This window comes from Pimephales promelas, chromosome 10, assembly GCF_988280905.1.
Source record: "Pimephales promelas chromosome 10, fPimPro1.hap1.1, whole genome shotgun sequence".
In the NCBI taxonomy this organism is placed as follows: Eukaryota; Metazoa; Chordata; class Actinopteri; order Cypriniformes; family Leuciscidae; genus Pimephales; species Pimephales promelas.
Window position 1 is genome coordinate 23,921,286 of NC_142778.1, and position 144,179 is coordinate 24,065,464.

At 37.3% G+C, this 144,179-nt stretch overlaps 3 protein-coding genes and 3 long non-coding RNA genes across 15 annotated transcripts in view; 4 read left to right on the forward strand and 2 right to left on the reverse strand.

Annotated features, from left to right (window-relative positions):
• Positions 1-335: 335 nt before the first annotated feature.
• Positions 336-31,848, forward strand: LOC120486298 (uncharacterized). Of its 4 annotated transcripts, XR_016145372.1 has the most exons (8): positions 1,419-1,486; positions 1,580-1,654; positions 11,318-11,397; positions 17,672-17,794; positions 18,397-18,503; positions 29,159-29,388; positions 31,002-31,048; positions 31,319-31,848. It is a non-coding gene; the product is annotated as an uncharacterized LOC120486298 (long non-coding RNA). The 4 variants fall into 4 exon arrangements; XR_016145374.1 differs by lacking the exons at positions 1,419-1,486; positions 1,580-1,654 and adding an exon at positions 336-743; XR_016145373.1 differs by lacking the exon at positions 1,580-1,654 and having other exon boundaries at positions 1,418-1,486.
• A 12,101-nt stretch (positions 31,849-43,949) lies between these two features.
• LOC148977415 (uncharacterized) lies at positions 43,950-106,135 on the forward strand. Its single transcript, XR_016145376.1, has 3 exons — positions 43,950-44,917; positions 87,109-87,216; positions 105,935-106,135. It is a non-coding gene; the product is annotated as an uncharacterized LOC148977415 (long non-coding RNA).
• On the reverse strand, positions 47,213-50,988 carry LOC120489473 (uncharacterized). 2 transcript variants are annotated; one of them, XR_005624781.2, is made up of 5 exons: positions 50,256-50,988; positions 50,003-50,054; positions 49,629-49,749; positions 49,160-49,256; positions 47,213-47,864 (listed from the first exon to the last, which is right to left on the reverse strand). It is a non-coding gene; the product is annotated as an uncharacterized LOC120489473 (long non-coding RNA). The 2 variants fall into 2 exon arrangements; XR_005625969.2 differs by having other exon boundaries at positions 47,214-47,864; positions 50,003-50,988.
• On the forward strand, positions 70,459-72,718 carry lepa (leptin a). 2 transcript variants are annotated; one of them, XM_039664453.2, is made up of 3 exons: positions 70,459-70,597; positions 71,549-71,751; positions 71,870-72,718. In XM_039664453.2, the coding sequence occupies exons 2-3, from the start codon at positions 71,596-71,598 to the stop codon at positions 72,230-72,232; spliced, it is 519 nt and encodes a 172-aa protein (XP_039520387.2). In that variant the 5' UTR covers positions 70,459-70,597; positions 71,549-71,595; the 3' UTR covers positions 72,233-72,718. The 2 variants fall into 2 exon arrangements, with proteins under 2 accessions (XP_039520387.2, XP_088972463.1); XM_089116337.1 differs by having other exon boundaries at positions 70,490-70,597; positions 71,552-71,751.
• On the reverse strand, positions 73,240-86,970 carry rbm28 (RNA binding motif protein 28). The gene is made up of 19 exons (XM_039664452.2): positions 86,805-86,970; positions 84,970-85,137; positions 84,774-84,892; positions 84,616-84,691; positions 84,410-84,502; positions 84,215-84,286; positions 84,032-84,101; positions 83,726-83,952; positions 82,583-82,649; positions 82,316-82,425; positions 82,157-82,230; positions 81,914-82,049; positions 80,369-80,433; positions 79,617-79,772; positions 78,521-78,670; positions 77,859-77,933; positions 77,536-77,768; positions 77,324-77,441; positions 73,240-73,884 (listed from the first exon to the last, which is right to left on the reverse strand). Exons 1-19 carry the CDS (start codon positions 86,920-86,922, stop codon positions 73,747-73,749), a joined length of 2,265 nt encoding a protein of 754 aa, XP_039520386.2. The 5' UTR covers positions 86,923-86,970; the 3' UTR covers positions 73,240-73,746.
• An 11,878-nt stretch (positions 106,136-118,013) lies between the features above and the next one.
• mical3a (microtubule associated monooxygenase, calponin and LIM domain containing 3a) overlaps positions 118,014-144,179 on the forward strand; it is an 88,967-nt gene continuing 62,801 nt past the window's right edge. For 2 of the 5 annotated variants that reach the window (XM_089116338.1, XM_089116339.1), the window contains exons 1-8: positions 118,016-118,452; positions 137,380-137,757; positions 137,890-138,097; positions 138,618-138,734; positions 139,698-139,799; positions 140,073-140,228; positions 141,122-141,222; positions 143,757-144,014. In XM_089116338.1, the coding sequence (XP_088972464.1) occupies positions 137,482-137,757; positions 137,890-138,097; positions 138,618-138,734; positions 139,698-139,799; positions 140,073-140,228; positions 141,122-141,222; positions 143,757-144,014 (1,218 nt within the window). In that variant the 5' untranslated portion in view covers positions 118,016-118,452; positions 137,380-137,481. Of the gene's footprint in view, positions 118,453-137,379; positions 137,758-137,889; positions 138,098-138,617; positions 138,735-139,697; positions 139,800-140,072; positions 140,229-141,121; positions 141,223-143,756; positions 144,015-144,179 lie in introns of all 5 variants that reach the window. The other 3 variants (XM_039664450.2, XM_089116340.1, XM_089116342.1) reach the window with 2 other exon arrangements.

Genomic DNA, 144,179 nt, shown 5'->3' on the forward strand with positions numbered 1-144,179 from the left:
AGGCTGACAGCAGCAGACTGCAGCTGCCCTCCCAGGATGCAGTTCTGCAGTAGGGGGTCGGATGGAGTGTGTGTGCTGGTTTGTGGTGTCATAAGGAGCCAACGCCTGATCCTCTGAGCCTAAAACTCTCTGTGCAATCTCACTACCCACAGTCAGCTTTCTCTGCTTTTTGCTGCCAACTTGCACTTTAGGGAAATCTAAACTTTGAGTCAGAGTCCCAAAAACTCTTATTGAAACAGCGTGGCCTCTCCAGTGGATGCCACTTCGAGTGCCATAGGGCCTTGTTTTCAATTTCATATAATTGTCTGAACTGCAGTGTCAACACTGGCCCAGAGTAAAGTTTGTATGGGTTTCACGGTTTTGTTTAGCTGCTGGTTAGCTTGTCTGTAGTGTTGCAGCTTTAAGCAATGGCTGTATTTTCAATGTTGCCAGGCAATGATTTAGAGAATCTACTGCAATCTCTGCCCTTGCAAAATTTTCAGTTCTGACAGAAGGACTCGGGAGATAAAATTATGTAACAAAGCATCCATTCATTGGCTGGCCAGCAAGCAATTATTCATAAAGTTCTTTGGCGTAGGCCCCGTCCATAGTTCATAATCTGAGGGTAGCAGATCAGCATCTCCTGCCTAAAGACGAAAGCAGGGGCACAGCCGACCCCCTGGGAAGTATAGACAGGACCATCCTGGTGGAAATGGGGAGGATGGAGGTGGTTGTCGCGTTGACATCTGCGAACTCAAACATGTGTAAGTACCACTCTTATACAGCAAGAATAAGGACGTGATTGGATAATTTGTGCAAAATATGGTCATACGATATTCATCCATATTTGTGAAGAATTACAGAAACATACCATGTTAAGCATAGTTTTATGAAATAGTTAGAGTTGAGATTGTGACAGCATTAGATAGAGACCCCATATTAACGTAGTAACAATAATTGTAATTAGGTCATGCCAACTCTCTGAGGGTTTGGCAACGTTATGACAAACCCTCAGAGGTTATTACGGTATTATGTTAATTTGTTTGGTCTTGGTGGAATAGATCTGCTATACTACAAGTATGGGACTTGCTACTGCCAGTACGCACACAACACGCTGCTGTGAGCAAGTAAGACATGCTGCTGCTGTATAATAGCATACACAAATTATCCATAGCAGATCTATACAGGTGGAGCTGGGGAAGGTGGAGGGTTTCTAAACTTCTTCAACTCAACTTTAGCTGTCACATCATTCTCTATTGCGCAGCAGGTTTATTCCACCAAGACCAAGTAGTCCACCAGAGCTACAATTACTACCCTAATGTAGCCAAGTGGGATAAGTATCAGAAAATAAATTGGTCGTGGTCCCTTTAAGAGATTGTGTTGCGACGCTCACTTTACAGCATTGCCACGTGTAGTGTGCATGAGCCAGTTTTCAGTGAAGAGAGAGCAGTGAGAGCACGTGAGAGCTGCTGGTTTTGTTCATATACAGCTAGTAAGGCTTTTTGAGGTAAATAATATACAGTTTCATTCCATGAACAAAGTGTTTAAATGTTATATTTACGTATTACATAAATGTGTGTTCATTGGGGAATGTTTATAGATCGACTTTTAAGGACACCTGTGTGTGTATGTGCGAACTCGGTTTGATCACGCGTGGGACACGTGCAAAGACTGGGTATGTGTAATAAATGTTAATTAAATTATGTTCCCTTTTCGAAGCCCAGTGTTTGTGAACGTTTAAATTGTATGTGCATGTTAGAAACCAACCAGTGGGTTCTTTTAGCATTAAATATCTGGTTAAGAGCTATGGAAATGGATTGAATGGTATTTGAACAGTGTACTAATTTTCCTTTCTTTAAAACTGTATGCAGATACTGTGAAGTTTGATGGTAGACTAACGAACTGTTTTTCATTTGACTATTATCCTCTACTGTATTTCATTACTGTGTTTCATTTTTTTCCAATGTCTTTCATTTAATTTGATTTCAAACAGTTGGTGTCATAATCATCTTTTATACCAAAGAAGTGCCACAAAGAAATGTGAAAGACTTTTCATGTTATTATTTTTGTTTCTAAATATTTGCTCCTTTCAACCGCTGTCCTTTATAGAGACAGCAGCAAGTATAAAGCCCAAAAAGTAATTTTTGTATCCTGTGCAGTTTTATTCAACCACTGGTTACAATACGGGGTCTCTATCTAATGCTGCCACAATGTTAACTCTAACAAGTATTTCATAAAACTATGCTTAACATGGTATGTTTCTGTAATTCTTCACAAATATGAATGAATATCGTATGACCATATTTATGAAATTATATTAAAATTGTGGCTGATAACAGTTTCTTGTTAAAGCTGATAACTGATAATAGTCAATATTAAAACAATGCAATTTTAGGTAACACTTCACAATATGGTATCATTTGTTAATATTAGTTAATGCAGATTAACTGACATGAACTAACAATGAGAAATATATTCTCACAGAATTGAATTATCTTTGTTAATGTTTGTTAATAAAATGTTCATGTTCGCATTCACAGTGCATTTTCCAATATTATTACAAGGCTCTGTGGAATACTTGATTCTGATCAGTCAATCGTGCCATCCAGCGGAGTGTGATTCCTTGATAACAACCAATAAAAACAGATTGCATGCTTTGCGTCAGGGCCCTGATTCCCCTGTTGGGGTTTATTCTGAGATAACAACTGGATGTACATTATCCCTTACTTAACTGAAAACTTAACATTTTAAGTAATTTTAAGTCTTAAAAGAGTATACATGTTGATGCTAACAGTAACTATGATTAATAAATGCAGTGTTGTTCATAATTATTTCATGTTAACTAATATAATTCACTAATGTAAACAAATGAACCCTTATTGTAAAGTGTTTTTCACAAATTTGTGAATATAGAAATTAAGAATAAAGCAATTAAAACTAAATACCAAGTGAATGTATATTAATTTTGAGATTTGTTAAATATTTGTGTTATTAATTATTAGTGTTTTAGGAGATGCTAAATTACACATGCTAAATTAAATATCAAGACACCATTAAAATAAAAAATGTCAAACATTGTTTGATAACAAAAATGCTGCAAGATATATTATATTTTGGCCTTTTTACTACATATTTTAAAAGGTTCTGTAGAGAGAAATGGAAGTAAAAAATATTTCAGAGCACATATGACCTAACCGTAAACCACAGCTACTAATAGACTTACTAACTAAAATAATTAATTATGGCTATACATCCTCTTGCATTTCTTCACATTTGTAGAAAACATGTTAGAATTGGTCTGCAACACTGCTCAGTCCACCTCCAGTTGATTGAAACAACTGCTATGTCAGAACCTCGTGCATGTTGTTCATGCTACTGCATTCCAGTCGAGAAGATGCAGCAGCCGTGTGCTATTGTTTTAGCAGAGGGTTTCATAGCATAACATTAGGCAGGCTCGGAGAGGCCTGACATTTAGCGATGACTGTGACTAATGAGATAAATTGTTCCAGCGGCAGAAAGGTTGTAAATCAACCTGTCACCAGTATTAAAGGGATTTGTGTTTGCCCCAACCTAGATCCTCAACATTATTAGAAAATATTCACTTTCATTTCATCGCAATTCACATGGTTTATGTTCTACAAAAAAAAGTTTAGTTCTGGTTCGGATCCTTCACGTATGACATACAAAATTGAACAGCATGCTAAATTAGCTCTAGTGAGTTAATGCTTTAATATATACCAAGGTACTGAATGACCATATTTATGTACCATGATGACATTTACATAGTACCCTAATACTGGTACTTCATTTTTTTTTTTGTCTTAAGCACAGAAAGTTAACACATTCAATTAAACTAATTTTCAAAACAGTGTTCTCAATTCTAAAATAAAATAAATCATATTTTTTAATTATACATTTATTCTGTGTTATTGTGTGTGTTGTTTTTAGTCTGTGCGGCATTTAGGCCATCGGTGTGCTATGTGTAAGTGATCGGTACACTGTAAAAATTTCAAACCTCCCAACTCAAATTTTTCTAGTGAATTGTCACATCAAAATTTTTCAATTGGCCCAAGTGAAATTCTGCAAAGTGATACATTTAAATTAGCAGAATTTCACTTTTTAAATGTGACCAGTTGCTAGAAAACTTTGAGTTGGGGAGGTTAGACATTTTTTACAGTGTCAGATTTTAATATTTTTGAAAGAAGCCTCTTATGCTCAAGGCTGCATTATTTTGATTAAACATACTTAAAACAGCAATATTTTGAAGTATTTTTTTAAGCTAAAATAATAACATTACTGTTCACTTTTGAGGAAACTCGCAATGCGTCGATGACATTTTGGGAACGCCTCCAGCGTGAATTTGTCTGAAGCATCTATGTCCATTAGTCCAGTGGAAGAAATGAGCGTCACAGGCGGGTGATGTCAAGATAAAAGCAGCATTTGCTTGCATTGCCTCCGCAAGCGATCTGTGTCTTTTTGTCTGTTATATTTATTGTTTGTATATATATATATATATGGCGAAACAAGTTTTCAAGCTCTGTGCTTCTCCTTGCCCGCGCAATTATGGGTGGGGATACACACAAGCTTTTTGTACTTTGTTTGATAGAGAAGCATGTGGTTGCAGCCTTCGAGGGGGCTGAATGCCAGCATTGCGAGTTGCTTCTGCTTCACGTGCTCTGCTCCCGCCTGTCTCTTTTTCAGAAAAGTGCCCAGGCCTGTGATCCTCAGGGTGCAGGACCCGCTGTTGCCGAGGCAACATGGAGAATGCATTCCTGGGGATCGCAAAAGGATCTTTCAGAGGGGTTGGAGACGGGTCCGAGGACCTTTTCTTCTTCCTTACCTGCAAGATCCAGTGCTCTCCCTCCGGTGTTGGAAGCCTGCTCTGCGGCTTCTTCCGCCCACTAATACACGTTCGATCTTGATGTCCTCACAGGACCGTTTTGCCAACCCCGCCACTCTTGCTAACACTCAAAAAGATCTTGACTCAGACCAGATCTGAGGACTGATTTGTCACTATAGATCTGAACGCTTACTTCCATGTCTCCATCCTTCCTCTGCATAGGAAGTTCCTGAGGTTTTCTTTGGGTGCAAAGAATACTAGTATTGGGTACTTCCTTTCTGTCTAGCTTTATCACCCCGCACATTCACGAAGTGCATAGATTCAGCTCTGGCCCCGCTCAGGTTGCAGGGCATACGCATTCTGAATTACATAGACAACTTGCTGATTCTAACGAAATCAGAGCAGTTAGCGATTCGGCATCGAGGTGTCGTCCTCACTCACGTCCTCACAAATGTTGGGGTTAAGGCTCAATGCCAAGAAGAGTGTGCTTTCTCTATTACAGAGGACCACTTTCCTTGGTGTGGTCTGGGATCCAGTCACGATGCAAGCTGTTCAATCGCCCGCTCGTGTAACTGCTATCCTCTTTGCCATCGAGTTGCTTTCTTAACAGTGGTTCCCTCACCGGCTGAGGAGCGGTAATGGAAGGCAGCTCAGCTCAGGGTCTGTGAAGGAGTCATCATCTCTCTTGGCACATAAATTGCTTGGAGATGATGGCTGTGTTCAATGCGCTGAGACATTTCCTCCCAGACCTGAGGGGCCATCATGTGCTTGTCCAGACAGATAACACATCGGTGGTCTCTTATCTGAACCGTCGCGTCTGCTTTTGCAAACTGGCGCACCAGATCCTTCTGTGATCCCTAAGGAAAATACACTTTTTTTGAGGGCAGTGTATATTCCAGGGGGGGAAGAATATAGGAGCTGACACCATGTAGAGGCAGGGACTGAGGCCAGGGGAAAGCAGACTCCACCCAGAGGTGGTAGAGCAAATATGGCAGTTTTACAGCCAGGCAGAAGTTGATCTGTTTGCATCTCAGCACTGTCCACTCTAGTTTTCACTCAACCAGCCCCATTCGTCTGTATGGATTTCCCCCAGTTACTCTGCTCCCAGGAGTTCTGGAGAGAATTCAACAGGATGAAATAAGCCTACTGCTAGTAGCTCCATGCTGGTCAAGTCAAATTTGGTTTGCGAACCTCATTCATCTCCTCGACGGCCCTCCATTGATCCCGATCAGGAGAGACCTTCTGTCTCATGCAGGGGGCACAATATTTCACCCCAGCCAGAGATTTAGAAACTGTGGGTTTGGCCTCTGAAGGAGCCCAACTCGTAGAGAGTGGTCTCTCAACCGAGGTTGTTGAGACCATTCTAAGCTTGAGAGCTGCCACTACAAGTAAACTTTATGCACTTAAATGGAGAGTTTTTTTCTTTGTGGTATCACCAGCATCAGTGGGATCCAGTTAACTGTTCAGTAAAGACAGTACTCGAGTTCCCCGTAAGAGCTCTTTATGCCAGGTTTATGTCCTTCCATGCTCAAGGTCTACTTGGCTGCCATTGCGGTTTTCCATGCCCTGTTGGGTGGTATATCATTGGGTCGAGACCCCCAGATCACACGTTTCCTTCGTGGCACATTGAGGCCTGCAACTCGCACTAGGGTGCCAGCTTGGGACCTTCCAATATTTTTACAAGGCCTGTCTAGGGCTCCATTCGAGCCCTTAGATTCGGTTTCAGAATAATGTCTTACTCTGAAGACCATCTTTCTGCTAGCTATTTCGTCCCTCAAAAGAGTTGGAGACCTTCAGGCCCTTTCAGTTTCCCCCACTTGCCTTGAGTTTGCACCAGGGATGGTTAAGGCATTCTTAAATCCAAAAGAGGGATACGTCCCTAAGGTACCGACCATGATTCCAGAGCCTATTGTGCTGCCGGCTTTCTGTACTGCTCCTTTTACCTCTTTGGACCAGGAGAGCCTGAACCTCTTATGTTCACTGGACACTTCCCGAAGAGAAGTTCCGACTCTACAAAGTGAGCTCTGTATGGCAGCTTCTAAAACCTTATTATTTGAGGTTTCTCACCAATACGTTTGAGATGCGGAGGACTGGTCCTCACCACTCATATTCAAGTTGTATAGCTTGGACCTGGATGCTGCTCCAGGGTCCCAGGTGCTTAGTGCTTAGTTGACAACAGTTGACTCTCAGGTAAGTTTGGCAGTTTGGTGAATTTTCTGCAGCTTTAGTTTCTTAATATTCTGGAAACTGTAGTATGAATTCAGGATGTTTGGGGCACTTTTTGCCATTGCGGTGACTTGGAAAATGTGCCTTATTCAACCTGAATTCACCCCTACATATTTTTGCAGGATTTATTGATGTATAGAAAGTTCAAAAGAACAGCATTTAGTAACATTTATTATGATGATCCACTTTAGACACTTTCTACTATACAACTTTACAACTACATGTCAACTAACTCAAATTCGAGTATTGTTAGTCTGTTGTAGACTGTTAGGTTAGGGTTTAGGTTAGTAAAATAAGTTGACATGTAGTTGCAAAGTTACTTATAGTCAGTAGGATCTCTGTTTCGGTGCCATCAAAATAAAGTGTTGGCAGATATTAATCAGACAGTCTACTAATACTCTAAAGAGAGTTAGTTGACATTGAGTTACTCATACTAACTATGAGTAACTCAATGTCAAATAACTCTCATTAGAGTATTAGTTTTTCTAAAGTGGACCATTGAAATAAAGTGTTCACAGTATTTAAAACTGATATAATATTTTGTAATATGGCATTATAACTGTCACTTTTGATGAAATTCACCCTCATTGAATCATTGAATATTTTTATTTGCATTATAATATTTCTTTTGTAGAAAAACAAGAATATTTATTAATTGTTTTGTGTGTGTGTGTGTGTGTGTGTGTTTCCAAACATTTTATACAATTATATTTCCTTTCACATCAATACAGGTAAGAAAACTGTCTCTGTCAAGCCATTTAATGGGGTCTTAAGGATGCAAAGGTCTAACAAGGCCCTTGCTTTCGATCTAAATGCCCAGAAAAGAGTGTTACAAGTGTACCTCAAACATTGGTTGAAAGAGGCTAGTTAACCTGGAAGTACACTGGCCGCCTCAAGAGCACAGCCTAGCCTTCACAGGGGAGTGAAGGCCAAATAGAGTGTGAAGGGAAGGAGGAATGAGGAGCAGAGGAAGAAAGCATGACTGTCAGACAGGACATGGTTAGTTAGACAACGTCTGTAGATACAGGAAGGGAAAACAAGCTCCAAGGCCAGTATGCAGTGGTGAGATGAGAGCCTCTCTTGGAGCTGAGCTGAGGACTTAAAGATAGATGGCCTGTTTTCACTGGAGGATTTGGACTGTGTGTTCTGGCCAGATTTCCTGCTGCTATGAGCCTGTTGGGAGGGAAAAAACACTTTTTTATAACCCACGTATATAGTTTACGCTTCAACATATACAATATGCAAGATGAAAAAAAGCAGAAATAGAAAAAGAGATGGGAGATTTGTGATCTCTAATGACGGGGGAAACAGTGAGTAGCCAAGAGCTCGTGACATGCTAATAGGGTGTCACTTATCGCTATATCGTACTTTCCCCAAATGAGTCCTTAAGGCAAGAAAAGTTGAGGTTTACCTGTTCGGTAATGACCTCAGTGAGCATAATACTGTAATACAAGCTGTGCTCTTTTAAATTGTCAATGGCAAGGAACAATGAACTTTCACACACACACACACACACATGCAGAGCTATTTTTCCTACGGCTTGACAGCTCACACTATAAACATTTCGCAAACAACCTGCCATCTACAAATCATTTAGCGGCCAACGGATAAAATCCACAGCTAAAGTTTGTGCATGTCATATTCTTCCAATCAAAGCCCACAGGTCAAAGAGAAAGGGGTGGTGGGGAGAACGCTTGTGCTGCTGTTTTCCACTAAACATCGATTTAAAAAGAGCTGGCACTTCTCCCAGCCTATCTCTCAAATGGCATTAATGGCCTATCTCTCTCTTTTATTGTTTTCCAGGAATCTCCTCAGGGTTGGTTTGCACCTTACATCAGCACACATTCCTCAGTCCCTGCATGCCACCCCGAAACAATAACTCAACCAAATTAGCATATCAAGAGAGCGGTGCAGAGCCAGGAAATTTGGGTCATGTTTCATGGGACCATGATTATTCTGTGTTTTTTGCAGTCCCACCTTTTGTATTCACATTTCTGGCTCTGGAAAAGTCCGATTAAATCGCAAGCGCTTTCATTACAATGTGAAACGCCTTGGCTCACGTTTCTATGCTGTAGTAATATGGGTTTGAGGAAATGTTCTCATGAACATAGTTCACAGGCTAGATTTCCTCTCATTAGCTCATTTCGACAGCTAATGTCCTATTTGCATTAGGCTTATTTTTCCTCATGCAGCTGATGCTCTCCTGGCAGGTGCCAGGTGAGATACTGGCGTCTCTATCAGGCTCTGTTAAATAAACAATGCTTGATGTCATCTAAAACTCCTAAGAAGTCAGAACAGACAAAAGTCAATGTCTTCCTGTGGTAGATAGAAAGCCCAGCTGCCTTTTTACCTCATCGCAGCTAGCCCCTGTGTGACCCTGCTTGGAATTGTGGGTAGGAAAAGTCTCTTTAGGTAGAGTGGGGGCTTGAATCGTGCAGGTGCTTTGCTTTGATGCACAAACTTGGCAATGCATTTGAGAGAATACCACAGTGTAAACTTATTCCTGTTTGTTATTTTTTCTCCATCAAACTTTGTTGAAAGGTGCTCACCGGCTGTGCAATTATCCACTGACCAACTTAACACAATAAGCGACTGCGGTTCATTCAGACCTTCCTTTTGTCTTGAATCAGGCAGCTAATTATAAACCGAACAAGCGTATTAATTGATGCGGGTCACTAGAAAGGGCCAGTCCAAGTAATTACAAGAAGCAAAATGCACGCCAATGAAGAGAGCGTTCAGGAAGTAAAAAAAAATACGCCAACTCACATTGGCTTTCAAGTAAAACATTTTATGTCTTTCAGTTTTGGGCAGAAATTCTGTTGCCTGTGAGAAACATATGTTGGTATGAGAGGAGCTTTAATTTTTCACATGTCCTAGTTTCTGCTGCTCTCTGGGGAGGACAGACCCACTGAACACAGACAGAACTGGGGATTGGTGTCTGTCCAAAAGTGCTTGCAGTGAAGAAACAACTATCTGACCGATGGGACAATCCTGAATCTTTCACAGACAATGTCACACAGATAAAGCTCAGTGAACAGTGTCTCAGTGGAAACACATACATTCATGTTTAACAAATACATATATCTAACCATGCGAGTTCACACTGGTTTGTATTATATTGTACAGGAGTCCTCCAAGTTATTTTCTATTTTTCATTTACTTTATACCTTTATTATTAAGCTCAATTGTATATAAGAAATTCCTTATGAGAATGTTTCAGATAAAATATGCATTTTGTGATCACCAAATGCAGAACATGAAAGAAAAGTGGAACATAATTTGGTGTCCTCAGAGTGGGAAATAATCTTTTTTTGCCATCATATCTATCCATCTATCTTTCATCTATCTTATATCTTTCTTCTATGTTCTATCGTTCTTCTAACTTTTATCTTGATCCTCTATCTTCTGTCTGCCTAAACTACTTATTTTATACTAAAATATATTACACAACACAAAAAATACTGTGTTTGTTAACACAGTCTCATCCCAAGAAGTCATATAACTGATATCTTGGGACGTCTTTTGACCATACGTCAACATCCACCTTTTTAGGGTACCCTTAAACGTCGGTTACATGACGATCCCGGGCCGTCATACAACTGACGCTCTACCTTTAATGTCGGTTAGGTGAAGGGGTAGGTTTAGGTCTGGGGTAGGGTTAGGTATTCGATAACGTCATCTAACCGACATTTAAGGGTACCCTAAAAGGCGGATGTTGACGTATGGTCACAAGACGTCCCAAGACGTCAGTTAAATGACGTCTTGGGATGAGACTGTGCTGTGTTTGTAGAGGAACTCATATGCATTCCCAATGCATTGAAATTATTTTTGTATTATTACAGTATTGATTGATTATTGACTGATAAGTGTCCAGTCATTTCTTACTTGCTTCTTTGCATTACACTGATTAATTATATTTAGCAAGCAAGCATGCACTATGTTAGCTGTTTTCTTTATAACTAATGAATTAGTGATTTTTTATGAATTTTTGAATTTTTATATTTTGATGAAAAATGTGTGGTGTAATTAAATAAGGTGGTGCTAGCACCAGCAAATAGAATTCATACTTTGCAGTCACATGACTACCATAGATACTTGGCGGGCAACAAACGCTGACAAAAGGGCGACAAACAGGGGCCAGCCAGGGGAATTGCAGCCTTTCAAATTTCCAATACTACAATCAACTATTTAGACCATGAGCCCTATCTTGCACCTGGCGCAAATGACTTTGTACACTGACGCTTTTATCATTCCTATATTTTTCCTCGACAGATGCACGTCGGTAAACTTGGAAATGAACTTGCGCTCCCTGGGCTCGGCTGTGAACCGATTGTGAAGCGCAAAGTAACTAAGTAAGTAATAAGTAGACGCAGTACAATAGTAACGTGTCATTCATTCTCCATGCATTCATTTTCTCATATCATATCAAATCAAACACGTTTATGTTAAGATTACACGATTGACATAGTGTATCCAATCGCACAACAACTATCTGCTTGTTGTTTACACCACAAAACACCAACTTTTGTATATTAAAACTGGCAGCGTCCTGGCAAGATCCTTGATTTGTTTACTGGGTTTCGCTGCTAGAGAATGACGTTCTTGCCTGCCAGCCAGTAATTGTGATGTCACGTGCAAAGTATGAACTGTCTTTCAAATGGAAGTAATTACTTTTTTCAAACAAGTTTCCCAAACACTCCCCCATACAAATGACAATGAGTCTGTTGTTGTTGTTATTTATTTATTTATTTTAAAAATGTTGTTTTGAAAGCATTAGGGCCACTTATTTACACTTTTATTGTGAATCGACATACCCTACTTATTTTTTGTGCATTTATATATATATATATTAAACTGGGATAACACGTTTTTAATATTAAAAAAAAAAAAGCTTTAATTTTGATATCTAGGGTAAACACTCACATAAGTGTTTTAAAAAACCATATGCTTGCACATTCTGTTTATTTGTTTGGTAAATGGTTTTACTTCACTGGGCCCAGCCAGGAAGACTTTTGGATCTGAATTAATGAAAAGTACGGGCTCACTTTATGAGAATCCAGATTTCCAGGAACAAATTGCTCATAAAAGGGCTGGACAGCTGTATATCAGCGGCAGCCTTGAGTCTGGCCACAGTGATACTTTGATATACTCTATGCCAGTGGTTCTCAAAGTGGTCTGTGAAAGACAGGGGTCCGCAAAATAATTTATAACAGCCTACCGTTTTTTTCCGGACTACAAGTCGTGTTTTCTTTATCATCTGAAAACATGATATTTATTCCAAAGTGACTTATATAATGCATTTAACGTCAAATAATACAAAGTAGACACTTAAAGTTTTCTATAGATAGATCGTCTATCTGTATTTCTTGTCTGTGTGTCAAGTAGACTATTCACTGTGGTTGATTTTGCGTAACGTGCACCAGAAAGGAGACAGAGATGGCATGAACCCGCTTTGTTTTCTTTATTTTTAAAAGGCATGACTTTTTGTAGTCATTTATAATGTAGCCCATATACAAATAAAAAAAAAACAGACACTTTACCGTTTCGAATGATGCACTCTTGTCTTATCTGTATCACTATAAATTAGAGTAGTCCTTTGTTTCCATTGCTGAGGAAAAAATCCCATGTAATCGCGCCGGCGTCTCGCGTGCGCGCACAATATGTCAGTTCTAGCACTGCTAGATTTGACATTAGAAGTCTGATCATTATCAAAATAAAAGTGCATAGGGACAGGGCTGTACCCACAACTGAGGATGTACATCGCGATGATAACTGACCTTCTCGCTTCTGCTCTGCTCCAGCAGACTAACAACAACAGCTTGTCAATGTCAAAATGTTTGAGTCGCAGATGAATTTAAAGTAGACGGCCTTATGTTCAAAAGCTGCAAGCCCGAACTACCCACACGATGCTTCAGTTAACGGCCATAAATTGCGAGATGAGATGTAGGCCTACATAGCTAAACTAAACAACTAAGAAATTTTAAACAAATGACTGAAACAATCAGTTTGCAAAGTATTAATCAAGCTCAGCTTTGGGAAAGGAAATAGCTACAGATTAAGAGAAGTACTGTGCCCATAAGATTAACATTATGGATTCCTATTTAACAACTCTATTTTTTAGCTAATTACAGTGGATATAAGCTCAAATTAACAACACACGCACCTATTAAACATATTGCCATTATGATTGTATAAATAAAGGGCTTTATTTGAGTGCAGAATAGGCCTAATCCTTTTCTCTTTTAAGGCCATTCCTGTTTGGAATATGTGATTGTGTTTTGATATAGCCTACATGCGAACAAAAATCATATACATTCTGCATTTCCATTTTGTATGTGGATCATTCATTGTAAAATTTAAACTGACATCTTGACAAAAAAAATGTATGCCAATGCCCACTGACATGCTTATAAATCTATTGTTATCTAATTGTGGGGCCTTAAAACACCTTAAAATGCACATGTGTAGACCAAAAACATCAAAAATTAAGGTATCCATAGCGAGATCACTTTTGGGACCTCAGTATAGAGGCTATTTAGAAATTCCTGCATAGGACTCTGGATGGAGACCATTTGTGCAAAAATATTTCATTAGCCGCGTACACATTAAGTTTATGCTCAATCACTGTTATAAATATGAGGGGGGTCCTTGGAATTTTTTTCCCTCTGTAAGGGGTCACTGGCTCCAAAATGTTTGAGAATCCCTGCTCTAGGACAGCTGCTCTTTTTCTTGAACACCATCAGTAGGGTGTAAATGATTTGAAGTGCTGTTGCACTTGATTCCTGCTGATCTTGTTCTTCAGTCGTTATTAAACTCTATACCTCTCAGCCCATGTATAATAGCCAACCCGATCTCACGACCAAGTCGTACGAATTCGACGAATGATTAAAAAGTGGCTAATTCGTAACAATTCATACGACCTCACTCGTACGAATTAATACGATTTTGCTAAATCGTACATATTTTACGAATTGGCCAATTCGTATGAATTCGTACGAATGACCTACCCCTTACCCCGCCCCTAAACCTAACCATCACGTGGGTTTAGACAAATCGTACGAATTAGTACGAGTGAGGTCGTACGAATTAGTACGAATTAGCCACTTTTTAATCATGCGTCGAATTCGTACGAATTGGTCGTGAGATAGTGTTGTAATAGCTTGTTCTCTCTCTTGTTGTCTCTCTCTCTCTCTCTCTCTCTCTCTCTCTCTCTCTCTCTCTCTCTCTCTCTCTCTCTCTCTCTCTCTCTCTCTCTCTCTGTTACCAGCTAGGTTAATTAAGTGAGTAATTCAGCTTGGAGTTCCTTTGGGCTTTCAGAGCAGGTAGAGAAAATTGACTTGAGCCTTTTATTTCAAGAAAACTGTCGAGAGCCGCGCGCATCAATAACAGCCTGAAGCCTCTTGGCGAGCAGCTTTTACATCCCACAAACAAGAGCAGCTTTGCAGCCCTTAATGACCCCAGAATGTCAGCAGTTTATGGTTTTCACATGCTTACAAGCAACTTTTTTTTTAAAACTCATGTTGTCTCAGCATTATCATAAATGTTGATGAAAGCATTTGTAGGATAGATAGATCACGTCGGTTTTAGATTGGAGTTTTTAAACTTTGAAACCCATTATCATTAATTGTAGTTCAAAGGTTCAAATTCTTAGTACAATTTTAATGGAAGGCTTCAATTTGTTTGAATGCATTACAATTCATCAAAAATCACTTTATATTAAGTGGCTTAAAGGAATACTCCACTTTTTTTAAATATCAAAAAAATATTTTTTTTGATATTTAAAAGAATATCAGTAACCACACAGTTTCTGGTCTCATTGACTTCCATAGTATATATTTTTTCCTACTATGGAAGTCAATGGGACCAGAAAGTCTGGTTACTGATATTCTTCTAAATATCAGAAAATTGGCTGAATGGATTTGAAAACGGTAAAACTCAACTGTTTAACTCTGGGGGAGTTGTAAAATGAGCCCATTTCCAAAAACAGTGGAGTATCCCTTTAAGTACTATGTGAAGAGTTCAGATGCAAAAGCCTCTAAATGCCATTTGAAATTTTCTTCTTTAATGATGATTTTTATCAAACTTGTATATTTAAGTTCAGTAATTTCACTTAAATAACAATTAATATGTAATTATCATTGCCATTTAAGTGAAATCACTGAACTTAAATATACAAGCTTGATAAAAATGATCATTCTAGAAGAAAATTTCAAATGGCACTTAGAGGCTTTTGCATCTGAACTCTTCATGTACTTACATCGAAAAATAAGTACAATGCACTGACTGTGTTCTTTGTAAAACACTTGAACTATTACAAATGTATGCCTTCAACACAATGCACATTTCTTTGGATAAAAGCATCTGACTTTGCATAAATGTAAATGTAAAAACCTTAAAAGGGGAGAAACTGACATAACAAAATACATCAAAAATATTTTTCTTTTGGGTCTGTGCAGCTGCATTTAACCATGAAATTTGCCAAATTAACCCTCAAAATAATATGAGGGTTGCATAATGTAAAGTGCACAAGACGCTAATTTTTGTGTAAGATAGTTTTAGCCTTGCAGTTTCATTTATACTAATTAAACTAGATTTTTATTAAATATTTACCAGTCAAAAACACCAATAAACAGCAGTTATTTACTAAATACTTTGCTGCAAGCAAATCAATATAAAATACTATAGTAATACAATTGAATCAGTGAATCATCATGGGAAATGGTTATTCCATCAATCCAAACACACTGAATGAATGAATCTTTACGAAATTAATCTCACTTAACATTTTATATGAGAGGATGAACAGTTTTAAAGGAGCTTGTTTGATTTGTTTCCCTGGCTGTTACAGATGAAATACAGAAATACAGATGTGTTTTGCTCTTTTTTACAGAACATAAAATCGAATCTGTTTTGAACACACATGTGCAACTGAAAATGCAAGTTATTTGGATCATTTCTATGCAACCCCTTTTATTTTTGAGAATGCCCCCCCCCCCCCCCCCAAACACACACAAAATTCCATACTGGCATTGTAGCAGTTGCCCCTGTCACATTCTTTTTCCTGGCTCGCTGTTTTGCGCAGGAGAAGGTCACGGGAGGCACGTACAGATGCTGAACCGGTCCCGCGGGAGAGTGGCTTTCTCTGTTCCGCAAACAGCTCTCAACCGTGTCTAACAGGAACAGAGACTTGACGCTGTGACATAGCCCACTTTATTTAGAGAACACACAAACACACACACGAGACAAAACATAGCTGATCAGCTCTAAAAAGACAGGTGTTATGCAATGACTATTGTTGTGTGAATTGGTGTAACAGGTATTTAATGTAACATCTAAATATTCACACACACTCACACACACAAAATGATAAAATGATTATCATTTACTGACTCTCATTTTTGCCTGCATGATTTTTGAAGCAACAGTTATTGCTTCTGTATAAAATGATATTGTGACTGTCGAAAAGATTCAAATCACTTAGGTGAATCAAAATCATCATTATGGACATCAGAATAAGTGACGCTTTCGATTACTCACCCTCATGTTGTTACAAAACCCGTAACACTTTTGTTCATCTTCGAAACACAAATGAAGATATTTTAAATTAAATATAAGAGATTTATGTGCCTCCATTGACACTCCCCGCAACTACCACTTTGACTTTTATAACAGTGTTGTAGTCGAGACCACCTCACTCGAGTCCGAGTCGAGACCGAGACCAGAGAGAGTCGAGTCCGAGTCAAGACCAAGTCCATAGAGAGTCCAGTCCGAGGGTTGATTACCTAATTTACTTTTAAATTTACTTAGAGTTTAAAAAATATGATCAGTTTAGGGTAAAAAGGCCACATAGTAGGTGGTGTTAAAAGTAATTTTATTACAATTTGTCATGCGCAGTTGCGCACTAGAAAATCACCAATCACTGGGCATGTCAATCAATTTAAAGAAATATTTTATTAACATACATTAATAATCATGAAAAATATGTTTGAATTGAACTCGAGTGGACTCGGGAATAAGTCCGAGTCCTAAAAAAAAAAAATGTTCGAGTACAAGTCAATTCCGAGTCCAAATGCACACAAGTCCATGACAAGACCAAGACCATTAAAATATGGTCTCGAGAGCAAGTACGAGACGAGTCCGAGTCTCGAGTACTACAACACTGTTTTATAAAGTACGATTGTAAAACTAATCCATAAGATTTGAGCGGTTTAGTCAAAAAAATTTTACCCTAACCCCTAGACCAATGAATATGAATCACTACCTAACACTGAATAAGCCTATGCCTAAAGCTAACTGAAGAAGAATGTATCCTTTTTAAGATAGTGTCCCAAGTTTCATCTTCTAACAAAATACTTAAGTCCTCCTCCCAGAGAGATTTCAATGACCTACTAGAAGGGGTTTGTTTGTCATTTATTATACTGCAAATCTTTGAAATGGCACCCCTTACACATTTATGCTGGTCTAAAATACTCTCAAAGACACCGCTAAGAGAGGCAGAGGGAAAATATTTATGGACACAGCTCTGAGCTAATACCGGAATATATGAATTATTGTTTAATTTTTTTAAAAGATACTCATTTAATTAACAGGATTTAGGTCATTAACGTTATCCACACTCCAATCCAGTAGGTGGCGGGAATGCACCATTAAAGTTTGGTTTGCCAACTGCCATTCAACTTGAAAGAAGAAGAAGAGGAATAGTTGCAGTAGCTGAATTGTTTGGCATGGTCGCTGGAAGAACAAGCTCTGGTAGGTTGATGTTAATGAGAAGTGTTTTTTATACTTATGATGGTTCAAATCTTTTTGATGCGTTGGCCAAGAGCCAGTGATGTTTGGTGAAAAGGTAATACAAATGGGCCAGTTGTACTTAATCTTTTCATTGTTTTTGGACTACATTTTCTGAAAGGATACACAAATATGTTAATCCATGAACATGCCTTACTCGGCAAAATCATGCTGACCAATAACGTTTACGGATTGTCATTCATCCATCCATTTATTCATTCATTCATTTGTTCATTCATATCAGCATCAAAGGCTATATTCATTGCAAACTCAGGAGTAATGCATTTAAAATAATCAATATAACAAATATATAAGAACATTATGCAAACCTTATTGTAAAGTGTTACAAATAAATAGTTCCTGAAAATAAAACAGGCCTTAATTTTGCCTCTCCACTCTAATGTCGGATCAGCCAGATGAGGAATATTTCATATGTGAGGACGATTTTGTATTCCATGTGTTGGTTAGCCGTTAGCCTCTAGAGCTTTGAGGTGGTACACAGAAGCCTTTGATGCTTGAGATCCAGCTCCCGAAAGAGATCTTCAATCTGTCTTTCTGATGTTTAGCAGCTTCAGTACCTCCTGATAAAGGTTCTTTGCCCGGAAATCCATAAAGCATTATGCTCGGGTGATGAGAATTCTTCGCACTGCCCCGTTGACCATCTACTGATAAGGTAACTCTACCATATCTGCAGTATTTCAGTGGTGTCTTCTCTTAATTACTGTGGGTCGCTATCTGTGCTATCCACATACAGCCTGCACGAGTTCTCTGAGTGTACTCACAAAGAAGTGTGACCCTGAGCTGGAACATAAGAAGGTATAATCTAAATCAGAGAAAGATAAACACAGGTGAAACAGGGGTCAGCTTGTGAATTTGACCTGTTAGATCTGAGAAGATAGAAAGAAAATTGGTCTTGTTCACATGTGCCCTACACGTGTAAGTCCATGATGTGGTGTGTGTAGCTTGGCTGACTCAATTCTCAGGGAATGTAAAAGTGTGTATACCCTAATTGTTACGTGTTGCTGTGATGAGGCGCACTATAGCAAGGAATTTTTTGAAAGAAATTAATATTTCAGTAAGTATACATTAAATTGACCAAAAGTAACCATTTCTTGGGCATCAAATCAGCATATTAGAATGATTTCTGAAGGATCATGTGACACTAAAGACCGAGTTATAATGCTGAAAATGTTTAATATTTTTGATCAAATGAATGTGCCATGGTGAGATTAGACTTCAGCATAATAATTTAATGCTTGATGCACTTTAAGTTGCTTTAATAAAAAAGTCAGCCAAATGCATAAATGCAAAATATAATGATAAACGGGAGAGTTCAAAAAGGTTTTCAATAAACTAAAGGGTTTTTAATGAAAACATAGAATCCTTATAATGACTGAGACAATCAGACACATAACTATTAGTTACCTTAAACAAATAAGCTTTAAAGCCCCCTCTTAATAATGAAACATCCCCCCCCCCAAAAAAAAAAAAAAAAGAGGAGCAGAAAAGGCCTCAGTCACCAGGGCAACCATCAGATAAGTTTTATTGCTGTGAAAAATGTGGTAAAACGTAAGCCACCCCAAATTCCAGGCACGCTTTGTCAACGGAGAATGCGTGCAGGTCCCCTACCCTCCTGATAGAGGCCAATGCAACCAGGAGTGCTGTCTTCATTGACTTTCTTTAGCTTCACTGATTGCAAAGGCTCAATGGGAGCACTCTGCAGGGCAGTAAGAACCACTGAGAGGTAATTGAACCTTTCTTTAGAGAAATTCTCCAGGGAGGTGCTGTTATGAGGAGTACAAGTTCGGAGAACCAGGTCTGGGTGTGCCAGTGTGGCGCAACCAGAATTAACTGCTCCTCGTTCTCCTTGACCTTGTGCAAGGTCTGCACAAAGAGGCTCACTGGGGGAACAAGTATTTGCGGTCTCGTGGCCAGCTGTGCGTCAGTGCATCCATGACGAGCATGCCCTCGTCAGGGAATAACACAGGGCGCAATGGGTCGAGTCGTGAGAGGCAAACAGGTCTATCTGTCCATCCCCAAACTGGTCCCAAACCAGTTTAACTGAGTGGGGATGGAGTCACCATTCTCCAGGTAGGGGCTGAAATCATGGGAGCTGGTAGGCTGCGCAGTTCAAGCCTCCAGGAATAATGGCTCAAAGTGACCTCAGATGCTTCTGACTCCATAAGAGGTGGTAGGCGAGTTATGGAAGGGGCGCAGACCACCTTGATGCTGGATGTACGCTGTGGGCTAGTTCGCATTGACCTTGAGAAACACAAGAGCAGTGCAGAACATGGCATACTGCCAGCAACTCGAGGAAATAGAGATGTTAAGGGAGCTAGGTCTTGTCCAGGAGCTGGCAGCAGCATGTCCATTGTGCATGGTGCCCCATCCCGTGGTGGAGAGAACAACATGTGTTGAGAACAACATTACCGGAAGCTCGTTCCAGGGGCACCAGCCCGTAGAAACTAAGGTTCAACCACGGGTGAAGGTCTGACGGCAGGTCAAAGTAACTGGAACTCGGAGCACGCCATGTTGCCATCGGGACTCAGTCGCGAAGCCAAAGCTCAAGTGGTATCATATGAGCAATCTGAGTGGCAATGTTGTGGCTACGGATGCCATATGTGCCAGGAGCCTCTGAAAAAACCTCAGTGGATCTGCACTCTTGCTCTTGATTGTCTCAGGCAAGTCAGCAGTGACTGAGTGGAGAAGGTGACCAAGTCAATACCAAGAAAAAAGATCCTATACAAGGGGCAAAGTTTACTCTTTTCGCAGTTGACCCGAACTAGCTAAACCCAAGCTAGGTGCCGGAGCACTGGGCCCTGTGTTCACAAACCTGGTCTCGAGAGTGAGCTAGGATAGCCAGTCATCGAGAAAGTTCACGCTGTGAACTGCTTGTTCCCAGGGAGGAACAAGGGCTACCTTGACAACCTTTGTGAGCGGGGAGGAGACCATGCGAACTGAATCGCATAGCCAAGACGATGGTTCGCACGACCCAGCGGAACAGATCGGAAAGCTCTAGCCAGACTCCCAAGAACTGTGCCAGCGAAGTCAAGCAAACCACAGGCGTCCCCATCGTGGTGCAGCGAAGCAGAATGACAGTTGGCATAGCAGCCTGGTGTGGGGGCACGGTCATCATCCGCACCCTGACAGAGAAGGACCAGCTTTCAATGGGGGCCTGCTCTGCCAGGGTTCTGGCGACATGAGGGATAAAAGTGGAACGTTCCAGGGACAGTGCACACTGTCATCTAACTCTGAAACAGAGGAGGACGAGGGGTGCACAGCTTGAGGGCGGCGCATCATGTCGTCCGAGAACTCTGTGCTCAGAGACGTTGGAGTCAGTTCTTTCTGAGAAAAGAGGATTCTTCCCTGGCCCTCCACCAAGGGATGGAGTGGGCCTGCTACCACCTCCTGGAAAGAACGAGCACAGAGAGCACTCAGGACAGGGTGAGAGGTTCCACTCTAGTCTGATGCTCGCAGCAGCCAGGAAAAGCATGGCCATCATCTCAGGATCTGACACGACAAATGCCATATGCACAGCCTAAAGTGGCAGCACTGTCGATCTAGCCCGCCCTGTGATGCTACGATGAACAAAAGAGCCGATTCTGGAGCGCCAAGGGAAACCCGTGGAGCATCCCAAAATATGTGAATATTAATGTGTGAACTCGCTGCAGATCGCCATCACACCAACACCAGAGAGAGTGGCTCATCTCGTAGAGTGAAGTCAAAAATAGCTGTGGAGTGAAGAGATACTCTTGGCTCCGAATCAAAAAACATATCTGCATATTTTGCCGGCGTCATCCTTTTATACCCATGAGGTAAGGCGGAGATACACTATGCAAATTTTGCAGACCCATGGCATTTCTTTGCCATTGGCTCATTTTTGTATATAAGTCGATAAGCTTCTAAGCAAAGCCCCATTCGTAGTCATCCAACGTAATGGAGTGACAACGAAAGGGAACAGAATGTGATTGAAAATAACAAATGAAAGGTTCATAAAAAACTGAAACTAAGAACAAACCAAACTTATGAGTGAAAGACAGATTGGCCTATATAAATAAAAGTCCTTGTTCTAACAGCATTGAAAGTGTTATTTTCCAAGCCACAAATAAAGTCACAATTGAACGAGTTTGCCCTATTAATAATCTCTCAGACAAATAGTGCAAAATGCTTTAATAATACAAGCAAACAATTTTGAGAGTCATATTAACAAATCATCTGTCAAAACAGCATCGACTGAACTCTGTGGGTATTTTAACACATTTTCATTCCCACACATTCATCTTGTGAATGGCCAAAACGCTTAGCTTGCAAAACAGGATGCAGCTCTGAAAATGATTGTTTTGTATTCTGTGCTGGTAATGGTGTCTTGTTTTGTTGAATTAGCGATCAGTCTCCAAAGTCATTGATGAATTAAGGCCATTGGGAGGCCAAATTTCTCAAACATACCAGTTCTATTTATCTTGGTAGCGAGTCAATGAAAACAGCCTAAAGAAATCATAAGGTCTGCATTTGAAATTAAATTTATGTGTAAACATTTTGTTCTTTGTGTTTCACTCTTTGTTAACAATGCTATTATATTGGTATGAGAATAATTGAACGCTTACAATTGAATACATACAATATCTTTCATTTATATAATTACCAATGATATTGGTGTAATGATATTGGTATTAGAATGCAATGCAATTATATTGGTATTAGAATAATTGAACACTTACAATTGTATAAGGTTTCCTTGATATAATCTGGGAAGACCTTAAAGAGTAGTATTATACAGGTTTCACCGCCTAACCATCGATTTACCTTGGTCTGCAACATTACTTTTAGCTATTCCAACTGAGAAACCTCATATATAGTCCATCATACACCACAGGTGTTGACACAAACATCCTCAAGCCCATTTTGTGCGGAGGGCTACATGCTTGGCAATACAAAAGCTCCAAGCTGTGCTGAAAGTTATCAATTTGGGTAATCTACCATTTCTCTCACTCCCTCCGTCAGCGGACAATTACAATATTTATGAGTACAGGCTGAGATATAGAACGACGATTTATTCTACTACTTTATCTTCGTCCTCTCTTTAGGAGGTTTATTTTAATGAAAGTACGGCTGAAAATCAGTCAAGCATTTGTCAGTGTAATTGTACAACACAATGACATGAATAAATATGAGCTGACAACGCTGGTTTAAATACGTCTGCAGAACAGGGGATTAGCCCAAGTCCTCTTTTCTTTATTTTTGTGTTCGTTTCCTCTCTTTCACCCATAAACCATCATTTAATTGACAGGAAATAAAACATTCATTGGTTTGACCTTTGCGAAGAATTATAGAAACAGTGCGAGCAGGCTAGTTAATAGGATGCTGAGAATAGCTTTAGTGTGTTATTGTAACGCTCTTCCCCATGAATGACCTAATTGAGTGTGACTCAGATGGTTATCAGATATGATTTTGTTAAACCCGATTTAAATTGTAAACGCATGTACAAAAGTTTGAACTTGTCTAGGACAAGAATGACAATCACTTAATATCTGCTGGGTCATTTTTTTTTTTTTTTTTTTTTTTGTATGCAGTACAATCTCTTTCCCCCTTAATATACACTCCTGGTCAAAAGATCATTGTGTGTATATATATATATATATATATATATATATATATATATAACTTATATTATATTACGTATATGTTATTATATTATAATATTACTTATATATTTTATATATATATATATATATATATATATATGCTGCTTAAGTAACATTTATTATTATTATCAATGCAGAAAACATTTTAATGATGTTTTTTTCAAGATTCAAAATGATAAATAAGAAACGTTCAAATGAAAAGCATTTACTTGAGATATAAATCTTTTGTAACATAATAAATTCCTTTAAGGGCAATTTTGATTTTTTTTTTATTCTTTTAACATGTTGGATAAAAGATAATTTAAAGGAAGGAAATCAAATTTGTGTTTGATCACAATATCACAATTAAGTTAACATGGGGATAACTTTAAAATAATGCCACTGTACTAACTTATACAATTATTAGATGGCCAATGATTTAAAAAATATTCAAGATGTTTTAATATTTTTTTCCCCTCTCTTATCGGAATATTAAAATAAATCGGAAAATTATTTTAATTGGTAATTAGTTTTTCCTTTATAATCATATTAATTTTTATTCTATCAGTGTTTAGTAATATCTTTTAAAAAATGACATCATTCTCCTGGAAGTGACCATATTTGGTGGGACAGAAGTAGCACAAACATCTGTAAGTATTAGCAATGTAGCTGATGAATTATGTGAGATGACTGTTTAAGAACATGACTAATTAATTTTAAGCCAATTTACATTGAAGTCACATTCAGTACTTGTAACGTTTGTAGCAAGATGTCATGTGGAGCAGCTCACCAGTCATACAGAAGTCCATGATAGACCACAACACTGAGTTCACTCCCTTTAATCGGGAAATAAAATGATGCCAGTTGATCTAAAGGAGCCAAGAGGGCAAGTGATCAATGGATGTCTGAAACATCAAAGTGTTAGCTGAAGTGTGTGTTCTCTCTGCACATTGTCAAAACAAATTGACTGTTGGATGAAACCGGCTTGTGTAGTGCTGATTAGCCTGATGTTCACAGGCAATATTCAGCATGGCTTTCAGTCAACATTTACCATGGTGCTTGTTTACTTTTGTTTAACCCCTCATCCTCCTCGACTGCTTGTCATCATGCTAGACTTGGATTAGCTGTCAGAAAGTTCAACTTTAGAGCACAACTACTGTATAGTAAAAAAAAACGGTAACACTTTAGAATACGGTTCCTTCGTTAATGAATAACTACACAAGAACTAATGAGTAACACAATATTAACAATCTAGTAACTATTATTAACTAACAAGAAACTCTGATTAACGAACTAGTAAGTAATAGCGCACAGACGAAAGTGGTAGTTCACTATTAAGTAATCAATAACTACTATTTTTTTAATACTTCCCAGAGAACTACTGAAAAAGTTTATTAACAATCTAGTAACTACTATTAACTAAAATAAACTCTTATTAACGAATTACTGTAGTAAGTAATAGCTCACAGATGAAAGTGTTACTAGATACTTCTGTGGGAATTACTAATTATTTGGATTCGTATTATAAAGTGAAGATCATTGGAACTAACTAGTAATTACTCAAGTGTTACTTTTAGACATTTTCTAAAAGTATACTAAAGTTCACCAAAAAAATCTCAAACATTTGCACAAATCATGACTAGATCATGTAGTAAAACTTGAGTAATTACTAGTTAGTTCCAATGATCTTCACTTTATAATACGGATCCAAATAATTAGTAATTCCCACAGAAGTATCTAGTAACACTTTCATCTATGAGCTATTAATTACTAATTATTTGGATCCGTATTATAAAGTGAAGATCATTGGAACTAACTAGTAATTACTCAAGTGTTACTAAAGACATTTTCTAAAAGTTACTAAAGTTCACCAAAAATCTCAAACATTTGCACAAATCATGACTAGATCATATAGTAACACTTGAGTAATTACTAGTTAGTTCCAATGATCTTCACTTTATAATACGAATCCAAATAATTAGTAATTCCCACAGAAGTATCTAGTAACACTTTCATCTGTGAGCTATTACTTACTAATTCGTTAATAAGAGTTTCTTTTAGTTAATAGTAGTTACTAGATTATTAATAAACTTTTTCAGTAGTTCTCTGGGAAGTATTAAAAAAATAGTAGTTATTGATTACTTAATAGTGAACTACCACTTTCGTCTGTGCGCTATTACTTACTAGTTCGTTAATCAGAGTTTCTTGTTAGTTAATAATAGTTACTAGATTGTTAATATTGTGTTACTCATTAGTTCTTGTGTAGTTATTCATTAACGAAGGAACCGTATTCTAAAGTGTTACCAAAAAAACAAACAAAAAAACAGAGCTGTTCTGCTTAGCTGTACATGCCATATCAGAAAAACAAAGGAGAGCCACTCTGGGTGCTAATTACTCGACCTTTTAACTTTGTGTGTTGGTCTGGTCACATCATAAACATCATCAGCTTGACTCATGAATATTAATGGGGTGATGTGACATTCGGCCAGTGAGAAGGCAGGAAAGCAAACACTAATGTTTTAACTACAACATCGAAAACTAATTATTTTTTTTCAAAGATTGGAGGTTATTTTACAAGAAAATATTAATTTTATAATAATGTTATAATTTATAATATTTTAATATTTAATTTTAATATCCAGACTTTTCATTTTTCACATTTAATTCAATGTGTCACTTACCATTTCTTTGTTATTATTTGTAAAATTTACTAGCAATTTCAAAGTGAAAATTGTTTCTATCCTTTATATATATATGATGAAATAAAAAAAAAATCTTAACATGTTTATAAGGCCACCAAGTGTATGTGATTATTGCATATGAGTTGTTTCAGTTGTCCCTACATTTTTTCATAGATTTAGAATACATTTTAGAACAAAAGTTATTGATAAATCAGGATTTGTTCATAAAAAGTTTGTACACAGATTTCATGTACAAATTTGTGCATAATCATGTTTAGGGAATGAGACTCAATGTTTTACATGGATGGCTACATGTCTTTCAGAATTATATATTTAATAGTGAAAATTCTGCACCATGTGCTAGAGCCCAAGAGGACGCCACACTCGGGGTGGAGTGGGCAGTCACGCCAAGGGGGCACGTTGCTGCTGGTATGCCAAAGCAATGGTGTCCACTTTCCAGTGAGACAGCCGTTGCTTGGAGAGAGCCTTTTCCTTCAGCTTCCCACCATAACAGACAAATAGCTTGTCTGTCTGAGTTCCTGAAACACTCTGTTCTATCTACATAGGCGTGGAGAACACATACTGGACAGAGCAGTTCCAAGGCTGGGTCTGCCTCCTCTAGGGGCAGCGCTTGCAGGTTCACCATCTGGTCCCGGAAGGGAGTGGTAGGATCCTTGGGCACATATCCAAGCCAGGGTCTCAGGATCACATGAGAGTAGGTTCTTGATGGAGGCCAATTCAGTCTCCTTGCTCCTCTCAGGAACCTGATGATCAGGCCGTGCTTCCCCACAGACTTGCCTTCGACTGGATCATGGTGTGCGGAAATAACGGCAACATAGATTTTGAGGGTGGAGGGAGACAGCCTTTGCTCCAACCCATCTTGAAAGAAGGAAAGCACGACACTGATCGAACATCTCTGGGGGTCTTCTCGGTGAGAAGAGCACCAGTTGATGAAGAGGTTCCACTTCAACAAATGTTTCATGGATGACGCTCTAGCGGAAGTGATGGTAGCCACCACTGCTGGTGGTAGGGTACTCAAACTTGCCTTGTCCTGTCCAGGAGCCACACGTGAAAGGCTCCAAAGATCAGGAAGAGGGTGCCATTGTGTGCCCTGTGCCCTTAGGGGAATTGGCCACTTGTACTCCTTTCCACAGCACCTCCTGTCGCGAGGAGTGCAAGTTCGGAAAACCAGGTCCGTGTGGGCTAGTACGGCGCGACCAGAATGACCTGCTCCTCATCAGAGGGAATGCGCAAGAAAGCTCACTGGGGGAAACGCATAGTTGCGGCCGTGGCCAGCTATGCACCAGTGCCTCCACGCTGAGCATGCCCCCGTACAGGGAATAATACAGGGTGCAATGGGTTGAGTTGAGAGAGGCAAACAGATCTATATGTGCGTCACCGAACTGGTCCCAAATCAGCTGAACCGACTAGGGATTGAGTCGCCTTTCTCCAGGGAGGGGCTGAAGCCGGGAGAGCTCGTCGGCTGCACGGTTCAGGGCTCCAGGGATATAAATGGTATGAAGCGGCCTCAGATGCTTCTGACTCCATATGAGGAGGTGGCGGGCGAGTTAGACCACCTTGATGGTTGATGTATGCTACAGTGGCGGTATTGTCTGATCGGACTAGTACGTGTTGATTCTTGAGCACGGCCCGGAAGCGGTGCAGAGCAAGACGTACTGCCAGCAACTGGAGGCAATTGATGTGCCATAGGCACTGGGAGCCCACGGCAACAAGTCCATTGCACATGGCACCCAGCCCATGGTAGAGGCATCTGTCGTTACAACATGACGGGAAGCTTGTTCCAGGGCCACTCTGGCCCATAGAAAACTGGGGTTCAACCCCGGAGTGAAGGTCTGATGGCAGGTCAGAGTAATTGGTACTCAGATGGTGCCGTGTTGCCATGCCCACCTCGGGACTCGGTCGTGAAGCCAAAGCTGAAGCAGTCTCATATGAAGCAATCCGAGCGCAGTTGCAGATGCCATATGCCCCAAGAGCCTCTGAAAACGTTTCATTGGAACCGCACTCTTGCTCTTGAACTGTCTCAGGCAAGCCAGTGACAGTGCGTGCTCACTCGTAAGCTGCACTGACATGGCAACTGAGTCGATGTCCATACCGAGAAAAGAGATCCTCTGCACGAGGCAAAGTTTGCTCTTTTCCCAGTTGACCTGAAGGCCCAGACGAGCTAAGTGCCGGAGCACTAGTTACTTGGTCTCGACAAACCTGGTCTCGAGGGAGAGCTAGGATCAGCCAGTCGTCAAGATAGTTCAGGATGCGAACCCCGTATTCCTGTAGGGGAACAAGGGCTGCCTTGACGACCTTCATGAAGAAGCAAGGAGACAGGGCTAGCCCGAATGGGAGGACAAAGAACTGATATGCCTGCCCGTCCAAAGCAAACCATAGGAATATTCTGTGTCTAGGGAGAATGGAGACATGGAAGTAGGTGTCCTTCAGGTCGATCGCTGAAAACCAATCTTGTGGCCGCACACATTCGAATATGCGTTTGGCGGTGAGCATCTTGAACCACAGCCTGTGAAGAGAGCGGTTCAGAATGTGCACCATGTTGTCAGAGAACTCAGAGATGGTAAAGTCAGTTCTTTCTGAGAATTAGGATTCTACCCCTCCACCAGGGAAAGGAGTCTGCCTGCTACTAGCTCCTGTAAAGAACTGAGTCCCATATCTGAGCGGCCCATACAGTATCTCAAGAGTGCCCCTTAACCCAGCTTATAGCGGGGGGCGGGGCTGGAGAGGGCTGTGGCGTTCCCCTGCAGCTTCCAGAGCCAGCTCGGATGAACGGGGGCAGGATAGGAGCTGCAGGAGGGCGCCTTTGGCAGTGGGCAGACTGAGGGTTCTGAGCGGAGCGGGACAGAATAAGCCTCTGTTTGCTCATGGCCGGTTGAGAACTAACCCTCTCTCTCTCTCTCTCTCTCTCTCTCTCTCTCTCTCTCTCTCTCTCTCTTTCTCTCTCTCTCTCTCTCTCTCTCTCTTATTTATATATATATATATATATATATATATATATGGCACAGGTTTTACTAAGAGTGCTAGGACACATTCACACTCTATGACTATTTTGGCGTATCTTTGGACTCTGAGGGAAACCGGAGCAACCAGAGGAAACCCACGTCGGCACAGGGAGAAAATGCAAATTCCACACAGAAAGGCCTTTTGGCTCAGCTTGGGATCAAGACAACAGTGCTACCCTCTGAACCACCATGTCGCCCCTAACCCTTTAAGAACAACTGATCTGCTGTAACAGGTGATTTTACTGTGTAGGGAGAAACACACAGCATCTGTTTTTGTTAGATCGTGTACAAAAAAAAAAAAAAATGTGTGAGTCAGGATTCTTTAGGCAGTCTGTCAGATGGTATTTGTATCTTATGGGACCAGGCTGACCAAATGTGTCAACAGTGGGTTCATAAGTGTTGAGCTTTAGAAAGCGCTGAGCAACTGGACAGACAAAGCTCTTAAGACTGAGAGTAATATATTGTTTACTCACTGGAACCATCATTCTCCATCATTCAATTTTTATTTGCTTTGTTTTGTGATATTCTATAGAGGGGCTGACTAGTGTGACAGGAGGTGGAAATGGATATCGGTATGATCGGTGTCTTTACGTCAGAGTTTCTGATTGATTTTCTGTGTGGATGTCAAAACTCCATTTTTATCTCCCTGGCCCGACTTGCAATAGTCAGCTTTAATACAGGGAAGACTGTCCATACTGATACAGTCTATGATAGTACATTTGCATAAGAAAATAACTTGGCACCAAGGAGATTACAAATGAATTGGAAAGAAATACTTTTGGCCCAGTATTTGTATCTGAAGACTGTTGTTAGTGAAAAGAAAAAAAATATAACAGAAGCCAAAGACTGCTTGCAGATAGTCTTCCCTGCTTTGTAAATCACTGATATTATTATACAAACTAGTCCCTTTGCTTGTTTACCCAAAACAAAATACTATATTTTTGCTGTTTTCCATGCGGTTTCAATGAAGAAGGGACTGATTTTGTGTTGGTAAAATTTGTGAATTATAGTTGTTCAGACCCGTTTTTGTAACTTGGATCAACAAATACAGTTCAACAAAAACATATTTTATCTTTTAGACCAGCATGAAAATTTTCGTTTTCTTTGTTATTTAATTTATAAAATTTAATTTAATTTTTAAAATTATATTTAAATGAAAAATGATTACATAATGAGTATAAATTATTAATTTAATGCATGCATACGTATATGCATTAAATTAATAATTAATAATATATATTAATTCTAAAATTGTTTCATCATATTTAATATTCATATTTAATTAATCATATTTTCATATTTATATGGGCTAGGGTTGAAGTATAACAACGCATTCTCACCCCAAGGCGTCACCTTTGACCATGCTTCAATATTTGACGTTTTAGGCGCCCTTTAGCGTCACTTACATGACGCGATCCTACGGCGTCATCTAACTGACGCTAAAGGAAAGCGTCAGTTAGAGTACGCGGTTAGGTTTAGGTGTGGGGTGGGGGTAGGGTACACGCGATCCTAGGGCGTCATCTTACTGACGCTAAAGGGCGCCTAAAGCGTCAGATATTGAAGCATGTCCAAATGCTTCCCAAGGCGTCAGTTAAGTGACGCCTTGGGGGTGAGAATGGGCTGAGTATAAACAACACTCTCTCATTCCAGCCCCAAAACTTGGAAATATTTTTCCATTATTAATGGAATAAAATATATTGTGTGTAAAAGTAAAAGTGTAAAGTTCTGTCCTGATCTTTACTTAAAACAAACACACACACACACGCACATGAACTTTTATTGATTTTTAAAAGCTTATGGAACGTAAAACACATGGAAGTCTGCATCTAATCTCATTTCATTACAGCACACATTGAAGAACATGACTGAATTTACTGCTTGCAACTGTACAAGGTGAGACAGTTAAATGTTCCTATTACATCAGATCGATCTGCAATAAAACAATGAAGCATGAAACATTTTCTAACTAAAATATCTTATTCATGAGACTAAAACCTGTCAGATTCAAAGTTATCGCTGAAACACACAATAAATCTCACTAATACAGCTGCTTCATTGAGAAACATTTCAGATGTTTGTGTTGAATGCAAGTGCTTTGGCTGTGATCCGTCAGTAGAAAAGAAAGGTGACCTGAAGCAGTTTGTTATTTCTCTCCTGAGACAGAAACACCCTAAAGTGCATTAACAGTCTGCGACGGGCACTGAGGCAGGACAGGCTGCGGGGTTGCTGCGTTCACCATCAGCTGCATTAAAATGCAAGAGCAGCAGTGCATCACTGGACCTCAGAGATAGATAAATCAACTAAATAAGCAAGCGCAACGTATGCACTCTGCTACAAAAAATGCCCGCATTGCATGAACAAACCTCATGCTCTGAGGACCTACAGCTCTCTTTCTCTCTCTATCTGCTCTCTTACAATGAATTAGACATGGACATTTGAAGAACATTTTGAAATAGTCTGAAACAGTATTTTCTTATAAAACGTACCCCAATAATCTTTATATATATATGTGTGTGTGTGTGTGTGTGTGTATTACTAATCTGTCAACACAATCTTTGTGGCATAAAGTATTCAATATTTGCTTATTTTTTGAAAAAAAAATAAAAATGCACACTGGGCTTGATGCAAGTTCCACAGCAGAATACATTTAACAGCCCTAAGAAGTTTTCTGTGAATAAAAAACTTGAAAAATATTGGGTTGTATTAGTTATGGTGATTTATTGAAAAGTTTATTGAAAAGTATGGCTAGGATATTCTTAAACAGTATAGCCTATATATATTTGTGTTTGACGGAAGAAAGAAAGTCATTCGGGATTGGAGCAACCCAATAATGACTGAATTTTCAATTGAACTACTGTATTCCTTTAAAGTTGGCATGAAACTGAAGTTGCCATAGTCTCTTATTCCCTATTGTTATGTACAGTATATCCGAGTGAGTCGACTTCTCAAATGGATAAATAATTTGCAATGAATACTGGACAATTAGAGTTATCAATTTTGATTTCATGGGGACTTTGAGGAATTTGACCAAATTGATTTTAGCATCTGCATTCATGAACATACCTTAAAGTGCAGGGGTGTTTGCTATGCCCGACACACATGGAGTTTCAGAGAGCAGGGTTGGAGGAATGGGATGATCCTTCATAAGCTTGAGCTCTACTGTATTCCACTATGTCTTTGATGTGAGAAACTCATGAAGGTCTGCTGCCGTTTGCCTCATGTCCTGGGGAAGAGTTCAGGAAGTTTTATTGAGTGGGCCGTCGGGAAAACAACATTTTTCAGAGGCCTAGCCAAGCTCAGAAAAAAAATGTGCCCCTGCTGAGAGGATTTTCTTTGGGAAAACAAATGTTCTGGGCTGAATTATTTTTTTTGACATTGGCTATATGAGTCAGAGATGCATTTTGCCGTAGTTTTGCAAAGTAATCTCATTCGTCTTCATAGCTATTTGTATGTAAAATCTTCTTCTAGCACGTTCACTGCTCTTCAAATGATCAGATTTTGATAACACATTGTATCGATAGTCCAAAATAGACATTCTACTAACTATACGTAACTTTGCAACTACATGTCAACAAACCTCTATTAGTGTTAGTAGACATGTAGTAGCACAGCTTTATAGTTAATAAATGGACAATCGAAATAAAGTGCAACCGTTTTATTAATGTTTTTGAAAGAAGTCTCATATGCTCACCAAGCTGCATTTATCTGATCAAAAATACAGTAAAAACAGCAATATTGGTAAATGTTATTATAATTAAAAAATAACATTGTTGTAAAATTAAAAAAAATAATGTTTTCTATTTGAAAAGAAAAAAGTAATTTATTCCAAGCTGAATTTTCAGCATCATTACTCCAGTTTTCAGGGTCATCCGATCCAAATGACATGTGAAGGCTTTACATTTAAATGCTCTCAGTATGTTGATATTATATGCTTTAGTGTCTCTCCAAATGTTGAAAATTATGTCTACATGAATACATCTGAGATCACCAAGGGATTTGCTGTGGTTTATGTGTTAAAATTAAAATGGAACATAGTAAACTGCAGATTTTAGTTATTTATTTTTTTTTTTAACAGTGCAGCATAACTGACACCTAAAAATAAGATGGATAGATGAAGAGCATGTCGCCTCCCGCTGTGTTCAAGGCTTTGGACTCCCATGGGCTTCAATATTCTCAAATGCTGAACATCAGCTGTATTTATATATTGACTGCATGTGGCCTCACATGACGTGAGAGTGACATAAGCTGCTTATGACCTGCGAGATGGGAAACCGGCGAGGAAAAAATGAAGCTAATATTCCTCTCCATCGTTACATTACATTTATTCATTTAGCAGAGGCTTTAATGCAAACTTACAAATCCGACTTACAAATGAAAACAATATAAGCAGTTAAACTAACAGTAAGACAACAAACGTAAGTGCAATGACCCCTCTCGGTTTAATAGAAAAAAAAAAAAATATATATATATATATATATATATATATATATATATATATATATATATATATATATATATATATATATATATATTAGGGCTGTGCAAAAATTAATTGCGATTAATCGCATCCAAAATAAAAGTCTGTGTTTACATAATATATTTGTGTGTGCTGTATATAATTATTTTGTATATATAAATACCTATGCATGCATGTATATATTTAAGAATTATTTGCGCTTAAATTCTGTATGTGTGTATATATATATATATATATATATATATATATATATATATACATAATCTATATTATACAAATATTTTATATATGAATAACACATTTTCTTAAATATATACATGCATGTGTGTGTATTTACACAAAATAATTATATACAGCACACACAAATATATTATGTAAACACAGACTTTTATTTTGGATGTGATTAATCGCAATTAATTTTTGCACAGCCCTAATATATATATTATATATATATATATATATATATATATATATATATATATATATATATATATATATATATATTTTTTTTTTTTTTTTTTTTTAAGATTAGAAGAGAAAGGAGAAAGTGTTAGTATGGATCAAGTGCTATACGTCTCAGCAGTTTCTTGAAAGTGGCTACTGACTCAGTAGCTCTGGTTGAGTTAGGCAGATCATTCCACCAACATGGAACAATCATGGTAAAGGTCAGAGAAAGAGATTTTATGCCTCTTTGAGATGGTACCACAAAACGACGTTCGCTAGCAGACCTCAAGTTTCTGGATGTCACATTAGTCTGAAGTAGTGAGTTTGGGTAAGAGGGAAAATCTGCAGGACCGGGCAGTTCTAGCAGTGCGGTCTGTGAAGTTAAATTGATCATCAATTACAACCCCAAGGTTCCTAGCTGACCTTGATGGAGTTATGGATGATGAGCCTACCTGGATGGAGAAGTTGTGATGAAGGGTTGGGTTGGCCGGGATCACAAGTACCTCTGTCTTAGCAAGGTTTAGTTGAAGGTGGTGGTCCTTCCTCCAGCCAGAAATGTCAGTCAGACAGGCTGAGATACGAGCAGCTACCATCACACACACACACACACACACACACACACACACACACGTAAACTCTCTCTCTCACACTCAAAATAATTTAGAGCCACACACCTCAAGGGAAGTGGTGATGTTAATGATTCATAAAAGGCTGACATTTTAATCAAACAATAAGGGGCAACATTGTTTATTTATTTGTTACCTATGTGAAACATTAGAAAACTTGGATTTAGATGAATCATTGTATGACCTTGAGAACCTGTTTAAGGAGATTTCTGCTACTGTAATATTCTTGCATCAAGGTCACTAATCTTTATTTTCAAATCAAAGCTTATTTTGTCATGTTTGCTTTCTGTAGATCAGCTTCTGTTGAGAGCGTTTACTACGTCAGTTTGATATTGCAGATGGCTTATCCAATAGTTGATGAGAGATTAACCGAAGTGGAGCATTTTTGAGGCATCAAAGCCAAAAAAACAAAGAATTTCAGAGGGACTGAGAAATCCCCAAGACTCAATCAGTGATACCTTTATTCCATCTGCCATGGATGACAATTAATGTTCGTGCTGGGAAACGCTCCTTCCCATCCATCGTTTCCTCTAATTCCGCTGCTTTCTTCTCTTGAGACTTTCTCAGAGTGGGACGCAGTGGTGGATGATGGGAAAACAGCTCAGCGGGCCAGTCACTATTTAGCGCCGCCTCCCTGCGTTACTTTCCCGCAGCGTTGTCAACCACCCCGGCTCCCGCATTCCTCTAACAAGCTGCTAAACTCTGTCCCACATCCCTGTGGAGAGCCCACCTGAACATGGCCGCCGTGCCGCTCCCTGTGAGGATGTTTTATTAGATTCACAGCAGAAGAAAACCTGATTTAGCTCAACTGGTGGGTGGAGAGCAACAGCGTTCCCTCAGAGAATGAACGAAGTGCTTTTAATTATAGTGAATTCAGATTACATCTCCCATTCACCTTGCTTGCGATATTATAAGTGTATAATTAATTTCTTTCGTGTTGTCTTTCTATTATTAACATGTGAACTTTATTGGAGGGGTTTTTCATGATGTATTTGTTGGTTTAAAGTTTAAAAAGGAAGTGGCTATTGGGAGATTCTATAGCCACTGTTACTTTATTTGTTCCTAAGTGTAATTGACATATTCATTAATAACTGATATCCTGGAGAAAAAAAAAGAAAAAAAGAGAGATGAGATGTTTAGTAATAAAAATAATAATGTAGAAAATTATTAAAATTATTTAAAGTGACATTTTATTCATATTATTATTATCCATGATGATGATGATCTTGTAAGAATAGCAATACAACTGTTAGTTTAAAATTGAGTTTACATTCATTAAAGTAACTAATGTATTAATTACTGTTTGTTATTGTTATTATTATTAATGGTAATAATAATGATTGTCACTTTAAACTGCATTTTTATATATCAATGTAAATAATGTATTCATTAATAACTAAGATTCTGTAAAAATCACACAGTATTATTACTATTACTACAAAAAGAATGACAATTAAACTATAGAGTTTATATCAATAATAATACTTTAATAATTCATCTGCTCCTGCCAATGAGACTAACATTAAATATATTAGTATAGTATGTCAACCATTGCCTTTTGGCTATTTCTATTTCTTTTTTAAGGAATTTTAGAATTATTCAAGTGTCTTTAGAAACATTTGAGGCATAATACTTAAAATTAAACATGACTCAGAACACAAATAAATCTCATAAGACATTGAGCAATGAAAAATTGTCTCTGGGTTGCCAAGCATGGTGTATTTTAGATGTAGCCTACTCTTGAAAGTGTTTCTTATTTTTGGTTTTGTTTAATGTCAGAATTAAAATAGCTGCATATGTTTGAACTGTACCATTTTTTTGGGGGGGTGGACTGTGTATCTCTTTCAGCTGTGTTTACAGTCCCATATAAACTCCATGTTATACTTGGTTTTTTCTGCTGTCCCTGTCGGTTGAATTGATCATTTTCACGACCCTTTGCTGAAAGCAAATGGTGCGATCCTCTCCCTCTCGTATCCTGTACATTGGTTCGTCCCTTTGGGTCGGTCATTAATAATGTGCAAGATGAGTCACCTGCAGCTGAGAGAGAACTGGCCCATAAATGCCTGGGCAACAAGACTGTCAAAAACCAACCAATCCTTTCTAATATATGACCATGGCTAGGCTCAAACAACACATTTCCCCATATCATTAATTAAGGCAATTAAGGTAAAGGAAATATTTATATAAATGCCTCCACTGTGGCTGCTGCTGATAGACCATTAATCAGTCTCAGGCTTTGTGCCGTTCAGCACCATGGACAGGGTCTAAAAGCCAAGCTCAAATTAGACTGAGTTTGAAGGACACAGATTGTACTTTCTAAATAAGTGTTGTAAAATACATTTGTAATATAATAAAATCCAGATTTAGCTTTTGTTTAACGCCCTCTATGATATTCACTCTGTGGTAATATCCTGTTGAAATCCTTTTTAAATAAAATGCCCAAAGTATATCTGGAATCAGAATGTACCTCTATTTTTACCCCATCCAGCAATAAAATAGTTTTTTTGATATGAACCTGTTCAGATTCCCCAGGCTAACACCAAACTGGCTATTAATCAGTTACACTCACGGCTGTGAGGCTTTTTCCCAGGCGTTTCGTTTTATTAAAGCTTGTGATGAAAGAAGCACTTTCGCCCGAGTTCTTTGATGAAATGCCGAGGGGTCACAGGGCAGGAGAATTCAACATTATCTCTTTACATTCTTCCATTAACTTTCATTCCAGTTGGATATTTATTAACGCAAGAGCGATAAGGACTTCATAGTGAGAATTTTTCAAGACTTAAGGCAAACGGGCTGCAGGGCTGTCTGTCTGAAGTCAGAAGTTTCTTGACCTTTTCTCGACCTTCATGCGCGATTTTCCATTGATATTTCCTTTCTTGGGGCATACATGAACATACTTCATGTATGTTTCTGTGCAGTGCTTTTGACTGGGGACTATTAATACAGAGAGGTGATTGTTTGCGCTTCTGTATCTCTGCTGCCCCTCACAGGACAGAACCTGCAACTGCATGCTTTTGTTGTTAGCGCTCTACCATCTACTCTCTTTCTCTCTCACTTATGTATGTGTGTGTGTGTGTAGGGAGGGTGATATAACTCATCCTGCCTTTTTATGTTCAGTAAATCATGTATGTCTGCTCAGAGCAAGTGGGTTATCAGACCGAATACTCTAGTGAGAAATCATTCCCATTACGCACACACACAGATACACACATACACAGATGCACATATTAACACGTATGCTGGCATGCACAAATCCACTTTTTGACCTGAAACGGTAAACAGCCTATCTTGGAGAAATTTTAAAGCTTGCTTTAAACTTTCTTAACTATATTGCTTGATGTCAGATTGTTCATAATTCTTGTGAACTATATTATTTTTTTTATCAGTATTTTAATCATTCACTCTGTCTGAATATGCCTACTTCCAAACCATATAGTAGGCAAAAAACGTAGGCCGATTGACACTTTATTCTCAAAAAAGAGGCCACGGGAGAGGATTTGTGACGCTGACAACGTGGCGGATATAATACATCCGTATTTCAATTATACTACACATATAGAACAGACTTTTTTAATGGTCAAAAAGTAAGTTTCAAACCAATGTAGTAGGCTACCTTCTATATGAGATGTTGATTATGACTATTTTTATGACAAAATATTACTCCAGTAAGAGTATATATTTTTTGAGCTGGGTAAGTGTACAAAGGTATCTAAAAAGTATTAAGTTCTTATTTTGAAGTGGAGAAACTTTGTTGCTGTCTACTATTGTTTTTTATGCTGTTGTGGGTGGTTACCAGGGTGTTGCCATGTGGTGTATTGGGTGTTTTGCTAAGCTTTATGATATTCTTATCTTTAGATATACTTTTCCTCATCCTTTAAAGTGGGTCTATTTTATCATCCAACATGTGAAAATATTGTATCGTATGATGCAGGACGAGTTATGAACTGAATTATAATATTTTGTGTTAGAAATTTGGTCATGAAACTAACCCCAAGTAAAAGTAATGAGTGGCATAGCACACACTTTATATTACTAACCTAGTAGTAGATACTGTAAGTGTGCAAAAAAATATATACTGTATTTAAAAAGGACAAATCTGAGTATTTATAAGTTTGGGTAAGGCAGTCGCATGGAGTAAACAGAAACATATAGCTACAAAGTAAGCAGATTATGGATTCCTACAGATTTTTTTTTTTTTTTGTCCTCATAAAAGTCATAGAAACCCCACTGGCCTTGATAAAAAGTTTTTGAAGAATTGAAGGAGCTCTGACTTCTGAAAAAGAAATGAAGGGAGCACATTTTGATGGATAACTCCAATATGCACTAAACATCCAGGGATCAAACGTGCAGATGAAAACACAAGCAAAAAGAGAAATAAATGTCTTTGGCATAGCCTAGAGGGGAGAGAAAAACAGAGGGTCAAATTTATTCATTTGTGTGTTTTTGTAGCTTAAGAGAGAGAGAAAAAAATAAGTGAGCGAGAGAAGAGGCAACGGATTAGACACACACACACACACACACCATGTGTGATTATAAATCAAGTGTGTGTCAGGATGCTCTCTATGATTCTGATGCAGCAGCAAAAATGCGGCTCCCGCTGCTCATCTCTGACGGGAAGTTTGCTCCGAGTGATCTGGAATGTTGAGAGGAATTAACATTGAAATGATTCTGCTGACAGTTTCACACTATCTACTGCACATTCCCTCACAAACAGGCTGTGTGAATCCTAATGGCATGCCAAGCAAACCTCTCAAATACCCTCTGGATATGCTCTGAAGTCACATGAATGCATAAGCAGGAGGAGCTCGCGTGAACCCGCATTAGTTGACCACAGTATATGTGCAAGCATGTGTGTGTTTGTAACCTCACCAAGCAGGCAGAGATAATACAAAATAGGCACTAACACAAGAGCACAACGTTCAACATCGAATTTCAATAAAGATTCTTGTTGAAATGGGTGAAATGCTCCTTTAAGGCTGTCCTGTGGAGAGCTGTGAGATCGACGACGATGATTAAAAGACCCAACGGAGCCGGATATAGCGGAGTGCTGGACTTTTCCCAGATCGTCAACCATGTGACTCTTCTCTTCCTCGTCAATCCTCTCGTCCTGTCTTCTTCTGAGATTACATTCACACGGGGTAAAGGTACCATTATTTTTTGTTTGGCCCGTGGGGTAAAGCAGTCATTTGATTTGAGGCTACAACCCACCCGAGCTATTCAGGCCTGCATCAGATGAACATTTGAGGGTATTTCAAATTCAACTAGGGTTTTGCGCGCTATTTTATTTTCTTGGGCCCTTATGTTTTGAATGTGAATATGAATGCCTTTGTGATCTGAAGTAATTTTATACCGGACAGTAGCAAATCTTATTTGGCTGATCATAATCAGGGCTACCCTCAGAAAGGCCCACTGAAGCCAACTGTCAGATTGGCCAGTGAGAATTAACAGCTGAGCTCAAGGGGCGATGTACTCAAGACCAAAAAATGTCAGACATCCTTTGGACCGGACATAAGATCTATCTGAAGCACCAGCGTTAGTCTATACTCCAAAACAATTTTTTTTTTTTTTTAAAGAGAGACCAACTTCTCTACCCTGAGGTGGCTAATAGCCTGAGGGCTATCACAGATGTGTGTAGAAAAAACAAGTGGTAGCAAAAACATTCCTATTCTTATTTCTAGAATGACGTTCTGCCTCTTAACTCTCTGCTGATGACATATTTCATATGAACGAGTGGCGGCCTCAAATGCTCTCACCATGAGAAGAAGCCTAAGCTATAAACATAGTTTTACAACTAGAATGAGCGGTGGCACACCTCGCTTTATCTTACATATGACAACAAGGGAAGTCATCACATACTCGCAAAGAAGCCCATACAACTGGTGCTTCTCTCTATTGTTCTAGCCACCTAACAAGGGAACTTCAGGGCCCTCTCAACTAGGTCTATAGAGAGATCTATTTTAGTGTTACTGTAGTTCCACACAAAAATTACTCTTAAAGAAGACCAACTCAGCTCACCTGCGGCATGCAAAAGTGAATACTCACCAGACAGTTCTTTATGAACATGGGGTCTACCACTTTTACATGCCAGAAGGAGGCACTTTCATTAACCAAGCTGGGGTGGGCCATCAGAACATTGTTCTCACCATGGGCCCAGCCCCAGGCCTGATTTAAGAAGGGCCTGGGGCGTCGGGGAAGAGAGGAGAGGGCTAGAAGATATATAATATATAATGACGCCCTCATGGGAGGTGATTTATGTGTGCGTTTGTGCTGGATCACCTCCCTCAGATCCCTCTTCTTGCGGGAATCACACCTCTTCTGCGACCTACCCCTCCACGGAGGAGGTGCACAAGAGGTGATACTGGCTCTCTGGCCCTGTCTAAAGTCATCGGACCATGATGGCCCGGGCCCTCCCATCTGTCTGGGCGTGGATACGGATCTTAGCGGTAGAGGTCTTCACAGTGCACCCGAGACCCGTCGGGACCCGTACGGGTTCGGGTCTATATTTTAAATGATCAGCCGGGTCCGGGGTCTGCTTAACATTGTGTGTAATACCAACGCATTCTCATCCTTTAGCGTCATATAGGAGGCTATATGACAAAACGGCGAAATACTACTCATATGGCGTTAATATAACACGCGCTGAGAACAGGCTGGTAATACCCTTGCGATCGGAGTGCAATCTCAAGCGCGTGTCATGTTTCTATGGCAACCAGAGCAGAGCTTCCGCCAAACTGTGATTTACATGTTCTCCAATGTTTATAATAATATAAATGAACCGTCTTGTTTAATCTTAAAGTTTTGGTGGTCAGATTCAGACTCAATGAAGAGCAGAGAGCACAGATATGATCAAGCTGAACAAGCAACAAGCAATCTTTATTATAGTTCAAAAGGGCAAACAGTTAAAGTTATTATGCGAGTAACTCGAGTCAGAATGTACATGTGCAAGGCTGCATTTGTCATCCATCACTGTGACATCAAGTGGACTTTTAAAGCTGAAATAATGAGTGGATTAAGCTTGGAATAATGAGAGAAATAACATGGATAGAACTTTCTTGTCGGTGGATTGTAATGCATCACAGTCAGTCAGGTCACTTAACAAGGAAGTGAGACGACGGCTACTAAAATTAGGTAAGACAAAGTTTTATTTTTCGCTCGTGTGAAATAATATTTGACAATCGGGTCCAGTCGGGTTTGTGTCTTCCTGCCGGGTTCGGGTCCATTTTTCAAATAATAGACGGGTTCAGGTCGGGTCTGGGCAGTACATTTATGACATTTCTCGGGTCTGCACGGGTCCGGGTCCAACTTTTGAAATGAATGACGGGTCCGGGTCGGTTCGGTGTAGCACATTACGGGTCTCTTCCGTGTCTGGCATGAATTTTTGGACCCGTGAAGACCTCTACTTAGCGGTGTGCAGGTCCTGAATACAGCAGAGCGCACCTTCGCCTCTCTGAACTTTCCAACCACCGTCTCCACGGAGGTGCCAAAAAGCTCAGAGGGTGACACCAGCGAATCGAGGAGAAAGCCTTTTTCTTTCTCCCTGATGTTGGCCTGGTTCAACCACAAATGTCATTGCGGCAGCAGTCTGTTTGGTGGCCCGGGGAGCTAGTATTTTTCATTTGCGGCGCAGCTCAGTTACTGCCTCAGGGGCCCCACCCCCTGGTCGAGATCCACCAGCAGATCGGCCTGGTATACCTGCATACTAGCCCACTAATGTCAGTGGATACAGGCAGAAAATGGGTTCTTGTCCTTTCGATCTCAGTAAGAGAGCGATTTCTCCCCCAATCTGTTTTCACGGCAGCTGCAGCCTGCCCATTGCTTGTTCCATTACACCAACCACCTCAGCATACACAGGGCATGGTGGCTTAGAAGATTCAGGATTTATCCAATTAACACCATCCTCATCAGCCATCACCTGTTCGTCCGAAAGAGCACTCGCTGCCGGACTGTTTTCTTTTCTTTTCTTTTTTAGAAAAGTTTTCATCATCCACCTGCAGCTCACCCTCGTCAGCCACCAAATCATATTTTTATCAATGACGGTGACACTCTTGCAGTACAACTCAGTGCTTTAAAGCCTTTGATTTTTTGGGGAATTAATTTCCTTACATGCTCATGCGGACCCATCAAATGACTGAATAACAGAGCTTTGTAAAATAAAACATAGCAGCCACAAGAGTTTTAACCCCAGCTTGACATCATAAACTCAATAAAATCAATTATTCACATTTGTGACCTCTCTATCTTTCTCATTTTAATTTCCCCAAATCTATATGTTCCTTTCCCCTCTGAAGGTTTTACAGTTGCTGATCAGGGAAAGTGTTTCGGTGGGTCAGCTTCTCTTGAGTTTTGCTGATTCAACATCTGTGGTTCACAGTTGGTTAGCTTTGGGAGTTCAATTTCCCACATTTTCCTTCCCTTCCTTAATTTAGGGGCCAGTCATTAATTGAGAATGAAGCACCACCTCACACTACGGTGTAATTATGCCTGATTGGAAAATAAACAGATTCGGCATGTTGCTTATTAGCTAACCTGAGAAAATTAAACAACACCAATTAATAGGCCATAAAACAGATTGGGTTGCACCTTGCACTACAGGATATTGCATTATTCCCAGCTGTGTAATGATATAGACTAATGTAAAAGGGATTACTGTTTTTGAAAAATATGGATAGTGTTATGAGAGCATGTGGCTACAAATTGCATTAAAGAGGTGGTTAACTGCTTTTTTTCTTTGCACGATTGTGTTTATGGTGTGCATAAAACATGTGTTGTTGTTTTTTTGAAGCCTTATTTTTCATAAATTTCACCTTTATTGTAAATCGCTTTCTTCTCTTTTCATTTGACTCTTGTCATTTGAGCGACCGGATTACTTCCTGATTCTATGAAACCACTCCCTCAAAAACAGGTAATGGCTCAGATTGGTTAGTTGGGCCAGTGTGTTGTAATTGGCTAAACTGTGTAGTGCACATTGCCTGGAAACTTTACGCCCATTACCTTTACGAGTGAAAGTTGCATGTGCTCAGGTCAAATGTAAATGGGTCAATACTGTCATATCACTTTGAGCCAGAATCAGACCCAGAAAGCGACAATGAAGAGAGTCAAGCAGAACCTCCCCAAACACGGCTCTTACAAAACGTTTCTGAATGGTACATTTATTATTATTATTATCATTATATCCTACTATTATTATATAATAATTTCAATACACTGTTACTTGTAAATGCTACTGCTGCTTGTTAGCTTTTGAGATATGGTTTTATCATGATTAAACATTTAATATAACTGAATAAATGACTGAGCTATACCATTTTTTAAAGTTATTGTTTTATCGATATAATGAACAACCGTATATCTATTCACAAAACTTAGTTTACTCAGCGTATCTTTTCTTTAGGTGTACATGTGGCAAAAACCATACTGTACACCGATAACATCAGCTGAAGTTTGCTGTTGCGATTACATATATTTTTTTTTTTTAACTTTGTCTATACGCACATGTAGGGGCCTACTAAATATGGATAAATGAAATTAATGGAAAAAAAAACTACACCTTCCATGATGCTTTTTTTTTGTGAATTCCAGTGTTTTAATAACTTGGCCGATGTAATTTTAGTTTGTTTTGATTGATGTAAACTGAGCAAATTAGAGATCAATTGAAGGGGCGGGAGAAAAAAATGGAGTCGGAAGAGAAACGCACGTGCGAGAGAGAAGCAGGAGAAAGAAACGCACGTGCGAGAGAGATGCGGCTGTGTATCGATGGGTGGTAAAACTTTCAGTCGAATTCAGAGAGGATTAACATTTGTAGACTTAAGTACACACGTACAGGCACAAATATTTTCTTGCAGTTAATTTATAGCAGGCTCAGTCGTTTGTTGTTTTCCAGTGAAAGTGATAAGTGTAACGTCAGCTCTGTCGGTCCCTCCCTACTGTTTGCAATAACAGAGAAAGTACTCTGTCGGACTTAAAAACTAGAGGGACATTGGCTTCCCCGCCAAGTCCAAGGACTGTTATGAGTGACAACCAGCTTGCGAGCGCCGTTTGAGAGCCAGAGATAAAGTAACAAGTGGGAACTACCCGGCTAAGTAGCACTGCTGTGAAGAGGGACCTCGCCCACGGGAGTTACATCGCCGCGCGGATATCTACCAACTGCACCTCGCCATTCTGCTGCATCGTCTACCCGCCTGTGGATTCTTTGAACGGTCGGACTGATGGAGTCGCGTGAGTAACCGGAGACTTTTCTGAACGTTGAACTGTACTACCAAGGATGTTTTTCATATGTGCATCACGGTATGGGCCCCAATGTTAACAAATCCAAGCGCTAACAATTTGAACTGTGATGGTACAGATGTGTGTATTTTGGACTGCGTACTGAAGTGATATTTTTGGCACTGATAGGCTACCTGCAAGGGTTACATTTATATTAATTTAGTTTACACACACACACACGGTTTAACATTTTTTTTTTCATCCTGAGAGAAACAAAACAGGAGAGTGTTATTTTAAAGAGTACCAGAGTGGTTTGATAAAGCATGTTTGACTGTTTGGCAGTTAATTAAGGGTTCATTGTAAGGTTTACACTTTAAATTTAACTTTGTTGATTTGGGTTTGATACAAAATAATTGGTGTTTTGAAGGAAACTTATAAGAGTATAAGAAATGTAGAAATAAATGTTTTTTTTTTCTTTTTTCATACTAAATATATTGTTGTTGTTCATATTTGACTGATTCATAGATGTTTACCATTAGTCTGGGGAACTTAAGTATAGCTCTTTAAGTGAGCTAGTAGTTCCACAGTGGAGGCACTGAGCTATTATATTCTTACACACATTGTTTATCTGTTATCTATGCCTACTTTGCCTGTCTAAAGTCACTAGCTGTGACTCATATTAGTAAATAGGGAGTATTTAGCCAGCTCGCCATCAACAGCTAAGAACCCAGGATCCTGTTTAACACATTTTAATATAGCCCGGTGTGATAGTAGGGTACACCTTAGGTCTTGTCTGATCAGCTCTACTGGTGTCAACAAGGGGTTACACACAAAATAGTACAGCGAATCTTGTTGAATCCGCCATTAATTTCATGCAGATTCTGGAAGCTGTCTTCCGTGCAGTACAAAGAACTAAATTACGATTGTAATTTTCAGGAAGATAATCAAACTTACATTTTAGCCATTGTTGACGAACTACAGCATAGGAAGCTCGAACACAAAAGACCCGAAAGCTGGGTGAAAATAACACACTTTCCACGACATGGCTACAGCTCTCCACTATAACTATTCCTATCCGACAAAACCGCAGAAATATGGCCATGCCCCCTTTTTTGCATATTGCGGAGGGAGGGTTGATGTAAATTTATGGTATGTAAACGGTTTTCGTGGTTCGACTTATCAACTTATATTTCAAAGATGGCTCCTGCCTGTATACGAAGTGGACTGTCTTTATAAAGTGTCATCTTATTAAACGGTCTGTACACTTCCAAAGTTCTCAATGCTTCATTTTGGTGGGAAAACAACAGCAATATTCACAAGCAAGGATCAGTAAGGTTTTAAGAATTCTATGATGTTTTGTGGTATTATTTGGTCAGTTTCAATCTAAAATAATTATTATTTGATAAAATTACAGAAAATGTATGATCATACAAAAAAGAAAATTTAAATTGTTAAATAATTACAAAAATTCTCAATTACTAACTTCAGCTCTTTATTGACACCCTGTTATAGGTTTCATTCTGTTAATTTGACATTGTAACACAGTCTCATCCCAAAAAGTCATATAACATACGTCTTGGGACGTCTTTTGACCATACGTCAATTTGACAATACATCATACCGCCTTTTTAGGGCCCCCTGAAACGTCGGTAGATGGCGATCCCGGGCCGTCATACAACTGACGCTTTACCTTTAACGTCAGTTAGGTGACGGGTTAGGTTTAGGGTTAGGTTTAGGTCTGGGGTAGAGTTAGGATCCCATAACCTCATCTACCGACGTTTAAGGGGGCCCTAAAAAGGTGAATATTGACGTATGGTCAAAAGACGTCCCAAAACGTCAGTTATATGACGTCTTGGGATGAGACCGGGTTGGACATTTACACTCTTGAAAATAAAGGTTTTTTTTAATGACTTTGAGGGTTCCACTAAGAACCTTTAGCACCATTGACCCTTCAAAAGTTTATTTAGGTTTAGGTTTATTTAGTATCTACACTGTTAAAAAAATCTCCGTTAAAAAACGGAAAAAGTGCTGGTAATTAATTACCAGCACTTTTTCCGTTTTTGTACGGGCACTTCCGTAAACCTTAGAACGGAAATTTCCGTAGATTTACATGAGTTTTTCTGTACCATTGACGGACATTTCCGTCAAACCTAAAATGGAAAATTCCGTATTTTCTGTACTATTCATGGATAATCCTTATACAGAAATTTCTATTTTTATAGCATATATTTTGGTAGCAAATAATTCAAGAACAATATATACATATTGAACATGTTTTATTTTTCTGTAAAAATTTCATGTAAACATTCTTAAAACGCATTCAATGGGTAAAAATTGATATACACAGACAGACACACACAATTTAACAATGTGCAAAGCACCATAAAAAATTGCTTGTATTGTGGAAAAAGTTAAGACATTAAACAAACATGGGAGAAATGAAAAAAAAAAAAGAAATTGAGCAGGTACTTGCACAATATTGGTGTTGTACCAAATAGCTCACAAAATTATTTTAAAAAAATGGAAAAAAAAAAACCTTCATAAACTGTGAAAGTCAAGATTCAAAACATTTTCAAATGCAATACTAATAGAATACGATACAATACAGAAACAAACAAAATGCAATGAAGATAAGGCTTCTGCTTTTAAAAATTGCTTTAGACTTCTAGTCAATAGAGTGAAATGTTTGGACACATGCAGAATGGATGCAAATTGAATACCACACAAGTCCTCTGGAGGAAACGTCCAACCCAGTGTAGAATCCAGCGCATTGCACCCAAAAAAAGGATGGATTAAGCAAATCGAAGAAGATCTGAAGATCCAGCGGCTTGACCCACAGCAAGGCACGATTAGTCGCCACAGTTCGAAAAGCATAGAGACAAGTGATCGAATGAGTTCGAAATCCTGCGGCACCCACAGCAGCATACTGGATGCGAGGTCGTCCTCCCCAAGATGCCAGCTAGGGATTAAAGAAGAGTGAAATGTTAGTGTTGATGCCATTTTTCTGTAAGAGAACACAATATTACATAAAGCATAAGCTCACCCCAAAATTTTAATTTGTAATTACTCACACGCACGTTGTTCCACACGTCCTCACAAGAGTTACATTCATCTTTAGAACAAAAATGAAGATCTTTTTGAGGAACTCTGAGAGATTTCTGTCCTTCCATTGACAGCTGAGGCAACTACCACTTTCAAGTTTCAGAAAGGTATAGACACAAATGTAATCCATGTGACTCCAGTGGTTTAACCCCAAATTTATAAAGTGGCACAAATGTTTTGTTGCTAGAATCTTATCGCATCACATTTGGATAGGACTCTAACACTGTGTTACTTTTATTATGATCTTACTATCTTTCTGAAGCTTGAAGTGGTAGGAGTAAGCAGAGGGAGAGCTGTCAACAGAGGGAGAGAACGCTCTCAGATTTCATTAAAGGGATAGTTCACTTTGAAATTAATTTTTGATATCTTTTATCTTACTTCTAGGGCATCCAAGATGTAGGTGCCTTTGTTTCCACAGTATTTTCAATTTTGATATTTTTAGGTCAAACCGTTCTTGTCTGTAAGTCATATAATGCAGGTTTATGGGATTCACCCTGAAAAAGTGAAACTGAAAAAGCATGCACAGAGAAGTCCAAATTAAACATGATTCAATGACTCCTAAATGCAAGTACACATAGATGGCCTAAGACACGAAACAAGCAGTTTGTGTGAGAAAACGAACAGTATTTATATTGTTTTTACCTCGTGTAATCACAGCCACGTCCAAGTGATCTGAAGGCACAGGGCGCTTCGGTCTGCGCAAGTGCGCCGGAAGTGATCCTTCAGATCACTTGGACGTGGCTGTGATTACAAGAGGTAAAAACAATTTAAATACTGTTCGTTTTCTCACACAAACCGCTCGTTTTGTGTTTTAGGCCATCAATGTGTACTTACATTCACGAGTCATTAAATCATGTTTAATTTGGACGTCTCTGTGCATGCTCTTTAGGGGGACCCAGGGTGAACCCCATAAACCTCCATTATATGACTGACAGACAAGAACGGTTTGACCTAAAAATATCAAACTTGAAAATACTGTGGAAACAAAGACACCTACATTTTGGATGTCCTTGAGGTATAAAAGATTTCAAAAATGTATTTCAAAGTGAACTATCCCTTTAAGATCTTAACAACTTGCATGAAAAACGTTCATTTTTCGGTATGTTCAGTTAAAGTTCCATTTTGAGATTTGACAAAAGCTTGAAACTTTACCTGGTTTTTCGAAGTTGTTCATACAGGAACTTCAGCAGTTTTGGAGGAATGGGGACGTTTCCTTCATCTCAGCCTTTTCAACCTTCGTTCAGGATTTCTACACAGGAAAGTTGGAAATGAAAAAAAAAAAGGATATATTTTTAGCTACACAAGAAATTAAATGAAGGAAAATTAACTACAAAGTATCATGTAGACCAGGTTGAGGTTGACAAACAAATGTACAGTATTTTACATTCACTAAATTATCAACTATAAAAAAATTATCAGCCATTCCTAATTCTCTCAAATTCAAACACTGTTTAAAAAATGCTAAGACTTTTTTCCAGTGGACTCCAATTGCATGTCATGTCAGCTTGTCTGCATGCTCAACTATAGGCTACATTCTAATATGTTTCATTATTTTCAACTAAATAAACAGAATCACAATAACATGTTCTATAAATAATTTGATTAAAAATGTGTTGCTTACCTTTATATGAACTCCAGGATAAGTGCCATATTCTTCAGGTATTTTGCATCTTACTGCCTCAATAGGGTAGGAGATGTGGTCAATAACTTCTTGAATGACAGCAACCCTGAATGTCCACCACCTGAAACAGAAAAAGATATTACTAAATGAAAAACATAACACGATCGCTTCAAAAAAACGCTTTAAACATAGTTGTTTAAATCTTCCCTATACAATTTGTATTTCTACCGACCATGTAAACATAAATATCTTTGAAGGGGGTATTCAGCAACCAACTTTTTCTATAAACAGACTTTATTCTTCAGACTTTAAATTCAAATGCGTTTTGCCAGTATTGAACATTCATAATAATGCTAATAAAACAAAATACAAACCCATAAGAAGCATGCAGGTGGTGCTTGGGATGTAAACTACAGCAGAAAAGTCCTGTTAATAGATAAGAAAACAACAGAAACATTATGAAATGAACAAATGAGAAGGGAAAGAATGACTAACATTACAGGCAGAAGTTCAGATAATAGCAGTCATGCTAAATGTAAATTAATCTTTCATTATTTGGGGTTTAAAGTCGTGTGTGTCATCTAAAACAAAAACATGAAGTCTAACGTAAACATAACGTTAACTTACCTCATTTTGCAGAAAAGGTGCTGGTGTTTTCCTTGATCCAGCTGTAGCGGTCAAGTTACTGCATATTCACAAACAGTCTCTTCACGTTGTGTCTTCATGCCTTTCAAATCAAGCAAGTCTTAATGGCGTTTACTTTTCTTGACGATTCCTCTGGTTGCTTTTGCTTGAAGGCATTAAATTGCTCTAAAAACACTAGCTAACGTTAGAACTATCACAACTAGTTAACGGATTCGCTCGGCAAGAAATAAACCGCATCACGACAAATAAAAGTAAATAAGCCCATTACAACAAGGACACTACAATCGAGAACCTCCACGAGTCTTAACTAACTCTTTCAATGTGTGACGATATGCATAAAATGATAAACGTGACGGCTCCGACATTCATTTGCCTACCAGTTAATGCCAGATGGTAACTAAAAATAACGTTACGTTAACAGCTTATCAAGCAAAACATAATTTTCGTTTTTAAGTTTAAGTTTTACCACATAAGTGTCAGAATGGCTTCCACACACCCGAAATCCGGCTCTAAAAAGCAACTTTGCCCGCGGTCATCTGCGTGTGTAATGGCGGATGCGTCTTAAACTTTTCGCGCTGCCGGGATCTTGTTCCCACAATGCAACGCGAAATTCAAAATAAGGGTAAAAGATCCGTAAAAGACAAATACGGAAAAAATCCTTCACATTTATATGGTACATTGTACCGTATTTTTACGGAAATTTTTTACAGTGTAGGTATTCTTGCGTTACCCTGGCCCTCCACTCGTGCTAGCCTCACGACAAGGAGCTGGGGCTTGCGCAGAACCCTGGAAGACAGCCACAGTGGCGAGATTAGATCGGGACTACCATTTCGTTAGTCACTGACGTAAACCATCTGCAAGGGAACATCTCGGTTACGTATGTAACCCTCGTTCCCCGAAGGAGGGAACGGAGACATTACGTCTGCCTGCCACTACCGCTGTACCACTGAAACGGCCGGGGTGCATAGTCCCGGCTCCTCAACAAGTATGTTAATGCGAGATTGCACTCGCGGCTCCTTTTTTATACGCGATGCAAATTTCGCATACCCATGTTTTTTTCATACCATTGGCTCGTTTTCTAATACTCGAACGTGATAGGGCTCTCTAGCGAAACCCCCATTTCGTCAGTCACTGGCGTAACATCTCCGTTCCCTCCTTCAGGGAACTAGAGTTACATACTTAACAGAGACGTTTTTCGAATTGCATCGCTGGGAAAATTCCCTTTTGAAACCTATTTTTGAAGAAAGTATGGAAATAATCAGTTCATAATTAAGTTTTTGAGCGATCTGAGAGATCCCTATTTTAACGATCTAAGCGCGTGGTCTAGAGTGCACGGCACAAGTGCTCTTAGGGCTAATTCCAATCCACTTGCAAAATGGTTGGCGCGCATGGTCTAAAAGGGTTATCCCTATATTTCTCTTCATGAGTAATGGGTGTGTTACGTGCAAAAAACAATCAGAGTCTCATCTACCATTCCCTTTTAAAGACAGCTGCTCTTGCACCATGGCAGATTCACTATTTACATGGCAGAATTTGATAATGGAAAGATTGAATGTGTCTCCAGAGAGGAAAGGGATCCGTAAGCAGACCAACTACGGGACAAACCAGATTCCGCTATATCTTTATGTACACAATAACAATCTTTTACATTTTAATCCTTTTATTTTTAACATTTTGCTAGTTTGTGTGCTGCTGCTTCACTGTGTGTGTAATAAGAAGTGTACACAGGTTGTGGATCCGCCTATAGTCACACAATACTAACATGCTCTTAAGACTAGGTTTCAGTTGCCTCAAAATAGCACCAACAATGCGCCTGAATACACCTTGTTTTCAGACCAGCACGCCCATTGGCACACAAATAAGTGCCAATGCATTTGTTATATAAACAACGTAGCGCATGATGTGAAAATGATAACTGCGTTGGGCTGAAACTAGCACAAAACACTTGCGTTGCACCTGGTGTTGCATTGCGCCTGGTGTATGATAGGGCCCAAAGTGTCTGAGATTGACCAGAATAAAATTCTGTTTGTAAATACATCCTCAAATTTCAACACAAGAATATTCACTTAAATTGCAAAAGGTATAATTCAATCAAAAATCCTTTAGAATACTCTAATTTAGCTTCTTTAATCCTAACCATTCTTAGTTTGAATTCCTGTTGTGTAAAGTAGCTCTTTTAGCCCTAAAATGTCAATGTTGTAAACTTTGCTGTTTTATTTCAGACAATGTGTGAAGTCTTCATGCTCTGCAGAGCCCACTTTGATTGCGCAAATGGTTGTCATATTTCTGAGAAGCAGAGAGAGGTAGACACATTATGATAGGGTGTGTGGTGATGGGCCCTCCAGGCCGGGAGGGGGGAAAGATCTCTCTGCTTGGCTAAACAGCAGATTTATAGTGCGCATCCTTTGAAAGAGCCCTGTGCAGGTGAACAGAGGCTGTTCCAGTGCAGCTCCTCCATTAGAGTCCGTCTCACACCTAATGAAGTCCCGTAGGCTGCTTTCATACAGATTCAGCACTTTGTGTTAAAGAGCCACAATGAAATGGATATAGTACTGATACTGACTTGCACTGTAGTTTGTTTAAAGTTGCACTCTTTATCTTGTATCTTAAGGGGATAAGCTCTAATATCAGTTGGATATGTACTATAATATTGTCAATGCTTTGTTAGTGCAATTTAGTAATACTAATGTCCCATATACTGTAAAAAAAAAATGATTTTCATGACTTATCACAATTTTGTTTTTCTGATGATTAAACTAGTATATTTCTTTATATTAACTAAAATTTCTACTTCCAGGTTACTTACTTTATTAAGTGAAACCAACAAAAAATGTAACAGTGTATACAGTAAGCATACATTCATGGATTATTATGGTTGAATTATTAGAATTTTACACAATATTTATTATTATTATTATTATTAAAGATTTTAAGTATAAATATTTTGGTAAAGATTAAAGACAACTTTACTGCCATTTAAAAGTTTTGGGTCAAACTTTTTTTTTTTTTTTTTTTCTGTTTTGTGTGTGTGTGTGTTATTTTTATTCAACAAGTACGCATTAAATTATATGTAAATATAATGTTTTAAAAACATTTCTGTTTCACGTAAATGCTGTTCTTTTGAATGTTCTATTCCTCAAAAAAAATTGTATCATGGTTTCCACACACACACAAATATTATGCAGAACAACTGGTTTGGGGTCTGGTTTAATAAGAAGAAATTATATCTGAGCGTCAAATCAGCGTATTAGAATGATTTCTGGAGGATCATGTGACTACAGACTGGAGTACTGATGCTGAAAATTACATTTTGTTTCATTGAAATTACATGTTACAATATATACAAATATTTTTATTATATATATTTTATTCCACAATATCACTGTATTTGTATAGTGACTACTGCCAGTCAAAAGTTTGGACACTCTTGGACTGAATTTGTTTCTCAACACCTTTAAAACATTATGATCTAAAGTATTCTGCTTAAATATGAAAAAGTCTGTACTTGGTGTCTAAATTACTAACTTAGCCTAATGAATTTTTTTTTTTTTTCCTTTTTCAGTCTTGCTTTTCCACTTGCTCTCTTTTCACAAGTCTATAGGTGGAAAAACATATTTTCTCTGAAGTGTTCTACAATTTTCAGTGTAGACTGAGAGCTCTTAGTGGACCTGGAGATAAACTAAGGGTAGTTTTCTGTATCTCCTTGAAAGTATGTGTGTAAGCTCATCCAGCTTCTCTATTTGTCTACTCACCGAGCAGATCCTTTACTGTAATATTGTTTACCATTTGAGCTCTGTCCACACTGCAGATGCCCAGGGTATCACTACATTCGATTCAGAGACACTGAAATCAGCCTATGAGCAACTCAAGACTTACGAGGACTTTTAGGACGTTCTCTAAATGCCATGAAATATAGCAAGAAATCAATTTTTGGAGCACAAATTCAACAACTTCCCCCGTTCTGCAGCTTCATGCTCCACCACAAGGAAATTAGGCCTTTCCCGAGACGCTTCACATCCGGGCTGTAGTTATTTCACGCCTAGGTTACTGTAACTTTCTCCTCGGTCCACCTGATTCTGTCATATTTCGCCTCAAATACTGCTTGACTTTTCTTGACCTCCTCCTGAATTCCCTCATGCACCTCAGCTTGGGTCTTTACAGTGGCTGCCAATAACTCTGAATAAAATTCAAGACACACTGACTCATTCTTGGCTTACAATGCTGGACTTCTACTTCCCTCATCAAACCACACTCGCCCTGCCAGGCTGCTACGATCGCCCACTATCGGTTGCCAAGCTCCTCAATTCTCTACATGAAGCATTCCCACTTATCCAGATCCAGATTTTTCATCCTTGTTATTATCCTGATTATTTGAACCACATAATTGGGTGATCAAATAGTATTCCAATATTACAAGTTGCTTTCATTTCAAGTGTTTCTTATCTCATATAATATATATATATATATATATTTTTCAGATAATATGGCTGTGGTTACTGGTTATTGAAGTACACTATCCTCTGGTTTCACAGACAAGGCTTAAGCCTGCAGACTAAAATGCATGTTTGAGCTGATTTGAAAGCTACTTAAAATATGTCAGTGGCATTGGTTTGTCTCAAGATGCATACCAGGAAAGTGTTTTTTTTTTTTTGTTTGTTTGTTTTTTTTCCTCTATAAGGCACGTTTATAAATGCCCTAATTGAACTAAGGCCTAATACTGGCTTAATTTGGCCCTGTTTTGTTTCTAGAACTTTACACTTTAATAGAAAACTTAAAGATGAAGCCATTGATGATTTGAATATAAAAATCTACTGAGCCAATATGTAATTGCATTAGAGAACCAGCAGATGGCAGCAGAAGTTAAGTCGTGACTCTTCAGTCTCCAGTGTGACATTCCTAGTCATCATCACTCAGTGGATAGAGGGAGTCTGGTCTGTCAGTAAGATCAATGGTTTTAAAATTAAAAGGATTAAAGTAAATAAAAATAGAAAAAATCAACATGATTCATATTTTACATGCAGCTGCAGTGATATTTTAATTAATAAAGAATTACCATTACAAGGAGAGATATTTTTGAATAATATATATTTTTTAAATTTCTTGAGAAACAATCCATGAAGCAGTGTATCTGATATAAAATCATAATCAAAGGTGTTTTGTGGACCCCTGTAGACCCCCGGGGTTGTGCCAAGGTCAAATGTAAATATTTATATTTATTAGTCATTAATAATTGAAATGAATGAAGATGTCAAACACTTGTGTTGAAAGTATTAAACACTCAAGGAAATGCCTCTATTTAGAATTTACAAATTATGCTATTTTATAGTTTATCTGAGTGTGTAGCAAAGTGAGAATTCAAAAGTTGAGTTCTAAAAAATGTATTTGAATTCAAAATCTCTTAGTATTAGTTTGCCCTTCTTTTGTTGTAGCATTTGACCTTTTGCACAAATAAATTAACATTTACGGTGCAAGTTTGAGATGAGTAATAGCTAATGCAATTGCTCAATATCCTAAAACCTGTTTTTGTCCCACAATATCCAATTTTTTTTAATCCTTGATTTTCAGTGCCCCCACAGACCCTTCCAGACCCTATGTCATCTTTGCAGATATGGATTTCTATGCTTTCAACTCAATATGTATTTTCTATGCCGTGATCTAATGCAGGTAGCCCACTGCACGTAGACAATTTGGTTTTAATGACAAAAGCGTAAATGACAGACTTGAATTATGAAGGAGGAATCTCACAATCATCGCAAGAGCTCTATGTTACTCAGGCCAATGCGTTCAAAAAAAGAAGAGGAAAAAGAAAACACATCAGATAAGGCATTTTAGATTGATACAAATAGTCGCGCGCGTTGAATTAATGTGTTACTATTTTTAGAACGCCAGTGTTTCCAGGGGAAACCTAATGACGCAATGACGTCAATGCAGGTCAATAGCTGACTGGAGGAATTGAGCGCTTCCGTTAGATTTTGCAGTATCTTCTGAAACATAGAGAGATTTTTCATACATTATACACGTCGACATCATAAAGCTCAAACGCATAATGCACAGCATCGTCACCACGGCTGTAGTAATGCACGCGCACAAGGAGTGTGAGTGTATGTGTGTGTTTTTTCTTCTACTGGACTGTGATGTGGAGTAATGGTGTCTATAGGAGGAAGATCAGGCAGCTTTTTCTTTTTCTCCACCTGAAAACTCACATACTGCTCATGCAGTGACTGATGGGGCTCATTGGGTGAGATTTTCTCTATTCTGATGGAAAGCCATCAATGCATCCCTGAAGAACATCATGCGTTTTCTTAGAACAACCAGAAGCGTCAACGATCGGGGGGAAAAAGGTATTTAATTTTTTTATAAATGTTAATTAGGGTTGATTCTCCAAGGTTTGGGGATATTTTTTTATAGTAGTGTAATCACATTGATATTCATAAATTAAGCTTACTCAATGTAATGCATAACAGAATATCCGTTAGTTGCTCAAACTGGACTAGGAGTGCACGTGATGCGAATGATGAGAACATAGGCAGGTATAGCTTACAAACGTGTATAGAGATATATAAGAATATGTCAGTTCAAGTTTCTTTTATACATTGCATTAAGCGTGCATGCATGATAAAAAAAAAATGCACATGTAAGTCATCTACTGCTTAGTAATATTTTACTCGTACTATAAGTATAGCCTAATAATCATCTGACCCTGATGGAGCAGCCAACAGATGCTTGTGCACGCTCGAGACATTTTTTGGGGGGAAATTGTGCACTATTGTGAACCGTTCGTATGAATGACTTTACATACGTGTTGGAGGCGTGTAATACTATGTGTTGCTGTTATTTAGATGTGGGTGCTGGGAAATAGGGGTTTTGCATTATTTTCCTGGTTCGTTCTCATATGTAGGGCGTTACCGATGGGTTCAGCACCATGGACAGTTCCCTGACACTCCGGGCACACGCGCACATACAAACACTTAATCAGTCACACACGCCGAGACAGGGTGAGTAATTCTCATGATATAACATGACATTGTTCATTTAAATAATAATGAAAAGATTTGCCTGTTTATATGCATACTATATTGACTAAAGGCAAAGTCAAACAGTCAAGCACTGCTTCCCAATAATACAAAACACAAACTTGAGATGTATATTTATATAATTAACTTGTAATCTTATAGGAATAACGTAAATGCAAAGTATAAGGCTCCTATTTTTTTTTTTTTATTCACACACCTCCGTACACTCTTGAATTAAAAGAAGTCCTTTGATGTTTTTGCAATGCTGTTCAATGTCAAAATCAGTGTCTTAATGATCATCACTTTTTGTGGTCACAAAAGAGAATGCTGAGAAATTCTGACATTTTGCCATTTACAGTGTCAAAGTGTAACCATTTAAATTGAAAACCTGCTTAGTCAAAATTTAGTTGAAAATCTTAAAACTCAAAAAAAAATTATTATTGATTATTCTTATATACCAAGTTGAAGTTATTATTATATACCAATTATTATTATTATATATTATTATATTATTATATACCAAGTTATTATTGATAATTATTATATACCAAGTTGAATTATGAATTGAAAAAAAAAATATTGAAAAGTGTATGTGTAACATGTAACATATAGGCCTATATATATATATATATATATATATATATATATATATATATATATAATGTCATAACGTAATTGTAAAAATAGAGAAGAGAGAGAATATGCACGAATACACTTTACTGAGAACATCTTATCATTGATGCAAATCGACAAAATGATTTTAAACATAAAATGGCAGCCTTGCCTACTATGTTACTATTAAGGCCTAATAAATCTAAGCAGAACTAAAATCACACACTTCTTTTAGTGTACTGCCACTACTGCCAAATCAGCTAACAATCTTTATTAATAGGTAGTTAAATCTATTTTTTAAAGAAAATGTTTCAAACAGAGAGCATACTGTACCTGTAGATGCTCTATAATCATACAAGTCAACAAGTACACCTTTCACATACACTGCAGAATTTACATCACAATTTACTGCATCGTATGAAATAAATAATGTAAATGAATCTGCTCTTTTTCGTCACTCTCTATGTCTGTATATTTGATCTAAAATCAAATCATGGCTGTTTATACAGTGTGGCTATAGACAAGCCAGATCTGCCTCAGTGTTTACTATAGTGTAACTCATAGATGTCTTAAATTAGTACCTCTGAGCTTCTGTTAGTTATTCCTAAGGGTCATTACTATTTTGGAGACTCAGTTTTGAATTCGGAAGCTTCCCGAATATAAATTTTAATGCTGGAAAACAGAGATAGTGTGCTATTCCTTCAATATAATCAGTGATTAGGTACAAATCTTGAGAAACCATGATTAATTGAGGTAAATATTTTGTGAATAGTTTGGAAAAGCCCCTCATTCACATGGTGTGTTCTGTGTTTAAATGGCAAATAGCCTAAATACAATTTCCTTTTTTTATATGTTTTGAATCACACTGGTCTTTTGTTATTAATATACTTATTACGTTTTTGCACATCCTTCACATATACCTCTAAGATCTTGTAAGAATAGTGTGGTGTTAAATCATGTTCTCGATTAACAAAGTCCATCCAATTATTTTCTCTCTATTAATTGATATAGACCTGCTTAGCTTGGTGGCTTTAAACTAATTCCACACATTTGTCTAAAATATAAAATGTCAGTATTGATAGTAAATGATAGTAAAAACAATCATGGAATTGTGTTATCTTACTTTTTTGTTTTATACCATATGAATCGTGCAGTAGTCACTTTTGCAAGTATGACATATTGTGTAAATAAATGAGATTCTTGCGTTTTGACGGGGTTCTCATGGCTGGCTTGTATAGGAGTCTGATTGTAATGTATCATTTATGTATCAGTATGTTATAGAGAGTGAACACGAACTGACCAGGTTTGTGCTTAATGTTTTTCAGATGAATTGAAGACTACTTAAGTGCTCATCTGTTGCCTGCTTCCTTCCCTCTCTTCCTACTCCTCTATTTCTCTCTCACTTGTCCTTCACGGGTCTTTTTGCGGTCTGGGCTTGCTGTTCCATAAGTCACTAGTCAGGAAGCCCTTACCCCAAAAAGTATCTGTGGGGGGTCCTGACAGCAGATGGTGGGATTTCATGCCTTCTTTCTCTCGGGACTTAGGGTTTGCTCTTTCTTACACCTGTCTTTGTCTCTACTCTGGACATTTAAATATATAATACAAACTTAATTTAACAAATTATAATGTTATGGCTTCTGAGCAAACTCTAAGGGCAAAGTTAACTTCTTAAGATGATTTTCTGACTCCACAAATATCCTGAATTCTAGACTCCTAAACTCCTAAAAAAAAAAAAAAAAAAGTTTTACTGCTTTAAATTTTAGAGTAGGCCTAAATGTACTAGTAGTTAACTGCTCAATACGTGTGTACACTTGTTTGTATGTGATTGTACATCTCAAGCATCAAAACTAACTGTTGCATTGACTGGTTTGGAGCAAGACTCTCTATGTCATGATAAAATTAGCCGCATGGTGGTGCTGTTGTCCTTGGTCTGTATACTAAAAAACATGTCCCTTATTTTGGTATAGACCACATAGTGTCATGCAGCTTTTTGAAACACAGTACTAGTGTTTCTGTAAGTGTATTAAACAAATGTAATCTTCATTCAGTAGAAAGCTTAAGCTTCAAATTCTGTTGTCTGAATTGTAATCATGCTTATTTTGTGTTTTATTATTTTAGTAGGCGTAATTAAATAATTTGACTAAAATCACATTTGTAAAAGAGATAAAGGAGTTATGAAATGAAACTGTCAAAACTGTCTAGTTTTATATGTATTTTTTGTTTTTCTCTCTTAACAGTGCACAACAGTTTAATTTCCAGTAAACCTGTTTAAGCGTGTGAATACATGAAGAGAACTGGCACATACTCAACATGTGTTTAACATTAGCTGCTTCTGATTTTGTCTAATCCATAAGGTTTTTCAATTATTGGGTTAACAAGGTCAAAATGATACAGAGCTAATGGTGCATTTTACTACTTGTGAAGCACATCCATGATGATGTACTATTTCAAATTTGGTAATGTTTTTGACATTAAAGATAAAGTATAAACATTCTGGGTGATGTTAGTGATTATGGCTTGTATGGCTCAACTGGAATAATATGTGTGGTTACTGGAACCCTCAGCCCTGCACATCTTCATAACAGTGACTAAGACTTCATATTGGGGTCTGTCATTCAGTGGCCTTTATATTAAAACAACATAAAAGCTGATGTACTCCCAAGGGTACAGGGTTTGGTTAGGTAGCATGACCCTGTTGACCCCTGACAATTAATGGTGTAGTCTAACTACACAGAATAAAAAAGATTTATATATATATATTTATTTATTTATTTATTGGCTAATCTAACAAATTAGATTATTGTTCAATACCTGCTCTTTCCTCGTCTCCATCACTCTTTCTTTTTTCTCCCAGTCTCATTTTCTTACCCTGTCTCTTCCCCTCCTGAAGCTGGATGTCAGGATTCAAGACATGTCACGATACTGAACTCACGATAAAATATTATTGCGATACTCAAAAGACATATGGTGAAATATATATTTTTTTTTTATATTGCTGTTGATTAAAATGCTAAATTTGGTATTACAAAATTTGGAAATGACTAGGCTTGGTTGGACTAAGTACAGGTAACCCAATGCCCAGGACAATGGTGACACTAAAATACAAATATTCATGATTCTGAAGTTGAAAATACAGAATTATTATAGATATATTTTTTAAATAATTTAGGTGACTTAACTGGTAACATAAGACATTTGGTATTGTCGGGACCCACAAATATTCCCCCATTGCATTATTATACATTATATTTAACATTTACTGTATATATTGTAGTTTAATGTAGTACTACTGATACTAAAACTCTGTAAACTTGGATTTTTTCCTCACACAGTAATTTGTATTTTTGGTGAAAATATCCTTACAGCACTAAAGTCGAGTATATTATGCAATTATTTCATAACCTTTATCATATACACCTTGAAAAAATACAGAGGTCTGGACTGTGGTGACCTCATAGCTAGTTTTAGTACATATAGTGACCAGACTGACTTACTACAGGTGAGATTTTGGATTATTCACCTGTAGTAGCCATTCATCACGGGGTGGCGATGGCGCAGTGGATGAGACACATGCCTTTGGTGTGAGAGACCCTGGTTCGAATCCACTGTGAGACACCAATGTGTCCCTGAGCAAGACACTTAACCCCTAGTTGCTCCAGAGGCATGCGACCTCTAGTAATTGTAAGTCGCTTTGGATAAAATCGTCAGCTAAATGAATAAATGTAAATGTAATGTAAATGTAGTAAGTCACCAAAAACCCTTGCAAATTACAAGGTTATTTTTTATAAAAATAATTGTTTACTGTAAATACATGAAGGGAGGTATTGGAACAATTTCACCTGTAGTAAGTCAGTCTGGTCACGAACATACTACAACCATTGGAACATGGAAAAAAAAAAACCTACAGTAATTTTTGTGTATTGTACTTTCATGAAGGGAGTTATTGTCAAAAATGCACATGTAGTAAGTCAGTCTTACCAATATAAACCTTCTACAAGCTTTGGAATTTGAAAATGTCTGTTTTTATATGTTAAAGTAATTTTAAATAATATAAATTACATTTAACATGGTTGGTGGAAGTGGCGGACGTTCCCTAATGCCGGGGACACACTTAAGGAGGACTAGCTGAAACATTCTAAGACTGAACACACTCACACACTGTTTCCAACGGCTGGAGCAGATTTTAAACACCGTACTGTGAACACCGACTGAACGCAACTGTCTCTGACTAGGCGTGTTTTGGCATGATCAATCCTAAGTATCAAATTACATTCAACATTGGCCTTACAGTCGTTAAGTGTGTCCCCAGCTTTAGGCATCATGCACCGTCAAAGCATTCTTGTGTATAAATCTGCAGCTATAATGCACATAGGTGATTTTGAAATAATATTTCATCTAGATATACAATGGTTAGATACTTTTAAAACTAATTGTTCTATTGATATCTTTGGAAGACTGCAGACTCTATAGAACAGTACCAGTGGCAAGAGAAAACATCTCCCGTTACTGTTGTAACTTTGGTTTCCTGTAAGGATCTCCTGCCTCAGATAAAGCCAAATATTATCGCTAAATATGCAAGCCAGCAGCAAACCATATCCCGTGCCTTTAGATCAGGCCCATGAAGAGGAAATACCTCTTGTCGAATGAGCTCTGATTCCTGTCCCTGGCTTATATAGTGTCCACTGTCCAGTGAGAAATCCTCTGCTTAGACACTGCTCGTCCCTTAGCACAGCAACCGTAGCACACGAAGAGCTGGTCGGACTGTCGAAAGATGGCCGAACAGTCAATATAAAGCCCTGACAGGTCAAACGGCGCACTGAGATTCAGCGTCATGCGAGGTTGGCGGCTCGGAAGACAAAGCGGAGAGAGAGAAATTACCTGCGCTTTGAATGGGATAGAAAGAGACTTAGGCACGTAACCCGGTCTCGGAAGGAGAATGACAGTGCAGTTACCAGGTGCGAAGTAAATACAATCAGCGCCTACTGAGAGCAAATGTACATCTCCTATGCGGTTACCTGCAGCAAGGACAAGAAGCAGTGCAGTTTTGAGAGAGAGCTCCCTTATAGCGATGGATGCCAAGGCCTCGAACGGGGGAAGAGCGAGAGCCTTCAGTACCAGAGTTAGGTCGGTGGCACAGAGGCATGGCGTGGGGGATGTAATCTCTTCACCCCCCCCGGAAAATCCGACCACCAGTGCTTGCTTCCCGACCGAATGACAAGCGCAAGGAAAGGCAAGGCGCTTAGTCCCTCTAAGGCCACACATGAAGGCTCCATAACTGAGGCCTGGGGTGCCATATCGTGCTGTTTTGCTTGGGACAGTAGGTCTCTCCTGAGGGAAATCCACCAAGGACGAGTCGCCAGAATTTCTCTCAGGTCCGGAAACCAAGGCTTATTCAACCATATCGGGGCAACAAGGATGACCTACATGCTCTCCTCCCTGATTTTGCATAACACAGAGGCAAAATCTTTAAGTCTGGCTCCTGGCCAGCGTGATGTCAGAGCGACCCGCTCCAACAGGGCGTGAGACAGCGAGAAGAACACCGGGCAGTGAGTGTTCTCGCTCGTCGCAAAGGGATCCACATCGACCATCCCGAGGCAGTACCAAATCATCTGTGCCAAACCTGGATAAAGCCTCCACTCCCCATGAGGAAGTCTGTTCCTCCAGGGCATGTCTGCTCCACAGTTTAGGAGACCAGGGATATGCGCTGCTCTAATGAAGAGTAGATGTCGATCCGCCCATAATAGGAGGTCTTCAGCGTGCTTGAAAAGGGCATGCACATGTTGATGCTCTAGCTGCAGACAGAAAAACATCTAGGGCTAAGGACACTGCCTTCAGATCCAAGCAGTTTATGTGCCACGTGCTCTGTGACTCTGACAACAGACCCGACGCCGGCATGCCCTCGACATTCACAGTGATTAGCTGGATTAGAGCCAACCATTGCCTCTTAGATTACCGTCCCCGGTCCAACCTCTTTGCTGTCTTCGGTGAGCTTGTCACATGAAACCTGTTTGTCTCTGGCATCATCTGTAGGGCTCTGGAGGCCAGCAGAGTTCCCCGCTCTCTACCTCCCCTCTCCCAACGGGTTCAACCACCATGGACGGCAAGCGTTTGGAAAGCTTGGGAAACCTTTCAGAAGTGTTGGCTCTGTGTAAAGCTTGAGACCGCTTCGCTTTCCAGTGGATGTGTGTGCTAGATTCACTTTAGTCAGATTCTCCCAGACTGAAGCGCTGCTTCTGTTACCTCAGAGCGCTCTGCGACTGTAATTTCATGCGCACTCACCTAAATCACAAGAGCACGACTTTGTGTGTGTGTGTGTGTGTGTGTTTCACACGTGTGTCAACAGAAGAAATTAATTATAATTATAGAAGAACTAATTAATTAACAAAGGGGGACAGTAACTCATTTAGGTAGGCATGGCTCAAAAATGCATCCAACCCCAAAAAAAAAATCAAAAGGAATTTGAAATGTTCTAAAAGCAACGCGGAGATGCTGTTTTTAGTCATCAGGTGAGTAAGTTATTGTATTGAACAGATAAAATGCCATATGTAGCTCTCTAACAGAGGTCATTGGAAAGCATTATTTATTGTGAAGGGTCATTTCATTATGGTTGTTGCAGCGCTGTGCTGCAATTTATATTCAAGGAAGTGCAGTGTATATTAATGTATATAGATATAACGCCTTCAGCTAGTCCGCTTGAATCCTTTCCATCTAAACTGGTTATAACTCTAAAGTCTGGTAGTGAATGTTTTATGAGCATTAGGATAACCATATTCCAACCAGAACAATGTTCTTCTGCAAAATGCATGCAGTTACATTTAAAAGTTCCTTACCTTTTAATGAACTGAAAAATAAGACAAAAAACTTAAGAATTGAATTGTAAACCTCTTTTATGTACCAAAGATTACTTAACCCCAATTGTTTGTCATGATTTAGTAACTGGATAGTCTCTGAAAATAAATGACTTTGAAATAACTACGTTTACTGTTAAAGCAGGGATCAGCCAATGCTTTTTCATCATTGGTCACATTGTGAATTATTGTTTGTTGTACAAAGCAATTGCATTACTGTGACTTATGTTCATGGGAGACTGCAAAGGTAACTAAAACACATAATTTCCTGCCCTGAGTGACGTCAAACGACAGACTAGAGCCCGGCAGTGATGCCGAGTGCAGAAATCATTACCCATTCCCTGCGCTATATAGTGGGTCTCATGGCTCAACTTTGTTTTTCTTTTGTCACACTTTCCACACTCTCTCTCTTTCTTGTAACTCGACTTTATGGATATCTTGTGATCAGTTCTGAGAAACGCTTGGGCAATCCAAGAAATATCTTATGTTTCCTCAGAATCAACTCTAGACCTAAACTCAATGCCAAATTGTCTCTGGAATTTTTTTAGCTGGTTTTATTAATTATTTCCTGTTCTGATCAGTTTAGTGTGTTGATTCATAAGAAAGGTATTCTTTGTGTAGGAGGCTGAAAACTGTTTTCATTTGCACAGCTGAACAACACTTTTGAGTGTAAGCACTTGAACTGGCATGCTTCAATATAATTTAAATAATAATAATAATAATTTTGTCCCGAGATGTTCTCTGAATTTCTTAACAGAAAGAAGTTCTTTCAATTTCTGTATATTTATATTTACATATAGGCTAACTTAAAAATGTATGTTTTTGGAACTTATTCCAATTGTTAATTTTTGTTTTCAGATTTGTTTGTTTTTTTTTTGTTTTGTTTTTTTTACAGTTTTAGCTATTCTTACTTTGTAATAGGGATGTCCTGTCTAGCTTACAATTATAATATCATGATACCACAGTATTGTGTTATCGTTCATATTTTGGAGGATGTCATTATAGCATTATATGTTACGTTATATTTTTTTTCTAATGGTCTGTTATAAAATTATAAATATCTTCATCGTAAATATTTAAACATTAAGGCCTGTTGTATAAAAATATTACAAATCCAAATTTGTTTGATTTTCACAGTGTTGCATTGCTTTCCAGTTTAGTCTTTCACAAAAGCAGTATTTTTGATTGTTAATAAGTTTGTGTCCCACACTTACCCACATACAAGTATACTGTGATATACTATCATAGCATCTTAGAATACAATAAAAATACTAAGGTTTATAAATATAATTCACTACCATAGTATTGCCATGACTGCACTGCAGGTAAAGTCATATAGGCCGCCTATACAATAATGTTTTGTGTGTAATGTTTGAACGACACAAGGATCTACGGCAGCATTCCTGAACAATCTGTGTTCCTTTCACTATCAGTCTCTGGAGACCTAGAGAAAGCTCCAGGAATAGAAACACACATATGCTTAGCCTACCCCCAAAACTTCAAAAATAGCACGCACTACTACAGGAATAGACACATTTCCTCTGTGGCCTTGTTCGCTGGATTCCAGTAACTTTGGCTGTGCATGAAAAATCACGTGGCCATGGCAAATGGTGGAAACCAGGTATCAGGTTTAATCTAATTAGTGCAACACAGTGCAGATGTGGAGTAAATTCTGGATAACTGTCATTCTAATGTTAAAACAGAGTCTAAAATGTTAAAAGCACATGCAGCTGGACATTTTGGCAGAACCTTGAGTGATATACTGTGTGCTGCACTGCTGCTGGATGTAGCATTGAATAATACATGCTGTGTGAAGACATTTCCGAGCAGTACATTCACATTCCAGCATTTGTCCAATCATATACTAAATCTTTGCATCTTCAACCCATTTCTTCTGAAAGTTACAGTCTCAAAACTATAGGTTTTGGAGCTTTCTATGAGGTTGATAAGGTGTTGCTGTCTATCTATCCGTCCGTCTGTCCGTCCATCTATCCATCCATCCGTCGGCCTGTCTGTCTGTCTGTCTATCTGAACATTTTGAGTTTAATTCCAACAACAATATTTAGATTTTCCCCCTACATATTCTCCTTTCCATTTGTTCAGCGCCCATCGCTATACTAAACCCCACACCGAAAAAAAAATGACGGCATAGTGGTTGGCCCTGACTGTCAGTAACTTTTTATGTTCTTATATTGTTATTAGATCTTTATTAGGACTAGATTTTATCGCAGCGGCGTCTTGATGCAAGTGGTCATGATCATATATATTTTAATCACAATTTATGGTTAGGCTAAAGTTAATCCTCTGGGGTCGACAAACGCGCCAGCGCATTTTGCTGGATTTTTTCACATAGCGGTAAAATATCAATATGAATATATGCCTACTATTGACATTCAACTCGATAAAACTCAACAGATGCCGGTCGCGATGCGGGAGTTAAGACCGCAGTTTGAGCCAGTGGCTTGAATTGATATGGCCCTGTGTCCACAGACAGGTGAAGGTGGGGGAAAAAAGTCCTCTACATCAAATGACCACTTGCTACTTGCGTCACTCCAGTCACTCTCCATTTTAGAGACTGAAAGCAGCTGTCAATGCGGGTCTCAGGTGCACGGTTCATCCCTTCTATCGCCGCTGGAGTCTACCCATTTTTTTCAGCATTTTTCAAATATTGCCAGTGGGTGGAGTCATGCTCTGACCCGGGGCCTATACCATGAAGCCGGTTTAGGTGGCTAGCCAGGTATGGTTCAGTTTAGTTTGCACCAACTCTGGATTTTAAGCACCAAAAGTGGTTGAAAGTGGTTTGGCTTTTAGCAGTTTTCATCGCCATAGTAACTGGTGCTAAAACAGCTAACCTGGTCCATGGCAGGTAATGTTCCAGGTAAAAGGTTGCAAAACGAACTTGGATCAATCAGCTGTGAGCAAAGTGTCACAAGTTTGACGCAATAAAGTCACTCCACCTGTTTCTACTCCAAATTAAAGGTCACTACATAGCAAATGATTTTTAAAGACAAAATCATCTGGCTTTTAGTTATGCTTATTTAGAATAATAGATTTCTATGATTTAGTTAATTATTTATGTAATTATTATACCCTTAAACAATCTCACATGTTCAATTTCAGTTCATCAATTATTATTACGCAGATTTTAAATGAATACAGTACATATATAAAGGTAACATAAATACGCTTTAGAATCAATAAATGAAGCTAAAATGACTTATTTTCTTCTTGCTGTGTAAATTTGTTTAAATTCTTAATATTTTAATACTTTTATTTAATAAGTGAATTCACCTTTGGCTAAGCCACGCCCTAGAATGTAGATTGACCAATCACAGCGCAGCAAAGAACGAGCTCCCACAGAGGTCGGACACTTTTTCACCGCGCTCCATTGACTTTCAACACAGGCGTCTCATATTTTTGGTCTCGGCAGGCTATTACCGTCGTAGTTTTATCCAAAATATGGTTAAACGTTGTGCCTCAGGCATTTGTAACACAGATAGCAGCTACGCGTTTCCCAGAGAGGTTGAAGGGGGGTGTCCGTTTTTTTTTTTTTTTTTCCTTCCCAAAACCGGTTTAATCTTTGGATTAAACTGTGTGGATGTCCTCAGTCAGCTAAATCAACAAGCACATCTTTTTTACTTCTAACCTTACTGTGAGTGTGAATTTATACTAGTTAGACGTTTTATAATGTTTTAGGTTATGATTTCGGTTCTCACACCGGTTGTTGATGCGCTAGCACACGCTAATAAATACAACGTTACTCGTGTAGTCCGTTTGCTTTGTAATAACTAATATAGAAGTGAATAGAGACCTACCCAGCTTTGCATGAACAGTGTTGCTCCGTGATATTGCAACTCGATCTCGATTAGTAGGAAATGCGGTGGTTCATTTTTTGACTGTGACCGGTAACGTTATGCTTTTGCCTCTATTTTGGATGCCTTGTTGTTTCTTGCGTTTCACCTGTATGTCTTGAATATAGCCTTCGAACACATATTGCAGCCCCTTTTGCCTACTTCTATTGAACACTTTATTTGCTGCTTTATAAAAGTTTGATAACATTTCAGCAGGAAGAGCTGTCACAGCATAAGCCATGCAGAGCGCAGATTAAGTTTGACGGATGTAGCAACAGTAACTAAGGGGGGTGGGGCTTAGCCAAAGGTGAATTGCTTGGGGTGGTGATGGCGCAGTGGATAAGACACGTGCCTTTGGTGTGAGAGACCCAGGTTCGAATCCACTGTGAGACACCAATGTGTCTCTGAGCAAGACACTTAACCCCTAGTTGCTCTGACATGTATAGCAATTGTAAGTCGCTTTGGATAAAAGCGTCAGCTAAATTTAAATGTAAATGTAATTGCGCCGCTTCTCTCGCGAGGAATTAATTCCAATAAGTTTTTAATGATTTTCACTCTTTCTCAGCATGTGATTCATGGCTTTTCACTACTGATGTCACACCACCTAAACTCACGATCAAAGCCTGAGTTGACAGAGAAAGTTGATGATCAGCATTATGGTACCAACAAAGCCTGGTTGGACTGGTTTGGTTTTGTCAACTCAACTAATCCTGCAACCCTGAGTTTGTTCAACTACCATCATGGTACAGGCCCCAGGAGTTTAGTTACCCTTTGAAAAATCAGATGATGGGAGATTCAATTATTTTGAAGCAAAGCATCATAAATGCTTATATGAAGCATATTATCCAATAACTCTTAAATGCATGTTTTTTTCCAAAATGCCTCAAAGCTCAGTCACAGAGAGTTAAGCATGGGGGCTCTGAGAACTAATTTTGCAAGATCTGTCCATTACAGCAACCTGACCACCCACAGTTGGGCCGTCCTGTGACTCACAACACCAACACCTGACTGCTCAATACTCTAGATCAATGTTTCTGAACAATGTTCCTGTATTGGAACTAACATTGCATCTTTTCTACTGATCATTAAGGATGAATTGTCTGTGTAAAACAGCAGGAACTATCAACAGCTTTTTTTTTTCTTTCTTTTTTTTTTTTTTAGTGGGGTCTACGGAGCCCTGAGCATCCATCTGAAATAGCTGGAGCGTCTGTATAAAGATTTTGATCAATGCTGTGGACAAAAAAATCTCAGCCACACCATAGTAAAATGAAATAACCGCTCACTTGTTCAGTGGATTGCTTTTCGGGAGTGTTTTCTCTGTAGAAAAAAAAAACATCTACATTTAAGAGTTTTAAACTGTAAACCAAACCAATGTGAATCATAACATTATTACATTTGATTCCAAGCAAAAATGCCCTATAAATAGGGGAAAAAAATATATCAGGGATCAAGCTACAATTGTCTTGGTCAACTAGCTTTAGAGTGCTTTTTGCTTCAGTGAGCAAACTGCCACTAACCGGAATAAGACCAGCAGGAAATTCATGCTAATTAATTTTTATTAAAATGATATTACAAATTACTTGATGCTCGACGCATCCTGACACCCACAGTATGTATTTGAATCAGGATCTGGTCACTGAGTGGGTGTGACATTTTTTTTTTTTTCGGTTCGGTAAGTTCCTAAACAAAGTGCATCCCTTGGGGACTAGCTTCTTGTTTTTAAAAACTACAAATCCATAGTGAATTGTAACACACGGATCACAGGGTGACTGTGGTGAAATGTATTAAAATGAAAAATATTAGTACATGTGTGTGTGAGATGGGTTTGTGTTTGTGCTTGAGATGTCAGCGGGGGTGTTGTCCCCCCTCCATGCTGTTCTGCATTGGGAGAACCAGGGACGGAAAGGCTGAGGTGATTCACACATGAGTCAACAACTATCAGCTATATAAGCCTGACCACTCATGGAGCCTGGGCATCATACAATCCTCACATCTCAAAGGTAAGTCCCCTTCTCTCTCTCTCTCTCTCTCTCTCTACTCATCACTACTCTCACACTATCTGCAGCTCTGACACTCCACTGAGCATTCTCACTATGTGATTTTTATTTTTTTTTAAATCTAACGTATTTTTAGTGATTGATATTATGGAGAAACTAAGTTTAATATTCCACACAGGGAAAAAAAAAAAAAAAGATTAGAGTGCTTTTGGAATGAAGCGATTATTGTTTATGCAAGGGCAACCTGTTCTTTAGGGAATTTTCTAGTTATTGAAATCCAAATGTAGGCACAGAGGATGTTGTTTTGTTCATTTAGAATTAAGATTGAACATAGAAGAGTGCTTAACTGCTTAATGTTGCAGACTGAAGAGGCCTGTAGTTCACTAACATGCTGAAGACTGCAGGCACCACCACATTAGAGAGAGTATTTTCACGTGCAAGGAACCCATTTTTTTCCAGTTTTTTTTTTGTATTTTTATTGGAAAAAACTGTTCTTAATTTGAATTATGATTGTGACTTAAAAGAATCTGATATCGGCGATTAAATGGCATTTACATCAACTGAAATATCAAGCCTGGATTGTAAAATTGTGCAATGACTAGACACAGCTTTAAAGCTTTACAATTTTTATAAAGAAAATACACTTTGTTAATTGAATTCACTATAAGTAATTTCTTAATGCAACGTAAATATGGAAGAACAAAGCATTTTGGCAGTTAATTGCAGAAATAGTCTAAATAACACCTTCTTTATGTAGGGGCTAGTTATACTCAGGAAATCCATGTTATATAGGATAAATGTATCATGGTTTACATAAAAATATTAAAGAGATTCAGCTTTGCGTAAAATGCATTCCTGATCAAATAAATGCAGCTTAGGTGAGCATAGGCTATTCAAACAATTATATTTAAAAGATTTTAGAAGACATTCAGAATAATGTATGTTTTATTTCAGCAGGTCTTGCACAACTGTCAAAAAAGGACTCTACAAACACAGGAAGCATGTATTTTCCAGCTCTTCTCTACACCTGCATTTCAAGCATGCTCTTTCTGATTGATGGCATTCCCATTCATCCTCCGGACAGCCTCAAAAACGTCATGCAGGTCAGACTGCAAGCAGACACGATCATCCACAGAATTAAGGAACACAATGAGAAGGTAATGGGTTATAACTCAGTGAACTTGCTGCTTGGCTTCTGTTCTGTTAAAGGTTAACAGGTGAAACTCATTAAGATCTGGTGTTGTTAAGATCATGTTCATTTGTCTTCTCTTACAGCTACGACTGCATCCAAATCTTCACATTGGGAATTCAGAGCTTGATGTTCTTGCTGAAAAACCTATCCGAGGGCTTGGGTCCATCGTGGACACCCTAACTACCATCCAGAAGGTTCTTCAAAAGCTGCCCAAGGGGCATGTGAGCCAGTTACACATTTCTGTGTCCAACCTTTTGGGTCACTTTAATGAAAGGATGACATTTATGCATTGCACACCCAAGGAACCAGCAAATGGGAGGTCACTGGATGCTTTCTTAGAGGAAAACGCCAACCACCACATTACTCTTGGGTACAGCACTTTAGACATACTGAAAAAGTTCCTTCAAAAGCTGATAGATAACCTGGACCAGTTGAAGAACTGCTAATCTGCCACTATTATAGCATTATAGTACACTATTTATTATATTTATTTAAAACCCTGTATATTTATAGACCAAAGCAGCATGTGGCACAATTTAATGTACAGATTTAAAAATTATGCCCTGCTATAACATGGAAAGCTAGAAACATTGCTTGCGACATCATGATGCGCCAAGCAATCTGTCCTTACGATGTAAACAAACATTAGCAATCTGATAGCTGCACAGTGCACACATTGTCATGTCATGCTTCGTGCCGTTTGCAGGATGACATCAGCACTTGCTGAGCTTGCTCAATGATGTCACTGTTTACCAGAAACGAGGTCAGACTCTGCTGGGAAGCTGGAATTATATTCCCATGTCTTGCTGCAACACCAGCAATTTAGGACACATGTCAAAATAAAATAAATTGTCCTACAAAGTATAAATCTATGCACTTTTGATATCTTGTGATTGTAATAGTTTTCTATTTTGTGTAATAATGCAATTTTCCAATAAAAGTTTTTTACCATTAAAATAAATTAATTGTATACTATTATTTTAACTATATGCCACTGCAGCTTGCATATGTCTATTGTGTTATTACATTTTAAATGTGCTTTTACTTAAATGGGACGAGTCATGTAGTAATTTATTTTATTGGTCCTGTTTTACAATGAATCCCAAAATGGAAAATGCAGCATTGGAATGGTTTTTCTGTCCACAACAGGCTTTTTTTGATCATACAAAATATGAATGCCTGCATGTTCATTTAAATCAACATATAACTACCCATTTTGACATTATCAGTCAAATATCATATCAATTTGCCTAGCCCCCATTTTGTCAAAAATCTGTATCTTTGTTTGTTCAATGGAAAACTTAAATAATGCATCAAATATGAATAAGAGTTCCAATTTAGCAATTTTGTGCACATCTCATTTGGTGCATCAAATAGCAATCGTGTGCAAATCTCATTTGGTGAGATCATATTGGCCACTAGAAAACCTGATCAAAAAATTTTAGTCATTAAATAAACCAAAATTCTGGTTTCATTTAATTTTATACAGGATTAAAAACCACAAGCAAGTCAATTATTTTCCAGGCAGTCAACAAGGGTGCATTACATATTTTAACAAGGGACAACAATTCCTTCTGGCATTTAGATCAAATACACGTTGTTTACAAAGTTTGAGGAGAGCAGTTAAATAATGACAGCTAAACTAAGTGTTGTCGAAGTCCATATTGACAACAGCTATATCTTTGTAATGTTTAAAAAACTCTGTGCCGAAAAAAGCACGAAACATGAAACTTGGCATGGAACTCTCTTAATAACATTTAGTTCAAGAGACGTCCAAACTAATGAGCAACAAACATAGTCTGTTAAATGTTAGAACCATCTCTGAATTATTTTATTTCTTAAGAAGAAATAGTCTTCTGAAGCAACCAAATATCATGTTGAAAAACTTTTTTAAAAACTCAGACTCAAAGTATTACATTTAGTCCCCATCTGAGCAGTTTTCGACATTTTTTTTCCATGTTCAGCTGAACCATTTGCCCTTCTTGACTAAAGTCTTAGTGTTTGATTTGCCCATCAGTTTCTTTTTGTACTGGTCCACCAAACTGTCAAAGCGAGCATCCTCTCTGCTCTGGAACTTTCTTTTTGCAGGTTTGCCATTCTGAAACAGAATAAATAGACATAAGAATTGTTATATAAAAAAAAAAGAGACGGATAACGTAATGAGACGACCTGGTGGTATTTAAACCAAAAAATATGTCTAAATGTTTAGTACTGATTATTTATCAGGGGTTTTCCCAGGGTCAAAAATGTTCTTTGGTAGTGGTGGCTGACAGAAATGGTCATCCACACAGACCTGCGAGCCCAATACCGAAAATAAATCCAAAGAAACAGTTTGTGATTTTTGTTCATCTTAGGCCCTGTTTACACGAGAACGCTCGAGGGTGAAAAGTAAAAATATTTTATCGGATTTTATTCTCTTCGGTTTATAAAGCGGAATATTTTTTCCAGACAAAAAAATAAAAAAAAATACAAAAATCTTTCGTCTCAGGGGGATATGAGGGTGGAAAGCATCGAAAATACTACAGGTTTTCTACTAATACAAAGCTCAATGCTAAATCCTGAAGAATCCCTTTAAGGCTTATAATCCTTACTTGCCACTTTTTCTAAATTTTTCATTCTCATTTCAGAGGTGTTTTGAGTAAATGATTATACCAATTCGTGAGTTCAGTATTGGACAGATCAGTTGTTTTAACCAGTCATTAAAATTAATCTATTCAAATGAATCATTAGGTGGCGTAACCCGGCTGTTTAGACAACGCGAGAGATTGTCTCAACACAGAAAACGCTTCATTACAAGATGATGAATAATTTTTTTGCTTATTGAACGTGTGGTTTGTCAGCTGTATGTGCGGAACGTTTGTCAGAGAAGAGGCTATTTCACACCCAGTGGTAATTCAGGGAGGGAAACAAAATCTCCTAATGTGCCACGTTCAACATGGTTTCGGTCGTCCGACCTTTTACCATTGTGTCAGTTATGTTGATTTTGATCGCCGTAATATGTGTGAGGCAGAGAGAGTAAAGACAGTGCTGCTTAGTTTGATGACAGAGGGCCAGATGTACTAAAGCTTTTGCGCCCACTTCAGGTGTATTTGTTTCACAAAGTGCGCATAAAACCATGGCGAGGTATGTACGAACAGGACGCACCGAGATGAAAGCGCAGACTGCCTGTCGCAGGAACTGAAAAGAGCAAAATGCATTTTTCGTGTCATGCATATGCATTCATGGGATGGTCAAGGGGAAAGAGGGAGTGTCACATAAAGAGATGGGAGGGGAAGCATAAACTGCTAGCCTGACTTCGTCATACTCGTATTCAAGAGAGAATATGAGTCTGAAACTCCTCCGTTGGGCTTTGATTATGAGGCGTGTCGTAACCGAACCAGGGAAAAAAAAAAAAAAACCTCTGCACTCAATTGGATAGTCGGTAGACCGACAACAAATCAGAGCAACGCAGTAAGTCAACTCCTTTGCATAGCGCAGTTTTCAACTACAGAACTTACTTATTTTAGAAGTTAAATAACGAGTGTTGCTTCTTTTACTTACTTCTCCATGAGTGCCACCAAAGGAGAAACCACAACGACCACAGGCTTTTCATTACGTCCCATCTTCTTAACGACCGTCAGAGCCAGCTGATAAGTTACATTTTTCCCGAATCATGTAGGATCGATAGGTTCCCGATAGGTTCCCGATCGACAAATGCCCTGATTGCAGTTCTCTGTTTGTCTATTAAAATGAATGCGCTGTCGTTTTATTTTACAACAGACGCGACAGTGGAATCTATTCATCTCAATTCTCCATTTGCAGTCATCTCTGACAAGCACTTTTTGATAACGTGATGATGATTACGTCCCTGCAGATCATCTGTCCATCATCGTATAAAGCCCGCCCTGGCAATTTGATTGGCCCGATCATTTTTTGACTGATCATAATTACTCCTCAATCGATCGAGTCCAGACCGAACTTCCCGACCAAAAAATGTTGTGGGCAGAGTTCGGGCTGGCATCCAGGCTAATAAACTGCACCTAATTATGTATTCCGCATTATGTACAGAAAAATCCGGTGAAAGCGCGCCTCTATTTTCCTCTGAAAATTCTCCGCCTCATAAAAGCAGGTGTAACGTAGAAAGCGGGTTTCATGGCATATGCCTCCAGGCAGTGTTTAGGTCGAGACCACCTCACTCGAGTCCAAGTCGACACCGAGACCAGAGAGAGTCGAGTCCGAGTCAAGACCGAGTCCATAGAGAGTCGAGTCCGAGACCAGAGACGGTCGAGTCCGAGTCGAGACCGAGACCAGTGAGGGTTGATTACCTAATTTACTTTTATTTACTTAGAGAAATCCTTTTTTTTTTTTACTGAATTTACTTAGAGGTTAAAAAAATATGATCAGTTTAGGGTAAAAAGGCCACATAGTAGGTGGTGTTAAAAGTAATTTTATTACAATTTGTCATGCGCAGTTGCGGACTAGAAAATCACCAATCACTGGGCGTGTCAATCAATTTAAAGAAATATTTTATTCACATACATTAATAATCATGAAAAATATTTTTAATTGAACTCGAGTGGAATCGGGAATAAGTCCGAGTCCTAAAAAAAAAAATGTTCGAGTACGAGTCAATTCCGAGTCCAAATGGACACGAGTCCATGACAAGACCAAGACCATTAAAATATGGTCTCGAGACCGAGTCGAGTCAAAGGCTAAAGAGACGAGCAGTAAAGATTTTTCCCACAAGAATCGTACTTTTTCAGTTGAGTGAAAACAAAATCATTAAGTTTAACAGATTAAGCAGCTATGAATTATTACAGTTACTGAAAAAAAAAATCAAAGATAACATTGAATCTCTGACTCAGCGCTCACATTCCATTCCAGCAGTTGTTAAACTCCTCTCTACATTACAATTATTTGCATCAGGATAATTTCAAACAGTCATAGCATCAGCAGTGAGAGGAGGTGGCACATTCAATTGCGCGTTTAAATACGTGCAATTTACGGTATAGTGGTTGGGGACAGGTGCTGATTACCTGAGGAACTGGAAGTTTTGGTACATAACATGCACACTGCGGTTTCACATCAATCGCTTACTGCGTCTTGGCCATGGCGCTATTAACGCTGCGTTCACAAATGTTCATACATCTGGCCCTGAGAGTGTGTGCGAGGGAGGGGCTCTTTGCTCGTTCTCTACCTCAGTTAACATGCGCAGCAGTCATCTACACCAAATGACTTTGGCTGGACAAAAAATTGTTTTGGCGGACAGAAAAAATATTTCAATGCAGGAAATCCCTGTATATACCTACATCTCTACTGGGCCAGTAGACAAAATCCTTAGCATTAAGCCCTGCTATATTAAAGGCACCTACGGACAACTAAATGTGACATTATAAAGGGGATTATATGAAGATTGTTGCTTAAATCAAAAGTTATTTAAAATTAACCGTCTTTATGTTGTTTCAACAATAATTTGCATATTTAACGTGAAATTATTAAAACAAATATATATTGGTAGGTGAAATTAAAGGAAAATGTGCATTTATTCTTTGACTTGCCTGTTTCACGTTTATGCTGCGTTTATCAATGAAAGTAGACATTTTTCTATCTTTCCTGCTGGGCCCTTTCTTCTGTGTCTTGGGTTGCACAATGGGTTGTTTCCCTTTATCACGTTGCCTGAGGAAAAGTGCGAGGGTCATTGTACGTAATAGACTTTTCATGATTAATTAAACAGTACTTGTTTCAATTTCACATATGCAGTGAGTTGTACCTGATCTTTGGGCCTCTATGTGAAGGCATATGCAGAACCTTCTGCCGTTTTTTGCCATCCTTCGTTTGTACGTGCTCCACCTCTGGTTTGGTCATAAACCCAGAGTACTGGCTTTCTTGTGCCTTCCCTTGTTTATCAACATTAGCTGCATTTCCTTTCCGCAAGGGACCTTTCATCTTTTCCGAAGGATGCTGTGGCTGCCCTTTTGTTTGGCTCCTGTCTTGTTTGGGTATCTTCAATGGAAAAAAAAAAGCACATACATTTTATTAAATTTATTTTGTTTATTTAGGAAATTCTTTCATTAAGATGCAACCAAGCCTCACCTTGCTGTTTTTCAGACGAAGGGCTTTAAGTTTAAGCTTCTTGCCATCCTCCAGAGAGAACTCCACAATGGGCCTCTGATGGGAATGACACAGAAAAATATATTCACACTTCAACATGCGTCTTGCTCAATCTTCAGTTATTGCTCAATGCTAAAGCTTTATCCAATTTATATAAAGTGAAAATGCCACGGAGTCTAGGCCACAAGCGTGAGTGAACAGAACGATTCATCTTATTTTTGAGAAGTTACATTCAATACAGACCAAAACACATTCCACTGAGCATCGGAGGAATGCGTGTTTATATGACGTGTGGAAAGATTGACAGACAGACACATGGTTTGATTTGTTTTTGAGTGCGTTCCTTTTGTCCTTCTTTGCAAAACACTAAAGGTCCACTGCTGTGAACCTGGCACTGAAGCCCTTAATAACAGGCCCTCAAAATGTGTTTACACACCAGCAAGCTATAGCTAACATCATCTAACATTGTCCCAAAATACATAGCTGAAATACTTTTAGGAATTGTGGACTACTCTACTTCTCTTTCTAGGAACATTTTAACTTGATAGAACAACAAACAGGTTATCAAATTTCCCGTTTTTCTTCCAAAGCTCCCAGGAACCTGAAATCAGGCTTTTTGTTGGTATTTGAATGTGATGGTCTACCTTTTGAGGTCCAAAGATGTCTGGGTTGTTGTTGAGGTGACGTAGGGCTTGTAAAGCCTGTTCATGTTCTATAAACTCCACAAAGCCGTATCCTAGAGATTTACCCATCACCTGACCCCGAATAGGCTTCTTATCATACATCACACGACACTGTAGGCACATATATACAGAGAAAGAGACAATAAGGAACATGAATTTGTTATTTGAAAAAGTTATGCAATAATTAAACCTATATAATTTTCTTCCTTCTACAGAACACACAAAAAAATGTATATTTTGAAGAATATGGGTAACCAAAAAGTTGATGGGCCTCATTGACTTCCATAGTATGGAAAAAAAATATATATACCATGGAAGTCAATGGGGCCCATAAACTATTTGGTTACCGACATTCTTTAAAATATCTTCTTTGGTGTTCACCAAAAATCATATAGGTTTGGAAGAACTTGAGGTTAGATAAATGTTGACAAATGTTTCATTTATGGGGGAACTACCCCTTTAACCATACAAGCTTTTCTCCAAACTCACATTTGCTTTTAATAATTTACCTATCATGTCTATATGCATGGTGAGAAGCAATTCGAAGAGACAAAATTAAAAAAGACAAATTTGTTAAAGGTTTTTAACATATATTTTACTGACATGCAAAATGATAGGCAGAGGGAGATATTCTATCTGGCTAAGCTTAGGGTGTTTGCTTGCTTTCCTCAGTGATATCCGTCAGGTCGTTATGACATTTTGCTTGTGACATTCTTCAAAAAGTAAATAAACAGCCCCTTAAACCTATGCGCAATCAAGAGGTTGTAGGTTAGAAACCAGCAAAAGCTTCTCTAAGAACCACTGTGCCCAAAGACTTTTTAGGAGGACTGTTCCTGTTAAGTCAGCTATATGACTACTAATAAACTAGACAGTGAAACCTCCTGATCACACCCAAATAACATAGTCCTGCCCTCTAGTGTTACCAGGAAGAACTGTGAGATGATGTCTCATTTCAACATTGCTTATTATTTTGGTTTGCTGTTAGTTGGTTTATAACACTCAGTGTTAAAAAAAAAAAAAAAAAAAAAAAGAAACTATTTTAAAGTGTGTGCATTACCTCAGTGATACGAACGCCTTTACCACCAGCAGCGGAGAGGCAGAGCTTGCGAAATTTAGGCTGATTGACGCTCAAAGGCAGGTTATGGACACGCAGCCGTGTTTTAGACACATACACATGAACATCCCTTAACTTTGCCCTTTTCATCTCATCAAACTGAAAACACACAAACACACAACAACTATCGTTAATCAGAAAACATTAAATACTTTTTTGCCCCCTTTACACCTGGCATGATCATATGGCAGATACCTTTTTTTTAATCTGCCACACTGATGGAAATCATCTCGAAATCAATGCTTTTATTATTTTTATTTTTGATTGACAGCAAAACTGTTAATGCTACGTAACATATGAAAGCACCATTTCCCATTTAGTGAGGGAAAGTGCAATCAGATGTCAAAAGAATAAAAAAAAAAAAACTTATAATTACTGTTAATGCTAGAATTTGTTTTTTAACTCCTGAATATGGAGGAATATGAGGGAAAAAACTGCTATATTGATTTGGATGTATTCAGCAGCATTGCTGTTAGCTATTGACTATTGAGAATTTTTTGGAAAGTGAAATAAAGCTGAAATAAAAATCAAATACAAATTTAAGCTGAAATACTAAAATTACAAAACATAACATTAAAATAATCATTTATTGAAGCCTTTTTTAGAAATACTTTGCACAAACTATTTATATATAAATTATATATATATATATATATATATATATATATATATAAAAAACAATTCTATGCACTCACTCTTTTTCTCTTGGCCATGTCACCTTCTGAAATTCCCTCTGCTGCCTTGGATCCAGGACGAATCACTAGATAAATTTCAAGAGGTAACAAGTTAATTCAAGTGCACATGTTAGTTTTAAACCACGTTAACACCTAGTATTAAAATACGTTATGGTTAATCGGCTCAAAAGTAGATGAGGGAGACATTCCAGTGTAAACATGGTGTTTTAATGCAATATTTGTTGTCCACTTTCAACCACTTCTGTCCTGATATTTTTGAAGTGAGGGTTTACGAGCAGGTAAATGTTTGGGCCTTATCAGATCTTTCAATCTAATGGACAAAATAAGCTTGTCACGATTTATATAATATGGACGCAAAAGTAGACGACAGAAAAACCATACGGAGAGTAGCAGCTTTCGTTTCTACTCTGTTAGCAGCAAAACCAGTTAGAAACCAGAGAACATTGTGCTTGCTAGTGTTATTCATCTTCAAATTAAAACTTGGGTCTCCAGCTGACAAAGTTTAAATCCTGTCTAGTTATTGCACTTCCCATAATCTTAAGGCCTTGTCCACACGGACACGAGTATTTTTATAACATAATTTTGTTTTATGCGGTTCGGCTGTGTAAATATATATATATATATATATACACACATATACGTAAATATATATACCAGGTGTAAACAGCAGCTATTGACGAACTAAAACAAAGCTCTAGTAGCCCTCAAACCGTTGTAACAGTGGTGGGTGGTGCCCTAATCTTAAATTATTTATTTTACAAAGAAAGTTCAGGCGCCAGACAGTTTTATAAAACTGACAAAACTTAAACAACCCGAGATAACAAAGAAAACCACTGATTACACACAAAAAAAAAAGCAAATATTTCAAAAGAAGGTTTCAGTTTAACTGTAACTTATTCACTTCATAGCCCTTAATCCTGTAATTGTGGACAAATGTGGGCAGGGCACAGAGGACTCAGGCGTGATCCTAATTTGTATTTATTATAAATGTTATATCACTGTCTTTGATAAAGTTTTTTCTATCCATTTATGTTTTTTTTTTTTTTTTTTTTTTGGGGGGGGGGGGGGTATTTTGGAATTTATTTACTCAAAGTACTATATTTTCTATGTAAATTATTTCCATGTAAATTAATTACTATGTAGTTTTATTTTTTTTACTACATTAATATATCTTTCCAATACGTTCTTAGAGCTAAAACCTAAAGATGAAGTGACTTTGCTCTCACCTGGTGTCTTATTTTGGCTCATTTTAGAATGCTCTAAATTACAGGTTTTTCCCATTCATTTCTATGGGTGCCCATTTATGACCCAAATACAAGATTAAGGAGGTTTATTTTTTCACCCAGTTAACATTGTAGAATTGAGTCAAAAAAATATGTGTGTTCAGGAGGCAAACTTAGGAAAAGTAGCCAAGTCTTGCACCGCTCATATCAAAGTATTTTTTTTTTAAATAAATCAAAACTATTTTTCCCACATTTGTCCAGAATACAGTTTTAGGGTTAATGGTTAGTTGACTGACAGCATTGTGTGACTGGCTTTACTTACAGCCCTCTCTGGCGAGGTAAAGATTCCTGGTGCCTGTGTGGGTTTTCACTTTCTTGTCCTTTAATTTTGCCGCATCTTCTCGGTTTACGGCTGGCAATATGTTTAATTTCCTGCCATCAACCCTAATGCCACCAAACTGAAATACACATATGCATCAGCATAACCATCCTATGTTTACTGGTATAATATGTTGAAGATATAAGAACAGCAACTCTTACTAGAGCTGCAAAACAGTGAACTCACCTCTTTATCATCTTGAGCAGCAGCAATACATTTCTCTGCCGCTTCTTTACTTTTGTACTGAGCAAAAGCACAACCTAGAAAGACATGTAGAGAGACAGAATTACAATGAATAATGTACTTTAATTCCATACAGGCCAAAGTTTTGGTGATTGAAAATACCTTTTGAATGTCCAGTGTCTGAGTTCATCACCACACGTACGTATTTTAGCTCGCCAAACTGCAACAATACTTCCTCCAAACCCTCTTCCTCTGTGTCAAAGGACAGATTTCTGACAGAACCCAAAATAGATATGACGATGAAAAAATTAATTCCTGTTTAAACAATTGTTTACAGACAACACTGCTTTGTAGTTTGATAAAAGAAAGTTCTGCTGTATAGTTGTTTTTTCTTTTTAACTAGCGCTTTCTAATTTTTATGATTCTCACCTGATGAAGATGGTTCTTCCTTCAATCACATCTGAAGAAAGAGGGTCTCTCTTCTTCTTTGGAAGAGCTGTTGATAGAGATTTACAGAGAGTAAGAGTGTTGACGGACACATTTCATGCATGATATGACATACAGTGCACACGTTTCACGCGATCTGTGTGTGGTACGCAATGCATCCGCAGTGCACAACAGGTCCACGGCTATATACCACAAATATAATTTATTCATTATTTTTATTTCTAATTCAAGCTTTTTTCAGGATTGTGAAAAACATTTGTTTACACACAACAGTTACACAATATTCATAGAAGCATTCACGTTTTAAATGCACAAAATTTAAACAATGTGTTCAATTCAATACATCTTTATAGATTTATATATTACGTTGTTTAAGTGGTAAAACGCTTTGTAAGTCACTTTGGATAAAAGCGTCTGCTAAATGAATAAATGTAAAACATTTAAAACAAATACGAACTATACATTGTTATATCCCAGTTCTTCTATGATAATATGAAAATTTGTAACAGAAATAACAATAATGTGTGGTTGAAAAGCGGTTTCATTCCTATTCCTGACAACTGCTCTCGTCACAGGCACAGACACAGGCAAATCGTTGTCTTTTAACAATTACTCGTGCAGCTCTAGTTACAAGATAGTATCAGAACACTTTAAATTGATACTTACAATTGACAAAAACAGCCAACTCTCATGCTTTTTCTTTTGTATTTAAATAATTATACAAGAAATCCTGTGGTTCATAGAAAAACGTTTCCATCTCCTCAAAGACACGAATGCCATCCATTATGCCGCCTTATTTATCTAAATGTGCGGTAAGGTGTACTTTTGCTTGCTTTCCTCAGGGTGAAAAGCCATTCACCCTGACTTTAGTTTATATTGCATTTAAGGTGAAATTACTTAATTTTCATGTCAATCCATGTTCATTTTGGCCACAAACAATGCATTGTTACAGCAAAAATAGACTTTGTGCAGAAACGATCACTGCACTGCTGCATATATACATGATCCTGGAACGCATTGCTGGGGCAGTGTGAATGCTCTAACCTGTTAAACATGGGCACATAAAAAAATTGGTATTGCATACAGATTGTGTGAAATGGGCCTGAATAAATGAATCATAGTCACCTTTCCCCTTATTGTCCTCTTCGTAATCATCGTCGGTGTCATCACCGTCGTCGTCGTCGTCATCATCATCATCATCGTTGTCGTCGTCGTCATTATCATCGTCGTCGTCTTTAGGTTCTCTGGCATCACTATCTGTCTGCTGAGATTCATTTTCTGCATTGTCGTCATCCTCTGAAACGTCCTCTTCCTCTGACTCGGAGTCATCCTTCTCTTCCAGTGATACAGACCTTAACACGAGAGACCTCATTTTAAATTTAAGGAATTCACCTAAACACACTTCATTTCAGTTACATTTCCAGTACTTACTTTTTCTTGGCACATTCATTCCCATCAGTTCCTGCAATTTCGAAATCCTCATTCTCTTCTTTGATAGTACCTGCAAGATATCCAGATACACGTCGCTACAAAAATCCAGCCAGTAGATGCACTTTCAAACCTTTTTACGACCACGTAAATAAATAATAATACAGTGAAAATTACTAAAATTACCAGGCGCTAAAGCTGATTGGGTGGCGAGATATTTGTCCTTTGGAACTGCCCAATCCACAGCCACCTGTCTGTCTGAGGGACGAATAAGAATTTTTTTAGCACAGATTGTTTTGAAATGTCATTAATGTTGATATTACTTTAATAATAATGTCATGGAAGAGTGCTGAAGCGTGTTCAGTGTTGAGAAAGATTCACCTTTGATCTCCTTCAGGTTCATCGCGGCAAGAGCTTTTCCAGCTTCTGACATGTTCTTAAACTGTACAAAAGCAAAACCTCGCTTCTTCCCATCTGCACAAACATGATGTCATAAAAACTAACCAAGGTGGAGGGCCGTATGAAAAAACATCATGTAAAGAGAATCTAAGAGATGTGTTTAAAGTCAGATGTTTCATCAGTTTTACCTGATTTTAAGGGAATCTTGGTCTCAAGCACAGTTCCAAACTTGGAGAAGATCTGCTTCAAATCATCTTCTTCACACTGCACATAAATCGCACAAGTGTAAGAGCAAAAGTCAAAATTAAGTATTGTTACTTTAAAGAACAGAATTTAGTCAACTTACCTTAAAACTGAGATTTCTGATGATCAGCCGAGCTTTCAATTTAGTTTTTTTTATGCCTGTAAACTTCTCAGGACTTTTGGTTTCTGCTGATTTCTCAGGTTTCTCTGTATCTTCTGAATCTGCATCAACAGTTCAGAGTCATTTCTTCCAAACCAAAAACAATCCATGATAAATAAAATATGCATGAAGATCTAACCTTCTTCTATTTTCACTTTCTTCTTCTTTTTCTTATCATCGGGTTTTCTCTTGGCTAGGGTAACAAATATATTCTGCTTCTCATATTCCTTGACTTCTTTTATTGCCCGTTGTGCATCTTCTTCCATAGAGAACGTCACATATCCAAAACCACGACATTTCTTAGTCTCTGTAAACAGAATGAACACAGCACACATACAAACCGTTCATACTTCATATACAGGTCCTTGTCAAAAAAATAGCATATTGTGATAAAGTTCATTATTTTCCATAATGTAATGGTAAAAATTAAACTTTCATATATTTTAGATTCATTGCACACCAACTGAAATATTTCAGGTCTTTTATTGTTTTAATACTGATGATTTTGGCATACAGCTCATGAAAACCCAAAATTCCTGTCTCAAAAAAATTGCATATCATGAAAAGGTTCTCTAAACGAGCTATTGACCTAATCATCTGAATCAACTAATTAACTCTAAACACCTGAAAAAGATTCCTGAGGCTTTTAAAAACTCCCAGCCTGTTTCATTACTCAAAACCGCAATCATGGGTAAGACTGCTGACATCATTGACACCCTCAAGCAAGAGGGTAAGACACAGAACGACATTTCTGAACAAAGAGGCTGTTCCCAGAGTGCTGTATCAAGGCACTTCAGTGGGAAGTCTGTGGGAAGAAAAAAGTGTGGCAAAAAAACGCTGCACAACGAGAAGAGGTGACCGGACCCTGAGGAAGATTGTTGAGAAGGACTGATTCCAGACATTGGGGGACCTGCGGAAGCAGTGGACTGAGTCTGGAGTAGAAACATCCAGAGCCACCGTGCACAGGCGTGTGCAGGAAATGGGCTACAGGTGCCGCATTCCCCAGGTCAAGCTACTTTTGAACCAGAAACAGCTGCAGAACCGCCTGACCTGGGCTACAGAGAAGCAGCACTGGACTGTTGCTCAGTGGTTGCATGTCATCCGGAAATCAAGGTGAAAAGCCAAAATGCCTGAAGTCTAGCGTCAAGTACCCACAGTCAGTGATGGTCTGGGGTGCCATGTTAGCTGCTGGTGTTGGTCCACTGTGTTTTATCAAGGGCAGGGTCAATGCAGCTAGCCATCAGGAGATTTTGGAGCACTTCATGCTTCCACTGCTGAAAAGCTTTATGGAGATGAAGATTTCATTTTCAGCACGACCTGGCTGGCACCTGCTCACAGTGCCAAAACCACTGGTAAATGGTTTACTGACCATGGTATTACTGTGCTCAATTGGCCTGCCAACTCTCCTGACCTGAACCGCATAGAGAATCTGTGGGATATTGTGAAGAGAAAGTTGAGAGACGCAAGATCCAACACTCTGGATGAGCTTAAGGCCGCTATCGAAGCATCCTGGGCCTCCATAACGGCAAGTTTAGCAGTGCCACAGGCTCATTGCCTACATGCCACGCCGCATTGATGCAGTCATTTCTGCAAAAGGATTCCTGACCAAGTATTGAGTGCATAACTGAACTTAAATATTTGAAGGTTTACTTTTTTTGTATTAAAAATACTTATTTTATTGGTTGGATGAAATTTGCTAATTTTATGAGATACTGAGTGACTACTGTAGGAATTTTGGGTTTTCATGAGATGTATGCCAAAATCATCAGTATTAAAACAATAAAAGACCTGAAATATTTCAGTTGGTGTGCAATGAATCTAAAATATATGAACGTTTAATTTGTATCATTACATTATGGAAAATAATTAACTTTATCACAATATGCTAATTTTTTTAGAAGGACCTGTACATGCTGTTATACACATGATCTCAGCCAGCTGGAAAATATCAGGATTTAATTAGTAAAATCTTACCTCTATCACTGACAACGAAGCAGTTTTTCAGTGGTCCTATTTCAGAGAATACTGCTGACAGACGATCATTGGTGGCTGTTTCAGGTAATCTCCTGACAAATAAAGTAACTGCGGGCATTTTTACCACGAGTTCAGCTCGACTGTTCTTCACAGCCAGCAAACGTCTCTAAAAACAACAATGTTTATTACTGATTATGGCAAATATTGTTACATACAAGTTGCGATAATATTATAAGGTCGTTTAAATGACTCAAAACAGTGCAGTAGTAATAATGCACGTTTCTCACATGTTTCTGCTGTACAGGAAGTTGTCAAGAGCTGGAGATTCTTCGTTTGGTTTGGACGTCGTCAAGGCAGCACTGCGCGAAAAGGAACAATGTTGACTCCTGCTGGTCTGGAGGAGCATGTAGGGGTAGGTCTTTTCTATTTTTTTACTGTCTGTTGTTTTCCAAGCACTAATTATAGGCCACAAAATCACCATAACGTAGTCCAAGCGAGTTGTGTGCATATCATAGCTTTGTGTGAGGAACAAACCGTTACTCTCGATAATTGTCAGGGAAGGCAAGAACCGATCGACTCGAAAAGATCGACTTTCTTTCTTTTTTTGGTAGTCACATTACAACTAACACATATGACAATAGTCCAACGTAAATGAAAATATTGAACTAATATACTACAACAAATAAGAAAAGAAAATATACAGTATAATAAAATAACAAGTAAAAAAGAAAGATATTAATATAAAACAGAAATAATATAAACATTTTTATTGAGTCGGTTTTGCGTCATGTTTAAAGGTTGTTACTAGGCCCATTTATTGCGTAGTAGATTTGTCTTCATGGAAGAAACAAAATAGCCAATGTTGTTTGTAATGAACACAAGCTTTGCACAGCATAACAGAACTTTTTTTTTTTTTTTTTTTAACGGTATGTAGGCTATTTAATTGTGCTTTATTGTTTCTTTTAAGAGCGATCTATAATGAGTGACAAATATTTATATATATATATATATATATATATATATATATATATAAATAATTATTTATATTTAGCATATGTTTGTTGCTGATCAAAATGTGTTTTGTGTGTGTTTGTTTTTTTTCATTTGGTCAAATTATGAATAGTTTTTAAAAAAACAAGGCAATGTTTAATGTGCACCTGCTGACGGTACTTTTACTTTAAAAATAAATAAATGTAGCCTATATTAGTTCTAATTTAATAATCAAATTAGTATTTAGTAATCAATAATAACTTTCCATCATTATGCATGCTAGAGTTTCTCAAAATGTCTGTCTTTTCTTGGTCACTAGAGGGCGACTTTATCCTGTAAAATATCCTGTAAAATCTTTCAATATCTTTTTGCCATTATTTTAAACAGTTTACAATGCATTAAACAATGCATTGTCTTTTACCAACCGTAATGGCAAAACAAATAATATATTTTTCATAATATATGTATTATATATACAAATGAATATATAATATAATATTTAATTTCATATTTTATATTTTATATTTTACATAAAATTAAATACAATGTTATTTTTTTATAATTTTGCTATTAACTTTGTATTGCACAGATATAAACTTGAGAAGTTCAAATATGACATAATATTGACAAACTGACATAATATTCTATTTCTTTTACACCATGTCAGTGAAATCAGTGCTCTGAAGTAGAAATCTTGGTATTTTCTGCAAATCCAGTGCACAACATTGACGAATGTTTACAGGTGAGACCCAGTCGAAAAGTTTTGCTTACTATTGTACTTTTATATAGGTCAAAAAAAAGTGAGACTGATTTTCAGAAGGGTTTGCTTTTGATCTGACAGACATGTTTTGTCCTCTCGTTCTCCTTTGTCACCCTGTCCTCTAATCCCGTCTGGTAAGTGTCTTAGCCCAAAGTGTGGGTTAATCTATCTCCGAAAGACAATTACCAAGATGTGTGTAGTGTGTTCATACAAAGACACGTAAGGATTGTATCATCTCTGAAATGGAGGTGACAAATGCGAGCGCATGACTCAGTGTGTGAATGATGGGGAAGGAGTGTGTCTTTTATCTGACCTTAGAGAACATAAGCAATAGAGAAGAGAGAGAATTCACCAGCAGAGCAAACATTCTACTGTCACAGGCAAAAGAGAATTAAAGAGAGAGAGAGAGAGAGAGAGAGAGAGAGACAACAGTGGCATAGCAGAAACTGGCTTCAGGCCCAGTTACACAAGCGCCCATGAGAAAGGATCTTACAGCACGGTATGTGATGAGTGTGTTTATGTGTTTTGTGCTGATACTTACCCTCTGTAAATTCAAATCGATAGTGTGCATTATTTATTTGAGATCCACAAATGATGCTTGAAGGGGAACAGTGAATGTTCTCATAACTTTGGCTAAGGTTTTGGCAAGATTCTCTCAAATTTGTGAAAAAACATTCATCCAGTAATGTTAGGACGTTTGTTCAAAGTTTTCTGGTGTTTAATTACGTTCTCAAAATGTTAGCACAAAAAAAGGTTATTCTTCATGGAACTTTTTTTCGGAGGCATTTTTGTTGGATGTTAATGTTTGTTTGTTTTTTTTAAAGTTACTTCTTACTTGTTTCAGAACAATACGAGGACATTCAAAGGTAATGTTCCCATATTTTTTGCAAAATTATAAAACAAAATGTTCCCTCAGTGTTTACTCTAAAGTGTATGACCAAGAAAAAAAGGTTTACGTTTTAAACAATTAGAGAACACTCAGAAATGACTTCTTTATAACTTAATGGGAACATTAGCAAAACATTCTTAGAATATATTTTTGTTCGCTAGGGTTATTGTATTTCATCAGATTCATATTTGCACTTGATAATGAGATCATAAATCAGGCTGTGATAAGAAAGACTAAATCAAGTCATCGTGGTGCAGGTGCTTGTGAGTTAGTATGGTAGAGAGTACCAATGGTCAACAGGCAAAAAAATGATTTTACATTTCACAACACAACCAGAATATGTTGCAGAAATATACTGGAAATGACAGATTTTGTTTAGTTAGCCTCAAAACAGCACTATAACGTTTTGTGTGATGCAAATTCAGATAAAATTGCAACATTTGTAAAACTTTTGTTGTTGTTGTTGTTGTTGTTTAGGTTATAGAGAGCATACTGTACAGTTGGACAGAAACCTTTCGAACGCATGCTTGTTTGTCATGCACATTCAAAAAATATGACACAAATGTCTTCACTTTGTTTGAACGTGGCTTAACCATTCAGAATTCGGTTGCGAGTTTGCACTAAGGACTCAGCCCACTGCTCACCCCTCCCTTTCGAAGAAGCTACGGTGGCTAAAATGGGACAAACATCGTCGTGAGACAGCAGAGAATATAGTCAGAGTAAGCCAAGAGTGTGTAACATTGTCACCGTTTCTGAACCACAGTCCATTATAAACCACATCATTGATACAGTTTACAAAGCCATAGTCAGGTGAGGATCAAGGGTCTTAATATATAATATAATAATAGTAATCAGCTGATTGTCTCACAAACGTAACTAGCACATTTCTCCCCACATAGCAAACCCATAATAGCGAAGGAGAAGAACCACATGAAACTATGCAACTATATATTTTTTCTAACAGGGTAGTAAAAGTTTAGCTTTAGTTCATTCTAAGGTAATAAAAACATGGTTTATTAAGTAAGTTCTTTATACACCACTGAAAAATAGTTATCGATGTCATACTGCATTCCTGTTAATAGATCCTCAACATTTTTACACATCGCACCTTTAACAAAACGTCACGTGTAAGTCTTCATTAAATTAAATGTATTATATATTTTTTTTACAATTTATTTCTTATTGAATTCCTGACCATAATGTAAAATGATTCATAATAATATTCATAATAATATATAATTAATTGGCATAATAACAATGGATTATTTAAAAAAAAAATAGCCAAAAACTAACAAGAGAAATGTCTTACTTATAGTGATTTGTTTTAGAGTTAAATGGTTAATAAATGCATATTAGGCTATTGTGCAATACATTACAGCACTATGTTCTGTGAAAAATGAAGATATATTGTATAGATATATTGAATATTGTATTTAAGTCACCAAGTGAACTCTAAATGTCAGACAATATAAGTTTGGGTAAGCTTGTTTATGTGCAGATTCATTTGTTTTATATTCATGTGATAGCGAGTTGCATTTGATCAGAGCAGGACACACTGGTGTTGGCGCAGATTCGCTGTGTCCTGTAAATGGGTCATACACTCTCTCTCTCTCTCTAGTGGTGCTTTAGAATAAGGCTGTAGGAGGGGAAGTTATGAAAGATATTTTTCTTGCATAGATTTGAATGACATGGACAGTTCATTGCAGAGCCAAACACAACAACGGATATCTACAGTATATATCTATCTATCTGAATGATATCTGAAACTTTAAGGCAGTGTTCCTGAATGATCTTGTCCGAGGACAGCAGAGCGGGACAGTAGGATATTGTATGAACCCACGCTGGCAGTTTTTTGAGTGGGAGAGTTCAGACTCATGTGATATGGGACTGATGAATAGGTTATAAATGATTCATTTTCACTGAGTGAATCAACCCACCAGTACAAACAGCAGAGCATTTTTATTGGTAGACAGAAACTTGCCTTAAAAGCTGCCTAGTTGATGCGTATCTGATCTGTTCCGATAATAACCATAGAAAACGGTGGATGAAGGAAGATATACAGTATAATGCTAATATTCATGACAGGTAGGCTAACTTAGCCTACTGAAGCAATACAATATAACATATGTAGTCATTGTTTGCGCATCACATTTCAGAGGAATGTTGACTGCTAATGCTCTGAGCTAAAGAACAATCATGACTATACAGCATTGCATAATGAACACATTTGATCACTGGGACACATGCGTCAGTTGTTTACAGATCCATGAAATTAGCCATCAAACCATTTATTCCAAATAAAACCTTTGAGACATTCATAATTAGCCATTAATCTACGGGCATAGTCCCATAACGTCGTCATCATTGTTTATTATTGTATGGGCGTTCCCTGGGACAAAGACCATATGGAAGGTGCCAGCGAGGGGTATGAGACACTGGAAGGGGGGGAGGGGTGCTGTTTACACAGGCGTCTTATAGGTCACCCGACATAAATCTGCATGGTCATTATGTTGCATGTGCTGTGTGTGTTCAGATTCCTGTTTTGATTTGTCAACACAGACAGCATTGGACACTATAAGACTGCTTTTTCAGATTGTCTGTTGATGTGGACAATTCATATTTTATCCTCATCATACATAAACCAGACAGAAGTATTCTTTCCCTACAAGGTTTTTTTTTTTTTTTACGTCAGCACCCTTTCTCAACCACTTCTATTACCCTGCTTTAACCCCGTCTGTGGCCGTATCCTCTACAATCCAGAAGCATTAATCAATCCATGAGGCTGATTCCTTTGTCTGTCAGCTTCAGATGCCAATGCAAAGCCATACAGTCCACATGGACCCAATTCGAGGACTTTTTTTTTGTTTGTTTTTGTTGTTGACTAGTGATTGACTGTGAATCACTGGCTTGGTTGTGATTCTGCGGCTAATGCCACTTATCCAGAGCTGTAGTAATGTAGCCTACTTGGGTTCAAAAGCAGCTTGGAGGAGCTTGATATAGAAACCAAAGTCATCTCTTATTACTTATCATGATAAATAAGGTAGCAGATGGGGGATATTATCATATTACAAGTCCATAATCAAGGGATTAAATTATAAACCTGATGAACTGTGGGCACGCTCAGATTTCAGCCTTGGATCGAGACTTGAGGTCTAACTCGGACTCGAAAGGATTTCTCAAAGTTTGAGTCAAATAGCACAGTTTCTGAGGAAATTGAATCAGACAGCTTTGGAGAGGGAGGGTTAATGTGGTCCAAGTCTTCCAGTCTCATAGAGCACGAAGTGGTTTGGATAGGTTTTGTCTGGTTATGATGTTGTCTGGACTAGAGAATCGAAAAGTATTCAGAGTGTAAGCAGATCATGTGTGGAAATGGTCTAAATTGTTTATTTGTTTTCTGTGGTTTTACACATGCAACCCAACATAAGCTATGTTCCTGATTCCCAATCAATATTGTTTTTGCTCTTGGTTTATGGGAATTGTGAATTGTGAAAATAAAAATGACTGATTTATTTGCTGGTTACTTTTTTGTATGTTGTCATGAACTCTTGACCACTTTATTTGACATGTTTACTTGTTGAAAAGACCAGCACCAAATTAAATGCTGTTCTTTTTGAACTTCCATTCATCCTAGAAACCTATAGGGGCGGGGGGAAATGTATCATGTATTAAGCAGCACAACTGTTTTAAACATTGATGATAATAAAAAAATGTGTCTTGAGGACCAATTCAGCATGATTTCTGACATTGCCCTTTATTACTATACAGTCGTGGTGGGCTTGTGTTTCGGTCAGTGTGCAGCTATCGGATAGTGCTATTGGATAGCTGTGGTGAGTCTGGACAAGATACTTTCTTCCACCATTAAAAGCCATTGGATACTCCATTGGACACTTTACCCAAAAATGAAAATTCTGTCATCATTTACTCACCTTCAAGTTGCTGCAAACCTGTATGAGTTGCTTTCTTCTGCTGAACACAAAGGAAGATATTTTGAAGAACGATTGGAACCAAACAGTTTTTTGGCAACATTGACTTAGTAGAAAAGAAAATAGTAAATGGTGCCAAAGTTCAAGTGATTCTTCAAAATATCTTCCTTTTCTTTTAGTAAATGGTGACACAATTTTCCTTTTTGGGCTGAGTATCCTTTTAAACAAGGGGTACTTTCTCAGCCAAGGACCACTCCAGACCCAGTGCTAGGGACCGTCAGCCATATCGCTGGCAGGACAAAGCATCCCTCATTATGTGTGCGTGGCATACATGAGCCCATAGTGTTAAGATAATGAATGTCTGTGCTTTTATGCCTCTGTAAAATGGCCCTCAGGAGTTTGTCCCGCTGCATGGCCTGAGTATGCAGTGCCGGTGGACTTCCCATGTCTCATTTTTCCTCTCACATATAAAGAGGTTGGTTTAATTCCTTGGAAATATAGCCTAGCTCATTGGAATATTTTAGGTTGAATTAAAGTCAGTCAACAAAATCTTTTTGTCTTTTTTTAAACTTTCAACATAATGCTAAAGTACATACTATTTGAAAAGTGAATCTGCTATAAATGAATCTTCCAATAAAGACCAGATGACCTCTGTCGAGCAAGCATTAATCAACATTTGTCTGTGGACACCACCTGTAAAACCATTCTCTTTTGGGGACTTGTCTTGCTGTTTCCTCTCCATTGCAACTGTTCTCGCTTTCATTTGCACCAAAGCAGATGAAACTGATTTACAATCACATATGCTTCCTGACACGAAGTTTCCAAACCTTATGCTGCCTAATCTCACCCTGAATTTAATTGACTTGGTGTTAATCTATGATGTTTGCACGACAGTGTTTACTGTACATAACACCATTTTCAACTGTTTTTCTCCTTAATATTTTTGAGCATTGTACATGTATGAATTTGAAAAATGATAGGCTTATAGGCTTGCTTGGATTTTACCCCTAACACTTGTTAAATGACCTGCATTAATAGTTTGTTTTTAAGCATGTGTTAGTGCTGGTCAGACCAAAGTCTGACACTCTTAGCTTGTAGTCTTTACAAGCTAATGACTATATTTAATGCATGGCTATTAACTCATAAATCTTTAAACTGTGCACCTGAGTACATACTAAAAGATATCTTAAAACAACTAGAACGATTTTGTAATTGGTAAAACCGAAAAGACAGGGCTGGAGCTACAGGCACCCAATTTGTTCAACAGTTGTTCTCCTGCAAATCCTCCTAGATCACATTTCATGTGTGTGTGTGTTCTCTGCATTATCAAACCAATCCTGCTGTTATGTTGTTTGCATGCATGTATGCACTTGTTAATGACGGATCATATGCTTTATGCAACACATTCCTTGGTGGAGTTTAAACATAGATGACTAAGAAGGGTCCTCACTCGAACAGATACACAATCTCCGCTCTCCACCCTCAGACATGTCAGGATAGCAGAGCCACTAAACACAGCCATCTTTGCTGGTGGATTGCCATATTGGCCGTAGATGTCCCAAGCCATGTAATGGGGAGGGTTGGGGAATCTGGAAAAAAAAAAAACATTGCCAAGAAAATTCAGGGACAGCCTTGTGCATATTGTGAGAGATGGCTGTAAAATCACCAAGAGTCAGATACAACTGAAATGGTTAATAGAGAGAGAGAGGGGGGGGGGGGGGGGGGATGTCCATATATTGGTCTTATTGTGAATAATTCATTGGTGTATAAAAATGTTTGGTTTCATAATCTTTAAACAAAATATAATCACTTGCTCATCTATTAAACCATGTGAGCAAAGCTGAATAAAGTTAACCATTAACTTTAATAGGTATTTCAGAATTTTTATTAGCAAACTCACATTCTGGTATGAAATGCCCCACTTTTTACCATCCTACGAATTCCTAATGAATAAAATAAAGTCCCGCCAAACATTTTTTTTCTAGTTCAAAATCTTGTTTACTCACATTACAAAAGTAAAATGGTTTGCAAACTACGATTTCTGTTGACTTTAAGAAAATGTAAAAACCTACAGTATAGACTGTGCAAATGAAAATGTCTCATGTACATAAAATATAAAACATACATGAAAAGCACACTACACAGTGATTCAACGCTGAGCCTGTCATACAGTGAGTCTGGGCATCTTTACAAAGATTATAATTGGAAGGAACATAAGGAAGATCATTTGTGTGCGGTAGGCTATTTAGTGGTCGTGACGGGAGTGAGTTTTGGCTGGGATCTAATAATTTTCGGGCTCTCTCAGTAGGTGCTCTGGGTTAAGATGACGTTTTTATTTTGCAGTCTGCATCTAATTATTAAGATTAATAATAATTTGGAGACGAGCCAGATTTGTTTTTGTGCGGTTGATTTGCATGTTACAACTTTGCAACATTATGTGCACTGTAAAAATGAATATGCTTTATCTAATCAATAAAATTGTGGCAACAGATTACAAGCAATATTATGAATTAAATGTAACAAATTAGAATTGAGTAATAATTAATCAAATTATTCCTTCGTTAAACATTTAAAATGAGTAAAATTTACACCAAAAAAAAAAAGACAGACAGACAGACAGACAGACGTCAAAGATTAATTGAGAACTCTTTATTTTATATTGCCAACATTGAAGACACCTGATGTTAACAAGCAGAATCACTGAAGGAGAAAACCATAATTTTAAAACAAACCTAAAACAAACACTGATCACCATAATGGTGACTTCAATTTATGTTTTTTAGGTTGTTGATGTTGTTGTAAGTTTTACTCATTTTAAATGGTTAACTTTTAAGGAATTAAGGAAGCATATTCATTTGTGTAGGTGAATTAATATAATTTGTGGAAGATTTTTGTTTTGTTTCCCAAGTGGTGTGAAATAAATTTGATTGTCATACATCTTCCTGTCAGATAAAGTTACCTTTGTTACTCCTGTCAACTGTCAACACTGTCCCATCTTAAGACTGATATTTTTTGTTTGAAAGAGTAAACTTCTCTTTTCTACTCTTTTTAAATTAGTCTGAGAAAGGGCTTGGACGGATGTTTCTTGGAACAGGAAGTTGAGCACAGCATGTTTGACTGATGTCATATAGCGGTGAGAGCCAACGCTGATTCATACAGAATGATCTATCTCATAAAAACCAAACCACTGAAATCATGTGGGGAAAAAACAGCTCACACAAAAATTAAAATTACTGTCATTATTTACCCTCATGTCTTTACAAACTCCAAACTAGTTTTTTTGCTATAAAACACAAAAGGTGAATTAGCAAAGAATGTCCTGATCACTTTTATAAAAGAAATGAATGATGTCAAAAAATGGAACATATATTTCAAGACTTTTAAGGCGATATGATAGCTTTGTGTGAGCAACTTTGTGTGATGGTTGTCTTTTTGTCATCATAACATGTCAAATTAATTCGGTTGTAACTTGAAAAGATGTGAAAAAATGTATTTTATAACAAGCAGACACCTATTTTTTTTTATAGAAATGTCAGTTTCATAAGCCACATGGTTTAGCTAACTAGAACAATGTTTGCACATATTGCTCCAGACGAAAGAGACTTTTTTACAGCATCAGTGTTTGAATAACATCATGATCCTAGAGAGATCTGCACTCTGTAAAATCTCAGAGCGCAGACTTAATTGTTAACGAAAGCAGGAATGACACTTTAAGATCTCCTCAACTGGCTGTCATGACTCATATCTATTTATCTTCATATTTAGATCATGACATCATCTGTTTTCGTGCTACTGTACCATAACATGTATATCCCGTTCAAATCTGCTTTTAATTTTCCAAATTTAATCCAGTTGGAAGTACATTCTCTATCCAAGGTCAAGAAGGATGTTTGAAGGGCTAGTTGCTTCATTAAAAACCTGTTGCATGCCTGTAGGTTTGTTGTTTTCATTAACATGTCAACTTAATATTTTGAGGTGGTGTGTCATCATAGCTTTAGACAACTGGCACTCTTGCCTCTTTTGACCTGGTAGTGGAGTGTTATGGTTGTTTTTCATTTGCCTTTTACTCATAAGACTGCAGTATATAATGGGAAAGCTTTTTAAATTATACATAAAATATATAAAACAACTGTACAGAATGCTGTATCCTACAATGCAGTGCGCTTGAATTGACCTTGACCAGTGTGATAAATTAAATAGAATTATTATTTTGCTCAATTATTTTATCAAACTGAAAAAATGATATATTTTTGACAAAATTGAATAAAATGAATATTGAAACTTAAATAAATAATACATAAATAAAGAAACACTATATGGCAACTTAATCTCTTGACAATTTAACTATTTTACGTTTTGGCAAAATATGTGGGTTTTGAATGAATTTGTACTCTCGAATGTTTTCGTACAATCTGTTTACGCCCCAGTGACTTGTATGTTTATTATGGAACCATTTATGGACCTGCTTACTTTTTTTTTCAAATAATCATAGATATATATATATATATATTTTTTTTTTTTTTTTTTTTTTTTCATTATTCACATTGTACATATTCATATGAAATTGCCACCAATTAAGGTATATATATTTATATTTACCAATTTATATATTTATTTATTTATTTATTACATAGGATCTTCTGTAATAAAGAGGAACAATTTATGGAAAGACATTCTTAGTTGTAAATGGTGTTAGCAAACAATATTTTATTACATTTGTCATTAGTAGCAGATGACTTAACTGAAAATATCTCTATTCCTTTATCAAACAAACAGCTGAACATCTGAAACCAAGGGTGTGTCCCAGTATTCTCTCTGTCCGATGCAGTGATGTCATGCTGTGTGTGTAATCCTGTGCTGTATGTCTGGTGGAGGTCAGTCTGTGGTGTAGTAACTCTAGTGTACTGCTGTGCCGCATACTGCACAATGCTTTCTATTCTCTGCCAAAATAGAGGACAGTCTAATGGTGGACTTGTCCTCTCCTCTCTCCCTTTTGTCCCTCAATTCTTGGTTAAAAAGGCCCTTTGTGTCCAGTTGAGATCACATGTCACAATATTTGAACAGCTGCAGTGTGTGTTAGTGTGTGTGATTGTACAGTAATACTGCATGTACGACTGTGTGATGTACAAATTTAACCCCACATTTCTCATTTGGTTTGCTTTTTTCAGGCATAACCGTTGTGATCGGGTCTCTTGCAGTTCAAGTTTTGTTTTTGTTTTTAAATGCGTCTCAGACCTTTAAGAGCAAAAAAGTGTTCTGTGTGACAAAACTAAAGTCAGGAATAGTTCACACAAAAATGCTCTCATCATTTACTCACCCCTGTGTTAATCCAAGTCCATATAACTTTTTTTTTCCTTCATAGCCGCTCTTTTCCATGAAAAAGAATGACGGCAGTGGCTGTCAACCTAAAATGATGAAAAGCACCATAAAAGTTGTCCATATGTCTCTATTCTTATGTAGAATGTTTAAACAGAAAGCAGTGTTTTTGAAAGTCTTCTGGAACCATTTGATAGCTTTGAGTGAGAACAGGATTGATGTTTAAATCATTATATATGGCTTTATACTGTATATTATGGCTTAAAGCTGCAGTTTTGGGGGTTCAAAATGATCCAAAATACATATTTGAGAAAAACATAACATTTTAACTCCAGTGGTACTGGTGGATTTCCGTGGGAGATTCGAGCATGTCTTCGCGTCATTAGGTCACATCTGTACACATAAAGAATGAATGAGTCTCGGCTAGTTAGCTATATGGCGTGTGTGGATGTTGGAGGTGGAGATTTATAGCCTTTTCTCACAGCACTTGATATATTTAAACATCAATTTGATGGCTGATAGAGAAAGGTTCGAATGACAATCACCAGTGACAACAGATTCACCCGCTGTAAAATTCAAAAGACTTCGTTCAGACTTTGGAGTGGCTAGGAAAAAAAGAGACTGAAACCGGACCCAAGGATACATATCGAAAGGACATTACATGTAGTCACGCTATGCTGACGTTGTGAACATTAACAATTTGAGAACAAATTTGCACAGTTTTGCGTGATATGATAACTTATAAACGATTGTTAGACTTAATCAGTGTGATTTACTGCAATGTCAGAACCAGAACAAAGTTGGATGTTTCTTACTAGTTCTGATGACGTTTTCCGGTGAAAATTCTTATGTTGGTCATACTTCCAAAAAGAATAGTCTGTGATTCTGAATGCCAGAATCCACACCAGCGTGGTGACGGATGGCCTAACACTCTCCTCAAACATTGTGTTCATCCACGCTGTGCCGTGTCGAGGTTGTTGAAGTACAACTCACCTAAAGTTGATAATTTGGCGAGTGACTGCAATTGCAGATTTTGAACAGAGATGGCAACAAAGAAGAAAAACGTCGGACTACAGCTTTAAAGGTTTAAAATATTGCATGTATTTGTATGGATTACTTGGTAATTTACAATAAGGTTCGTCAGTTAACATTAACATGAACTAATTAACAAACAATCAACAGCTGGATTTTTATTAACTATAACAAAGATTAACAAATACAGTAACATTACTCATGGTTAGTTCATGTAAATTGAATAATGAATCTTATTGTAAAGTGTTACTGATTACATTTTGCTACTTTCATCAATTTATTTATTTATTTAATCTTGGACCTCCTCCTGCCTATTGCCTAATCGGTAACGCTTCCTTTTACAGTACAGTACTTACAGTGTACTTACAGTGTACTTACCTAGAAAGTACGTGGCTAATATAAGGTAAGTACATGGTTTAGGGGTAGGTTCAGGGTTAGTACTAGTTATTACCCAGTAATTGTATTTACTAAAATAAGTACATAGTATTTACATGGGTAACTGGACTGCAAAAGGAAGCGTTACCGCCTAATCTCACTTTGTAGTCCATGGTTAGAAGAAAGAAATATCACTGGCACTACTTATAAAGTGTTTCTTAGCTGTCCAAACTCTTCTGCTTTTGTTGCAGTTGACTTATCTGTCATGGAGGCTTGAGATCATTTTAAGCACAACATATTTACAATATGACATCAGTCAGCTGAGAGCAGGAAAAGAGGGCTCACCCAAATGTTGCAATGCACTCCAGTTTTATTCATCAAAACTTAGAATTATACTATATTATATAGTATGTGTGTGTGTGTGTGTGTGTGTGTATCTATATATATACAGTATATACAGTATATATATATATATATATATATATATATGTGTGTGTGTGTGTGTGTGTATATGTGTGTATATATATATATATATATATATGTGTGTATACACACATATATATATATATATATTTGTGTGCGTGTATGTGTATATATGTGTGTGTGTGTGTGTGTGTGTGTATATATATATATTATTTTGAATACTTGGTTATGATTGGTTGACGAATGTTCTAAGCTATGGTTAAGCTAATGTGCATAATGATTTGTTATGCATAAGCAAATGATTTCAGTTATTTCAAAGGTCTTTACAGCTTATAACAACAAAATACCCAAAACTCACAAAGACACTGCAAGCAAATAGATATAATATAAATTAGGGGGGGAAAAAAACAACAAATTGTGTTTTTTGCCACAAAATTACGTTTTATTATGTATGGACAGCTCATACTGTTTTCTCCCGTTTTCTCTGTCACTCAAACACATACTCTTCCACAGTAGCATGTTTTTGTCAGATAAAATAGTTAAACTTAAAGGTCCTTGTACACAAGACATTTCTCACTAGCTATGTAATAACGGCTCTGTTTTTGAAGCAGATAAACTTACAATTTCGCTATAGAGAAGCTGCTGCCGAACACTGTTAAGAGATGATTTAAGTTTTAAATATGGATATTTTTTCTTACACAAACGCATAGTTTCAGAAAGCCTTTATTAACCCTCGGAGCCGTATGGAGCACTTTTATCATGGAGGGATGCACTTTGATGGACTTCAAAATGGCCATTCACTGTCAATAAATATGTAATTTGTAGTATACTTAGTATGAATTAAATTAATTTTAAATTAATTTTGGTTTATTTTTATTTTTTTTAGGGAAAGCTAGCTGAACTTATCCAGGGTCATTTTGTTACTGTTGATGTCTCTTTAAAATACTGCTTGTATTGAAATGGAGTGACAGCGATTGAGTGTGCTGCCGCACTTATATAAGATTGAATCAAGAGACAGAGGGGAATGTTGGCTACTGGGAGTGTGAATGAGAGGGTGAGAGAGGCTCAACTCATTCAACACTGAACTGAAGAGCAATTAAAATGCTGTGAATGATCAAATTAAGAACACATAGTCCTGAGAGGGCCATTCTTTATGTTATTTTAAATTGAATACAACATACTTTATCTGTGTTAGTGCTTATGCATAAAACACAACAGTGGCATATATATATAATTACATAAAACATTATTTCGGTTGGCCACACAGAACAACAAACCATTTAATTATATCATGTGTTGTGACAGACCATAATTTAAAGTGACATCAAAGTGTTATGAAACACATTTTGCATAGAAATAAAGCATTTTTGATTCTAAAATCTAAAATTTCTGATTACATAAAGGTTTTACTTATTGTATTACATTGCAAGGTGTCTATGAAATTAAAATAAAATAGAAAAATCAGAATATTATGTTTAAAAGTTTGCGGTTGGAAATTTATCTGAATGCTTTTGAAAGAAGTATGGATTACTTTTATGATGGATGGGTGCATTTTTGGGGAGCTTCAAAATATATTTATTGTTTTACCCCCCATTCTCTACCATTAGAATGCTTGGAAGTGCCAGGATATTTTTAAATATATTCGATTGTGTTTTGTCTGAGAGAAAAGAGCTACACACCTAGGATGGCTTGGGGGTTTGGCTTGGCATATTTTATATTTTTAGGTGAACTATCCCTTATTTACTGGAATTATCCCTAAGTTACTGGCTGATGACTTGATTGACTTTAAATCCTTGTGAGTCCAGCTTTTTTCACTGAACTGCAACCATGATGCAACTGTCTTTTAATCAATTCCTGTCCAGTCCTTAAAGACTGACTCACCCTGATCAATACTAATCATTCATGTCTTACAGAGCGGGATGTCTGAATGTGGTCCTGGTGAAATGGCTCATTTGTTGTTACAATAAACATGACAGATGGACTCAGAGACGTTCAGATTCATTGCTACTTTACTCTCTGACTGTGATGTAGGGCAACCACTTATAAATAATGACGTTTTGACCCATGCATGGCTCTGTTAGGGATTGCGTTCCACCCCTGGGAACCTCTAGAACATGTTAAAATTTCCTCTAGAATATTATAGGAACTGCTCTGCCCTAGAAAAAAATGTGGTTAAATGAATTATCAGCTTGAGGGCATTATATTGTGTCTAAGGAGAGAGAGCATTACATTTCTTTGGCTGGCCCCCAAACCTTTGCTGTGTTACACATATTCATTTTCAAGGAACTCTGGCAGTGTTCAGGAAGACATATCCTGATATATCCAGATAAATCCAGTATGCAGTAATCCACGATCAGTCCCAAAGAAAGACCACAAGAAGGACAGAAGATGAGCGGTCTGTACTTTTCTGGTCCTGATTAGGAGATATCTGCTCAGGTTCTTTGCTGGATTTAGGAGGAAATTAAATTTTCATGTTGTTGGTTCACTCAGATTTGTGCTGCTTATAAAAAACCTGTTGGATCTTTTGACATGGTTACATGTGATATGCACACTAAATCTATTGCTTTGATTTTCATCCTATAGCTACTCATTTAATTTGTTCCTCTGACACTGATCTCTGTCACTTTTTTTGTCAGTCAATCCCCTCAACCTTTTCTTTAAGTACCCCTGAGATTATAAAATAGTAATTTAACAACACATTTGCATGTTTACAGGTCTCGAGTGTTGGTTAATGGTCACATGACTTGCATTTTAATATATATATATATATATATATATATATATATATACATACACATATATATATTATTTATATATATATATATATATTTTTTTTTTTTTGAAAATTGATGCTAGATATTACTAGAACAAACACTTTTTTCCTGAGACATTTTTGAAAATGATTTTTAACCAATTGGTCTTTAAATAATTACGAAGTTCACACAGTCTTAGCAGACTAACAACCAGTGTACTAGTTCATAATATAAACATACAAATACGGTCCAAAATGTTTGCTTGAAACGTACATTAGTGGCTATAAGTGATGTGCAGACTAGGATATCTGTTTTTAATCACCCTACAAGTTTTATTTTGAAGGTTAAAAAATGCATGGAGAAAAAAAAGCACACAGGAAAAAGCACATTGACTTATTAATATTGATCACTTAATAATATTTTGTTGGTTCATGTTTTTGCATGTGTTCATAATGTCTTTGTGACAGCCTGCCCATCTGGCATATTTTATATAGTTATCACAAATGCAATTTGAACTTTTAGCCACTACTGTATGTTTGTGCTGCATTCCTTTGCTTTTAAGTAAATGACAGTTGTTTTGATATTTTGTCTTTTAATGCAAATACATTTATACCTTTTTTTAAATTATTGCAAATTAACAAAAACGGTAACATACCAGGTAAGAAATCAGTGAGACACATCTAAAATACAGAATGAGGAAAGGGGAAAAAACACACACACACACACACACACACACAGAGAGAGAGAGAGAGAACAGAAAAATACAAAATAGCCCCACACAGTCATCGACAAAGTGGTGTATGTACGCACACGAGATCCTTTCTCTGACGCAATTGGGTAGTATCTGAATAGTTGTAGGGGATATGAAGGTGACTTTCACAAACACAAAAATATGAGTATTAGTGGTGTTAATATCAATGATGGTATTTAATGATAATATTCATGACAACAATAGTAACATAGGCTCTAGCAATCTACATTTATACATTTTTAAAGACCGAAAGAAGTTTCGCCCTACTTTTTTTTTTTCAAGTTACAGAATACGTTTCAATCAGATATAGCTATGTCACAATAGGGGTGAAAAGACTATCGCAACCTTCTATTTCATGCCGACTTTAATTGTGGCTGGAGTGTTCGAATAGATGTTAGTACAGTAGATCTCACTGTCTCTCTCGAAGAGTATAACAGCTGATGCCTGATAGGGTTCAGCTTTCTGCTCTATTAGTTTGATGTATCCAGCCCCACCCATTGGTCAATAAAAAGCTTCGTAAATGGGACCCGTGATAATGAGTGCAGTGACTTTAACATGCACCATCATGAGTCATGGACTATTAAGCACAATGCAGAGAGCCTTGAGTGTGAACAGCCGGCAAAGAAAGGCACTTATACGCACACACACTCAGACCAAATTGCACTGTTTCCTTGCATTGCAGTATAAGTATGCTCTAAATCAGGGCAAGTGCAAGGTCATCTCAAATGTGATCTTATAATGCAGCAGATTTAGTCTAATGAAGAGTGATGCAAGGTGTGGAGGACAGAGAGAGTTAAGACAGAGGTCATTGCAACACACATTGCAGGTTTTGTTCAGGTTATATATAGTAATTGGAGCTTGATAGGGCAAGCATCACAAATAAATGCTTTTAATGTGCGCAGGTTTGAATGGGCGCTTGGCAAATGTTTATGTGCTATTTCACGGGTCTGCTGTTCATCAGTATAATTTTATTGTAATATATAATAAATATAATATTTATTTATTTATATGCATTTTCTTCGTTTAAAAGTGACTTTAATCATTTTAATGCTAATGCTAAATGATATCCAATAAAATGAGTTCAGATGAATATATTTCTGGTGATCCTTCAGAATGGTTATCCTGATTTTGTGTTCAAGAAATATTTGTTATTATTAATATATATATATACATATATACATACACACACATATATATGTATATATATATATATATATATATATATATTGTATTTTTTTATTTATTTTTTTTAAATAAAAAAAATAAATTAATAAATTAAAAAAAATTATATATATATTAATATTTATATATAATATATATATATAATATATATATATATATATATATATATATACTGTATATATATACTGTATATATATATATATTATTTAAAACATGTGAACAGCTCCGGGGTAGAACGTCACTGGTTGGCATCTTGTAATAATTCTTATCTTGTGAACAAAGCATGAGCTCATTGTTTTGGTATGTAGCCGGGTCCACGACGCGCGTACACTTTGTCCCGTTGATGGTCTGTTCACGCGCTTTAACCTCACTGATGAGCAAATCCGTTTCCTCTAGAGAAGCATTCAGTTTTTTTTGCTTGCAAATTCTGCAATGTAAATAGCGATTCTGCCATGGCACGAGCGCAACTGGCTTTTAAAGGGAATTGGAGATGAGACTCTGGTTGGTTTCTTGCACGTAACGAATCAGTTTGTCTAAAATGTTATTAAAGGTTATAAACAGGGTCTTTACTGCATGGGCTTTGTTAATTTTTTGGCTAACACTGGATTAAAAACAATAATCTGGAAGCAGTCACATTTAAATGCATTGTTTTCTTAACCTTATGCCCATTGCTGTCTGCCAGAGAGAAATAGAACCCTTATGGTGTTGACAGGTACTGTATTTTTATTTTTTTTAGGCTGAGAAAAACCCTGCCAGAGTTATGGGAGAGAAGTCAATACATAATGCATGAAACAGGAGACACTGGTTTGGACATCCTCTCTGATTCTGTTGGACAGCAGTTCATGGGAACAGAAAGACAGAAGGACATCAGTGTTGGTTCCATCATTAATGGTGGAAAACACACACACAGTTTTTTCACATAGTTAAACAACTGAAAGCATATCAACATTTTTATTTATTTATTTGATTGTTTATTTGTTTGGTCATGAAAGCTATGGAACTGCATCCTTTCTTGACTGGTTACTGATTAAGACGGTTGTTAATCTGGTTTGGGTGGTGCTAGGTGGGATATTGTAGGTTAGAGGTAAAACAGGCTGTGTTTTATGAAGAGTGAAATTTACAGCTATGTTGGAATGTTAATTATTTTAACCACACGCGATAAGTTAATGGCCTCATTTACTTCCATCAAATCACATTTAACAGCCATTGGTTCCATGTACCTGCATGCCAAGCACGCACTATTTAATGAGGTTAAACATGTGAACACAAACTAGTTTGACTTCAGCAGCTTTATATTTAAAGGTCCCCTGAAATTGGGTTATTTTGTTATTTTATAATGTTTCCTGGGTTGCCCATATAATATTAGTATTTTTTTTATATTAAAAATAGTCATTTAGAACTAAAAGTTGTTTTTCCTAGAGTGATTTGAACGCTCTGTTTGAAGGGGCGTGTCTGCTGTGGGATTCAGTGGAACCGGCCACTGCTGTGATTGGCTGGCATGCTTGCATATGTAATTGTTACATGTGAAACTCTCTCGAATACTTTTACTACAGCTATTATACATTTTTACTTACAGCTATTATACGTTTTTACTATTTCAGCTATCGAGATTAATGAATCGTGAGAAGTTTTTAAAGAATTTAGGTCTACAGTATATTCCCATCTCATAATATGGTGCCATGATAAGCATTGAGCAAGCAGAGGACAGTCTGTTGATCGCGAGAATGAAGGTTGTATCATTGCAATGCAGTTTCTGCACTCTCTCTAATGATTTCACCAATGCAAACACGATGATGTACATATAAGAGCGTCGTTGTGCAGTAATGTGCGTCATTGATTTCATAACGAGATGTCCAGATAAACTTGTGCTGTATGGAAAGATGTTCTTTGATCGCTTTCTGTATATAATTTGTTCACAATTTAAATAGGATTATTTTCATCCTACTAAAAGAAATTATGTGAAGTTGATATTTTAGTCACTGGCCTGAGTTACTGATGCATAAACAGTATTGAACGATTTTGAGAGGAAGACTACCCGTCTGAACTTGAACAATTAGGCTACACATCAGAAATGATATCTCTCGAGGAAAAACTCAAATCGTACTTCCAGCTCATTTTCTCACGGCGAACCAAATTCTCTGGCCGGGCAAAGCAGAGAAAGGGTTACCTGTCCTCCATATGACGTCATACGTACCAGCTCATTTTCTCACGGCGAACCAAATTCTCTGGCCGGGCAAAGCAGAGAAAGGGTTACCTGTCCTCCATATGACGTCATACGTAGGACATTCAAGATCAGCCCGTCGGAGCTTTCATTTTCTCAAAGGCAGAGAAAGATAGCCGAAGCTCATTTTACACCGATTTAAATTTCTAGCCACTTGGGGACCATATACAGGCTATGGGGATATAGTGTTAAAAAAGTGAAAATTTAATGTCAGGGGACCTTTAATGTATTACGGCTCGCTGAAATATTTATTCTGATTGACCCATTTTGGCAATATCAAATTTTTTTATATAATGACCAATAATTGACCCAAACAACAGTGATAGTTTATGTCTCTCTATCACGCTATGGGCTCTTCTTGCATTTTTATCACATTATTTAAAGTCAAATAAATCATACTTCGTCTCCATTTATGTTTCTATTTGGTAAGTAGTCAGGAAATAAGTCAATGTTGAACAAATAAACCCTGACAGGCCGGGTGATCTGGATTTCTCACTGTATTTGGAAAACAAAAAAACAGTCCCTCATACACTCTAAAAAATGCTGGGTTGTTTTAACCCAATTTTGGGTCAAATATGGACAAACCCGAAATGTTGGGTTAAAAATGTAATGTAAAAATTTAACCCAACGGCTGGGTTAGTCCATATTTGACCCAAAGTTGGGTTAAAACAACCCAGCATTTTTTAGAGTGTATCCTTACTGTTTCACAACTCTGGACTGATCAGAACCCACAATGGTCCCACTACAATATGAATACCATAGCCATATATTTTATGAGTTTGTGCAGTCAGAAAGCCACTTCCTAAACACTCAAGCTTTAAGTGTGAAGCGAACAGTTGTGTTATGTCTTTTCCCCCCTGTTTTTAGTGAGGCATTTAAATGACTTTAACAGCTCTACATTCTGACCACAGTTCATTTTTTTCTGCCTGTAAAAAGAACCACAAACCTGTGGCATCATATAATTGCAGCACTTTAACTTAATCTTCATGTCTTTTTTTAGCATTTTGTCCCATGTAAATTTTTTTCTTATCTTCACTCTTGTTATGGGTTGAAAAGTCTGTTCTAATATAAAGAGCTCATTCAGAAGGCCTATTGTAACAGGTAATTCTGCCCACAACTCTGACTTATCATTGTCTGATAAAAGAATAATCGCTGATTTATAGTTACAGGCCGGACAAATCATGATATCACAATTTGTCCTAAAAAGAATGGCCATTTCACCAGATAACTGCATGTCAATTGAGCAACAAGCTCATATACTAAGTCATTACTGTTCCCTGAAACAGTTATTCTTTTAGTTCCCATACTGCCATTCAGACTAAACAAACAGAGACCAGACTCAGACCTTCAATGTTGAATCTTGTATGACTCCATTAAAAAATATAAATAATGCTTCACTTAATTTGATGAGTTAAAGCAGTGTAAAAATATATTGGTCAAATAACTTTTTACAATGATTACTTTTTTACACTTGCTTTTTCTCAATTCATTATTCTAATTATTTTTTTTAAAGCTGTCATTATTCTCAAAAGTGATTTATCATTAATTTAGGGTTATTCTCAACATTAATTATTAATCTTAGTTTACATGTATGTAAACTGATGCACTATTCAGAATACTATTTAAATTGTTTAAAAAAATAATTATTCTGCTTTTTAATTGGTCAAAAGTTTAAAAAAAAGTCACTATATTGTAATCATTTTTTTATTTATTTGTATTTTATCATTCTTTAAAAAATTTATATTTATTAAAAATATACTACGGATTAACGATTCACAACAACAAACTATTTACAATAATTTAAATATTATGTGATTGTTTAAATAATTTTAATCATATTAAATAATATTATAACTATAAGTTAAAGAATGCAGAATTTTGTGTATCAGTAATGAAACTTTTAAGTTGTGCTTTTTTTAAAAAAAAAACAAACAAACAAACAATTGTATTAGGCCTAAAAACAGGCTTCAACAATACCTTGACAGTTTTGATTCACCCATACATAACCCAATCATACCACATATAAAAACACAGCTATGCAGCATATGAAGGTTACAGTATGCTGCTTTTCATAACTGTGCTGCCTACATTTGCACGCATCATATAGTATCTCACAAATCTCACACTCGACCGCTAGCGCAGTGAATAACACCGTTGCATCTGTCCAGTGTCTGTATAGTGACTTAAAATAACCCCTTGACAGGAGTGCCTGCTCATGGCCAGCGGGTCAAGCTGCCACACTTGGGAGGGTGCAGGAATGCCTGGCCGCCTTGTTGGTGTGTTATTTTTGTATCCTGGCTCCCTGCTGCTGGTACATTTTGTGCACGTAAGGCGTGTGCACACAGTAGAGACGTTCAAACTCAACCTCAGATCCACACCCACCTCCTCAAGACGCCCAATGTGTCTTCGCAGGGAGGATTTTCTTTGTAAACCAGTGATATTGCAGGGAGGAGGGGCCATCGCCTGCTTTTGCGCTCCCTCCTGGTCATGTGACACATTCCCCTTCCAGTAACCATGACAACCAGCACTGGTCCAGCCTGTATCTTGCTGTTGTGAGAAGGGGAGGAAGAGGGAAAGGAAAAGAGAGCAGATAAAGCTTAAGATAAACATACTCTTCCCAGCAGCTGAGAGATTTAAGTAAGTGTTATTGACTTGGCTTCTTTGCTTTGATTCAGTTGTATGCTGTAGAATAAATAAGAGCCATCCTTTCTGGCTGCTTTGTTGTGACTGATGACATCATTACATATTCATGTAGATATGAGATGCTGCAAGTGCTAGCGTGCGATGCTAATACAACAGGGCTCCAAATGCACACAATCACAGATATTAGAATCCCCATCTGGAATATTATGGGTGGATCCCTGCAGATTCGTTGTCATAACCTAGGATGGAGTCTCAGTGGGATGCGTGCTTCCCGGGCTCCAATTAGCTTTTCATAATGGCTCTTCGCCTGCAACGTTTTTTCAGTTGTGATGGAGGAATCGGGCCTTGTTTTCTCCCTTTAATTAGTAAATGTGCCGACTAGAAGCTCAATTCTGGGTCACCCCGTTTTGCTGTGGAACATCCATATGTGGAATGTCCTTGTGATGGAGGAGAGATACAGTGTTGTTATATTGCAGAGAGATCGGAACCTATATCAATTTATGCATGAATCAGACTATTAGAGTTTTGTAAGATCTGATTGATCATTTGAAAGAATTGTTGGTGAAGTACAGAAAAATCTAAAGAGAAAAGAGCAAGAGAGAGAGAGCTATAGCTAATGAAACTATATATTGTATTAACATGTAAGGTATATGTGTGATCAGTGCTTTAAGATTGCAACTTCAATTTGATCTTAAAATTACTTATTTGAATTTGTCCCAGATATTGACAGACAACCGGATATTACGGGTAACTGAATTTGAGAAAAGTTTTCTAACAATTTCTGCTAAATCTTGCTAACTGGTAACAACTTATATGGATACAAACACAAGGTCAAAGCACAAAAATGACTATTGAAATATCATTTAAATGGTCTGCTTTGTCTCTGATTGAATCATTCTATTGCAGTTTTTTCATATAACACTGTAAACAAAATATTAAGTAACCTGGTTGCCTTCAAATTTTAAGTTGATTGAACTAGAAAAAGTGAGTTAATACAATATGAAGGAGAATAATTTAATTCAATAATTTAAATAATTATTAAAGTTGATTTGACGAAATAAAAAATGTTGTGATAACAAATCTTGGAAATATATATATATATATATATATATATATTTTTTTTTTTTTTTTTTACAGTGAATTCATATTTTATATGTCCTCAGTAAATCACATTGCATCTGTATATATTGTAGCATCTGTTGGTCCATGGTTTCAATATAAATGACAGAGCCTTTGTTTATGGTTATGTTGGGCTTCTTTGTTTTCCAGGAACACAGGCTTTTCTTTCTCTCTGAACTGTAGATTAAGTCATTTCTTTGTGGAATCGGTGTGTTTAGATTCTCTTCTGTGAATTATTTTCTTTGTGCCGTAATACTAAACAGATGTAGACTGTCATCACATGAATTATATGTCTAGTCTGAGAAGTCTAGCTTTTAACTTGCTCGTATTTAGATTTTAGGATGAAAGCCCTTCGGTTTTCCTTCTATGTGCAATATTGACCTAATTAGTTAGTGCTGACAAAGTATTTGTAGTCATCCAGGTTTTGAGATTTGAACAAACCACTAACCCAATTTATTACATTTTGGAATGTAACTCGTCCCTGTTAATTTCTTGGTGATCAATGATTAATAACAAATAAATCAAAAATAGATTTAAACTGGAGAGATGAGAGACATATAAGTAAGCAATCACCCTAGCAATGACCTAGCAACCTAGTTTTGTATAAGCAAGCATCATTGGATATACAAAAATCTAACTTAGGATCTAACTTTTTAATGCCTGCACTTTATTGCATTTTAGAGTACCCCGAAACTGCGTTTAGGATTCTAGAGTATTTGCTGCTATCTTTCTAAACGACTTCACTCCTAAAGAATGTTCTTTTCACATTTTCTGGACAAGCACACAGTTAGCAGTGTGAACTCCGCTATCTTGCCAGGATCTGGGAGCACACTGTAAATCAATCTGGAAAAGGAGAAATGCTTAAATTTGAAGGGATACTTCAGGATTTAGCATTAAACTTTGTATTTAACCTGTAGTATTTTCGAATTACCATGCTTTCCACCCTCATATCCCCCTGAGACGTGAGATTTATGTATTTTTTTTGTCTGGAAATAATCCTCCAATGACGCAAAAATCATCATTTTGCATCATGGAAGGATTTTTTGCCAGAGACTAAAGACTACGGTCAGTAGGGGCCGTTCTGCATTTTTCAACCCGCCCAAAGAGGGTGGGATATCACTCACAGAATGTACACATAGTGTCAGCCATCTTTTTTTGGAAGCTAAGCTAGCAGGCTTTTGTTCTGTGGAGAAAGCTGAGTAGTAGGGGTTACCATCCTCTTTTCCCCAGACTTGTCAGGCCATCGATGTCCGGGATTCAGCTTTTGCTTTCTGCAGTCACATTGTTTACATGCACAGCTTTTGTTTCAATCTAAGGGAATTCATTCCGATTGGTGAATCTGAATGTAGTGTTTAAATGAACGCTACACAAGTGATCGGTTAATGTGTGTTTTAACATTGATAAGAAAATTCCCACTCTTCTGTGAGAGATACGAGACCGATGCGTCTCACGGGTGTCGCTCATCGGTAATCACGCCACTGGCCTCGCGCCGTTCTCCCCTCAGTCGTCCTTCTCGCCACAGTAAACATAATGAATGGCGACTGTAGAATGCAAAAGCTGAATCCCGGACATTTTGGGCGATCTTGAAACACATTTTCAGGCAGACTCATCATGGAGACTCGCTAGTAGCCTAGACTTGTTGTTTAACTACTGTGCTTTGTTACCGGTATAGGCGTGGCCTCCTAGGGCAGCGAAGCAAGTGCATTCTGGGAGTTGTTGTCTTTCAAAAATACATTTTCTGGCTTTTCTCAGTCTAGAAAACTCAAAATTCAAAAATAATTTCATATTTCTTCTAAATAAATGACCCATTTTAAATACACATTCATCTTTCCAGAGGTGAAGTATATTTAAGTGGGATTGTAAGTCTCTTCCAGTGGTAAATTTGAAGGTGAAGATTAAAGATTAAAGATTATGGAGATGTGAAATGGTTGTATTATACACAATACTGTTCAAAAGTTTTTGAAATAAGTATCTTATGCTCACCAAGGCTGCATTTATTAATCAAACATACAGTAAAAAACAATGAAAAATGATTACAATTTAAAATATTTTCTCCTGTTTTAATATTATATTAAAAGGTCTACAGTCACTTTTGATCAATTTAATGTATCCTTACTCTATATTCATTAATAAACAAAACATACTGACCACAAAGTTTTCAACAAATTATATAATTTATTTTAAAAGCCATAGCCTATATTACTTACTTATAGTAATTCTATTACTTTAATATAATTATTATATTACTTAAAAGCAATATTACTTTTTAAAAGCCATATATTACTATACAAAAGTAATAATCATTGTGTTAAATTGTGTGTGCATTGATCATTGATTATTTAATTATAATATCATATAACACACACACACACACACACACACACACACACACACACATATATATATATATATATATATGGAGATGGGTAAAGAAAGATGTCCACAACAGCTTGTTTTGATGGACGGCAGATTTAATGTGGCATAACACAGAAGGAGGCTAAAGCTGTGGTTGATACTCTTGCTCAACATAGAGAGATAAACTAAAACCATCTGCACTGGAATCTATGTACTTCATAAAAAACTTATATATATATATATAGCATATATATATATAGCATATATATATATATATATATATATATATATATATATATATAGTATATATATAGCATATAAGTATATATATATATATATATATATATATATATATATATATACTTATATATATAGCATATACAGTATATATATATATATATATATATATATATATATATATATATATATATAGCATACCCTTGGGAGAACTTTTGGCTCATATGCACGCTCTGTTACTGTTCTGGTAGATGTTACTGAATTTTATAGCACTGAATCCTGAATCCTACTCTGAATCTATCAAATCATAATAGCAGATGTAATTTAAAAAAGTTACGCATTTCACCTTTAAGGTTCTGCAATCACACTTTAAGTGGGTGTTCAGTGAGTGTTGCTGTGGAGCTGATGTATTATTCAACACTCAAAGACAGGAACAGTGCTTTCCATTTAAAGGTATACAATCATGTACCCACAAACACCTCAAACAGTTTGTACATCAACAGATAAGTGGATATTTTTACATTGCTATCTTGTGTTTGTCCCTTTGCATCATGTTCAAGAGCAATCAATGTTCTCCTCCATCACATAGAAAGGTTACATGACAGATTATATATATATATATATATATATATATATATGAAGAGTTCAGATGCAAAAGCCTCAAATGCCATTTGAAATTTTCTTCTAAAATGACAATTTTTATCGAGCTTGTATATTTAATTTCACTTAAATGACAATTAATAGGTAATATTCATTGCCATTTAAGTGAAATTACTGAACTTAAATATACAAGCTCGATAAAAATTATAATTTTAGAAGAAAATTTCAAATGGCACTTAGAGGCTTTTGCATCTGAACTCTTTATATATATATATATATATGTGTGTGTGTGTATATATAATAGATACCAATTGCTTATTTCAGTACAAAACATGTTCATATTAGTTTCAGTTTGCATCTTTGGAGCAATGATTTCCCAGCAGTCTTTCCTTGCCTTTTCTAAAATTATCTTTTTTTTTTTTTTTTTTTTTGTGGAAGAAAAACAAGTCATACAGTCTTCAGCAATGTTTATTTATTCAATTGTCTTTTTTAAAAGTTCCAGATCTTAACTTAATTGTTTTAAGTCTGTCAGAAAAATAAATACAACTTTTATAAGATGTCCTCGCCTTTTCTGGGCCTGTATTTGGTTGGTTTTAAAAAAAACCATACAGAATGATCAAGGAACCAATCTGCTTTTCCCCCCCACACTGGTTGGATGAAGGGATACTCAATTTTCTCAACCAGCTTGCATTTATAACTCTAAAAGACTGGGTAAAATCACAGAGGCTCATAGTGGTTTAGTGAACCCATAACCACTGCTGTTTAAATTGCCACATACAGTATACAACATTGTCTGCTCCCTGTCCAGACAGAGCTTTTTTTGCTGAATGACACATTTGCACTGTTTCACAGACAAGGTTTAAGCCTACTATAGTCCCAGACTAAACTGCATGTTTGATAAAAGCAACTTGCACTGGCATATCAGCCATTGTTTTTGCTCAAGATACACACCAGCAATGTTTTTTTTTTCTAAGGCACATTTAAAATAATTTGTTTTCAAGACTTTTTTCATACTTCATAAGTCAAACTTCAGCACTGAATTGAAGCTAGATTTGTATCTGTCAAGAAGAGATGCTTAAATGAGAACACTAGTGTACTATATGAAGGCCAAGCATATCTGCTGACTGTTGATTTTCTTGATCTCTTTAACTCAAAAGTTATGAGTGTAATTGATGTTATTGCTCCTGTGAACGTCAGGAAGAAGAGTGGACAAACAAAAAGCACCTTGAAACTCAACAGCTGTGCAAAACATGACGAGACAATGCAGAAAAGCAGAGCGCAGTGGCGAAAGACAAAACATGTAGTCCATTATAACATCTTCAGCATCCATGCTTTTCATATGGAAGTAGGCAAAGCTAGATAGACTTTCTTCTCATATATTATAAACAGCAACTTAAACAACACACACACTCTTTTTGCTACTGTAGAGAGACTGACAAACCCTCAAGCCAGATTCCCAGAGAAATGCTCTCAGACAGCAAGTGCAGTGAGTTTGCTTCTTTCTTCAGTGAGAAAATCAATAACATCAGAAAGGTGATCAGCACACCCTTGAGTTGCATCTTTTTTCAAAAGTGTGTTCAACTGTTTAGAAGCAGATCTCTTGGAAGTGGTAAATGCCTCACTTAGGAGTTTTCCAAACGCCCTGAAAACTGCAGTTGTTGTCAAGCCCCTCCTGAAAAAGAGCAATCTAAAGTGGCTATAGACTGATCTCAAATCTTCCTTTCGCAAGACCATTGAAAAAGTTGTCTTCAATCAGCCGAACACAAGCTTGAATGGATACTTTGACAATTTTCAATCTGGTTTCCGATCGCATCACAACACAGAGACAGCGCTCATAAAGATAATAAACGATATTCGCTTAAATACTAATACAGGCAAATTATCCGTGTTGGTACTACTCGACCTCAGTGCTGCATTTGACACTGTCGATCACAATACATCTTGACAGGCTGGAAAACTGGGTGGGATTTCTGGGATAGTCCTAAAATGGTTCAGGTCATACCTAGAAGGGAGAGGTTATTATGCGAAGTCTGAATGGACATCCATGACTTGAGTCCCTCAAGGCTCAATTATTGCGCCAATCCTGTTCAACCTGTATAGATATGCTCCCAATGAGCCAAATAATGAGAAAGAACCAAATTGCTAACCACAGCTGCAGACAACACAAAGCTCCACTTAGCCCTATTACCTAACAACTACAGCCCCATTGACTCCCTGTGCCAATGCATTGATGTAGTAAACAGTTGGATGTGCCAAAACTTTCTTCAGTTAAACAAAGACAAAATTGAAGTCATTGCATTTGGAAACAAAGATGAAGTTCTCAAGGTGAATGCATACTTGACGCTAGGGTCAAACAACTAAAAATCAAGTCAGGAATCTTGGTGTCTCTAGAGTCAGACCTTAGTTTCAGTAGTCATATCTAAATCAGCCTACTACCATCTGAAAAATATTGCAAGAATTAGACGCTTTGTTTCCAATCTGGACTTAGAGAAACTTGTGCATACTTTTATCACCAGTAGGGTTAGGGTTCGATTTAGCAGGTCTTCCCAAAAAGACCATTGCAGCTCATACAGAACGCTGCCAGGATTCTGAGCAGGACCAGAACATATGAAGGTATCACACCAGTCCTCATGTCTTTACACTGGCTCCCAGTTTCATTTAGGATTGATTTGAAAGTTTTATTACTGGTATATAAATCATTCAATGGCCTAGGACCTCAATATATTGCAAATAAGCTCACTGAGGATAAACCTAACAGATCACTCAAATCATTAGGATCACATCAGCTAGAAATACCAAGAGTTCACTCTAAGCATGGAGAGTTTGCTTGTAGCTATTATGCCAGCCGCAGCTGGAACCAGCTTCCAGAAGAGATCAGATGTGCTCCTACAGCATTCAAATCACATTCAAAAGATATCTGTTTAGCTGTGCCGGAGCTGGCCCGAGCCTTTTAGGGGCCTGAAGCAGAATTTGATTTGGGAGCCCCTCCCACGCGGAGTCACCTGACACAAATTTCACGCAATAATGATACATTATTAATTAATACAGTGAGCTTATGTAGGCTATAAATACAAAATAAATACTTAATAAAAAAATCGATAACCTACTTAAATATTTTTTTAACTTTACTAAAAAAATTGTAACTCTTTGAAACTTCTTAAAACAAACTGTCTCAAAACATATCAAATAAATTATGAAAAAAAAATGAAAGTGTGTATTAATAGTCACTTACTATACAGGCAATACTTGCACTTTTACAAAACAATTGTCTTAATGTGCTGTAATTAATGATTGGGAAGTATGGTGATACATATTAGTTCAAATGTACCACATTTACCTTAAAATAAATAAATAAATAAATAATAATGAACATCAATAATATGGCCATTAATTCAGAGATTATATTTTCTAATAGCATGCCATTTCTCTTTTAAATAACCCTTTTATCATTTCATCTTAATTTGTCGATGTCAATAACGACAGAAATAAAGAAATAGATGTGGTCTTAAAACACTGAACAGATTATAAAAATGAGGAGTCCCAAAACCTGTGAACGACCTTGCCTGGTGACGTCAAATTGAGGAAACCAATCAGATTAAACCTTGGCAGTGTACCGCCCATTGCTGCCAAAAGTAGGGGGAGTGGAGCCAAGTTGTGTTCTTTCTTAACCGCCGTGCGCTTCAGTGAAACACTGCGGAATAAATCCAACGTAAACGCAGTTATACTTTATTGCCTTGCGGACTATAATCATCTCTCACGTGCCTGTTTATTCGTTAGGAAAAAAATCCCGTAGGATCTGTTTCCTCCCCCCCTCTGCTCAATGGTGTGGGATCCTCCTTTTCTCTCGCATTAGCGCCTTTCTGGTGCTGCAGTATGAACGTATGAACGGACACAGCCAGGCGGACTGAACTAGTACCTGCGGCTTTCGGTTAAAAATGTTTTACGCTGGTGTGGGATTTTGGAAACGACTTCAAGGCGGACACGTGGAATAATAGTATGTCATCGTTTTGAAATTAGTTCTGGAGACGTGCACAGGCAAACGCGTGTCATTGTTGATTGTAAGGATCCATGAAATAAAGGTAAGCATCGACTGCGGTGATTGTTGTTTAGAAAGGAATACTAGTTTGCTGACTGTCTGGTGGTGGGAAGTCCGATTCTTCTCACCGAACCGGTTCTTTTGAACAGTTCGTTTCAAAGAACCGGTCCAAAAACCGATTGAATTGCCTTTATGTTATTATTCTTTTTTTAAACATGCCATAATTTATGTTTAATGTTTTTTTTTTAATCATGTGACCCAGTTCAGTTTGGTTCAGGTCATTCATTCATGGTTCAGCTCATAACAAAGTCATTTGCATGACACATGTAATTCATTTCTCTGTTCTCATAAATCCGTTCCCAATCCCAGAACATTTTATTTGCAACATTTCAGCGATTCTGCCTGGACCTGGTGTTAAAGTAACAATACATTTTGTCCCATCTGTCAAATCCTCGGTTCACTAACGTTACATATGCTCTCTAACGTTACAGTGTCAGATCAATTATCGGTTCATTGCGTAGCTATCAGAAATGTTTGAAAAGATCTATTCCTCTCTTCTCGGGGTCTTCGAATCAGTGAGTTGTTAACCTCTACGGCTCGGTCCAATTCAGTCCGATTCCTGAGCGAATCGTTCAGATCGTGTATGCATCAAATTCTCTACGGATATAAATAGTTAAATCTTTTGACACAGTGACCAACATTAGAATAAGATGAAAATCCTGTCGTCATGTATTATTTAGGCTAAGTTTTTCGTCGTGTAACGTTATTCCAGCGAACCAAACGTTTGTTTACATTTTATTATAACATGTAATAGTTCACCCTTAAATAAAAATGGTCCACTCATCTCCATGTTGTTGCAAACACATATTTGTTTATTTCTGGAAAGCTAAAATAGGTCTAGGCTGAATGACAGGCTGAGTCACCATTCCCATACATTGCTTCTTTTCCATACAGTGAAAGCGAATGGTGACTTGAGTCTGTCAAAATGCCTTACCTCTTTTGTGTTTCACAGCTTGAATTCACAGTATTAAATAACTCGTTAGTCAGTGTACTTGACATGTGGGACTAACTATTTAGATGTACAATAACTCATCTGTATGTTGATGTACAAAAACAACACACTTCTCATGTAAATGTGTTGTATTATCTTAATGAATTATGGATGTGCTTATTTAGACTGCTGCATTCCAATGCACGATTCCTCTGGTCTTTTAGGGAGAAATATGTATGGCCATACTGAACTAAACCCCTTAGTGAAGGTTACTGTTGCGTCATCACCTTTGCTTCTGATAATCTCATAATGCAGTGATGTTTGCCCATGACCACTCATAAGATAAATGTACAACTTGGCTTTGACTGAGACTCTTTAATCTGACCTCTGTCTTGCTGACCCATATTTCTATTTTGGGCAAAGGCCTTTTTTTCACCCTATGAATGACCTTGGTTATATGTGGGGCACTAATAGGACTGTCAAACGATTAATCGTGATTAATCTCATCCAAAATGAAAGTTTGTGCACTGTGTATAATTATTTAATACACACACATGCACGTATATTTAAGAAAAAAAGATTATTTATATATAAAGTATTTATATTTATATATAATATAAATTATATATAAATCTATATACAGTATATACATGAAAATATTTCTTATATACAAGCATGTGTGTGTATTTATATATATAAAACAATTACAGTGCACCCCCATATATTATGTAAATACAAACTTTTATTTTGGATGCGATTAATCATTTGACAGCCCTAGGCACTAATGTTTTTTTATTGATTTGATCCGGATGTCTGATGCATTGCATGATATGCATGCTGTTTACATGCAATTAGTAAAGGTTTATTATAGGCATGTTTAGTATTTCAACATAGATTTTCATATTTTAATGTTATGATAATGTTATTGAGAAGGTATAAAGATATTATGAATTCCTTTTGTACTTTAGATCGTCCTTGTTGCTTAGTTCATAGTCAGGTCAGTGCGAAACCAGAGAGACAAAGACTCTTTTGCTGACTCAGCTCAAACCCAGCTGATTATTTTGGCAAGTCTTAGATTAGATTAGATGTTTGACTTTCTAACAGCAACCAGCAGTGTGTGAGAGGCTGTTTTTTATTTTTATTTTTTTATTGGGAACCAGAAATGAAATGACTGTGTGGTAGATCTACTCAACTGTGAACGCTTAATCAAAAGTTAAGTAATGTTAACATTTACCTTTTTGGAGCTCCGGTGATGTGTTTAAGAGCTCTTCTTTCCGAATCCAAACTGGCAGACAGTAAAAGATCATGCTGTGGGCACTGAATTGGCCATAAAAGGAGATGTCTGCAACTTTTGGCAGTATTGTTTAGGTCTTGGTGCTGCAGGTATTTATTGCCATCATTTTTCTATTTTCAAATTCTGCACTGGCTTTGCCAGAGGTTGTAACGGAAATGTCACAGAAGTGGAATTAAAGTGATCAGTTTAATCATGTACACTTGTCAGTGAAGAGAGCAAGTAATTCTGTTCATTTCTGTTAATGTGTTAGATTTTAGTGTGTTATAACAATTTAAATTGATCATGAATTTATGTATGTAATGTATGAAGATTATTTTATTTAACATTGATTTATATAGCCTATCTTATATCATACATGGGACGAGGTGATGGCGCAGTGGATAAGACACATGCCTTTGCATTGGTGTGAGAGACCCGGATTCGAATCCACTGTGAGACACCAATGTGTCCCTGAGCAAGACACTTAACCCCTAGTTGCTCCAGTCCAGAGGCGTACGACCTCTGACATATATAGCAATTGTAAGTCGCTTTGGATAAAAGCATCAGCTAAATTAATAGTTAATAAAATATCTTTCCTAAAAAAAAAAAAATCATTCATTTGATCTTGAAACGTGCGCATATTATTTTATTTTCTCCTTTAAAAGATTCCCAATCTTTTTAAAGTTATGAATTTGCAATGGTTACAGATTTGTTTCAAAAAGTAGAATAATCACTAGACTGATCAAGGCTTAGGCTATCTTTCTTGCTTCTGAATTATTTATTTATTTTTTTTGTATTTGTGCTATCAGAGAGATAAGAATATCTTACTAGCTTGGTGCAAATTGCATCATTTGGCAGCAAATGCTTTTTATCGATATATGCACAATGCACTTTTTTTTAAAACTCATGTAAAATTTGATCACGTAGCGCATGGCCGGGTGTATTGTTGTAAAGTTTATATGAATGCAAGTAATGGCAAGATGTAAGGTTGTCTTTAGGTTGGCAGAGGACTCTTGGATCTCTAATGGAAAAAACAGCCGCTGCTCTCTCTGCAGGACGCTTTAATTTAATAAAACTAGTTTTAAATTAGGAGAACTTTGTTGCTCTTCCTCCAGCTTACTGCAACTGCGTCTGTTGATTTTTGAATATCTCTGGAATCTAATGAGTCACAAAAGAAAAGATGCCAGAGATGTTAGTCCGGTGTGTTTTTCAGTGACTGTTTAAGTTCAGTTTTAAATGGTTTGCTTTTATTATTTTGCAGGAATAATGGGAAACATGGCAGTTTGTTTTTTTGCTTTATGACATTATTGTGTTGTAATTATTGTAATGTTAGATATTCTAACCTAACATTTGTGTTCTCTTCAAAAGCTAGATAATAAAATAATGTAGTTCCAACTTCCTACTGAAATGTCTTTGTGATTTTATTAATGTGAAAAGGATGTTTGTTTAGGACTGAGGAATGTTCAATAATGTTTTTCAAAAGACCCCTGAACCAAAGAAGGTGATCAATCAGTGTCAAAAAAGTATTTTTGGCTTTTAAGGAACCTCTCTTTTTTATTTAACGTTTCCTAGTGTTACAATCAAGTGACCTGACAAGGGGGAGTGCTAAGGCCCGTTCACACCAAGCACGATAACTATAAAGATATAATTCTAAAATCGTTTTCCATATTTAAGAATAACAGAGTTCACACCACAGCTATAACAATAAAGATATGAGGAACGATATCGTTGGAATCACTTTCAGAATGATTTTTTTCCAGCTGTCCAACGATAAAACACTGACAACCAATCAGAATCCATTCTAATTTAAAGGTCTCGCGCATTTAAAATGGCATTGCAGAGAGAGAAGTTAATCGTCGAGGTAAAAAAAAAAATCCTCCACTGTTTGACAAGTCAAACCCCCTTTTCAAGGATTTGTTAAAAAAGATGGATACGGAAAGCAATCAGTCGTATCCTGTGAATAAACGATGAAGTATTCACAATGAGATATTATGCAGTTTAGCATAGTGTAACACATTACCTCAGGTAGGCTATCCAGCGCTAGTTGACAATGACAACATTGCTGAATGTTTCCCCTTTCACTTGGCCTTTTGTTTCCTTGAAAGGCTTACTGTTTGTCTTTAAAGGGATAGTTCACCCATTTAAATTGACATAATTTACTCTCTCATGTCGTTCAAACCCCATGGCTTTTACTTGCATGGTACACAGAAAGATTTATATAGCCCAGCTTGCTCTTTTCTACCCTGCTTTTGTGTTCCATCATGGAAGAAAGAAGATCATATGGGTTTGGAATGATATTAGGGTTTGAAAACAATAAGGTTCTGTTTTGGGTAAACTAACTTTTTAAAGCTGACTTCTGTTTTTAAAGTTCCCACAGACCTTGTTTAGCCCTTATCTTAACAAGCAGAAGAGGTGAGAAACTCTGACTGTGATCGGCCTATTTCCCTGCATGTATGTGTGTCTTACTCTGATAAGATGCTACAGTGCCAGGGTGCCGCCACGCTCTGCCCACGTTTTACTTCAAAGTGACTGGCAAAAGATTTTTCCTTCTTCTCACTGCCACCTCATCTACACCTCCTAAGCGACCGTCTCCACTCTCCACACAAGCTGTTTATTTGGAAGAGTCCAGAGAGACACAATGGTGATTTCCTTCAGGACCCAGTGATACAGTCATCGCTCTGTTGGTTTTGGCTGCAAGCGTTGGTTCCTTTGCCACTACTTTTGCTGGGGAACTCTCGTCTTGAGGAAATTATTTTGATTTGCTGGATTTGAGTCAGCAAGCATGTTATAGTTTTTGTATGTATAATGTTTTGTTTTTTTTCCCCGCCAAATTTAATATTGGCACCATAATTGATGTTGGATATCTAATTGTGTATGCTCCAGTCATTACCTGTTATTAGATTTAGAATCTTAATCTAAAGTTGTTGTTAGCTAAACACTGATGAGTTTCAGGTGATTTTAGTTTGTTTGTGTTTTAAATTTATTTTAAAAAAGTACTATAGTATTTTAATAGGTTAACTGGGACGGTCGTGCTGAATTAACCTATTTGACTGACATTATACAGTTGTGGAAATTCTCAAAATGACTGTTTTTCATAGTATCAGAGTTTTTTTTTTTACCAACATATTTTTATAATATGACCCCTTTTAAACTTAGGCTAAGTCTATTTGAGTTTTTATATCAGATTTGTGAAACATTCTTTTTATATATATTGAGTTTTATCATTGCGTGATTTAAGCATTCTTAATGAGTCATTTGAATGCAATAAATGAATTATTTAATATGGATGGACTTAAGTATCTTATCTCAGACAAGTAACTTGAAACGAACCTTCATCCTGTGGGTGATGTGTGAAACGTTCCTATGTGAGTCACTGTACTTTTCACCTTTGTTTTGTTTTCATAAGTGCTTTTGGGATGGTAGTAGTGAGCCAGTCTTCCTTTTAAGATCAGTTTCCAAGATTTTTGCCGTTGTCCTCTTGTTGACTCCGCAAAATAAGCTTTTTTTCCACCCATCACCTATAGTTTGTAAAATTGCTGTCGGATTATAATGTAATTCGGTATGTGTCTATTTTCCTTCTAATGCAAGTCCATTGAAGTGCTTAGCATCTGTCTGAGAGTTTTGGGTTACAGGCCTATTGAAGCCCATTTTGTATTCCATTCACACTTTGAGTCCACCCTTTTCCTCTGCTCGGTTGGTGTAAGCTGTTGACTTTAGGCCAGTTTTGCACTTTTTTTCCCCCTCCCTCCTTAAAATGTTTGATTTGAACCATGGAGGTTGGTCCTCAACCAGCACTTCAGGAGAAATCTGTCTTCTGTCCCTTGGCGTTGTTAAAAGGTGCGAGAGATCACATGTTGAAGTACCATTTATGATATGGAAAGGTTTCAAACTACAGAAGCTTGGCCAAAAAGAACATTTCTCAAAAGTTTGAGTCTGCAATCTGAATTTAGCTCTGTGGAATGAATACAAAAAAAAAAAAAAGTATTTTATCAGAGAATAGTACATTCCTTCCTATTTATAGCCAAATGTTCAATGAAATCAGCCAAATAATAAATAAAAAAACATGCAAATGGATGGGAGTGTGTAGAACTTCAATATCAGCATTTGAAATTATGTGGAGCTTTACACAACTTTCTGCCTGAATGTAGTTTGTTTGCAGAAGATGAGTTGTCAAACCAGTACGACAGTTTCTTCTCATGAACTCCCGCATTTGTTTAACACTTCGCTTGATTGTTAAATGTTAAGGTGTTAATCACAGGTATGTCATGATGCATTAATGTCATGTTGGAATCATAATAATTATTAGATTTAATTACAAGAGGAAACAACACTCAATACTGTTTAAATCCCTTTTAAACTATTTGTCTCTATGGCAGTGCAAACTGCCGTTTCAAATACGTATTTATTGGAAGCGACAGAAAAAAAAAATATTACTACAAAAATTAATCACTGATTCTCTTGCCCATTTTTTAATATGCACCTGGTTATACTGGCTATAAAAGTTTATCAAACATAAATATGTGGAGAATTTGCTTCCCATCTACTTTTTAAATGTTGATATTGTTTTAGATCTATCATTACATCATTGTGGTCAAGTGGGAGAAGTCAAAGTTTTTTTAATTTATAAGTTTGTAAAGTAATTGAATTCCCAGCAAAGGACCATAATTATTAATATTATTATTTTTTTGAATAGTGGTATTTAATTTAACGTAACCTAAATTGTAGTTTTTTTTTAATATATATATATATATATATATATTTATTTATTTATTTCAGAGAAATACCAATTTTAAATAAGTGGCCATCCCAGAAAAAAATGTTGCCTGTCAATGTTGCAATATCCGCGCTATCCTCGGTTTCCGTCGAGGGGGTAATCCATCAGCCTCGCGGGAGCCGCCATTGTAGCAGAACTTCACCTGCTGTTAGCATCCCACTTTGACAGTGAATAACTTATCTGAAGCGTCCAAAAACTTGTTCATTATTTATTTCTAAAGAAACACGACAATGTATAAAATGCTCCATTACTTTGTGATTCAGATTTGTCCTGGCACAGCTACTAGAAGATTTTTAGCTGTCAGATTGTCGTCATGCTCAGTTTGAGCCTGCGCAGTCGCTCAGACATCAGGCAGGAAGTGCAATAATCAGGCTTCAGTCTTCTCCGTTGAAGTCAGTGGGGTCGCTGTGTCCATTTATTTTACTGTCTATCTATGGTTTGCGTTTATAGTGCCATAGCCATGACGTAACCATGGCGACAGACGTGGACTGCGTAATTCGTAACTTTTAGCGGCACACTGTTCTTGTTTCTTGCAAACATAGACCTTGGCAAGACTTTGGGACAAACAAGCAGAACTAAAACGAGGATCAATATCAGCGTGGCGTTTTTGAGATTCCGAGAGCTCCACATCTGTGATTAACTTGGATTTGACAGAGCTTTACGACTCACACCTTGACAGCTTTATTAGACATGTGAGCATAAAACAAATCAATGTTATATAACCTTAGCTCAAAATGATGAAATGTTAGAATATGGGCAGTATGTTATTTTAATGTTGATCTAGCTTAACATTACTGCTAGTTTCGTATAGCAAATGAACTAACACGTAGTATAACATTATAACTTTCAACACACATTAAAATGTTGTTTAGTGTGATAGTGTAACGTTAGCCCAAGTGAGGCAGTGCTGCGTTACCTCACGTTTAATTTGTCTAATAAACTGACCTGTGTGACTCGCGTGTGATATCTGTCTCTTTAGCAATCGTGACCTGCTTCATAGCACTGTAATGTTAAAATGTTTGCACTCATCCATTAACATTATTAGATCCATCAGCTTGACAGAAAGTCCCATCATTCAACTCATCACTGCGTCATCAACCTACGCCTTTGTTATTGTTGGAAACCGCGTCCTCTTATGGTGAAAAAAAACAAACTACATATTGTGCCTTTAAGGAGACTAACTTCCTCACTTGTATGTTCACTGATTTAAAGGTGCTCTAAGCGATGTCACACGTTTTTTAGGCCCAAACATTTTTTGTCACATACAGCAAACATCTCCTCACTATCCGCTAGCTGCCTGTCCCCTAAACACGCAGACAACCCAGGCTCCACAAATGGCAACAAAAACAAACTGCGGCAACCCGCTCCACAAAACATAACAAACTGTTCCAGCCAATAACTGACAAGAAAGCCCTGGGGGTGGGGTTTGGGGGGTCTATGAGGAGGAGGGAGGGTCTATCTTGCCTCCATTTTCTTTGAAAATACAAGAAGTCACATCACCCGACATCGCTTAGAGCACCTTTAACTGTCAATCTCATAGGGTTGCAGCTGTATGCTGTCAATTATTAACGCATAAAGCCAAGGCTGTGGCAGGTCTGGGTCAGTGACGGTCCTGCCTCTTTGCTGTCTGGAGACTTGTTTACCCAGCGAGTAAGGGTTAACCCCACCCACAGCGCGTGGGATTAGATCAGCATGCCGTATTCACGGGATTACTGCCCTGTTGTCTGTTTCTGAGACCAGGAAACTGTGCGCTGTCACGTAGTAACTACAGCTTCTGTTTACTCTGTTCATCAGAGATGATATGTAAGATGACATATGATCGTTTCCTCAGCCATTTTCAGGCTGTGAAAGGTGTGTCTAGTGTAATTCACAATTCTAATGAAACCTAACAGTCAAAGTAAACATGTTTAATTGTTGCGTTTGAAATTGACATTGTTGTGGAAGCTTGTTTCTGCCACGGAATAAAAAAGTAAAAAAGGTAATTGCAACTTTTTTTTAAATCTCAATTCTGACCCTTTTTTCCCCCTCACAACTGGAAGTTTATATCTTACAATTATTTCTGAGTTTGCAGTGTTTTTTCTAACACCGAATAGTAAAATTGTGACTTTTTATACCACAATTTTGACTTTTTCTCTCAATTGCAACTAGTTTATAAACAAATATGAGTGCATTATGGAAATTACTTTCATTTTGGTGTCTGGATTTCACGAATGAGATTCTTTAGTTGAACAACACTGAAGAATCATACATTTCAAGTTTTACTATAGGGCATGTCATTGTACCTGGCTGAGCATGAGCAAACCTTCTATTGCTGTGATTGGCTTCTTTCTCATAACATCTAATTTTGGATATCATGCCTCTTTCCAAAAATGTACTAAAATAAGTAACTACTGCATCAGGAATTTTAGGTCTAAAAGCCTGATAATAACATGGATTGGAGAGCTGGGGGATATAATACTCACTGTTTCCTTTGCCTTGAAATGTAGCTATTGCATGATTTGTAGTTGTTGTGCAAAAGATGTGTGGCAAAAGATTATATATATATATATATATATATATATATATATATATAAATTGTTTGATGTAGGCCTACTTCTATATGGATCAGCTAAGAATCAGATGCTTCGTAAGCTAAAACTTAACGAAAATATTTTGTAGGACATGATTCAGGTAAGTTTTGTTAAATGAATCTTGGTGTTTTGATTATTGGTTAATTCTGTTTGCCAATGTCTGTTATCAACCACACACTTCTATGGATAACTATTCAAATATGAACATATCTAGATAAATGCAGGAAGCCAAATATTTAAATGAATGGGTAAGGCCACATAAGGTCATAAGTGATATTTGCGTGTCTTTGCTTCTTAAAAAAAGATATTAAAATTGAAGTACATTTGGAATTACATGATAAAGAGTCACGTATGTTTATTAATCATCAACTTTCACAATATCAATATATCTCGATTGCATAATACAATTTATTTTAAAGCAATAGAAATATAGTCCTTAGCAACAAATATCACATAAGAATCTAATTTACTTTAATGAAAAAAGGTGAAAACAAGTTTGTCTGGACAAGATACTGTAATTCAATGTAGACAGAGGAGATCATTCAGATGATTGTCTGAATTAGATGACAAATAAATGGGTCAAACATGTGCATATTTATTAAAAAAAAAACGGTCTATAAACTTTTTAAATTAGTTTTCAGAAATAAACTTGTTTATTTGCATACATAATATAGCATTTGTTTTCTTTGCACAGCATTTCTGTGGTGGCATATTTTCATAATGAAGTATGTGTCTCAGATAGAGTCTGTGTTTTGGAGCTTGCATTTAGACAGTTTGTAGGCTGTGTCTGTTAATCTTGGTGTGGAAAATGGTAAGCTATAGAAAGATTAAATCAAAGAAAACTATCATATTATCACTTATATATGTGTATATGTGTTGACTATGATCTGTGGTGAGCATATAGACTGTGATTTTTTTAAAGGAATAGTTCATCCAAACACGTAAATTCTGTCATGCTTTTTTTTTCTCTCTGTCAAACAAGCAGAATATCTTTCTTTTCCATACAATGCCAGTTCATAATGACCACGACTGTCAAATACACCATACATTTTTCCTTCAAAATGTAACTGTTTTTTATTTTCGTTCTTGGTGGATTCACTTCTCAAGCTCTGTATTGTTGATTTCTCATGCGTTTAATTTCATTGTGTGTTCATGCACCTCGCAAAATGTTTAATTTAATTGTTCTCTAGCTATTAAATTTGAGTTTGTCTGTGATTTAGTTACATTAGTCTATATATTTTATGTTTACTTGTTGGCATGAAAAACAGTCTTGTAGTTGAAACCGCCTCAACGCAGGAAGGGGTTAGTTCACCCATGAAATAAAAATTCTGTCTTTTCATCGACCTCATGTGTGTCATTCCAAACCTGTAAGACTTTCGTTTAAATTCAGAAGCCCAATGAAGATCTTTTTGATGAAATCTGAGCGTTTTCTGTCCCTCTATTGACAGTCTACGCAACTACTACTTTGGCTGTGTTTACACTTAGCATTAACATGGCATGTTTACAGTTGTTCAAATTAAGTAGCCTCTGTATCTGGATAACCGATCGGATTTCTGTTTCCTACATAATATTTAAATTAGGTCTTTGGCACACCAGATTAAGAGTATAGATGATACCAATACCAATTAATAATGTACCAATTGCTTTCACTGACTCACTTTAATTTCCTGTGCAATCTCCTGTCTTAAATCAAATTAAGTTGTTTTTTTTGGCATACTTCCAGAGTTGATCTTAAAAAAAAAAACTTGTTAATGTTAAACAAGTCACATCATCATCGATCATCTTGGCGTTATAGCGTACAATGACTATATTGACGGAAATGGGAGATTGATAAACATGCTGAAACAATAAAAACATTTAACATTTAAAACATTAAAAAAAAATCTGAATCTGATTATTTTTCTGCAAAGCAGCATGCAGCTCTTCATCAATATCTCATCTCATGGCTGACTGTGATTGTATGGGCGATCATACAATAACATTTCTAAATAAACTGTTTTTTTAATTAAAGATCAATGTTTATTGTAAGGTTCAAATAAGTTTAATTTCTTGTCTAAACTGTCTAGACATTCTTTTCTGACAGCCACACAGGGGAAACTGGGTGGGGATTACTGAGATCCGATCACAATGCATCCTCCTCGACTACCTCCGAACCTGGACACGCTGATCGGATAACATTCCGATCAGAAGCGCCTTTGCACTTCTCTTTTCAATATGTATGTGGACAACATCCGGATACAGGTCACATGTTAATGTCAAGTGTAAACCCTGCCTTTGACGCTTCAAAAAGTTCGTAAAGAGATCGTACAACTGATCCATATTAATTGAGCGGTTTAGTCCAAATTTTCTGAAGAGACACAACCGCTTTATATGATGAACAGATTTAATTAAGGCTTTTATTCATCAATGCACACATCATGCTAAGTGGGAGTTCATTTGATGCCCGAGAACCAATGGGTTAATTCTCGTGTGTTACGCAGCACGTTTCAGCTTCTGCAATATAACCAATGTTTAGATTTCTTCTTGTGTTTGGTTGAGCTTCTGTTTGTTCGCTGATCAATGTTTTTATGGGAAATAAAATCCTAAATTCACAATCTGTTCATCATATAAAGCGATCGAGTCTCTTTAGGAATTTTGGACGAAACCCCTCAATTCAGATGGATTACAATTTCTTTATGAACTTTTTGTAGTATCTAAGTGGTAGATGTGTGGACTTTCACTGGAGAGACCGAACTCTCTCTGGTTTCATTAAAAATATTGTTTGTGTTCGAAGATGAATGGAAGTCTTACACGTAGGGATGCGCTGAAAGAGAAAAAAAGGCCGAAATTATGAGCTAAAAATATATGGCGTCCCACCCGGCCCCTCAGTGTTCAGCCTTCACTCTCGCACAGCATTTTTTTTTTTGGACTTTTGCGAGCTCTCTGCGCTTCCGAAAAAAAAGCCACTTAATATAAAGTGTGACCAAATTATTGAATTTAATTAAGTCTAATGTTAATACAATACAAAAAAATAAAATAAGATATTAATTAATTACTATTATTCATTTTTGGTACATCCACTTATGATTTGGAATGACATGAGGACAGAAAATAAATGACAGAATTTTCATTTTTGGGTGAACTAACCCATTAAGGATTCTGAGCACAGAGTTAATAAAACTATTATACATCACCGAGGTGTGGTGGAAAGTGTGCAGACAGTAATTATGGGTAATATTAACGCATGCATTTCTGTAACTCAATTTGAAAGGATCGCCTACTTTTTCATATCAGGAGACTCACTACAGTTGCCATTCTTTCGAAAGAAACAAAGAACCCAGCTAATTTCAGGTGGATACTGGCCTAGTTTGCCTCGCCCACATCAGTTTGCTTTGTTTACCTGCCCACATGCGGCTCTGTTGGCTTAGCTCCCCTCCTCCATTACAGCATGTGTATAATGATGTCATACCCCTTTGGTGATGTTACCATAGCGACAGCACTCCGTCTCACCTGATTGTCTGGAGGGAAAGACACAGTAGGAGGAGGAGACATCCCAGCTGTTTGATAGACGGCACAGTGGTGGAGCCTAATGTTTTATGCGACGTTAAAGGAAGCCCCTTCCCTCCCATGGGAGTTTTTAGATGAGGAAATTCACAGCCAAACAAAGAGACTTGAAGATAAATGTGCAGAGATTTTCTTTAAGAGGAATGAATATGAAATCTATTGTGAGTTGTCCTTCAGCACAAGGAGTTTGTTTATTAAAATCTAGAGATTTGAGCATTGTATGTCCTGCAGGCTAGTGGTCTTAAAATATATTTGATTTTACCCCTCACGGTCTGTCATGTGAAAGTGATTTTAGCTTTCATGTTTTTAAATGTTACACGTGATCTTATGATTTCCCTGGAACCAGCAGCAGCACAATTAAACATTGTGATTGTAAGGCGAGATATAGTGAACTTGATGTAATTCTCCTGAATGTAGATAGATAATGGTTATCTAAATTGTGTCTGTCGTAAAACATCTACTGCTTCATCATGACTAGTTTGTTCATATCAGCATAATCGCCAGACATCTGGCCATATTAAGATGATCAGAATTGGCCAATATCTGTTTCTGCTTTGCTGATTAGAGAAAAAAAAAAGTTTGACTTGAGGGACCGTACGGTGCAGATTTTTACTTTCCAGTCTTTTTTACTGAAAATTAAACAAGAGCATTTTATTCTTTATGTGTGTTTAAGTATACCAGACAGGTTACTGGAAAAATAATATAAATAAATGGTAAAATGCATGAAATGTACATTGATTTACCCATTTAGTCTAGATATTGGCGTCTTTTGTTGAAAAAATGTGTTAATGTAAGGATTTTCAACAAAAGATGCCAATGTCTAGGGTGTTTGTTTATATATATATATTTATAGACACACACATTTTATCATTTTCATTTTTTTTTTGATGACCATGGACATTTTGTATTTTTAAATGTGATTTCCATATGAAAGTCATGGATAGTAATAATCTTTAACAATGGAAAATAAATATTAAATTGTTTTCTTATACTGCGCTAAGAAATTGCTTTTTTGTGTGATTTGCTAGAAATTGTTGTCTGAAGTTAATACAGTCATCTGTGTATGAAGTCCATCATTTTTAAGCGAAAACTCTGACATGTCTACCATCCACATGTCCATACAGGAAGCATACTGGAAATATATGGGGTTCCGACAGGAAGAGAAGTGTGGAAAGAGCTTTTTGTACAGTCCATTCAGACATGTAATATGGTCTATTTTTAGCCCAGAGTGCGTCACAATCTCTCTCTATTAAATTAAAAAATGCATAATGCTAGCGTTTTATTTATTTTATTTTATTTTTTTAGAAGTCATACTGTGAGTCAACACATTTCTTTGGATTCCCTCTGTACAGTTACAGACGAGTGAAGATGGGTTTATATATTTATCTGATTGGTTATTCATTCAGTCGTCTTGCTGTTGTGTTGAATAGGTTTAGTCAGATTGCGGTTTGTTTCCGTATGCCTTTTGTCTCATCAGCGTTGGGCCGATGGACGAAAAAACCTTTATAAATTATCTTGATGTGTAACGTGAGATGGGCGCCGTGTTTGGGCCGCAGTTCAGAGATCCCCCCCCCCATGTCATACGAAGTTCAGTGTGTATTCATAGCAGCTAGGTTATATCATTAACACCACGGGCCAGTAAGCTGTGTCTGAAATGTAATATACCTATAGTGACAGGTCACACCATGGCAGAAATGTGGGCGTTTCCTGTGTGAAAGAGATACTGGATATAGACCTGTTCAATTATAGCAGGCCCTGTTTGGAAGTGTTCAGGCATGCTGGGAGTTAAAATTGTGTTATGCTGCAGCTTTAACGTGGTTATAGGTCCTTGCAGAGTTATGTAACCCGGCTCTTCACATCAACCCGTGAGTCAGTGTGACGAACAACAGAATTTACATTTGTGGGATTTGTTTTTTTTATGTTCTGGGGTTGTCAGCAAGTCGTAAATGTAAAACAAAGATTTTAGGTGAAATATTACAGTGTTTTCACGGTCATGTAAAACTTTGAAATTGGTAAATGAACCATTTTAAATGACATGGAAATGTCATGAAGTCATAAAAGTTCATGCAAATAAATGCATATTCTATTTCATTTTTGCAGTTGTGGTCAACAAAAATGTGTCATTAGTTTTGTGTTTATTTTACTTAAATTACTTTGTTAAATCTATTAGTATTAACAATGCTTCCACGTTAGGCTAGTGCCAAAAAAATAAATAAAAATAAAATAAAAATATGCAGCCTCTATTAAATAATCTCCATAGAATTAGACCCATGTTTCACAATACTTGTATGGTTGTAGTTACACGCACATGGTCATGCTTCCTTCCCGGCTTATGGCTAGTCCTGCTAGGAATTCCATAAAATCTCAGCGGACTACTTCATGATTTTAACTACTGTTGTTTTCAAATTCCTACACATCCTTGCCACTTGTATTTTTTAAATAATGGTTTCAGCTTCTTTTAAATCCATTCCAAAGAGTTCTGAAGGTTTTCCCTCCACCACCAACACAGAAAATGTGAATAAAGTATGCAGGTTCTGTTTGAGTGACCATGTGGTGTTTGTACACGTGTAGGCTAGCCTATATGTGAAACCAGCTTCTTTCCCATGCTCTTCAGGAGTCAGTCTCCTCACTTGTAACTACTTGAGGGCTTTAAACAGGTTAGTCAGTGTTTGTTAACCAAGCTTTGCCGCTGAGGGTTTCTGATATCATATACGTGCCGAGGTTCTCGGCTTTCAGGGGCCGACACTCGACAGAAGTAAAGCCGCATGAGGACAAAAAAAAAAAAAAATCTATATTTTGTATCATGAGGTTCAATTTCTGCTCACCTTCAAAAGACAAGGTTTTTTTCTTTCATTCAGCAATCTTTGTTAAATGAGCTGTACTTTGAACATCAATGTATTTCAGCATTGTATTTGTTTACATGACTGCTTCCGTGTAAAAAAGTGTGTCCGTTTGAAGCATTAGTGTCGTGTCAGAGGTTTATGGAGAGCGGAAACGGGTTACCAGATCCATCTGCCTCAGTATTCACACGCCTTTCCAATTTTCAAAGTCAATGCAACAGCCTGACGTGTAGTGAAAGAACGAAATACTTCATGACTTCAAATACTTCAAAACTGTGAAAGACTGAAATCCTGTGTGTGTGTGTGTGTGTGTGTGTGTATGGATGGATGGATGGATGGATGGATAGATAGATAGACATGGATGGATGGATGGATAGATAGACATGGATGGATGGATATAGATAGATAGATAGATAGATAGATAGATAGATAGATAGATAGATAGATAGATAGATAGATAGAATATATTTATTTAATGTCAAATTTTATTATAACACCTTACTTGTTGTTAGTAAATGACCTTTAAATATATTAAGCTAACACCGTGCAGGTACGGTTTTATTTTTAATTGCAAGTTTTTTGTATTACATTCAATTGTCAGATAAAATTTCACAATTTAAACATAAGGGACAATGTCATTACATCACGTCTCATGGCTTTGTGACACTGACACAGCGGTGTTGTGCTGACCGCTTGCACAGCAGTTTCAGAGCAGTGAGGTCAGGAGTGTGTTTTCACAGCAGACTAGAGCTGGAACCGAGTGAAAGGGCCCTCACACTAACCCTTCACCTACCTTCCCTTTCATCGTCTTTCTGTGAGGTGGAGATTTCCTTCATCCAGACCACACCTCAGCTGTCTGTGTGAGTCTGAGTTTGTTTAAATGGGACCGTGTGGAATGCATGTACATGTCCTTGGCCATGAGAAACTGCTAATTTGTGATATTTTAGATGTTCTATTTCAGTTAATGACAGCTAGCTGTGTGGTCACTTTCAGTTGCCCAATTGAAATACAGTCTGAATGTGATTCTTTAAATGGGTCTGGATTATGTATCTCAGTCTTTTTTTATTGCTCAGCATTCTTTTCTCTCCGTGTCTTTAGAGTATCTTGGAAAGTTTTACTTTAACATTGTGTCCACCCCTTATTCTTCTTTCAGAAAACGTTCCTGGACACTAGCACATTGCCGAAATCCCTGGTTATTGGCATTTCTAGGCCTGGTTTTCCTTTAAGTGCAAAATTAACTTTTGTTGGTTGCTTGCTTTACATGTCCGTCAGAATCAGGAGGTCTCCTCTCATCTGAAGAATGGCCTGTTCTTGACCAGAATAATCTTTAAAGAGGAACATACTCATAAAAATTTGGCTATGCAAGATTATTTGACAGCTGAGTAGGACATGGTGTCAGCAGTAGTTTTTTGCAGCAATGCGGTGTACTGTGTGTTTATTTATCATATATGGGGTGTCTTGTTCACAGTAGAATGCACAGACTTCCAAAAGGTCAGCATTTCCTGTTTGGGTTTCTTTGCGTTCATCAGACTTCCTCTGGTAACTGACTCTCAGATAAGGGCACGGGGGCATTTTCAGCTCTTTAATGCCAAGTCTTTATTAGAGCTGCTAGGTCCTTTAGGCTATGTGAAATTTTCCAGGCAAGGTTTTTGGCAGCCCACTCTGTTGGTGAAAGGTGTTAACATTTAAAACCTGTTTCATAGACTTGTTTTACATAGTATGTTTTACATAACTGCATTATACCTAGGCCCTATATAATATTCTTGCTCTGTAGAAACATAAAGTGTTATCTTAATGAGCTTACTTGTATAACTTAATCATCAAGCAGTTCTCCTTCTTTTGCAGAGAGGATAATTATCACTAAATGTCATTTAGCACTTATTCCGTTTAGATCAGTGAAACTAAAATTAGAGTTAGTCTAGATAGTTCTGTCCTCTGATATAGCTAACCACCTCATGTAGATCATAGTATACTAGTAATCTCTGTTTCTGTTACAATACAAGGAAGCTTCCATATCTTCCTTTCTCTTAAAGGAGAACTAAATGGACCTATGGTCTAATAAAACATTGGTACCTAGTCAACCGTTGTCTGAGATTTGTTTTCATGATAATCGAATGTAAAAATTGTTTAGCATATAACGCTAGTAATGGGGACATTTAATAAGTTAAAAGAAATCGCTAGTTTATACCACTAACAAGGCTCAAAATAGCCCCATACTTACATAGTAACATAATGAGGGTCCCTACATGCAAAACAAAGCATTAAGAACTCTGTAATTATACAGACTGTTTAATAAGAAGATACTTTATAAAGACTGTTCACTTCGTGTATACAGACAGAAGCCATCTTTGGAAAACAGTCTCGATAAATCGAACCACGATCAATCGTATGTTACTGTGTTAATGTGGGGCTATTTTGAGCCTTGTTAGTGGTATAAACTAGCGATTTCTTTTTACTTATTAAATGCCCCCATTACTAGCGTTATTATACGCTAAACAGTTTTTACAGATAAAACTCTTTACATTCGGTTATCATGAAAACAAATTTCAGAGAATGGTTGACTAGGTACCAATGTTTTATTAGACCAAAAGTTCATTTTGCTCCAGAGTTCTCCTTTAAATCCATGATGTGTTGTCTTGCACGATTATGCTAGGTTGAAGATGTCAAAATATAGTTGTTGTAGTTAGTAGAGGACTGCCTTTTGTTGACAGAAACATGATCTATTAAGGAGGCCTAGATGCAATCTGCAGATTTATTTCATTTCTGTACTCATTTTTAGGGAAAGTTTTCTGAAATTGTTTTAAAATGGTAAGCTGTTAAACCAAGTGATTCACTCAAATTCATAACATAAGACACAATCAAATTTATCCAAAATATTGACAATGAAAACGATTTTTACTTCTGCAAAGTTCTGTGCATTTCCTTGTGTGCCATAGCAATCTCCACATAAAATGTTTGACAAATCTTTTCTTCTTTCAGGGTAAAAATGGCCTATGGCGGTAGTTGAATCGAAAAAAGACAGACTCTGTGCGAGCTGGACGGGGCCTGTCCCATAATCCTTGCTTATCGGGTCAAGAGACCATGGGAGATGGAGGCGTCAATGCGGTGGGAGAAGGGGTGAATCAGTCCCATGTGCTCTTTGACCGCTTCGTCCAGGCCACCACCTTTAAAGGCACTCTCAAGGCTTTTCAAGAGCTTTGTGACTTCCTGGAACTCAAGCCCAATGAATACCGTGTGTTCTACCACAAACTCAAGTCCAAGCTCAACTACTGGAAAGCCAAAGCCCTCTGGGCCAAATTAGACAAGCGCGCCAGCCACAAAGAATACAAAAAAGGAAGGGCCTGTGCCAACGCCAAGGTATGAAAGTTTCCCTGGAGTGTTTTGGTTACTAGTTCTCAAACTTTCAATGTTCTAATTTGGTTAAAAATAGATTGAAATATATGTGGCTTGATGTTTTGGTTTTTATACTTTGTGGATTGTGTTTCTCAGTGTCTGATCATTGGAGCTGGACCATGTGGTTTACGTACAGCCATAGAGCTGGGCTTCCTTGGAGCCAAGGTGGTTTTGTTGGAGAAGAGGGATGCATTCTCCAGAAACAATGTGCTCCATCTTTGGCCTTACACCATTCAGGATCTGAGGGGTCTTGGAGCCAAGAAGTTCTATGGCAAGTTTTGTGCTGGAGCCATCGACCATATCAGTGAGTAGTATTTCAAACAAATTTTTCTTTTAGAGAGAAATTAACCTTTACAGTAAAGACATCCATTACAGCTGATCCCATTACAGCACATGTAGATTTAAATCTCTGAAGGACTTATTTAGTAAGATTAGCCTATGCCTGAAAAGGTTTGGGATTTTTATTTTTTTTTAATTTATTTTTGTAATTGAATTTTTGCACCTTGGAGACTCAAACCACCTTCGTAGGTGTTCAGGGACTCCTATCAAGTGTGGTGAAAATGCTAATGTGTGCTGATGCATCCTAGACGTTCAATAGCCGCCTCCTCATGGAATCATTGTGGGATGTGTTGGGGAAAACCTGCCAAAACAAAGGTTTTAAACTTTGCCAGCAAGATAAACAGTTTTGCCCAAGAAGAAAAAAACACTTGGATGTGTGTGTTGTTGGATTGACTGCCTTGCAGAAGGGATGCATCCAAATAGAGAAACTCCTCTAGAGTGTCTGGTCCACTTGTTGAGTCGGTTTTTGAATTGTCTTACTCCAGGTATTCGCCAATTGCAGCTGATGCTCTTGAAGGTGGCTCTTCTTCTTGGCATCGAGATCCACGTCAACGTGGAGTTCAAAGGCCTCATTGAGCCACCAGAAGACCAAGAGAATGAGAGTAAGATCACTTTCTTATGTCCTTTCCATGCTGAAATTTAGCTTTTCTGTTAATTTGTTTCCTTTTCCATATAAATACCGCTTGATCTAAAGAGCCTAGGCATATCCTGAATGGAAACAGATACCCATTTTCCACCAAAAAAAGAACTGGTTTGGAACTGGTGCTGGTTCAAAGTTGGTTCGGAGTTGGCTCAACTTTACCCCTTTTCCACCAAAAAAAGAACTCGTTCGGAACTGGTGCTGGTTCAAAGTTGGTTCGGAGTTGGTTCAACTTGCGAACCGCTTCAGAACCTATTTGTTTTTCCACTGACTAGAGCGCCCAGGGAACGACGTCGTTACGTCACTGTGTACGTCGCCATACGTCTTAGCTAGAAACGCTTGCAAATACAACATTACTTTCGGATTATCTCTTGGTATAACTCGTATACCAAGAAAGCTTTAAAAACAATTTAAATATGTACGTCTTTTAATCTTTTCGTTTGATATGTAATTTTTTCTGTGTGTCTTTTTTCTTTCCATTTATTTGTTCTATATTGTGACTTTTCTTATTTGCTTATAATGTCTTCAATAAAAAAAATACAAAAATAGAAACGCTTGCGTTAACTTCAAGCATAACAATTACAAAGGCGGACTCCATCGTGTTTCTGCAAATGTTTCTCTTGGCTTTGCGATCCTTTATTATGGTCAGAAAAGATGTTTAGAACACATCTAAACCCGCCCCAGATCCCCGATGTAAGCATGACGTGGTAAAAGAACGGTTCTAGTCCAGCGAAGAGTTGGTGCCGCTTTGGAACCAGTTCTCCTGGCCGAGAACCGGTTCTTTGGCTGTCGAAACACAAAGAACTGGTTCGCGCGCAGGCATCTGCTCCGAACCGGCTCTCAAAATGCTTTGGTGGAAAAGGGGCTAGAGTCTTTTGGAGAAAGGACTTGTCTGTCATCGCTGAACATGCTGTTGGTTTTTCAGGAATTGGCTGGAGAGCCGAGGTACACCCCCGGACACATCCAGTCAATGAGCTAGAGTTTGATGTCATAATTGGGGCTGATGGGAGGAGAAACACACTGTCAGGTGAGAATAGCACTTCATATAATTAGAAAATTGAGAATGTTCTCTAGATCTTTGGTTCTTGTCTTGACATGAAAAAAATAATTAGTGGTGTAGGCAAAGGGACTTGAACAATCCTCGGCGTGTAACTCGCCACACTTGGTTTATCCTGCGGGCATGAATGATGCATTTAAATCATTCTGCTTATTTAGGAGAAATGATCTAATACATTTAACAGTTGTAAAATCTGATATTAATAAAAGTGAATTCTTATAAATGTTTATCCTGTCTGTCCAGGGTTCAGGAGGAAGGAGTTCAGGGGCAAACTGGCTATCGCTATAACAGCAAACTTCATTAACCGCAACACAACTGCAGAGGCAAAGGTGGAAGAGATCAGTGGAGTTGCCTTCATCTTCAACCAGAAGTTCTTTCAGGACCTTAGAGAAGCCACAGGTAAATCAAGCACTCTTATTGAAGATATATCAGGGGTGTTTCCCCAAAGGAGGGAAGGGAGGCGATGCCTCAAAAAAATTAGATGAGAAAATAATAATTATCCATTTTACAAAAATAAAACGACACAAATTTTACAAAATGGGACATTGTGCTATGTTTGGATTTGATTGGTTATGATTGGATACAATTTGTTTGTGTGATGATTCCACCTCTTTTTTTGTGTGTGCGTTCGCAAATCAGTTGAATAAGTTGACTTTTAAAAAGAATAGCTGAACATCATTTAGTATAACATGGACATCATCAAATAACATATATTGTTTATATTGGTATAGCCTTTAGTTATTGTTTTAGATAAATGTAAATGTAATGTAATGCTTAACACTAACTTGATGAGATTTATGGTTGGTTTTAATACATAGAAAATGAATTACATTGTTAGGATTTATTTAAAAATACAAAATAAAATTGTCTTGCTTCTTTTTTTGTAATGTAATGTTTATTTAACCATGAAAAGGTGACACATAACACACATGAAAAACTAAGGACTTTGCTTCCTCATTTTAGAACATATATTCATCTCTTTTGTGGTACATTTATTGATGATCTGTCCGTGTGCTTTGTGTTGAGGGCAGTTTTTATTGCTGTTTTCTCAGTTGTATAATCAATGTCATCCCTCTCTCTCTTTCTCCCGTTGATTGAGGGAGTGGGCGCATTATCTGCTCCACAGATGGAACATAATTACATCAGCGAACGGATGCAAACAACTTCCTCTTTCTCTCTGTCCCCTTTTCCCCTGTTGACATGCTGTCTGTCACATCTCGACTTTAATCTCTCCCTCCCTCTTGCTCCCTCTCACTTATTTTGTCCTTTTCTCTGTTGGTTTGCCTCCACAGGAATTGACCTGGAAAACATTGTCTACTATAAAGATGACACGCACTACTTTGTAATGACTGCCAAAAAGCAGAGTCTGCTGGAGAAGGGCGTCATTCTACATGTGAGTGATCAAAGAGTTTGACTTTTGCCAGTTTTTATACTAATCTCCTCTCTTTTATTCTCACTTTTCCCTCACTCTTTATCTCAGTCTCTTCCTGTTTGCCTTTCTATGTGCCCTAGAAAAGTACTAGCACACCTTGACTCAAGGCACATGACTTGATGTATGTAGCACAAACATAAATTATCCAAACATAAAATCTTGGAATGGCTTAAGCTGGCTTTAGTTTTTGAAATAACCACTCGTTACAACCGAGGTATGCAGCAAAGCATTTGTGAAGCCACAACACGCACAACCTTGAGGCGGATGGGCTACAACAGCAGAAGATCCCACCGGGTACCACTCATCTCCACTACAAATAGGAAAAAGAGGCTACAATTTGCAAGAGCTCACCAAAATTGGACAGTTGAAGACTGGACATATGTTGCCTGGTCTGATGAGTCTAGATTTCTGTTGAGACATTCAGATCGAAGAGTCAGAATTAGGCGTAAACAGAATGAGAACATGGATCCATCATGCATTGTTACCACTGTGCAGGCTGGTGGTGGTGGTGTAATGGTGTGGAGGATGTTTTCTTGGCACACTTTCGGCCCCTTAATGCCAATCGGGCATCGTTTAAATGCCACGGCCTACCTGAGCATTGTTTCTGACCATGTCCATCCCTTTATGGCCATTTACCCATCGTCTGATGGCTACTTCCAGCAGGATAATGCACCATGTCACAAAGCTTGAATCATTTCTGATTGGTTTCTTAAACATGACATGAGTTCACTCACTGTGATAAAATGGGCCCCACAGTCACCAGATCTCAACCCAATAGAGCATCTTTGGGATGTGGTGGAATGGGTGTTTCGTGCCCTGGATGTGCATCCCACAAATCTCCATCAACTGCAAGATGCTATCCTATCAATATGGGCCAACATTTCTAAAGAATGCTTTCAGCACCTTGTTGAATCAATACCACGTAGAATTAAGACAGTTCTGAAGGCGAAAGGGGGTCAAACACAGTATTAATATGGTGTTCCTAATAATCCCTTAGGTGAAAGATTTTTTTAAAGCAATTACGTTTTATTCAGCAAGTACACATTCAATTTATCGAATGTGATGGTAAAGGCATTTATGTTACATAAGATTTCTGTTCCAAATAAATGCTCTCCTTTTGAACTTTTAGTTACACTTTATTTTAAGATGTCATTGTAACACTGTAATTATACATAGTAATTTTAAGTAATGTACTTACTATAGGGTTAGGATTAGGGTTTGGTTTAGAGTTAGTTGCATGTAAGAATGCAAAATATATATATTACTATAGTAACTACATGTAACATATTTAACAACGAGACCGTAAAATAAAGTGTTACCGAACTTTCTATTCATTAAAGGATCCTGAACACACAAAAGCAGCACAACTGTTCATCATTGGTAATAATAAGATTTTTTCTTAAGCACTAAATCAGCATATTAGAATGATTTCTGAAGGATCATGTGACACTGAAGAAAATTCAGCATTCCATCACAGGAATAAATTACATATTAAAATAAGATATATGAAAATAGAAACCAGTTATTTTAAATTGATATAAAAAAAATATTTAAAAAATCTCACTGACCCAAAAGTTTTGAATTTTAGTGTACGTATCCTGCTTAAGTTCTAGGTGTTTAATTATGTCTTCAGAAGGCTTTTGGGCATATGAGTGTAAATAATCATTACTTTGAGCGGACAGTCTGTTCCCATTTATTCACAATGAGCTCTTCTGCTCTGTTCCCTGTACTGCCAAGTTTGTTAAATCATTAACAAGGAACCTCAATCCCAGCCCTCTCTCTCACACTCATACATAAACTTTTGCACAATACGACCGATATAATGATGCACAGTAATGACACCAATTAATGTAGTTTGATAGGTTTCAAGAGAAGCATGCTTACTTTGCATTTTTCAGGATACATTACAGTATCCCACTGGGGAAAAAAAAACACTTTTATTGTATTTAATGTGTCAGGATTATGCCTAAACTGTAATGGTGCTCAAAATAAAGCCATTTTAAATGAGTGTCAGCGCTGAGAGTCCTCATCCGTTTTAAAAAGCCTGGCTGTTAGCAGAAACAAGTACTAGTCTCTCGTAGCAACATGAATCAAAGAGGAAAAGACCTCTCAAATATCCCATTACCACACCCACAGCCACTCATGACTGAATTATATGCCTTGCGGCACTCTACAGTTGCAGACAACTGAGCGATGTTTTGAAAAATCAAACCCACCTTATGACTCTTTCTTAATTACATTGTTCTCAGTGCTGAATATTGTTTGACTGTTTGGGTTTTCTTGTTTTATGGGGACTTTCCATAGACATAATGATTACTTTGAGCATCAAAAAACATCACTTAGTATGGATTTCAGAAATTTCAATCTTTGTGAGGACATTTTTTCCCCTTAATGTTGGGATTTCTTGAACCACACACACACAGAACACAAAACACCCTGGTCATAGTAATGTTTTTCTTTTTTATTTATTTATTTCCCCCCACACTGTTGTATAGGATTATGCTGACACAGAAATGCTGCTCTCCAGGGCCAATGTTGACCAGAAGGCTTTGCTCTCCTACGCTAGAGAGGCGGCAGATTTCTCTACCAATCAGCAGCTTCCCAAACTGGATTTTGCCATCAACCACTACGGCCAACCTGATGTCGCCATGTTTGATTTCACCTGCATGTATGCCTCTGAAAATGCAGCGCTTGTCCGCCAGCGCAACGGCCATAAGTTGCTAGTAGCCCTGGTGGGGGACAGCCTTCTAGAGGTGTGTAGAAAACCCACATGGTGGAGAGAAATAAGACTATTTTGAAAGGTAGTTTGTTATTTGTTAGAACCTACTTTAATAGAACCAGATGGTGTTGTTCCATGAAGTACCACAAAATTGGCTTTTGCTCTTCTCCAATCATGGCTTCCTTTGGCAAATTTCAAC

Coding starts and splice junctions, on each gene's coding strand:
- lepa (XM_039664453.2), top strand. CDS start 71,596: ATGTATTTTCCAGCTCTTCTCTACACCTGCATTTCAAGCATGCTCTTT. Junction 71,752..71,869: donor TTAAGGAACACAATGAGAAG/GTAATGGGTTAT, acceptor CTTCTCTTACAG/CTACGACTGCATCCAAATCT.
- rbm28 (XM_039664452.2), bottom strand. CDS start 86,922: ATGCCCGCAGTTACTTTATTTGTCAGGAGATTACCTGAAACAGCCACC. Junction 85,138..86,804: donor CTTCGTTGTCAGTGATAGAG/GTAAGATTTTAC, acceptor TTCTGTTTACAG/AGACTAAGAAATGTCGTGGT. Junction 84,503..84,615: donor CAAGATTCCCTTAAAATCAG/GTAAAACTGATG, acceptor ATGTTTGTGCAG/ATGGGAAGAAGCGAGGTTTT.